This window comes from Dipodomys merriami, unplaced genomic scaffold (genome assembly GCF_024711535.1).
Source record: "Dipodomys merriami isolate MVZ:Mamm:240054 unplaced genomic scaffold, mDipMer1.0.p SCAF_2, whole genome shotgun sequence".
Classification (NCBI taxonomy): domain Eukaryota; kingdom Metazoa; phylum Chordata; class Mammalia; order Rodentia; family Heteromyidae; genus Dipodomys; species Dipodomys merriami.
In genome coordinates, this window is record NW_027203381.1 from 46,322,748 (window position 1) to 46,466,926 (window position 144,179).

Sequence of the window (144,179 nt, forward strand, 5' to 3'; positions counted from 1 at the left end):
AAAGTTATTTAGATCTGTTGTTTATTTTTATTAAGTTTGTCTTCTTGTGGGTGTTTTTAGTTGTTTTTTTAAAAAATACATTCTAGTTGTCAGCACCTTGTCAGATGAATAGCTTACAAAATCTTTATTTCATTTTGTAGGCTGGATTCTGTTGATTATTTCTTTCACTATGCAAAAGCATCTTTAGTTCCATGTTGATTTTGAATTTCTTGTTCTGCTTTGTTTTTTTTAAATTGATGAGAGAGGGATCTAGTTTTATTTTTCTGCATGTGGCTATCCAATTTCCCCAACACTATTTTTAATTTTATTTTTGAATTAACATACATTAGTAACGTGAGGAGCTCTCCCTATGATAATTCCTTAGGTGTGTTCCGTGAAATTGGAACAAGTTTACCCCCTCCATTATGTCCCCTTCTTTCTTCCCTCATTTTCCAAACAGCTTTTGATGAGTTTTAGTATACTGTCATCATATATATGAAGATACCCTTGAGCATACCTGCCAAAATGCAGTTTCCAGGCTTAGGATTCCTTTCTGGTCCAGTTTAACTCTTCATCTATCTATGGGGTATAAGAAGTTATGGGTCTTCTGTGGTTCGAAAAGCATGGGGCTCAGGACTCTCATTCACCAAGCAGTCAACACATACTGCCCTAATATAGCTCCTGGAGGTTGATACTCAGCTGGTCACACAGTTTAAGCACTGTTTCCATAGCTGCAGACAACGCCTCCTGAACTTTTAACATGTCCCTTTCATTGGGAACCCTCCCACTCCTTCCAGTACCTGATACAGATCATTATCCTTGTACTTAGCTGTCATAAACAAACTTGAACTTTTTTGTGTCCTCATGGGAATGACTCCTGATTTATGTCTATAACCTATACACCCAACTCAATATCTGACACAATATTAAACTCTAAATGAATGATATTTTTGGTAAAAAGCCAAGTCAGGATTTGAATCCTGTCTTTTTCTAATTAGCAGGATCATGTTTTCCCATCATGTGACATTATCCCGAATTGTGGCTTTCTCTCATTGGCATTCCCTCTCCCTCTTACAACTTTTGCTCAGTTGTACCTTCAGGCCTGTAAATGCTCAGGCCTTGCTGACATTTATCTTTCTCTGTCTGGGAAGACTTGTGATTAGATCAACAACCACAGACACATCTTTTGCAAAGGCAAATATATGCCTTTTAGGGAAAAAAATCCCTTACTGCCTTCAAGTGCAGTCACAGCACAAATTTAAGCATCAAAACAAACTTTTTTGTTATAAATATTTACTACATTATGGAGTGAGTCTTAGGATTCCATCTGTTCTATTGGGATGTTCATTTTAGTAGAATCTTTTGAAGCCGGATCAGCAAATCATTGTTTCCATTGGCCACACACAGAAATATCTTGCTTAAACAGAACCCTGTGTTCAAATGGAAGTGGTTATGAACCTTGAGCTTGTCTACACAGAGCTGCAGAAGGCAGCTAAGATAAGCGAGGCTGGGAAATGACTCACAGAGAGTCAGTCAAAAGGTTGAATTGCCAGGAAAGCTTGATGCCCACTCACTTGTAGGTACTGGACATCCAGGTGAAAAGAGCAGATGGAACTGGTGTTAGTATTAACACATTGTGGCCCTCACTCCAATTTCTTGCCAATTTCCTTTTCTGTGCCAGATTTGTGAATGCCTAGTGTCAGAGGCAGAATAGCAGAGGAACAAACCTGATTATATTCTGAATTTGCATATAGAAACTGTGGCCTTGGCATTCTTTAAGCATCTGATTTCTAATTCTCTTATTTCTGGATCTAAAAAACAGTGTCATTTTGAAAGCTTCAGAGTACAGTAAAACCCTAGCTAGCACCTTGCAGGGCAGATCATGACTGTTCATTATCCTCAGGAAGAAATTTTTTTTTAAAAAAGCTCACACATGGAGGGACTCATGTGTGATCAACAATTCTGATTCAGTGTGAAACCTGGGCAAGTGTTTTTCTTCAGTACTGCAGGAAAATTAAAATGGAGACTCAGTCCTTTAAGTGAGAGATGGAGTAAACTTTCACAAATGAGACAAAAGTTTCTGACTTCTAATCTGTGATTAAAAGGAGATACCAAGTTTAAGATGTAGCATGAAGTATCACTCTCTATAAAGTATTTTACAGTAATTATGTTTATTCTTTCAAGTATACTTGAGGACAAATTTGGGTTTATGAGCCATAACTTTCTGCTGGAGAACACAAAGATTAAAAAATTGTTCAGAACATCAATGGTAGCAATAAGATTGAGATCCAGAATATTTATCATTCACAACAGCTGATTGATACAGTCTTTATTAAAATAGAATGCATGTGAGTAATCTAAGTATGAAGTACACTAACAACTTTGTCAAATCAAGCTGATTAGCAGTTTTGAAGGAATAAGTTGCTCAAGGTAAAAAGCAAGTATCTATTTTCTGATTTGTATTTAAAAATGAAGTTGACGACCCTAGTACATGGTACCATTTGCCTTCAATCTCACAGACTTAGGAGATGGGAATATCCAGATTCAAGGGTACAGGGAAAAGCATGAGATTCTATATTTAAGAAAAACTCTAAAAGCAAAAAACCCAGGAGCATGACTCAGTGGTGGAACACTTGGAAGCACCAAGTCCAAGTTCAATCTCCAGTTCTAAAAGGGTCAATTAGCTGTTTATAGAAATATTTATCAATACGACCAAGACTTGCCCACCAACATAGTATAAGTTTAATAAAATAGTTTGCATTAAATATAGGTTTCTTGGTTTCAAATAAAGAAATACTAACAGGAAATCCTCATAAAGTCCCAGAGTTTCAATTTAATAGGAAAATTAAAGTACACTTCTAGAAATGGAACAGGAAACTCTTTTCCCAAGTAGTTCATTTTGGGCTAAACTCATGAGATCTTCTGTCTCATTTTATGTCTCATTTCACAACTGCTTCATATTTAAAAAAAAATCCCTCCAATTAGAACAAAAAATAACACAAGAGTTGTATAGAAAGTATCATCTGTTGGAAATTTGGATCAAATGCAATTTGTTCCCAAGTTTTCTGTCAAATAGATGAACTGCACGGAGACATATAATGTGATATAGAAATCGTTTGCTAAAGGTTACAAAGGGGCCAAAAGAACTCAAATAATGAAGCTCTTCCTCTTATACAATTACCTCTCAAAATTCTTTCCATGCTCTTCTCCCTCAGTGTCCTGTCCAGATGAAGAATAGAGTGCGCACCACTCTAGGTGTCTCAGCTATCATTTGTGCCATGAAATATCATGAGCAGAGCCATAACAGAGGCATTTAATTAGAGTCATTTCACACATTGTAACTCACCCGTGATTTCTGCATTCAGCATGTTTCAAACAGCTGAGTTTTTAAAATGTGGAAATTTGTTCACCAGTAAATATCAATGGGCCTCAGCAGCTGCACAGCCCCTGAAAACTGGCTTGTGTGTGTAGCTTAATGAGTCCTTGGGACCAGATAGAACCAAGAAAGCAGCAGCAGAGAAAAACACACAAGTGGCCTCATAGTCAATGGAGTCTGGACCAAACAACGTGAGACTAAACATAAAGGAAAGCAGGGGGTGAGGGACTTGGAGGTGGGGAATGGACCCTGATAGGAACTATTTGGTGAAGGAATTCCAACAGTGCTTTTCTTATCATTACTACCTGAACAGTACAATAAAGCACTATTTATATGGACATAGTAGGAGGTAGATTAAGGTTGTGTGTGAGTCTATATGAAAATACTCCACCATTTTATCTGAGGGACTTGAGTTATCAGTGGTTTTTGGTAGATTCAGACACCAGGCCTCCCATGGATGCTAAAAGGCCACTGTATATTTCCTCCTTTCTCACACGCTCTCCAAATTTTCTCAACAAACTAGAAACAGATTTTCTCCAAAAAGATGATGTGAAAAATCTCACTAATTCCACAAACCAGATCTAAGTACTGTAAACACTGTGAAAAACAAACTCTCCATCCTCATACTAAGTGAGAACATCCCTCTATGCTTAGTATGAATCTTTATTATCTGCTTAGAATACAGCCCAGTGGGGGATTTCTCTGTCTGCAATGTTAGGCATGCTCTAAGACTTGGTGATAAATATTACAAAATTGTCCTCTAGAAAACCAATTATTTTGCATTTGCATCAGTGAAATATGTGAGTGACAGTTCCCTAACACATCTGCTTACAGAGACTGTTACATTTAATTTGCCAACTTGAAAGGATGAAATCATTTCATAGTTGTTTAAATTCACATTACTTGAACATTACCCTTGAATTCTCACCTCCCTTGTTATCCCTCAGGGAGTTGGCCCTCAAGTGAACCATCCTAATGCTTTCCCCTATCTCTCTGTCCCCTGTCTTATGTCTATAGTAGAGGTAGGGCAAGCTGACATTTTCCAAAAAGATACTGCTGCACAGTGCAGAAGAAAATCAGGAGAAATCATTGTAGAGGATTTAGCAGCATTAAAGACTATTCATTCATTGAGGACTCAGCTGAGGAACTTATAAATTCTTAAGAAGCATCAGAAAAGCACTTTACAAAAATTTCCTCTCTGTCTTGCCTAGACTCCATCTCTCTAAGACTCTGTATGTTTCGTTTTGGATAGAAATCTAGTATTTGGGCACCTTTGTTTTCAAAGATAAATAGCAGCTGCCCAAAGATGCATGATGTTGCTGGTCCAAACTTTCAAACTCTTAGAATTCTGACCTCTCAGTCATGATGGTTCTGGGTTTTCTGTGTAAAAACTCAAACCAATACATCATATACAAACCACCTCTGCGTAAGAAAATGGAATTACATGCAGTTGTGCAGAAACGTCAGACAAACATTGGAAGGAAGTCCCAGAGATTCTATGCCTTGAAGGAAAAGGCTGAGAATAATAAAAAACAGAAATAACAGTTCTCCTCCTCCCAGCCCCCAACAGTCCTGGTAATAATACTTGTCTTTCTCTTTCTAAGTGCCTCCATTGGGGAGATAAATTATATATCTATCTTACTTATTGACCATTAAAATTTTTATGGCAAGAATAATGGGAAGCCTTTGAAGGAGAGTGAATGAAACAACTCTGTATTTTCAAAAGACCACAAGTGGCTGTGTGGAAGATGGTAGGAGTGAGGAAAATGGAGATCAATGTGGAGGCTGTAAACATAAACCAGCACAGTTAAAGTGATGGGGACAAGGGTCCGGGGATCAAGAGGAGCTGTGTTTTCAGTGGAAAGTCATCACTGGGCTCTTTTTGCTTGACTGAAGTCTACAGAAGCACAAGGTGAAGCTCAGGTGAGGTAGTGAGCCATCAGTTTTTGTTGTTGTTATGCCCACACTAAGTCCCATTGCCAGATGTGGTTCCTCTACCACCGGGGCTTTCCCCCTTGAACTCCTTGCTTGAACACTGTCATAAGCTTATGTATTCAATGCTAGCACTCCACCACTTGAACCACAGCCTTTTCAAGGTTTTTGAGGATAATTGCAGATAAGAATCTCACAAATTTTTTTCTCTAGACTGGCTTTGAACCACAACCTCAGACCTCAGCCTCCTGAATAGCTAGGATTACAGGGGTGAGCTACCAGTGCCTGGCCTGACAGAGCTTTATATGAATTTTTTTTCTCTTCTTAGTTCTGCACTTTCTCCCATTGTATTAATTTCTCCTCACTCAGCACAGGAGTGCTCGTACAAATGCATGCCCACACAAACATGCACACATCACACACAGACACACACAGACACACACAGACACATAGACACACAGAGACACACACACACACACACACTGCCTCTTTCCTTAAAAACTCAGTTCTGGGCTGGGAATGTGACTTAGTGGTAGAATGCTTGTCTAACATTGGGTTCAATTCCTCAGTGCTGCATAAACAGACAGCTGTGGCTCAAGTGGTAGAGTACTAATCTATAGCAAAAGAAGCTCAGTGGCTAGGCCCTAAGTTCATGCTCCAGGATTGAAAAAAAAACAACCCAAGATTCTTTGTAGACTCCAAGCAACACAAAGAAAAAAAAAGCCTGGTTCTTAGCTGGGCATTTGTGGCTTGTGCCTATAATTCTAGCTATATGAGGGTCTGAGATCTAAGGGTCATTATTCTTTTTTTTTTTTTGGGGGTCCGGTCATGGGGCCTGAACTCTGAGCCTGGGCACTGTCCCTCAGCTCTTCAGCTCAAGGCTAGCGCTCTACCACTTGAGCCAAAGCGCCACTTCCAGCTTTTTTCTGTTTGCTTGTATGGTGCTGAGGAATCGAACCCAGGGCCTCATGCATGCAAGGCAAGCACTCTACCACTGAGCCACCTTCCCAGCCCAGGGTCATTATTCATATATCATATATCATTATATATCATCATCTCATCATACATCATATATCATCATATTATATATCATTCTTGCCCAGGCAGGAAAGTCCATGTGACTCCAATTAATCACACACAAAGAAGTTCAAAGTGGAGCTGTGGCTTACAAAGTAAAGCAAAATTTTGAGCAAAAAATGCTCAGGAACAGCACCCAGGTCCTGAGTTTGAACTGATACCCAAGACAAAATCCCAGTTCTGAGAGGGATGTGGGAGAATGCTGAACAGGATGATATTGATCAAGATGAAGTTTACCTACAAACTGACTTATAAACTGGTAAACCCTTTCTACAACCATTTAAAACAATAAAAATACATGAAACACGTCTCTTAAGTGCCTGAAAAAAATCCATTCATTTTCTCACCACAAGGTATTTGTATATTGTGCTTTTTCTGTCTCTAACACTCATAACATGCATGTGCCTATCCAGACAACTTCTGCTCATCCTTTAGGGTCAAATTTTGACCCATAGAGTGAATATCCTTGACTGCCCACTATAGTTATGTACAACATATAATATTGGTATCTGATGCTTCATAAACTAGAGAGTTTGCTTGCTTGCAGATTTTGACAAGGTCTGGTAGATCAACAGCAAATGTGAAGAATATAAATTTTATTCTTTGAGGAAGCAGGAATCCATAAAATGAGGGGAAACCTTCAGATTGAAAACCACACTGCTTGCCAAATACAAGTACCGCATGCTTATAATCATACCTACTCAGGAGGCTGAAATCTGAAGATCATGGTTCAGAGCCAGCCTGAGTAGGAAAGTCCATGACAACTGTTACCTCCACTGAACTGGCAATAAGCTAAAAGTGAAGCTGTGGCACAAGTAATAGAACACCAGCTGTAAGCAAAAATCCAAGGGACATTGCCTGGGCCCTGAATTCAGGCTGTAGTACTAGCGCGCGCGCGTGCACACGTGCGAGCATACACACACACACACACACACACACACACACACACACACACACTGCCCAAGAGTCTTGACTAGTTCTCCATGGCATTGCTCCTCTATTGTATTTTTATTTCCTTTCCACCCACATCCTGTCCTTTGAGTCATTCCAATGCTTCATGATATCCTCCAATACATTTTCACACGTAGGAGTTCCCTTCATATTAAAGCTAAGTTTTTATATGGAAGAGAGAGAGATAAAGACAAATGCAGCGGACCCAGCCTTCTGTTTCTAGTAGACAAGTTCTCTATTTAATGCCTTCCACAGACCATTAATATCTCATTTCTTAGAAGGAAATTGAAATGTTTTACTGGGTGGGTTGGTCAGTCGCTATTTGGAATACTATCTCCATTTAGTTCTTATGGAACAAGAGTCTAATAAGAATTAAACTCAGCCCTCCTGAATAATCTCATCATTTCCTCCCTTTAAAGTAAAATGGACTTTTTTTTAGTTCTCCAGAAATTCTGGAGAACTAAAACTCAGGCAAGATCATAAGATTTATGCAATAACTGAGTTAATGTCTACTTTGTCTAAAATGGTACCTGCAATTTAAACATGGACTTCTCTTTAGAAATGTAATGGTAGCTAGGAAAAAGAAGTGTGTTACCCAACATCTATTAATTTTAACAAATCCCTGTTTCATGAAGACCCCTGATGCTTAAGAAAACATTAAACAATTACATAAAACAAACACCTGTGACCAAGGCTGGAACACAGCGTTGATAAAATACAGCTCATAGTGCAGACATGTAGCAAGAAGCTCAGGAAATTCTTTCCAAATGCCTGTGGGCAGCCACTGAGCAGAAGAATTTTTTTCTTCTGGCAAATGAGGCTCTGATCCTTTAACCTTCATGCATATTTAACTGCAGTTGACTTCAATTGACCTCAACTACCTGCAACCCCATTTGACTTATCTCCATTGTGCCAAAAGCAAAATTAAGAGTTAAAAACTAGATCATAAGAGCAGAATAAGCTGAAAAGGCAGACATTGTGAAATAACAATTCTGCAAGCAGTGAAATTCCATAGTTATGATCACCAAGGGAAATCTCAGAGTAGTGGAATGCCTATCAGTCTTTTGGACTTGCCTGTGCACTGCCCTGTACTGCTTATGAAACACTCAACTATTTCTGCTGCTCTAGAGAAAGAGGGTCATACATGTTTCTATTTTATTACATTTGGGCTGTTAAGCCTTATCCATGTGATATTTATTACCAAGGAGTCCCCCCCAGGAGAATGGTTATTTCCGTGTGAGAACAGCCGTGTCCACCCATTGTCTATGGGATCAGCCATTAGAAAATGTCATCATTGCCATCTATTTCTCAATATTGGCAAGTGATTACAGAAAACAATAGATCAATATGAAGATTCATCCAATTCTAAGTGTTTTCAGTAAGCTTCTTACTTTCTGAAACTCTCGGTATGAACTACAGAAATAAGGAAAAGCTATTTAAAAGCAAGAGTTAAGGAAATTGAACAGAATAGATACGGCTAGGTATATGATGGCTACCTCACACTGGTCTAAAACAGTTAACTCAAATGTTTTCTCTAGGGCTCTTTAGAAAGAACTCACAGTGACAATGTTATATTTGTACAGCACCAGCACCTGTAGTTGCAGAGTTCCTAAGATCTCTAATTGCCACATGCCTCATTTGATTGACAGGTTTATTGAAGGTTGAAATTTAGTGGTGACATTTTTAAAAAAATAAATTCAAGATGTTTAATCAAGAGGTCTTATCATGTTATTTGCAAAACTCACAGTGATATTATTTATTCTTGTATTAATGGCAACAGATAGAAATCTTTATCCCATCTGTCTTTTTTCCCCTTTCTGAAATTTCTGAATGCAGCTATCTTCTCTTCAGTCTGTACCTTGCTGTGTTTTCATTTCTGAAGAAATAACACCAGCTTTATGGCCTGAGAATTTAAACACCCTCTCTGCACCCCAACACACACGCACACACGCACACCCCGCCCCACACACATTCTCTGTCTCTTTGTCTCTGTCTCGCTCATTCTCTCAACCACCATTGTGTCCAGAATGACACTGTGACATGATTTCATTTTCTTTATACCTCTGTGTAGTTCATATGCCATTTGTACTTGAAAATTCTGGGTTATGGTATGTTTATTTTTCTCCAAAGAGGCATTATACTATAGAATTTATAGTAAAGGTTGATTTTTGTTTTCTGTTTAGATCCAGATAGTAAATAGTTTAAGCTTTCCAGGCTACATATGATGTCTCCAATCTGCTATTGTGATGTGAAAGAAACCAAGGACAATGTGTGATTAATTGAGAATGGCTGTGTTCCAACAAAACTTCATTTACTAATACCAGCAGCTGGCCAGAGCTGGCCTATGGGCTGTGCTTGGCTGGCCCTTGGAGCAGAGCATGGACTCTCCAGCTATACTTTTCACCACCTGGCTATCTGCCTTGGGCAAGTCACTATACTTCCTGTGCTTTAATTTTTTTCATCTGTGGACATAATAACCTAAAAGTGACTGGAGCCTGGTGCCAGTGGCTCACATCTGTAACAATAGCTACTCAGGAGGCTGAGATCTGAGGATCACAGTTTGAAGCTAGCTTAAGCAAAAAGAAGAAAAGAAAAAGGTCTGGTAGACTTATCTCTGATTAACTAACAAAAAGCCAGAAGTGGAGGTATGGTTCAAGTGGTAAATCACCAGTTCTGAGTAAAAAAGCCAAGCAAGTGTGTGTGGCCCTGAGTTTAAGTCCCATACCAGAAAAAAAACAAAAATAACACAACATCAACAACAAAAAAGAGTGATTCTGGGAGGTTTAGCAATTCCCATATCAACATGGTACCTAACAGCTGGACTCATCTCTCAGACAATTGACTCGCTCAGTGAGGCAGTCTGGTATTTCCTAATTCAGGATGATGACACTACCAGACTGGAGGTGAACAGCAGGATTTCCTACTCTCCCCACCTACAGCCTTGGAGGACCTGCTTGTAAGAAAGGTCCCCTTCAGGCTGCATAGAAGATTTAACACTTAGACTTGTGCTTGTTGACTGCACCTGGCAGAGAACTAAGCAGACAAGAAAACGACTTCACTAGCATGCAGAGATTGAAGAGTGCATTTTTCAGCCCATCTTTCCACAGAGCCATTTTTTAAAAACTGATTAGCTCTTCAAATCTCCACTTGGTTTTGTCTCTATAAAAATGTCTGTTTTGTGTCACAGATTCAAATTAACTCAGTCCATACCTAATTGGAAGATTTATTTTTTTCTTCTACAAGAATCATTGATAGTAGCGATCCATGGAGAAATCATGGCTAGATTATTATTAGACACCACTCTGCCTGGCAATGGCAGGAGGGAAATTGTAAGAAATTAGTACTAGATAAGCATTGAGGCTTGTCATAGTCAAAGTCACCCCTTCCCCCATTGCCTTCTGAATCAATTCCAGATTCAGTGAAATGCTCAGAAGCTTGATGCCTGGCCTGATACTGAGCAGAGTTCAGTAGCTGCAGAAACTGTTTACTCTCTGTTATCACTATAAAATGAGGCCAGAAAGGTGCATATCTGTGGAGCCCAATCTCCAGTCTCATCCAGTTGGGTTTTGACCACCCCCACTGCCAAAAGAAATCATAACCAAGCAGTTGATCCAAGGCTTCTCTGCTGATTGCCATCTAATTATTTTTCTGGCAGCTCTTTTGTTTATGATCATGTGCTTTCTGTCCTCATGGTGGTCAGTTTACCTACACTTTCAAATTATTAGAAGTGAATCTATAGGAAATTTATGGTACATGGTTAACATGAGACTGTGATTATATCTGTGTATGTGAACATATAAGTTATAAATTCTGTTTGTTTTTTTGCCCGCAATTGGCTGTAACTTTTTCTTTAGCAGCACAATTAAATTAAACCAATTCCTGGAACCATCACACTATGAAACAATTTCAGCTAACACACCTTCTTTACTGCTCTAATAAGCAACCTCAGGTTTGAGTGCTGGTTCTATCTTGTCCCGAACAAGCCACTGTCCTCTAACTTTGGTTGATTCTCTGACTCTGGGGTAATGAAGGACATGGTAGTTTAGTCCTGGTGAGGGCTGCATCAAGGCATGACAGACAGCAATGGTGGGAATGCATGCAGAAACCTAGTCATACTCCAACAGAAACAGAGGAGGAAGAAGGGCCGGGACTGGCTCTCTTTCTAGAATTCAAAGGGCTGCCTGTGAACCTCCTCATACCCCTAATGTCCTAAGGACCTTTCATTTGCTGCCACCTGCCAAAGATTCTAGTACCAGTCAGCTTAACAGGCCCATCCAGGGAAACACCCACAATGTTTGTAGCTGATCAACAGAAATAATAAACCTTGTCAACAAGTTTACCAAAAGATGCTGGGCAGCTGGGGGGTCCTTACCTCATACCCACTGGGGATCCCCAGGAACCCTCCCTCAAACACACCAAAAAATACAGTCTAATTACCAGAAGGTTTTAGTTGTTGTCTGAGTTGAGAAAGTAAGTTAAAAAAGAAAAAACTAGTGTGATTTTTCTCTTGCTCCCTGAGTTGTGTTCAACCAGAGCACATTTGCTCTATCTCCTTCTTGCAAAGATCTGGGATCATAAGGAGTTAAATCTTGTTGCTTGTCCCCTCAGTCATTTCCTGGTGTGTTTCCAAGTGGCTTGGATTGGTTCAAAGCTTTATCCGTGATCATTCATGTGTACTGGGGCTAATAACATGTATGGATAGTTCCCTAGAAATTCTGACTGTGGTGCTATGGTAAGAATGAAGAATATTAGTCTTTCCTTGGTTCCGCAAAGCTCTTCCTCCTTTCAGAAGGCTATCTTGGGAAAGTCAAATGCACTTGAGTTAGTTTGAAACACCCTCCTTCTTGTCCAGCAGAGCATCCTCCAGCCTTTCAGATGCAGCATGCTGCTTTTCCCTCTGGGGGCCTTCTCTGACCTATGTGGTCTGGGACAGTTCCCCTCATCCTCCCATAGAGCTTTTGGGGTTTCTTTGTGTCTGCACTAACCTTGTATTATCATGCTCTGCTCCTGCATATGTTGGTTCACATGGACTATGAGCTCCTAGAAGCCAGGGTTACCCTTGTGTAGAGCATTTTTGAATTTGAGTAATTGCTGCGGGGGCTGACACATAGTTCATGCTCCATGAATGTTTTGAATACATTAATGAGTGCATACCAATAAAGAGTATCAAAAGCAAAGTACTCTCCCAATGTCAGAGAATGCTCTAGAATAAAAATTGCCCCCTAACTCAATCGAGAGAGGCCCAGATCTTGGAGTTCCTCAGTTTCCTGAAAGGGTAATAGAAAACCTTGAAGGATACTGGGAAGCCAAATGCCAGCACTCCTGGGTACATGGGAGAGCTGGATAGAGACACCAATCCCTGCTCCAACACTGAAGCAGCTGCTTCATGCGTCTCATCTTGCAACTGGGGAAATTGCTGCCTCAATTTTCCATTCATTGAGTGAAAACGATTAACCCTGGACACTGCCATGTTCTGGAGAAATGGGTAATACTAATTTGTGTTTTACCACCAATGAGTTCTAGGATACAAATGACTATAAATAAAAGAAAAGTGAAATGGTTTTGATCTCCTTAAATCCTATCCAATGAGTAGAAGTGCCTGTTCTCACTTGTATTAAATCCTCTTCCTCCTTATTGTCTGGCCAGTCACCATCTCTGTAATTCCTAATTCCTTTCCTTCAAGTTTAGGCACCCCTTTGGGTCTTGCTCCTCAGTCAGATAAACTGACTTTCGCACTCTTCCCTTAAGCCTTGTCTCAGACCAAAGGAACCCTTCAAAGAAGTTTCATGGGACATCTGCAGAGACTTCCACACTTGAAGGAGAATAGATAGCAGACAGACAGACAGACAGATCAGACAGACAGACAGATAGATAAGCTCACCAATTAGAAACTGCCCATATCAGTTTCATGGCACTGTCTGAAGAGAGTTCCACCTGTGAAGGTGAATAGACAGCAGACAGACTGACAGACAAATAGACAGACAGGTAGATAAGCTTACCAGTTAGAAACTGCCCACATCAGCAAAGACAGGGTAGTGACAGGGAACTTTCTAAGTGCTATGGACCTTTGGCCAACCCTAGTCTGACAAACTGGTAAGACTGGCCTTTCCCTCATTATTTATTTTCCTAAATCACCTTTGGATTTTATTTCCTCCAAGGAGAAGATTGCCTATAGCTAAAACCTCCTAATGAATCTCACTTTAACTTCTAATACTTCATTTTAATTTTTTGAAATTCAATTTGTTATTTTAGAGAATCCTAATAGATAGAATATCTTATTACATATCTCTAAGGGTACTTATCCTAGTGGGGTTTTGTTTTAGTTTGATTGGTTTTTTTAAATTCTAGTTAATAATTTTTTAAAATTCCCCATTGGTTCACTCTCTCTTGGCCTTTATACCAGTATTCTATGACTGCCCTAAGAAAATGCAGCACACTGGGCATTGTAGGACAACTGAAATTTTTTATTATCCATTTCTAGAGCTGAATGTCCAAAATCATGGTGTCAGTCGTAAGCTTCTTCTATGAGGTTGTGAGGGAGAGATCTTTCCCTGGCCTCTCTGATTTATAGGTGATCATCTTCTCCCTGTGATTCTTTATATTTTCTTCCCTATATGCATGCTTTTTTCCTTCCAGTTAGGGAGCTTGAACTCAGGGCTCGGGCACTGGCCCTGAGTTCTTTTGATCAAAGCTAGTGCTTTACCACTTGGAACCACAACTCCACTTTTGGTTTTCTAGTGGTTAAATGGAGATAAGAGACTCTGGACTTTCCTGCCAGGGCTGGCTTCAAACCATAATCCTCAGCTCTCTGCCTCCTCAGTAGCTAGGATAATATGTGTGAACCACAAGTGCCCAACTCTTTTTTTTAAATTTTTAATAGGAACACCAGTCATACTGGATTAGAGCCCACTTTCTTCCTGTATGGTAATCTACTACCTCCAGTTTCCAAATAAGCTCATATTCTGAGGCACTGAGCCCTAGAACTTTGATAAATGACGTTAAGGAGACACCATTCAACCTATAAGAATCTTTGAGCTTCAAGTAGAGGCTTTCTCAGATGGCCAGTCCATGACATAGGCTATCTTCATATGTGTAAGAGAAGGACACTGAAGAGCAGACTTAATGGGGCTGAATGGCAGAAGGTTTCACTGAGAAGGTGGTGATACATCAATGGCCTGGCAGAGCTTCTTTATTCAATTATTGTTCTCATCAGACTTCCCTTCGCTCATCTGTGTTCCTTATTGACTATAAAGGGTCCTGCTTTGCCTTCTCCAAAGAACAAACACCCCCTACTCTGAAGTGGGCAATGAAGAGTTCAGTTAGCTACCTGGATCTTCACATTTGAGGAGGGATGTGTGGATATCTCTTACTTAAAGACTCTAGCCAGTCTTCCTGTGTCTTCTACTTTTGCTCTGTTTTTGAGTGTTCTTATACCATCAATTCCCCACCTTTTAGGACTTCTAGGTGCAAAATAGTTGTATAACAGCTTTTTTTCCCTTTCTTTCTCTACAGAAAGAATTGTTTCTATAGATCTTCTGAGTTAGATGACAGTAAACCTTTTATTATCAGCTTCTTGATCTTATCATTTTCCCAATTAATTGTCCTTGTATGTTTATTCCTTTAACAACAACAATGACAATCTCTTATCTTTTTTTTCTTTTTATCTTTTTGTCTGTTGTGGGGCTTGAACTCTGGGCCTGGGTGCTGTCCCTGAGCTCTTCAGTTCAAGACTAATGATCTACCACTTAAGCCACAGCACCACTTCCCGTTTTTCTGGTGGTTAATTGGAGATGAGTGTCTCACAGACTTTCCTCACTTTCCTGCCCAGGCTGGCTTTGAACCACGATCCTCAACTCTCAGCCTCTTGAGTAGCTAGGATTATAGATGTGAGCCCCTGGCACCCAGCTCAAATCTCTTATGGGGCTTTTAGTTTGGTCCTAGTACAGAACAGAGATGAATTCATGCATTCATTCTGAGGGGGAATTATCTGCCCTGGCTAGGTAGGAAAAAAAAAGTCAGATGAGACTAAAACCAGCATGGGGTGCTGGTGGCTCACACCTGTAATCCTAGCTACTCAGGAGGAGGTTGAGATCTGAGGATCACAGTTCAAAGCCAGCCTGGGCAGGAAAGTCCTTGAAACTCTTATCTGCAATAAACCACCAGAAAACTGGAAGTGGCGCCATAGCTCAAGTGGTAGAGCGTTCGCCTTGAGCTGAAGAGCTGAGGAGCAGCACTCAGGTCCAGAGTTCAAGCCCCATGACTGACCAAAAAAAAAAAAAAAAGAAAGAAAGAAACCATGCCACTGCACTGAAGATCCCTCTTTTTCCCATTGGGTCACACAGGTTCAAGGCCTTTGGCACGTGTGCCTTGCATAAGCTGTGGTAGAATACATATCCCCCACCCTTCCATGCTCCTAGATCTTAAGGACCTAAAGGACCTCCTTAAGGACCTCTCTGTCCTTAAGATACAAGATGATACCTGTTTACTTATGATATACTGTCCTTAAGATACTTGATTATCAAGAGTAAACTTTCACATTCATGCCCTGAGGTAAGAAATCCAATCTACTGGTGGTGTCTGACCTAGACCCAATAAACCAAACCTATCTCCTACAAGGAGATTGGTAGGGCAGGTGGTGGGGTAGGGTGGGGAAGGGGCTGTCTATGTACCCAGTCTGGACAACGGGGATAATGGATTCCCATCTCTACACAGAGAGTCTGATTTGCTGTGTTTTCTTTCTTTCTTTCTTTCTTTCTTTCTTTCTTTCTTTCTTTCTTTCTTTCTTTCTTTCTTTCTTTCTTTCTTTCTTCTCTCTCTCTCTCTCTCTCTCTCTCTCTCTCTCTCTCTTTCTTTCTTTCTTTCTTTTTTTTAAATTTTATTTTATTTTATTTGTGAACATACTGTACAGAGGGGTTACAATTACATGGGCAGGATAATGTGTACATTTCTTACCAAGCATTGCAGCCTCCTCCTTTGGTTTACCCTTCACATCCCTTCCCAGCCTCCCCCCTCCCCCCCCAATCCCAGTCCTTCTCCTTTCCCCCCTTCCCCCCCCTCCCCCCGCACCGACGTTGTAAAGCTCGTTTTGGACATGACAACTTGTACTTCTCATTGTTGCAACAGGTCCACCTGTATCCTTAAACAACTGGTTTTTCCCCCATCTCCTCCACAAGTTATATTGACATCAAATATAGTGAAAGCAGGGGTTATACTGTGGGGGAGGGACATACAAAGCAACAAAGAGATAATCTTATAAATGCATTAGAAACACATGCATGAAAGAAAAAAACATTAAAATACATATCTAAGGGTTCATTTTCCTGACATCACATTATCTGACCTTTTCCGCTTGACTCATACATATACTAGATATTGCAAACAAGGGAAACCATGGGACCTATGTTTCTTTGGGCCTGGCTTACTTCACTTAATATAATTTTTTCCAAGTTTTTCCATTTCCTAACAAATGGGGCAATTTCATTCTTTCTGATGGAGGCATAGAATTCCATTGTGTATATATACCACATTTTCTTGATCCATTCATCTACTGAGGGGCATCTGGGTTGGTTCCATATCTTAGCTATGGTAAATAATGCTGCAATAAACATTGTTGTGCTGGTAGCTTTAGTGTGGTCTTGTTTGTAAACATTTGGGTAAATGCCCAAAAGTGGGATTGCTGGGTCATAGGGGAGTTCTATGTGAAGTCTTTTGAGGAGCCTCCATACTGCTTTCCAAAGTGGTTGAACAAGTTTACATTCCCACCAACAATGAAGTAAGGTTCCTTTCTGTCCACATCCCCTCCAGCATCTGTTGTTGTTAGAGTTCTTGATTTTTGCCGTTCTAACTGGGGTAAGGTGATATCTCAATGTTGTTTGGATTTGCATTTCTTTTATGGCTAGGGATGTTGAACATTTCTTCATGTGTCTATTGGCCATCCTTCTTTCTTCTTCAGAGAAGTTTCTCTTTAAGTCTTTCACCCACTTATTTATTGGGCAGTTGTTTCTTTGGGGATTTGTTGTTTGGGGGTTTAATTTTTTGAGTTCCAAGTATATTCTTTCTTTCTTTCTTTCTTCTATCACTTGAGCTACAGCACCACTTCCGGTTTTCTGAGTGGTTTATTGGAGATAAGAGTGTCTCAGGTACTTTCCTGCTTGGACTGGCTTTGAACCATGATCCTCAGATCTCAGCCTCCTGAGTAGCTAGGATTATAGGCATGAGCCACCGACGCCTGGCTTGCTGTGTTTTCTTTCACTCTCAAACAAGTGAAGTCTGTCTGCTTTATACAATTTTCTGTCCTTTATTTCCTTAATCAGTAGAGAAAACCTGACCCTAGACAGTATCAAGTGCAGAAACTCTTTAGCCCTCCTTTGGGGGATGAAGGCCAGAGGTGGTTTCTAGTGCCTGTTAACCAAGAATCCTGCCAAGCAGAGGAGAATGAATGGAGACAAGGCAGTGGGTTGAGACCCATATGTGCACACCCTAAATTTTAGCAGATTTGTAGCCAAGTTGGTTGCTGATGCCCACAGAAGTCACGTTGCTTTCATCTTCATGCCTTTGCATACGGTCATGTGTCAACTAGTGATGGATATATGATTTGAGAAATGTATTCTAGATGATGTTGTCATTGTATGAACATTACAATGTGCGTTTACACACACTTACATGGCTTGGTCCAGTTCAATTCCCTTCAAGGTCATATTAGAACTTTCCGTCTTTTTTCCTCTGTGTAGGGTTTTTGCACAGTCAGGTGCTTCCTGTCCAGATGCATTGCCTCAGGCTCAAAAGCAATAAGGCCAATTGACCATGGCTTAAGACTTCAAAATCTAGGAGCCAAAATAAATCTTTCCTTTCTAAGCTGATAATCTCAGGTGTTAGTAATAGTGAGAGAAAGATGATAAACATATTAGGTGATAGGAACTACTCAGGTCTATTGTAGTCTTATGGGACCAGGTACAGTCTGTTATAGCCTATAATGTCATTATGTGGTACATGACTTTTCTTCTCCTTGTCAGGACTGATCCCTTCTCACCTCTGTCTGACTAACAGCCACTCCTATGTTAGGAGTTCAGTTTAAGACCCACTGATCTTAGGGAACTCTATTCTAATGCCTTTAGAATAGAGTTTTACTGAATCTACCTCTAGCTCTAGCTCATATACCAAGAACATGAAGCATTTGATTGTACTTGAGGAATAAGAACTTTATCTTCATCTTGATGCTAGATTCTTTCCAGGTAAAAAATGTATTTTACTTGCATATATAGCTCCAGTGTCTGAAGTAGAGTTTTAACAATTCCTTTTTATGGGTGAATGGATAAATTCATAGAAAGGCAAACATCCCAGAGCAATAGATTCTAGAATGAATTCTGGATTTCCCAGTGGGAATACTATACATGGACCATGTGTGTATACAACTTCTGGAAAAATGTGGAATTATTTCCCTCCTTAGCATCAATGATAATTTAAAAGCTATTTGCAGTAGGTTAAGAAGAGAGTAGGACCAAGAAACAAGTTATTTTGGGACAGAATCTTATTGGCTATGTTGTCACATGGAATATTCTTCAGGAAAAGTTGAACAGCATTTGGTAGTATATATTTCGGTATCATTTGGGGCACACACAAAACAGTCATTTCTGTTACAAAGTCTCTGAAGGCTGATAAATGGAATTAGACCAATTTTATTTCCTTTTGTGTCTCCTGGGTCTTTGAGGGTCAGGGTCACCATATCTTTGTAGGTCCATCCCAGCTGAATGCAGAGTGTACACAGAGAAGATGTCTATGGATTCAGATCACCTCTATGAAAATTTTCTGATGATAATGCCAAGCTGTAGCAGTGATCAATTAAGAGTTCTACCAGCATACAATCCATTCACCCAAAATGCAATGAGAAGCCTCATATTGAATAGGCAAACTGTCAAAACTATGAAGCCCCAGTTCTCTGGAGAAGCAGCATCTCAACACTACATATTTGACTTTTATGAGGTAGAACATATTGATGATAGGAAAATGGAATGCTGCCTGTCAAGAGCCCAAGTTATCATGGATTATCTTTGATCCTTTAGAAAGATTGCTATTTACTTTTTTGGGGGTCAGTTGTGGGGCCTGAACTCTGGGCCTGGGCACCGTCTCTCAGCTCTTCAGCTCAAGACTAGCACTCTACCACTTGAGCCACAACTCCATTTCTGGCTTTTCTTTATGTGGTGCTGAGGAATCTAACCCAGGACCTCATGCACACGAGGCAAATACTCTACCATTGAGCCACCTTCCCAGCCCTACTATTTACTTTTAAACTTTGTGTCTGACCCAACATTCTTGTGATTGTTAGGTAAACTTCTCAGAATGTACTATTAAAAGTGTTGTTCAGTGATAGATTAACATGTTCTAGGCCCTGGTTGGATAGGGACACTGCAAAAACAATTAAATTAAATATATAGAAAGAGATAGATAGATGTATAGGTACATAGATAAAATAGAATGTGCTATTGGGGTTAGCCCCCATAACCCTAAAGCTAAGATGGCTACCTCATAACCTGTGAAACCTATTGAAAGTATTTCCTCAGTTTGCTGTAGTCTACCTGCCTGCTTCCCCCATACATTATTTTTTGAATGTATTGATTTTTTGGCTATAAAAATGCACATAACCTCTTATTCTTCCCACTCAGAGAATTGCATCCAGCATAACTTGAATCTATATTTCTGGGTCTTCATCACTCATATTTGGTTTACACTAAACTAAAATTAAAGAATTAAAGTTTCCTGGGGCTAGGAAGTGGCTCAGTGGTAGAGCACTTGCCTTGTATGCATGAGGCCCTGGGTTCGATTCCTCAGCACCACATAAGCAAAAAAGAAAAAAGCCAGAAGTGGCGCTGTGTCTCAAGTGGTAGAGCACTAGCCTTGAGCTGAAGAGTTGAGGGACAGTGCCCAGGCCCAGAGTTCAAGCCCTACAACTGGACCCCCCCCAAAAAAAAGAATTAAAGTTTCCTTATAACAAACGCTCTGCCTTATGTGAGTTTCCCATTTCAAATAAGTGTCTGGAAACAGAAAAATAGAGGAGAAAATAGAGATCAGAAACAGTTAGCTGGCACGTCTGTATTAAACATTAGCCTGGTGTTGGCTATAGTATCACTTCTGCAATCCTAGCTACTTGGGAGCTGTCAGGATCCAGTGTAAGAAGGGTCCAGTCTAAGAACACAAAAAACTCGCTTTTGAGGTACTTTCTTAGTGAGAAGCAGGACGTGGTGACATGCACTGCAATTCTAGCTAGTGGGAAGCATAACACAGATGGACAGGGCAGACTGCAAGACTCCTGTGTTGAAAAGGATGAACAACAATCAGAGGTAGAGGTCCAGCTCAGCAGTTAGCTCATGAGAATGGGAGGAGGCATCTGACTCTGACCTTGTGGGCTTAGCAAGCATCCCCTGCTGCCTGCCCCAGGAGTAGAATAGTGTCATCTTCTTCTGGAAACGGTTTCCCTTGTCTTTCCTGAGTCATAGTTATTCTCTGGTTTCTTCCCCCCAGTTTAAGTTGGGAGAAGAAAGTGATTCTCCTGGGACCAGGGAATTAAACACAAGAACTCAAGAGAAGTTCAGTCATTAAAGTATTAAGTTTCACATTGATCCATGGCTAGTCTATTCAGAGCTCTGCTGAACTCCAGTCTTAGACCCACTCTCCTCTTTGTTCCACGGTGTCTCTCTCCATGCCTGGTGGAAATGTCATTCTATCTATCACATTTCCAAGTGAAAAGTAGTCCTGGAGAGGTTTGAAAAAGATTGCTGACACTCAGAAATTTGTTGGCGTGTTTTAACTTTTAAGGTTAGCATTGGGTGTTTGTTTGTTTGTTTGTTTCTCCCCACCTTTGTGAATAGAAATGTAAACTTGAACACTGATTTGCCACTGCCTGGTTTTAAATTTCTCACTGGAAAATAATGGTAATTATATCAGTTTCTTGGTTTTAACCAAGCCAGAAAGCAGGTGGCAGGACCACCTTGTTCAAGAACTACCAAGCTCTGGGGAGTTCGTGTCGTAGATATAATGAATCAAGTAGTTTACAGAGATAGTCTGGCTTGTATAACTGGCTCAGTCATCCCCTGTATAAAGCTGTGTGCAGGTTTGTGGCTATTTTGCAGTGCCACTAGGGGCAGGATACGATTGAACCATTTTAATGACTGGAACAATTTTAATGACTTGGGGGTAAAACATATTCATACTTTTTGTAGAAATGGATTTGGTTATATCTATCTTAAAACTTACACCAGTGTGCAAAGTTTCTTTACTTCTTTTACAAAAGGGAGGACTACATTACTCTGTATTCTTTAGCATACTGGAAAGAAAAGAAAAGAGGGGAAGAAGGAAGGAAAGAAAGAAGGGAGCAGAAAGGAAAAGGAGACAAGAAAAAAAGGAGAGGAAGAAGAAATATAAGAAGCATGTATTTGATGTTGGTATAATTTGTGGAGGGGAAGGGAAAAAACAAATTGTTTAAATAGGGATACAGGTGGACCCATTGCAACAATGAGATGTACGAGACGTTATGTTGAAATATGAACTTTACAACTTTGACATGGGGTGGGGGTGGGTGAGATGGGAAGGGATGGGAGGGATGGGAAGGGGAAACAAAGGAGGAGGCTACAATGCTTGATAAGAAATGTACTCATTACCTTGCCCATGTAATTGTAACCCCTCTGTATGGTATTTTCACAAAAAAAAAAAAGAAGTAAAATACTGTTCAAGCCACTTGAACATTGCTCATACACAATTAATCACATAATAGACAACTGAATAAAATAAAAGTAATGGTGCTAAAAGTAATCTTTTTGGTAGAAGTCAAGTAACATTAGTAAAGATCATTGAAAACAGAAAGGGTCGCATCTTGAAAATTGAAAGCTCTTCTCTAGTTCAATTTAAGTTCTAAGAGAAAATGATGTGGTAGTGAAACTTTCCCACCTAGACATTTAGAGGTTCACGATATCCAACACAGAAAGCAGATGTGTGCATATATACAGAGGGAAAATCCTAGAACTCTCACTGGGAAAGGAATTTTGGTGTCATGTGGTCAAATATTCCAATATCATATTTGGACCCGTTTTTGTAAAAAAGAAAAAAGTCTCTGTTTACTCTCAAGCGGATTTCTTTTTACTTTTTTATTATTTAATTTAATTTTAATTTTATTGTCAAGGTGATGTACACAGGAGTTACAGTTATATAAGTAAGGTAGTGAGTACATTTCTTGTTGAGCTTGTTAAGTTGTTTGTCCTTTTCTGTTTTTGTATTTTAAGAGGTTGAGCCAATAAACAAAGCTCATTCATTGGAGCTCCAACACTTTCAAACCTACACAACTAGTTACTGGCTGAATCAGGACTAGTGTCCTCTCCAAACCTATTTCTATGATAACTTGTTAGCACACTTAAAGCCAACGTGTCCTTATTTTAAATTTTGTTTTCTTGGAAGATTGGCTACTGTCTTCCCCATTTGTTCAAAGGGTGTTACCAGCTAGCCTTTTCTGGGAATCTTGAAAGCACAACACGCTTAATCACTGAGACATTTTCTCATTTGATTTTTTTTTTAAATCCCTGGTAAATTGCCAGTTCCCTTTAATGCTTTGCCTTCTCCCACTTGCAGAGAAAAGCCACACCTTCCTGGGTTTCAGCAGCTGTCCCAGCAGTCTGGGAAGTGTCCAGCCAAAGCTGGACTGCTCTGCAGGAGGAAGGATGGAGCTCTACTCTGATTGGATGGTCACTGGCTGCATTGCAAAGCTTTTCCTCCACCTGCAGCCTTTCCTTACAACAGCCCCACAGAGAGATAAGAGACACATATTCGCTATTTCCCTATTTATTGCCATTTCTGTTGATGCTTTGTGAGCAAGTAGGAAATGCTCTCACATTTATGCAGAATTGGAATCCCAGAAAGAGAAAATAAAATGCACTTTGATGAAATACTGACTGAAATTTCCCCTAATTTGATGAAAAACATTGAGGAAACAGATTCAGAGAGAGAGAGAGAGACAGACAGACAGACAGACAGACAGAGACAGAGAGAGACAGAGGGAGACAGAGACAGAGAGAAACAGAGAGACAGAGAGACAGAAAGATGCAGTGAATTGCTTTGCTTCTCAGGAAATTCCAGAACTTGAAAGAAACACAGGGTAGCTGGTCCCCAACATACATGTACTCTGCACTGCACCATACTTTCCTTAAGGGTCAAGGATTAGGCACTGAAGCTAGATAGACATGGATCTTTCAGGAAATTTCAGCTCAAAAGGATCAATGGTAACAAGAATAACATATTAGCCCAGTGGCAGTGACTCATTCCTGTAATTCTAACTACTAAGGAGACTAAGAGCTGTGGACTGACTGAACTTTGAAGACTTCCTGGGAAAGAAAGTCTGAAATTCTTATCTCCAGTTAACCACCCCCGCAAAAAAAAGACAGGTAGAGTTGTGGCTCAGTGGTAGAGTACGGGGACTTGACAAAAAAACAAAAACAAAAACAAAAAAGCCACAGACAGTGACTAAGCCCTGATTTCAACCCTTCTTATCAGAACAAAATAATGATAATAATAAATAGTAACAACAACATATTATAGCTCTATATCTCTGCACAAACCATAGACTAGCAGAGTATGTCTTTAGTATCTAGCATGCTATACAACCCTGATCTATGACCTTCGGTAACTATAAAAAGGAAAGAAGAAAAAAATGCAGTAAAAAGGTGAGCCTGACATTGTTCATCCACTAGCAAGTTTTAGTCTGATAGCTGTGTGGCTGTACCTTTAATTAACTCTATTCAAATTAGAGCAATAAATCTCAACTTTCACTTCATGCTTGATTCACAGGGGATACAGAGGCAGAGGGAAGAGGTAAGGCTTTGTGAAAAAAAATACCAGTGCCAGGCTCCCATCTCAGGCCAATTAAAGAGTCTCCAAGCAGGACCAGGAAGTAGTTTAAAAGGCTCTCCAAGTGATGCTAATGTTGAACCAAGCTTGCATGCAGCACTGAACCAATTTCTTGTGTAAAGAATGGAGGGTTTTGTGCAGCATGGAACATGGCTTGTCTTTCAGAAGGGATGTGGTTTGACAACATCTGTAGAGGTCAATGTGGTTTAGCATGGGTGATTCCAGAGATAGACACCAACCAGGAAACCAAGAAGCTGGAACTTAACTACAGTCATGGCACAACTTTCTTAAATCCAAAGGCTTGGGCCTTTAGAATGCCACTGTGGATCCCAGAATAGCAGGAATGGCAGCAACAGAAATCAAATTCAGTCTGGCTCTTGGTTTGTAATGCCTTTGGTAACTCCCTACAGGCAACTGGCACTGGCCACTGCGAGATCTCAGCAACCTTCTATGCAACTCCTCTAGTAGGGTCAAAGGTTATCCCAGATGGACAGTCTGTAAACTAAACCCTTGAAGTAAAAGACAGTGATTCCAATTTTGAAGAATAGAAGGCACAGCAGTGGGGGACGGTTAGTAAAATGAAGTTGCCCTAGCCCTCATCGAAGATGGAGTCAGTGGGGAGCAGTTAAGGGGGTAGAATGCAGAAGCCCATGTCTCCTATCGAGCACCACTGGAGAAGGCAAAGCTGACCTACTTTGAGTAACAATGTTTAGGATGGTTCTCAGTGCCTCAGGGACTGGTGAGTGGTTGTGGGCAGAAGCAGCCTTCAGGCAGTGTCTGAGAAAGCATAAAAGCCCCACCTTTGGCTCAGATGTAGGAGACTGTCTGCAAGACTTACTTTGAAGATAAGCTCTCACTAAGAATAGCAAAAACAAACTAGAGACCATGACAGTAAATTATCTCAAGATCCCCTTTAAGTCTCTGTGGAGGAGATTACCAAGAAACCAGGAGGGAGAAGACCAAATTGAGAACAATGCTTTTTTTCCCCTAAAGAGTAGGCAGAAGGTATATATAGAACATGATTCTAACTGTGGGACTGTTTAGGAGGAAAGGGAAAGAAATTGTTGGAGGTGAACAATATTAAAATACATTATGTGTATTCATGAAGATGGCATAAGCAAATTTACTAAAAGCTGTTGAGTCATAGAGGGGCACATGACTTGTGGAAAAAGAGAGCAAAAGAGCTAATAATATAGGTATGTATGAAATACCTCAATGAAACCTTTTGTACAGTAAATATACACTAAAGAATATGAACAACAGAAGGCAGCATAGCTTCTGCTGGAAAGGGTGAATGGCAATTGTGAGCTCTAAAATCTTTGAATGCATATATGAAAATAGAGCAATGACAAAGAAGGGGGCAAGAAGATGATGGAGAGGGACAGAAAGTATGAATTTGGTCTGTGAACAGTGTGCATTTAAAAATATCACCGTATAACCCCTTATACCACAAATGTATACTAAGTAATATGTAAATTATAGCAACATGAATACCAGGAAGCTGAAACATGGGTTTATTTTTGCAGCGGGGAGGGAATGTATGGAGGGGATAGATGCCCGATGAAAGGAATGGTTAGAAAATGCAGTACATGTGGGCTGGGAAGGTGGTTCAGTGGTAGAGCGCTTGCCTTGCATGCAAGAGGCCCTGGGTTCGATTCCTCAGCACCACATAAGCAAAAAGAAAAAAGCCGGAAGTGGCGCTGTGGCTCAAGTGGTAGAGCGCTAGCCTTGAGCTGAAGAGCTGAGGGACAGCGCCTAGGCCCAGAGTTCAGGCCCTACAACTGGACCCCCCCCCCAAAAAAGAAAATGCAATACATATGTGAAAATGGAGCTAGGTAACTTGAGGGGCTGGGTGGGGTTGGGCTAGATGGGGAGAAAGACAGATGGGTGACACTGATCAAGATTCATTGTACTCAAGCTGAGTTATGACATTGAAACCCTTTGTACAACTATTTAAAGATAATGAAAAGTAAATTAAATAGAATATAAGGATAAATTATATAATAAAAGATGATCCAAATATATTGGGGGGGAGAGGGTAGAGGAGATGGCAATCAAGGTGAAAAATACATAAAATTTTAAGTCTTTAGTTTCCAAAGGCTTTTCAAATCCTCATATTATAGAAATAAACCAGAGAAACTGCAAACACTCACCAAAGTAATATTTTGCCTTACCCAAAGGAACAGCTTTTAACCTAGCAACAAGATCTGGGTGGGTAGCAGATGATGGAAAAATGAGAAATTGTCACCCAGATGAGCCAAGAGCTTCAGGGCAACCATCATTGGAAACGTGGTTCTTTCACATCCAGCAAGGTTTATAAAGGACTTCCTACTGCATCACAGAAGATATTCCCAGAATGCACATCAAACAAGATGTTTGTGGGAAAGCTTCATGGAAAATTTTGCATTGGGAAGAATCCTCCTGCAGTTTCTGTGGTTCTGAATTTCAGTATGCATTTGTGAAACAGAGCACAGGGGAAAAGTGAGAGAGCCATAGAAAGGCATTAAAACCCTTCCTAGTGTATTGCTATGATATAGAGACATGGCCAGTCTGTCATGCACCCACCCAACTACGTGCCCTCACAATTCCAGACAACTACTCCTCTCTATCTTGTGTAATTAATGGAATTCATTGCTTGTCTTTCTTGATAGACTGACCATAAGACTCCTTCAAGAAAATTGTATGTCTTCTCCACTGCCGTATCTCATGACTTAGCTCAGTGTCTGTTGGATAATAGGCCTATAATAAATATTGTTTGACTTTAATTGGCATGGGCCTGAATGAAATGTGCAAGAGAAATCACTCTGTGACTTAATAGGAAAATGATTTGAATGCAATCAGCGCTGAGATAATCCAATCACCTATGGCTGATATTGTTCACACAAGAATCAAATGGTATTTAGAACACTGGTGGTGGGGGATGTCATTCAGTGGTAGAGTGCTTGCCTAGCATGTACAAGGCTATAGGTTCAATCTTCAGCAAGGCTGCAAATCAATAAATTTAATGTAAGAAACCCCACTGTTTACATATTATTTCTGTACATACTTATAGTTCTGCTTATGTAATGAATTCATAAATTTCATTTTGTTCATTCTGCACCACAAGTTCACATACTCTTAATCAAGATTTTTTTTCTTTCTTCCTTCTTCCTTCCTTCCTTTCTTTCTTGCTTACTTGCTTTCTATGTCGGTACTGAGGGTTGAACTCGGCCTCAGACTCTTGCCTATCTTTTTTTTTCAAGGCTGTTTCTTTACTCCTTGAGCCACATCTCTGTTTCTGGATTTTTGCTGGTTAATTGGGAATAAAAATCTCTTGCATTCATCTCTTTGGGATGGCTGCCAATGGTGGTTCTTAGATCTCAGTTTCTTGTGTAGTTCTGATTATGAGCATGAGCCACTTGCTCCTGTCTCAAGCCCCTGTTTCAAGTTCTATCCCCATCGAGGGAGCAAATCTTTGTACATAAGAATTCTTTCTCTCCTTTCTTTTTTTTCCTTCTTCTCTATCCTACCAGTTTCTACTTACCATTCCTTCTCTACCTCTGAAATACCAGTACGTGAGAATTCTTGAACTATGTTCATTGAACCAAAATTACCATAGTTTGGTAATATTCGTAGAGAAGGCTAGTGATACCCTTACAGCATAGCACCTGAAGAGGAACTACTGTTCATCACAGGTGACCTGCTCTGAATATAGGCTGGCATACCCTGGGTACCTCCAGCCAGTCCTGTGCTATTCCTGGTCCAGGCACCTGTAGGGGAAGTAAGAATCTTCTCTGCCTCAGAAAGCCACAAGAAAGGGACTTTTTCTGGGAAGTCCACAGTGGCAAAGAGCAGCATGGAGGTGAGAGGACAGAGAAGATGAATATAAGCACAGTCACTGTAGTATATGCCAACTTGATTGGATTGAGGGATAACTAGAGGACTGATAAAACATCTTTTATGTCCAAGTAAGTTTGTGAAGGTATTTCCAGGAATGATTGGCATGTGTGTCAGCCAATGGAGTGAAGAGCTCCCTCGCTCACTGCGGAGGTACTACCCAATTCCTGGAAGTTTGGATGGAACAGGAAAGTAGAAGGGAAAATGCAGTTTTTACTAGGGTGCACGATTTCATTTTCCACTGCCTTTGATCTGCCTATGGCCTTTGGACATTGGGACTCAGCACCAGCAGCTTTCCAGGGACTCTCTGGCCTTTGATGTTGGACAGGAATCCCTGGCTCTGAGGCTTTGCAATTCTTGGACAGAAGGATACTACCTATTTCTCTTGCAGACAGCCATCATGGAGCTTTTCAATGTCTATGATTGGGTGATTCAACCTAACAAATCCCCTCATATATATTCTATTGGTTCTAGTTCTCTAGGAACTCCAGATAATACAGTCAGCATTTTCCCACCTCTCAGGCCCTTTTCTAAATCCTGCTCTAGCACCCTAGTTTGGAAATTCTCCCTTGAGATAATGTCAGTTTGGCTACATCCCAACGTCATTCAAGATTCCCTTGGATGTCAGTAACAGAAACTGGCTGGTTGAGATAAGCTGAAAAGGAATTTATGCAAAGGATGCTGGAGACACCAGAATCATGTGGTGGGAACCATGTGGTGGGATGGAAACTAAGGCCTCATTGGAGAACCTAGTTCACAGGCTGTGCAACCTGGAAGAGATCCAAACCATGTTGTACAACTTCTTTGTGGAAAACCCACACAGGACCCTCAAGACTTCCGTTGGCACCAATGTTTCTGCAACGGGGTTGGTGGCCATGTTCTTACACAGGGCTCTGGCAGAGTTTTATGCTACAGGTTGATATAGGTGTGTCTGATTGGCAGAGCCTGGTAACTATGCTGTGCGACAGGTGCAAATAGGTCTAAAATATTGATGCTGATATTCTAAGCAGTGTTTGGAATGCTTTTTGTAAAAGCTCTGATTCCTTAGGTGGGCCCATGAGTTAAGTAAAAGTAGGAGAAAAGCTTGACACCCCTTCCTCCATTTTCTTTTGTGCCAGTCCTGGGGCTTGAATTCAGGGCTTGGGCCCTGTCCCTGAGATTTTTTTGTTCAAGGTTAGTGCGCTACCACTTGAGCCACAGCTCTACTTCTGGCTTGTTTTTTTGTCGGTCATGGGGCCTGAACTCTGGGCCTGGATGCTTTCCCTCCGCTCTTTAGATCAAGGCTAGCACTCTACAACTTGAGCCCTAGCACCACTTCTGGCTTTTTCTGCTTATGTGGTGCTAAGGAATTGAACCCAGGGCCTCACGCATGCAAGGTAAGCACTCTACCACTGAGCCACCTTCCCAGCCCCAATTTGTTTTTAATTAATTGAAGATAAGAGTCCCAGAGGTTTGGAGACCTGGGCTGACTTCAACTTTCAATCCTCAGATGTCAGTCTCTGGAGTAGCTAGAATTACAGCTCCCTTCTTCCATTTTTACACCTGTCTCTTTTTCTCTGAATCTCTCTCCTGCATTTACATTGGGTTCCAGGAAGAAAAGGACTGGCTGATTACATCTTTATGACAAGAGACCAAAACGACCTCTAAGGGGAAAAAATAGCAAAATCTCTCAGGACAGACCAACCCCTAATGAGGACGACCACCTATAATAGAGGCTGTGCTTTGAAGGAACTATCACCTTTTGGGGACCAGCATGTTCCACTGAAGTGATAGCAACAATAACAACGTCTCTGGAATCTTGCAGAACCAGAGGTAAGAGAATGACCAACGATGTGATTACTATCCCAGGGATCCCACTGTGTGGGATCTGTGTGATCATTGTGAATATTTCTCTCCCCCCTGACTCCATTCTTCCTGTAGTGAAAGCTAAAGCTCGTATCTGTACCTCAATGAAGGGCTGAGGTCTTGTTTGCCTCTTTTCATGCAATACTGGGTCCTGAAATAGATCTTTCTCTACCTTCACTCCTGTCACTGGCATATTTGGATGAATGATCAGAACTGACATGTAGGAAGTCTGGAGTTGGGCCTGTGACCTAGAACAATAGAAATCAAAGAAGCTCTCTGTCCTAAGGTAGAGGACATAGCCTGCTAAGGTCATTGCTTACCATCATTCTGCCTCTCATAGTTACTGCCTGCCGGTTTCCATGTCACTGTCCTGATACAAGCTCAACCACAGGCTTTCTTAGACCCATGGCCTGCAAGACTATGGTATCAATGAATACATGCTTCTCAATTAATATAGGGTGACACTCCAATAAAGCATTTACATATTGAAAGCATTATAAGCCAAAAATGCATTGAATATACCTAACCCACTGAATGCCTGGAAAGCAATATAATCCCTTTTTGAGTGTTGGCTGATTCTCTTCATGATTGTAGGGCTGATGGGAACAAGAGCTCACTGCCACAGTCCAGCACCAAGAAAGAGAAACAGACTGTTCTCACTAGCTATACTGGGGAAAGACCCATGTTCAAAATTCAAAGCACAGGTTCTACTGAATGCACATTGTTTTTATACCATTGTAAAAGTGAAAAGTCCTAAGTGGAACCATTGTAAATCTGGACCATCTGTATTGTTATATAAACCTCTGCCTATTGAACTGCTATCAACATACCTGATTCGGTCCTCCCTTGTTAAATGCCTGTTTAACAAGCCTATCCCTGCTTCATGCCCAAAGAAGCTTCTACCACTCCTCCTCCCAGCCCTGTTTCAGTTACAGGGACAAGTATGACCTTTTCTGCTCTGCCAGGAGCTCTATTATCCCAATGCCAGGCCACTTCCTCTGTCACCATGTTACTCATGTCTGGAATGACAGGGAAAGCTGAGGGGCTCAGAAGAGGAGAATTCTGCCCATCCTTCTTTCTTTTTAGACAAGATCTTTGTCTTCCAGTCCTTACTTCTAATGACAGCTCAGCCTTTTTAAATCCTCACATATTTTTGGCTTCTTTCTTCCTTCCCTTGACTTTGACTAGAATCTAATTTCATTTGACACAATTTTTATAGCAATTTTTTATTGTGATTAAGTGATTACATAAATTTCACAGTATTGTGAGATAGTGATACTTAGTTAAAGTCACAAACACATTCTAACCTTCATGGGGCAAATTGTCTTTATCGTGGTCTATAAAGTTTATGAATTCTTTTTTTTATTGTGAAAATACTGTACAGAGGGGTTATAATTACATGGGCAAGATAATGAGTACATTTCTTATCAAGCATTGTAGCCTCTTCCTTTGTTTCCCCTTCCCATCCCTTCCCATCCTCCCCCGCTCCCCCACCCAATCCTCCCTGCTCTCCCCCCCCCCACCAAAGTTGTAAAGTTCGTTTGTAAAGTTGGTTTTCGACATAACGACTTGTACATCTCATTGTTGCAATGGGTCCACCTGTATCCCTATTTAAACGATTTGTTTTTCCCCTTCCCCTCCACAAATTATACCAACATCAAATACAGTGAAAGCAGGGGTAAAGTTTATGAATTCTATGAGCTTTGACAATACAGTTATTGCTTCCACATTGGGTGATATGTATGTTTCTTTACTTTTCCTTATTGTTAGCTGTTCCTTCCCTCCCATCACTGCCATTGAATTGCTTAGTTCATTTAATCAATGAACAGTGAAGTTGATGGGTCCCAGTGTCGTACGTTTTCCCATTTCCCTCTGTTTCTGTGTCCTCCTAGTAGTTTCTCTCAGATGTGCACATATATACCATATATGTGGTTGGCAGCATGGGGTCATTTAGTAATGATATGACCAGATGAGTGGAGGTCTTTTGTTTTTCCAGTCTTGTTTACTTTGTCGTATCTCCTTATGTTTTGGAGACCATGTGCTGTTTGTCTCTTTGCTTGGCTTCCCTCACTCAACATGATTTTTTTCTAGTTCCTTCCATTTCCCTGCAAATGCCATTATTTTGTCCTTTCTAATGGCTGCCTAATATTCCATTGTATATAGGTACCACAGTTTATGGATCCATTCATCTGTAGTGCGACATCTGGGTTGTTTCCATATCCTGGCTATTGTAAACAGTGCTGCAGTGAACATGGAGGTGCATGTGTCCTTGTATCCTGGTTCCTGTTGTTCAGGATAGATGCCTAGGAGTGGCATGGCTGGGTCACAGGGGAGGTCAATATTTAGCTTTCTGAGGATCCTTCAGATTGCTTTCCAAAGTGGTTGCATTAATGTACATTCCCACCAGCAGTGTAATAGGGTTCTTCTTTCTCTGCATCCCCTCCAGGATTTGTTGTGGCTGAATTTAGGATGTGGGCCATTCTGACTGGGGCAAGGTGGTTATTCAGGGTTATTTTTATTTGCATTTCCTTTACAACCAGGTTTGGTGAACATTTCCTCATGTGTTTCTTTGCCATGTTTATTTCTTCTTCTGAGAAGTCTCTTTAGTTCCCTTGCCCATTTAGTAACTGGTTTGTTACGTTTGGGAGAGATTAGTTTCTTGAGTTCCCTGTATATACTGGATATTAGCCCCTTGTCTGATAGATGATATAGATATAGATATAGATATAGATATAGATATAGATATAGATATAGATATAGATATAGATATATTTTTTTTGGTCCGGTCATGGGGCCTGATCTCTGGGCCTGGGCGCTGTGCCTCAGCTCTTCAGCTCAAGGCTAGCACTCTATAACTTGAGCCACAGCGCCACTTCCAGCTTTTTTCTTTTTGCTTATGTGGTGCTGAGGAATCGAACCCAGGGCCTCGAGCATGCAAGGCAAGCGCTCTACCACTGAGCCACCTTCCCAGCCCCTCTTGTCTGATATATTGCTGGTAAATATTTTTTCCCAATTAGTTGGTTGTCTTTCTAGTTTGGTTGCTATGTCTTTAGCTGTGCAGATACTTTTTTATTTTAAAGTAGTCCCATTTGTTGAGTCTCTCTCCAATTTCTTGTGACCCTGGAACTCTGTTCAGGAAGTTCCTGCCTGTTCCTATAAGTTCAAGTGTCTCTCCTACTCTGTCCTGCAGTAGTTTGATGTTAAGGTCTTTAATCCATTTTGAGTTGATGTTGGTGCATGGTGACAGGCTGGGGTCCACTCTTAGTTTTCTGCATGTGGAAGCCTAGTTTTCCCAGCACCAGTATTTGAAGAGGCAGTGTTTATTCCACTGTATGTCTTTGGCTCCTTTGTCAAATATCAGCTAATTGTAAATGTTCAGTTTTATTTCTGTATCTTCTAATCTATTCCATTGGTCTTCTGGTCTGTTTTTGTGCCAGTACCAAGCTGTCTTTGTTATTATGGCTCTATAGTGGAGTTTGAAATCCAACATTGAGATCCTTCCCATGTTGTCTTTTTGCCTAGAATTGTTTTGGCTATTCTAGGTGTTTTGCTGTTCAATACGAAGTTTTGGACTATTTTCTGTATTTCAGTAATGAATATTATTGGGATTTTAATGGGAATTGCGTTGAATTTGTATATCAATTTTGGCAGTATGACCATTTTCACTATATTAAATCTGCCTATCCAAGAGCATGGGAGGTCTTTCAATTTCCTAGTGTCTTCTGCAATTTCTTTCTTTAACTTTTTATAGTTTTCATTAAATAATTCTTTTACATCTTTGGTTAGGTTAATTCCTAAATATTTTATTTTTGGGGAGGTTATTGTGAATGGGGTTGCTCCCTTTATTTCCCTTTCTGCTTGTACATTGTCAGTGTACAGGAAGGCAACTGATTTTTGTGGGTTGATTTTGTATCCTGCTACTTTGCCGAAGTGATTTATAATTTCTAAGAGTTTGGGGATGGAGTTTTTGGGATTGTGAAGGTATAGTATCATGTCATCTGGATAGTTAAACTTCTTCATTTCCTATGAGGATCCCTTTAATGTCTTTTTCTTGCCTTATTGCTCTGGCTAAGTACTCCAGAACTATATTGAAGAGGAGTGGTAAGAGTGGGCATCCTTGCCTTGTTCCTGATTTTAGGAGAATTGGTTGTAGTTTTTCCCCATTAAGTATAATATTGGCTATTGGTCTGTCGTATATGGCTTTTATTGTTCTAAGGAATGTTCCTCCTATTCCTATTTTCTCCAGAGCGTTTAACATGAGTGAATGTTGTATCTTATCAAGAGCCTTTTCTGCATCAATAGAGATAATCATATGGTTCTTGACCTTGGATCTGTTGATGTGATGGATACGTTTATTGATTTACATGTTAAACCATCCCTTCATCTCTGGGATGAAGTCTACTTGTTTGTAATGTATGTTTTTTTTTTTAAATAAGTTTCTGGATTCTGTTGGCTAGAATTTTATTAAGGATCTTTGAATCTGTGTTCATTAAAGAGATTGGTCTATAGTTCTCTTTTTTACTGGGTCTCTGCCTGGTTTAGGGATATGTGTGATATTGGCTACATAGAATGAGTTTGGGATAGCTCCCTCTGTTTCTGTTTCTCAGAAGAGTCTGAGGAGTATGGGTATTAGTTCCTCTTTAAAGGTCTTATAGAATTCCATAGTGAATCCATATGGTCCTGGGCTTTTCCTTGTTGGAAGACTTCTGATTGTTTCCTCTAACTCATTGTAAGATATTGGCTTATTTAATTGATTTATTTCTTAAAATGCATCCATATTTGCTAGATTTTCTTTCCTTAGTGAGTATAGATTCTGGAAATAATTCTTTATAATTGTTTGTATGTCTTGGGTATTTGTTGTAATTTTTCCTGTGGTATCCTGATCTTATTCATTTTGGTTTCCTCTCTTCTTTTTTTAGTTAATCTTGCCAAAAGTTCATCAATTTTATTGATTTTTTTCAAAAAACCAGCTTTTGTTTTATTAATTTTATTTGTAGTTTTCTTAGTCTCTATCTAGTTAATTTCAGCTCTTACTTTGGTTATCTCACTCTATCTAGTAACTTTAGGTTCATTTTTTTCATGCCTTTCTAGCAGTTTAAGTTGCAACATAAGATTATGTACTTGGTCTGTCTCTATTTTCTTGATGTGTGCACTGAGAATGATAAATTTGCCTCTCAGGACTGCTTTTGCTGTGTCCCACAGGTTTCTTTGTGTGGTATATGCATTTTCATTGAATTGTAGGAACTTTTTAATTTCTTCTTTACTTTCTTCTGTTACCCAGGTGTTACTCAGAAGTGTACTGTTCAATTTCCATTTATTTGAGCAATTTCTACAGTGTGGTTTGCTATTGAGAACTAGCTTGACTCCACTGTGGTCGGATAGAATACAGGGGATTATGTCAATCCCCTGTATTTGCTTAAATTCCTTATATGAACTATGATATAGCATTTGACACAATTTTTTGACAAATATACTTCCTTTTCTCCTTTCCTCTCTTCCTCCCTCCCTTCCTTTCTCCCTTTCTCTCTTCTTTCTTTTTCAGCCTGTCTATAGGCTGAGAGGCCTACATTCCTTTGCTTCTAGCTGAGCCAGCCCACTTGCTGCAGACTTCCAAGAACTTGCCACCAATACCTGCTCTCAAATCCCCTCACACCTGCCTCTCACACCTGTGGCCACTTCAGCCTCTCTGCTGGCTCCTTGTCTTCTTTCTAGATAGCCCCTCTCTCCAATGGTGGGAAAACACAATTTGTTGTTTTTGTTGTTGTTGATGATGATGATGTGTTTTTGTCTGTCGTGGGGCCTGAACTCTGGGCCTGGGCGCTGTCCCTCAGCTCTTCAGCTAAAGGCTAGTGCTCTACCACTTGAGCCACAGTGCCACTTCTGCCTTTTTCTGCTTATGTGGTGCTGAGGAATTGAACCCAGGGCCTCATGCAGGCAAGGCGAGCACTTTACCATTGAGCCACCTTCCCAGCCCTGACAATCTGTTTTTTATCTTTTACACAACTCCTACCCAATCCAATCCAGCATCAGAATAATGAGCTTCTCTCAACATTGTATATATTTAAGCAAATAGGCTTTTCCATTTTCAACTAGTAGACCTAAAATGTTAGCTAGTTTTGAACTAAAATGTTAGCTAGTTTTCTGTTTACAGGTATCATTTCTTTTTGACACTTCAGCTTCATAGGATGCACAAGAAAGTACTATTGCTGATGGCTTTTTATGGCCTATGTTTCCAAGTAAATGTGCATTTAGTACAAAAATTAGTAGTATAAAAGACTTACTATTACAAAAGAGAAAGGGTTGATTAGAAAGTGTAATAGATGGAGGTGAATTTCATTAAGGTCCAATATATGTATATATGGAAATATCAGAATGGAACCCCTTTGGACAGTTAACATAAGTGTTTTAAAATTACTGCCTTTACCAGGAAGGTCCCAGAGTCTCTGGAGAAGTATTCTGAGGCTGAGAAGAGGTTTAATCCCAGGAGGCTGCTTTCTCAACAACTCTGACCCTATGACATTTCAGATAAAGGAAAGCTTCGTTCCATGATGCAGACACAATGCTATGTCCAGTGCTGCGGGTGCCGGCGATGGTACCTTCCTTCAACATAGGACTTTTCTTCCAGCTTAAAAGGTCAAAGTACTATGATTCTAAGTTGAAATGCTTCTTAGAAACAAGAAATCATAGAGTGTTTTTCAGTCCAAAGCCTTTTGGGACAGAATATGCAATGTTAGGAGCAGTTCATTTCAGAAAATGCTAGAATCATTTTGGTAAGAGATAAAAATGGGTTATCTTTCATTAGTACCCAATCCTTGAAGAGTCTTTTGAAGGGAGGTAATAAACAGATTTCTTTGCAAAGGCTATGTTCTTGATAGGAAGCATTTTAAAAAATCAGTAATGAAGTCATTGCTTTGGGTCTCAAGGTTGAACACAAGTCCACAATTGTTGATGTTTCTGAAATCTCACATGCATATTTTTCCATTCACAAAAACCTTAAATATATATTTTTAATGAAAAAATAAAAATCATGTATTAGGTTTTATATCAAAACAAGTTAATGTTTTTTATATCCATATTTTAAGTCAACTTCCATGTCTCCAAATTTTAATACAGATGCAGAAAATACAAGTTAGTAGTTGTTGATGTTATTACCATGAATTATTTCCTTCCTTCCTTCTTTCCTTCCTTCCTTCCTTCTTTCCTTCCTTCCTTCCTTCTTTCCTTCCTTCCTTCCCTCCCTCCCTCCCTCTTTCTTTCTTCCTTCCTTTCTTCCTTCCTTTCTTTCTTCCTTCTTTTCTTTCTTTCTTCCTTCCTTCCTTCCTTCCTTCCTTCCTGTCTTTTTCTTTCTTTCTTTCTTTCTTTCTTTCTTTCTTTCTTTCTTTCTTTCTTTCTTTCTTTCTTTCTTTCCTTCTTTCTTTCTTTCTTTCTTTCTCTCTTGCTTGCTTGCTTTCTTCCTTTCTTTCCTTCTTTCTGTCTGTCTTTCTTGGATCATACTTTTTGGCCATTAATCAGTTTCTTTACATGCATTGCCTACCTTGGCAATTTGAATCATTTTTCTTGGTTCTTCTCAGTCTACCATTCCAGAAGTGATCTCCACAGGTCCTTTATAGTCAAACTATGACTCACTCTGTGATGCTCATAGGCATACCTTTTAATAAAGTCATTAGCAGAAACAAATAGGGTTCAGGGGAGTGTGCAGAGAGACATTTACCTTTAGTGGGTCGAGTATTCTCCTTTTCATAAATTGCAGTACATAAAACTGGTTTGGAATTAAGAGGTTGTCTTAGTTTGAAATGTACCTCCTTATTTGGAATCTGATAAGTGGAATTCTTACTGAGCAGAGCTGTGACTGTTTTAGTTCCTGACCTCACCAGTCAATGGCAGGATGTGTGTGACCTGGAAGGTCTGGATTCTTGTAGCTCAGGATGGAAAGAAGTGGAGACAGACAAGTAGAGAATGTTAAGAGGGTATGCAAGCAATTTGTGGGAGGTGGTAGAAACTGACAATCAGAGGCAGAGAACTGGGGACATTTTTTTCCAAAGTAGAGAGGTAGGAACAAGACTTAGGTAACATACTGGCCCCCCTCAAAAAAAAAACGTTTACATGCTTCCAAGAATATGGCCAAGACCATTTCTGGATAAGGAAGAGCTTAGTCACAAGAGAGAAAGAGGGAAAAGGCAAAACCTAGTTTCAGGAAATACAGAGCAAGGTCAAGGGCACAGTAAACTCCATGTCCTCATCATTCACCCTTACTTCACCGTGCCCACCACACCATTAGTGATCAATGTGAATGAACCTCCTGCACAATATAGCTTTAATGTGCCCATTTTCCCTTGTCCCATAGTCAAACCAGGATTGAAGTACCTATACTTCCCTGGTGGTGCTAGAACACCTCCCTTCAGTGTGTCTACTTCCTCTCAATCTATCCTCTCCATGGCTGCCTGAGTTAACTCTGAAAACCACAAAAGCCTGATTCTTGCTTCAAATCCTTCCATCCTTCCACTTTGTGCTGAGTAAAAACCCAACTCCTTTATACTGCTCCCCAGGATGCCATCCAAACTCCTGACCAGCCCTCACAGCTGTTACCAGCCTGAAACTTTATACTTTCATTCTTGCTCATAGGACATAGTGCGCATGTACACACACACACACACACACACACACACACACCCATTACTACCATCATCATCAACAACTAAACTTGGTGTGTTTCATTTCTTTAGATACAATTTTCCTTTCTTTCAGGAAACCTTTGTTAGCCAGGAATTGGTGGCTCATGTCTGTAATCCTACCCAGTAGGGTGATGTCTGAGGAACATCATTCGAAGCCAGCCAAAGCAGGAAAGACTTTTATCTCCCATTAACCACCAAAAAGCCAGATTGAAGGTGTACCTTAAGTGATAGAGTACCAGCCTTGAGTGAAAAGCTAAGAGACAGTGCCCACATCCTGAGTTCCAGTCCCAGTACTGGCACAAAATGAAAAAGGAAAGAAAAAGTAAACCTCTGATGTCCCAACTCTAATAAATAAGTACTCTTACTCTGTTCCTCTAGATCTTCCTCTAAATGCCACATCACTGGGAAAGCAAATGCTATAGTTATCTTTTGTTAACAAATGGTGTAGGAAAGCAAATGCTTCATTCATCTATAATCATGCTACTAGTACTACTGGAGACATTCCCTTGGGCTGATGATTATTACTCAAAATGTAGTTCCTGGGGCAACATCAAATTCACCTATTAGAAAGGCAAAATTTTAACTGAGGGCAACAGCTCATGCCTGTCATCTTAGTTACTCTGGAGAAAGAGATTGAGAGGATTGAGGCTCCAGGCTGATTGGGGCAAAAACTTTGCAAGACCTCATCTTAACAGAAAAACTGCATGTGGTGATGTACCCTGTCAATCTGGATTAAATAGGAAGCTTAAATAGGAGCACCATGGTCAGCCCAGGCAGTCAGAATATTGAAAGTGAAAAGGGAGCTCAGAAATTTGAGGGGATGGGTGAGTAGGATTGGGAGAGATGGGGGAAAATGATGATCAAGATGCAGTGTACTTATAAACTGACATGTTAAGAAAAACTTCCATACAACTACTTACAACTACTTAAAGATCATAAAAAATATATAATACAGACCAGAAAGCACTGTATACCCAAACTGCTTTGTTAAATTGCAAAAAAGTGATAAATATCCTACAAAATTAAGAAAACTGAGGGAGGGAATGGATGAGGAGGGGTGCTGAGAATATTGAAAGGGAGACCGATCAAGATGCACCGTATCCCTAAACTACTTTGGTGAACGGCAACTCCTACCAAGGAGTTGCTACTAAAAGATGAAAGTATTTAAAATAAAGAAAGAAAAACCAGGGTAAAAAAGGACTAAAAGCATGAGAGATAGAGTACCTAAGTTCAAACTCCAATACTACCAAAAGAAACCAAAAAAATAAATACAGAGGCTCATCTGTCAATCCAGATCCAATGAATCAGCGTAAATACCATACAGAGGGGTTACAATTACATGGGCAAGATAATGAGTACATTTCTTATCAAGCATTGTTGCCTCCTCCTTTGTTTCCCCTTCCCATCCCTTCCCATCTCCTCCCTCCCACTCCCCCCTCACCCTGGCCAAAGTTGTAAAGTTTGTTTTTCGATATAACATCTTGTTGTTGCAATGGGTCCACCTGTATTCTTATTTAAACAATTTGTTTTTTCCCTTCCCCTCCACAAATTATACCAACATCAAATACAGTGAAAGCAGGGGTTATACCATAGGGGAGGGACATACAAAGCAACAAAGAAATCATCTTATAAATATGTTACAATCACAAGAAAAAAAAAACCATTTGAATCCTTATCTTGGGACTCATTTCACCTAACATCAACTTATCTGACCATTTCTGCTTCTCTCAGACATACACTAGTTATTGCAAATAAGGGAAACCATGGTGTCTTTTTCTGATATTTCTACATGAGTCACACATGTGTGAAAAATCTGAGGGGCACAGTCTCACTAATAAGCTCTCTGAAGGTAAGTGCCTTTCTCCATGGTCTTTCCATGAGCTATGCAATGGCCATGCAATGTCTATTTCCTGAAAAGATCAATTAGTGAAGACAAGTTAGATGCGTGGTTCTGCAACTACCCTGATGCTATTACTACATCCTGGTAGTTGGAAGGGAGGCTAGCCTCAGATGTGTACCCAAAGGTGTCGGAGGGTGATGTGAGTCCATGTGGCACATGGAAGCCTAGGAAACAGGAGCCAGGAACTGGTGGACCCAATGCCATGACACCCAATGAGCAGGGCTCTGCCCAGGCCTGTGAAGCACTGTAGGAATCCTCTCAGCTCTCAAGTCCTGGTTTATTTACCTATAAATGGGGCCAGTGAAGTATGTCTTGCCTTTCTCTTAGGAGCTATAAAAGGGTTAGCTGTGGTGCTACCTGTGGAGATACTATGTAAATAGGAATCAATTAGCCACAGAAATCAACATTTGACCTTGCACTTTGATCTGTACTCAGAGCTTTACACCCACCTGCAGTAAATGAGGCTGGGCTCAGGCCAGAGACTGGGAGAGAACTGTTTTCCAGGTCACTGCCAAGGCCCAGGGCTTCTTAGGAACTGCACCAGGTGCATGGGCACTGATGGCCCCACTCTGGTCTGGCCTCTCTCCGTGTTGAATTTATTCCAACCATTCAATAGGGATAATGAGCAGCAAGAAATCCATCAGTCCCCTATCAGCCCTGTAATCCTGACCCCATTTAACAAATCTGATGATACTTAGCGTATCAGTATGTTTGCTTTCTTTCCAGCAAACAGTCAAACATGATTAAACTCTCTTCTCATTTCCATATTAATAGCACACCCGTGCAAAGAATGTAGGAAAACACATTTGTGGAAATCTCATTTTTTATTTTAAATTTTCCAGTGTGGCAGTCACAGGCACACAGACAGACACACAGACATCTCCTGTGGGAGAGCTTGAAAGAAAGCTACTCTCACTAGCAGCATCCTGTGGTTAATGACTGAGTCCAACTCCATTGCTTTTTATCTTTAATTGACATAGGATAATTGTACATATTATTGAAATACAATGTAGTGTTGATATATTGTGTAGTGATTAAATCAGGGCATTTAGAATATCTATCATGTAAAATATTCATTATTTTGTTGTGATAATATCATTCCCAATTGTCTTAACTATTTTAGAATAGACAATGCATCATCAATTATAGTCTTCTACTGTGTAATGGCAGCCAGAACTTACTCCTGCTGTCTACCTTTGTCCTGGTTGACTAATCCTTTCCATGCATTTCATAGGGCTGATGCTTGAAGAGGCTTCTGACTGTTCAGTTGTTCCTTGGAATAGGAGATAGAGCTTTTTGTTCATCTGTGTAAGGCCCTTCTTACTCCAACAGATGATAGTAATATGATTCCATCCCCTTCCAGAGCCTCACGCTCTTTTCTTTGATTAGGGGATTCCATTTCTTTCTATTGTTCTTTATATCCAGGGCTGAGTGTACAGCTGAGAAAGGAAAGAATGCATGGGTACCATTGAGTCTCCAGCCTCCCTGAGATCACTGTGGAGGCTGGATCTCATCACAAAGATACATCTCTGGGGCTGGGAAAGTGGCTCAGTGGTAGAGCACTTGCCTTGCATGCATGAGGCCCTGGGTTCGATTCCTCAACACCACATAAGCAAAAAGAAAAAAGCCGGAAGTGGCACTGTGGCTCAAGTATTAGAGTGCTAGCCTTGAGCTGAAGAGCTGAGGGACAGCGCCCAGGCCCAGAGTTCAGGCCCCACGACCAGACCCCCCCCCCCCAAAAAAAGATACATCTCTTCATAATGATACAGGAAGTGATCTAAGGTCCCTTTCACCATATGGTATGAGTTATATGGCCATCCAAAAAGACCCTTGGAAACTAGGAAACATTCAGGGCTCTCTCTTGGCTCCTCCTTGATAATCCATATCATTCTGAATAAGTAGCTCATCTACCACTATTTCTTCACCTGTAAATACAGGAACAATAAACCACCTCTCAAAGTTGTTATGAGGTATTTTAAACAAATGTGTGTGTGTGTGTGTGTGTGTGTGTGTGTGTGTGTGTGTGTGTGTGAGAGAGAGAGAGAGAGAGAGAGAGAGAGAGAGAGAATAAGTATAGGGAGCATATAGCTCAGTGCTAGAATGTTGGAAGTACCCAGTAAAAGTTGGCTATTGTTATCTTATTTTTATTGCCCTAAATAATGTATTGATCTTCACTGTTTCAGCTTCAGGTCAACGTCTCTACAGAGTTTGCTGCTGGCAGCATCCCTCTATCAGAACACCTTCAGTAACCATGTGGCAAAGAAGATGGCCATCTACCCAGAATGGACATATATGCTCACTGTAATTCTACCTTCCCACTTTTACCATCCATTGTGGCTTTAGGAGGAGTCTTATTCAGGTGGAAAAAGTGATTTGTGCTTAAGACCTAACTCCTCTTCTCACTTGAGTGAACTCTCAGGTTTTATTCATTATTATTGTTATTATCTTTAAGTAGTTGTATGAATGGGTTTCAGTTCAACAAAGCAGTTCATAAGTACAATGCATCTTGATCAATGTCACCCCTTCTATCATTCCCCCCCATTCTTCCCAACCCATTCATCCCCTCAAGTTACATGGTTCCATTTTCATACACGTACATTGAAAATAATGACTGTTTTCATTACAGTTGTTCGACTCTCAGTTTCTCAAAACTCCAAAATTGCAAAGGATGTGTGCACCACAGAATATGTGACTCCTACTCTGTGAATTATTCAAAAACAGTTTTTCGTACAAAACCTAAAGTGATTAAAATGTCCAGTTTTGTTTTGAGAGTGGAAGTAAAGATAAACAGGTGATAAGAGGCCCTTCCCCTTCCTTTCCTTCCCTTCCCCCTTCCCCAGTCTTCTTCCTTCCCCTGTACTCCTCACCCCTCCCTTCTCCTGTCTTTCCCTCCTCCTCTTCTCTCTCTCCCCATCCTTCCTGTCCCTTCCCTTCCCTATTGTCCCTTTTCCTTCCCCTCCTCCCCTTTCCTTTTTCCTCCTGGTCTCCTTCCTTCTCTTCTCTAGTCTTCTTTTGGACTGATCTTGTCACCTGGATGTTTATGAATGTTCCTGAGCCCACCTGAACTGGTGAGGCCAGGCTTGATCTCATTCCCTGACAAAATTAGTTAGATCCATTGTGCTCTAACCTCACAGTTTTATCCCTGTCACTTCCAGATCTCCAAGTCTCTGTTTGACTGGGAAACACCATATGTATGAACTAAGTTTATAAAGCAGTGTGGCAAAGAATAAATTCCAAGATGCTATTTTTCAGCAGTGTATGAATCACTTAAACTCATTTGCAAAATAAACTGTTTGCCAGGGGAAATTCATTTGTGAGGATTGTCAAGAGAATAAAAGTTATAACCCACAGCATTCTCCTCTCCTGACAGTCATGAGCTATTCTGCTAGAAAGGATAAGAATGGGCAGCCATATAACTTTAACATGCACATTCCCAACTCATAAAAAATATATATCACATGTAGTATTGTAGACTCAGATTCTCATTTGCAGAGCTGCATAGTATTTTATCAAACAACTTTGACTTTATTTTGTTTTTTTCACCAGAAATGGAGAGATGGATATAATATCAATAATAATAAAGATTATATAGAGTTGCTATATGCTTTGATTTCCCAGGGTTATTTATTTCATCAACTACATACTTATACAAACTATATCTAGAATATATGCTTTGGATGAAATGTTAGCAAGAGATTGGGAGCTGAGAAGAAATGTGGCAGTGTAGCTCTGATCCAAGTACAAGGGAGATGAAGATCTGCCAAGTGAGCTGCTGTCCTTGTATGCATTGTTTTGTTTTGTCCTGTTGTGCTGCCTGATTATCAACTGATAATAATGCCCCTTCAACTTTCTGTGCTTTGTGGATTGTTTATTATACCCTTATCTGAAGAGGGAAGCTGGAGCCTGCTAATGATGATGAAAGATACGCGCAGAAAGCAATCAGCACCACTTCATCAGGAGCAAAGCCAGTATCTAGGTCATTGCCGTGGATCACAGCCCTTCACATCGATCCACTAACTTTCTTCAGGGAGTATGCCAGGCCGTGCCAGGGGACTATGAAGTGGGAGATGAATGGACGTCACATAAATGTGCTCTGGGGATATCTGGCCCTCCCAGATGGATTGCAACAAGAGCAGGTAACTGCAAAAATGCTCTTGTTTATTTGCTGCAATAATTGTGTAAATTATGCCGACTCCCATTTTTCAGCACAGTTCCTTTTAACCATCCTAGATAGGGCCAAGTTTTTAAAAATCAATCTTGATTGGATCTCCAGGGATCAAAACAATCAAACCAGTCTCGCTGAACGATCAGTATGTAAACTCAACAGGATACTTGAGTGTTGAAAGGGTGCTGAGAAATAAGGTTTCTATGAAAGAACAGAAGGGCTACCGAATTAGGGCTCAAAAGCAAATCCTAGTTCTGTGCTGAATAGAATACAGTTGCTTTAGCTTTCCTGCTGACCACACAGTAAGGAAAATCTTGGTTCTTGCTAATCTGTTTCTAGATAGCCTAGTGATGTTTGGTTGAACTTATTATTAATATGCCTATACAGATGGTGTGTGATGTGAACCAATCATCATCATCATCATCATCATCATCATCATCATCATCATCATCATCACTGTTACTATAATAATATGGAGACCACAGGAAGTGAATTATATGACTGGTACTCAAGGAAGATTCACACATTATTTTATTATTTTTTCCTGCTTTATTTTTACTCAGAGCCTTCCACCTTTCTTATGTATCAGCCTTGGGGACAGAGTACCAGGCAAAGGGGAAGTACAGGGAGCTTCATGAACTGCAGTTCTCTGAAGTCTGGAGGCTGAGTTGGGTTAGGCCCCATTCAATCACTTGACTTTGTTGAGGGCATTGTCCTAGTTGGTACAATGATATTTCAGGATACCATATTTGTGTGTGTGTGTATGTGTGTGTGTGTCTGTGTGTCTGTGTGTGTTCGTGTCCCTAAGAAAAAGAGCTACGTCTCTTTTATCTTTAATATTCCACTGGCCAACTTGCTTCAATAAGACAGGGAGATGATACCAATTTACAAGAAGCACAGAAAACAGCCCTGAATTTAACTTTATGCCAAAACATGTCTCCTGTGTGAGCATGCACACACACACACACACACACACACACACACACACACACACACACACACAATGGTTAAAAGGATACCAAATAAAAGAGGATCCTTATGTTGCCAATCAGCCTTTCCCACTGCAATAAAATGCAAAACAATAAAAGGAAGATTTATTTTAGTTCAATGTTCCAGAAATTTCAGACCCTGGTTGGCTGGCTTTGTTCCAGGAGGTCTGTGTAGAGACTAAAACATCATGGTATAAGTGTGAAGGAGGAAAGTTGCTTACTTTATAGCAACCAGGAAGCAGAGGAAGACAGACAGGAAAAGGCCAGGGAAAAGATATCCCCAGCATCTCCAGGGACCAACTTCCTTCAACCAGACCCCACCTCCTTGTTGTTCATTTAGCTGTGAATGTATCAATGAGCCAACAATGGATGACCCAGTCCCAGCCTGAACCAATCGTCTCTTAGTAGTGTCACCATCTAGGGACTAAGTCTTTCACACTTGAGCTTTTGGGAATCATAACAGACTAAATGTCAACACAGTAATAACAAGTGCCTCTTGATACAAACTACATATTCTTCTTGAAAAATCTTGAATTTAACTTAAAAAATTTATTTTCTTGTAAAGATGCTGAACAGAGAAGAAGTTACAGTTACATCAGTAAGGTAATGAGCACATTTCTTATTGAGCATTGTTACCCCTTCCTTTGTTTTTCTCCCACTATCCCTTCTCTCCTCTGAATTTAACTTTTAAGTCTAACTTCTGGTATAAAGGAAATTTTTGGTACAGAAGCACTAGTTAACCAGGAGAACCTGCCTGAGTCTCTAAATACAGGGAGTGTGGCTGCTTTTGTGGAGTGAGGCCCTGGGAAGGTGAGCTAAAATGGAGGAGGAGAAGGAGGAGGAGGAGGAGGGGGGAGGAGAAAGAAATAATTAGGTAACATCAAAAAGAAGTCACCATACAAATTAACTGTGTATAACAATTCTATAGGATATTTGTCTCAGTCTTTAGATAGGAGGCTTGGATGTGTTTCTTAAATCAGGAGATGATGAAAGGGAATATTCTGAACTTTGGAAAGGAATTAAAGGATACAGCAATCAAATGTAAGAGCCTAGTTTGGAAAAAAAAAGACAAGACAGAAAAGAAACTTGGAGTACATGGTCAAAGTAAAACCTGAACTGTGAATTAGGAACCTGACAAGTTTTGGGTCTGGATGGTCCATGTTCATTATGTGAGACTTTCGGACTTTTCTGCATGTTTGAAAACTTTCATCATAGTTCTTTTCAAGGACAGTAACTGGAAATTATGCAAGAAGGGTAAGGAATTCAATTGTGATGTCACATGCTTATAATCACAAAAATTAGGGATGTTGAGGCAGAAGGATTGTTAATACCTTGTCTCTTAAAAAGTCAAGAAGAGAAAGGTTGTCCTAAATAGATACCAACTGAACCCTAAGACATTGGAGGTCAGAATCTGGACAGTGGATTCTGGGAGCTAGTTTGACTTTGCTGGCTAGTGAGGACCAACTGGGGTTAGCAGATGGTAGAATGGACCAGCCATGTCTCCTGTGGATATCAGAGTTTGTGCCAGAGGCAATGGGAGAGACTTGGGTGTTTTGTAACCAAGTTTTCCATATCTATGTACGCTGTGTCAGTGTATGAAAACATTTATGGATAAAAAATATTCAGAAAATAAAATGTACCAGTACTGAATGTATACAGACATTTCTTTGTCATTATTCTTAAAGCATTCCTTGTATCAACTATTGACATAGCACTGGCATTGATTAGATATTCATCAGGAGATGATTTAAAGCACATAGGAGGAGGGTATGTGCGTATGTGGTGTGTGTGTGTGTGTGTGTGTGTGTGTGTGTGTGTGTGTGTGTGTGTGTGTGTGTGTGTGTGTGTGTGTGTAGACAAATGCTTTGCCATTTTATGCAAGGAGCTAGGGCATCTGTAGATCTCTGTGTCTTCATGTCTCATAGAACACCAAAACTGATTATTCCCAGATATGAGCCATTGCCCAGAGGATTAAGGAGGCGTGTATTTGGCAGAAGGGCTGTGTCTAGCAGGGTATGGATATTAAAGGATTCTCATATAGCTTCTGCTGAGAGTCAGAATTAGTCTTGAAAAGCAAGCACTGATCCCAGAGACTTACACAGGATGAGCCCAAGATGGGGGTAGAGCTGGTGCAACCTCCTAGGTCAAGGGTGAGAGAGCAGGAGTTATACAAGATATGCAGGTCAATGCACCTGAAATTTGAGACTGTTAATAAACTCTTAGTTCTGAAAGAATATGGGGTAGGCTGAGTGCAAAGCTCAAGGATGCAACCTAGAAGCAGGCTAGGAAAAGGGGGAGAATGCAAAAACTAGGAGGAAGTAGGGGGAGATGGGGGTTCTGGCAACAGGGAAAGCCAATGAATACAAAGCACTATGGAAAAATGTAGAGACTCAAGGATGTAAGGACATGACTTGGTGTTGGTGGAAGAACACTGGCCATCCAGAGTCAGTGGTCCCTGGATGTCCAGTGCATGCCAAGTGTGAAGACCAGGCCTGGCTCTTCCACATACTCTTTGAGCACTGAGGGCCCTGCAGTTCAGCAGCCTTCCATTCTGGAAGGATCACAAGACAGATTTTCTGTCCTCTGCCCATCATTCACAACTAGCATCTGTTTTTCACACATGCCAATGTGTACCCAACATATAAACAATTCTTTATTTTGCCTACCACTCCCTAGCCCAGAGAAAAAGCTTAGGGATTCAAACATAAGTGACAAAGAGAGCCCTGAATCTATAGATTCTGTTTGCTGGGGATATGGGTGAGGAACTGGCTTGAATGTAGTTCATGCCAGAAATGCCTTCCTCTATCCAACGGAGCTTTGCTGGTGTCATGGCTCATAAGGCAGTTCTTCTAGTCCTGTTTTTGCAGGGAGGATGTAAAACAGCTGTAGTAGATTCTGAGCAAAATATTTGGGGTCACAGTCACAGTAGAACTTCCCTGAAACTGGAAACCCTGAACTCCTCAATCATATTTGTGTAGACGTAGACTCTCCCTCCTAGGTTTGCCCCAGGTGACTGACAAAATCCAGCTCTAAGAGGAGGCAAATGCTCTCCATTGCTTCCATTGAAGCTTAGTGTGTTTCATCGTCACACAAAAGAATGACATCTCCAGTAATGCCTGTTCCAAGGAGTTCAATGATATTAACATTGTTTATAAAGAAACATACCTTCCTTAATTTTTCTTTAACCTAGATTGAGACAATAGTTGTGAAAATGCTCTCAAACTCCTACCAAGACCCTAGCAGTGAATTATTTATTGCATGGTCTGTAAATATCCATCTGTAATTTATAGGCACTAAGGAAAAGGTCCCATTCATTTGTGACTATGAAGAAGGCAAGAAAGTGGCCTTGAGAGAATGCAGAGCATTCTTAAAATAAAACTATGCAGAAAGAGATTAAAAGGAGGCTCCTTAACAAGCCCTTTTCTGCTCCAAAGAGGATATTTACATTCATGATATTTCTGCCTCGGGATATGTTTAATTTCTGGTTAATTGAGCCAGATTACAAATCAAATCTGTTTAATGTAAACAGAAACCCAGTTAAGGTTCACCCTTTGCACCTGAGTCACTCTGATAATTAAGTTCCTGATTTATCTTCCATCTCATCAGATTACCTATGTTCTATGGATGGTCCCTTTCCACCTTCCCCAAATAGAAACAGCCTCAAACACCTCATTCCCTAAAAGATGTCCCCATTTATAGACTGAACACCTACCTCAAAGGCCACAATTTACTACTCTAACATATCTCAGTGAAAGTCAAAACAGCAACGCAAAAAGAGAAACACATCTTTTCAAACGAATTATGGATTCTGCCTCATTTGTTGAAATGTGAATTAATTTTGGGAATATCTTTTCCAACATACAAAACATCTTTCCATACTATCTTAATGATCCTTCTATTCAAACAGCCCTGTGAGCCAAAAGCAGCATTGTTATCATTATCAGTGACGTTCTGAAAGTTTAAAGACTGTGTTTAAGATCACAAGAAGGAATAATGCTACAGACATAGTTATGATGGTATTTTTACTAGAGGTACCATGAATTGTTTTTTAAACTACATCACAAAAAACATGAAATGCTTTTTTTTGAAACACATTAGCTTCTTCTCGTTGTTGTTGTGTTCATCTCCCCATAGCTGCTGGACTGTCCAGCGACATAGAAATACAGGCCTAGATGATCAGGAAGATAAGACTCATTGCGAATGGAGAGTTGGAAGGACATGGCGCACTGGGCCTCTCTAGGGTAGGAGGGAAGACAGAGGTCTGTCCCACATAGGTCCTGTTGGCTTGGCCTTGACCTGGGAAGAATAGGTACAAGGTACAAAAGATGATAGTTTTCCAAATCATACTGCACCATCTAGGAAATTTTCTTTAAGAGCATACATATAAAATTGGTAATGTAGCCAGGGGCTGGTGGCTCACGCATGTAATCCTAGCTACTCTGGAGGCTGAGATCTGAGGATTACGGTTCAAAGCCAGCCCGGGCAGTAATGTCCAAGAAACTCTTATCTCCAGTAAACCACTCAGAAAACTGGAAGTGGCACTCTGGCTCAAGTGGTAGAGTGCTAGCCTTGAGCTGAAGAGCTCAGGGACAGTGCCCAGGCCCAGAGTTCAAGACCCAAGACCAACCAAAAAAAAAAGGTTTTATAAATAAAATATGTTATATATAATTTATAACATATATAATATATTATGTAGTATATTATATATGTTATATATTGTACATGTTTAATATTGTTACCTATATGTTATATATTGTATGTGTATATGTTATATAGATGTATGTGTATATGTATTACATATATATGTATATGTCATATACATGCATTCATATATTGTGTACACAATATTATTGTATATAATATATAATGCATGCAAGATATATAGATATAATATATTATCTACAATTATTAAACATTTATATATAGTATATATTTATATACCTATATTATGTATGCATATATTTAAAGAAATTCATAGGTATAAGTATGTTATATATAGTTATTAATTTTATTTTTAAGTAGTTGTACAAAGAGGTTACAAATCCATCTTGGTCAATGTCACCCCTTCCATTATTCTAACCAAATATATTTTTATTAGTGTATGTCAATTTTACAAAGGGGATTCACTATGCTATATCCATATATGTGTATAATACACTTTGTTCAAATTCTCCTCCTTTAGTATTCTTTCTTATTCTCTTTCCCTCACCATGGAAATCTTCCTTGGTCTGCTGAGTGTGTGTGTGTGTGTGTGTGTGTGTGTGTGTGTGTGTGTGTGTGTGTGTGTGTGTGTGTGTGTGTGTGTGTGTGTGTAGAATCCTATTTCTGTCTAAGGAGAAATTGTCACTATCATTACGGGGGACCAAAGTTCAGGGTAAAAGTATTTTTCTTCAATGTGTATTTACTTTTCCATGACTGACTGGCATGCCCTCTTTTAACTTTAATTAGAAACTAGAGTAGATAAAATACTTATCTTTGACATACCATAATGATCTAAAAGGACTTCTCACCTCTGGTACCCACAGCCACAAAGTTATAATTCAAAGGCTATGTTAATGGGACACTCTCCAAACCTCTTGTGCACAGGGAAAAGCTGAATTAATCAAAATGGTAATTGTGCCACAAATCAATTGCTACCTAAAATTATTCTTACAGAACTGAGCCATAAAACTCTTCATGTCTTCTAATAGACTATAATCTTAACTGTGGTCTTTTGTAAAGCAGTCCATCCTTATTGTATCAGCATAGGCTCACCATATGCACGCACGTGCACGCACACACACACACACACACACACACACACACACACACACACACACACACCTCTTCATGGGCTGTTAACTGGGAGCCAATCATCTTCCTCATTTTCTCAAATAGCATATATCATTCACATGAAGCGAGCACATAATTTGAATTAAATTGAATGATGTTCTTACTAGTTTCAAAGGAATTGGAGTGGACGATGAGAATGCTCTCTATTTTTCTCTCTGTCTTACAAACTCAGCTCTCAAAAAATATTATCCCTAATGTTTCAAATTTAAATGCATTATACTGAATGAAGTGTCTAAATTCTTACTACTCCTGATTCTGCTAACTGTTTAGACACACATACAAGGAATTTTTTGATTTCCTGATCAAACTGAAAACAAGCTCACTGGTTCCAATAAGACCAGAACCTGACCTAGTTAAAAAGTATTTCTGAGCTCTTCAAGTCTTCATATTGGAGGATATGAGTCTTTGTGCCTAACTAAAAAGAAAATAGGAATAAAAATTATAAACAAAAGTATGTTTAATTAAATAACATGAGGAGAGGGAATGCTTAGTAGAAGTCCTATCCTTTATATTTGGCTATCATTTTACACTGTATTTCAATGCTATTTTACTTGAATAATATTTACTATGGTGATTTACTTAATCAAGATGGTTTTGGAGAAGAATGAACAAGAACATTCTATACTAAGTGGCGTAATTTTCACAATATTTTGAATTGCGTGTCATTGTCTTATTATCTGAGAAGATGTACCAGCTTTTGGTTGCCATGCCTGTTCAGATGTGGCCCTATGGTTTAAAATTTCAGCCAGTTTCTCCTTATCTCAGTAACACCAAGTTGTCTGCCTCTTACTCATCACACAGATTTTGTTCACTTCCCAAATTCCTAGATCATTCTTGCTCATAAGGTTATACTATAGGCTTAGTGGAGAAGCTCTCCATAATTTATCTGAACTAAGAAAATAAGCAAGATGGGTTCTTAACTGTTAATTTTTGAGACTTTTGCTTTGTCTAACAAAGCAAAACAATTAAAGTACAATTAAAGTACAACTATTTTGTAGGCAAACAGAGGTAACCTTCCTCAAGATCACAGGCTCAATGACGAAGCCTTAAGGGCAATAAGAAAAGTCTTAAAACAACCTATTTTACTAGAATTAGAATTTAGAGAAGTTCTAGACTACACTCTTAAATGTGGTCTTTATTTATTTAGTCTTTGTAACCTTCACACTAACTTTATTGTTTATTTAATTTTTATAGTAAAGGTGAGTACAGAGAGGTTACAGCTATGTAAGTCAGGTAATGAGTGTCATCTCTTCCCTCTTTTTCTCCCAAGTTTTCCCTCCTGACCCACCAAGTTATATATTTCATTTCCAACATAGTGTCTAGTGAGTTTCACTGTTGACATAGATTAACCTTTGTCCCACCATTTCTATATTTCCTCTTCCCCTCTCCAAATCAGAAAAACTTACATATAAGACAAATGATACAGAAATAAAAACTAGTGACAAAAGGGGGAAATCAGGGGAAAAAACACAAAAGGAAAAATTAAAAATACTCTTGTTTCCATTTTTTGGAGCTCTTTTTTAAAATAAGTTTTTTATTGCGAAAATACTGTACAGAGAGGTTACAATCACATAAGCAAGGTAATGAGTACATTTCTTTTTATTTATTTATTTTTTAATTTTTTTATTGTGAAAATATCGATATGAGTATATTTCTAATCAAGCATTGCTGCCTCCTCCTTTGTTTTCCCCTACCATCCCATCCCTCCCATCTCCATGACTACACTCCCTGCACCCCCCTCACCTCTACCCCCACCCCCGTCTAAATTGTAAAGTTCGTTTTTTGACATAGTGTCTTGTACATCTCATTGTTGCAATGGATCAACTTGAATCCCTATTTAAACGATTTGTTTTTTTCCCTTCCGCTCCCCAAATTATACCAACATCAAATACAGTGAAAACAGGGGTTATACCATGTGGGAGGGACATACAAAAGAAAAAAAATCACGTGATACCTTATAAATACATTAGAAACAACAGCAACATAGAAAAAAACCACTTGTGTCCTTATCTTGGGGTTCATTTCACTTAACATCATCTTATCTGCCCTTTTTTTGCTTGTCTCAGATATATACTAGTTATTGCAAATAAGGGAAACCATGGGACCTATGTTTCTTTGGGCCTGGATTACTTCACTTAATATAATTTATTCCAAGTCTTTCCATTTTCCTAACAAATGTGGCAATGTCATTCTTTCTGATGGAGGCATAGAATTCCATTGTATACATACCCCACATTTTCTTGATCCACTCATTTACTGAGGGGCAGCTGGGTAGGTTTCATATCTTAGCTATAGCAAATAATGCTATGATAAACATAGCTGTGCTGGTAGCTTTAGTATGGTCTTGTTTGTGATCATTTGGGTAAATGCCCAAAAGTGGGATTGCTGGGTCATAGGGGAGCTCTATGTGGAGTCTTTTGAGGAACCTCCATACTATTTTCCAAAGTGGTTGAACAAGTTTACACCCCCACCAACAATGCAGTAAGGTTCCCTTCTGTCCATATCCCCTCCAGCATCTGTTGTTATTAGAGTTCTTAATTATAGCCATTCTAACTGGGGTGAGGTGGAATCGCAATGTTGTTTTGATTTGCATTTCTTTTATGGCTAGAGAGGTTGAGCATTTCTTCGTGTGTCTATTGGCCATCCTTCTTTCCTCTTCAGAGAAGTTTCTCTTTAAATCTTTAGCCCACTTATTTATTGGGCAGTTGTTCTTTGAGGATTTGTTGTTGGGTGATTTAATTTTTTGAGGTCCAGCTATATTTTAGATATGAGACCCTTGTTCATTGTATGAGTAGTGACGAACTTCTGCCAATCCATGAGCTCCATATTGATCTTGCTAGCTATGTTCTTTGCAATGCAGAAACTCAGCAGTTTCTTGCAATCCCATTTGTCCAACCTTTCTTTGTTTTGTTGTGTTTCTGGGTCTCTACTAAGAAAATTTTGGCCTGTGTCAAGGAGACCTAGGGTTTCTCCTGTTCCATCCTGTGATGTTTTCAGGGTGTCTGCTTTGACTATGAGGTCTTTGATCCATTTGGAGTTGATTCTGGTGCAGGGTGATATATAAGGATCTAGCTTTAGTTTTCTACAAGTAGTTAACCAATTTCGCCAGCACCATTTACTGAAGAGGCTGTCTTTCTTTCATTCTAATTTTTTTAGCTCCCGGAGCTCATTTTGATAAACATCACTTTATATGATCATATGCACATAGCTATTGAGCCCTTGTGATCATCTAAGAATATCCTCCTTTGATCTCACTATGTGAATGTTTAGAGTCCTGTTTAATTTATTATGTCCAACTGTAATTTTTATCTTTTACTATCCATTGGGTTTACTTGTAGATTTATAGGCACATTCTAATTATTACAAATGAAGGACACCAAGCAACCCATGTATCTTTGGGTCTGGCTTACTTCGGTTAATATAATTTTTTTCCAAGTCTTTCCATCTCCTTATGAATGGGGCAATGCTATTCTTTTTGATGGATGAGTAGAATTCCATTGTTTATATAAACTATATTTTCTTGATCCATTTGCCCATTTAGGGGCATCTGGGTTGATTCCATGTCTTGGCTCTGATAAATAATGCTGCAATGAACATGGTTGTGCTGGTGACTTTAGTGTGGCTTGGTTTGTGGTCAACTAGATAAATGCCCAGGAGTGGAATTGCTGGATCATAAGGAAGCTCTATGTTTAGTCTTCTGAGGACCTTCCATACTGATTTTCAGAGTGACTGAACAAGTTTACATTCTCACCATCAGTGTAGAAGCAAACCTTTCTGGCCACATCCCTACCAGCATTTATTACTGTTAGTTTTCTTGATATTGGCCATTCTAACTGGGGTGAGGTAGAATCTCAGTGTTGTTTTTATTTGCATTTCTTTTATGGCCAGAGATGTTGAACACCTCTTCATGTGTCATTCTTACTTCTTACTTCTTTTCTGAGAAGTCTCTCTTTAAGTCTTTAGTCCATTTATTAATTGGCTTGTTTCTTTGAGGATTTTTTGGGGGGGGGCTAATTTTTGTAATTCGAAGTATATTTTAGATATGGGGCATAGCTAGTAAATATATTCTTCCATTCTGTGGGCTTACTATTCATCTTGCTATCTATGTCTTTTCCCATGCAAAGAGTCTTCAGTTTGATACAATCCCATTTATTTAGGATTTCTTTGATTTGCTGTGATCGTGGAGCTTTACTTAGGAAATTTGGACCTGTGCCAAGGAGCCCAAATGTTTCTCCTATTCCTTCCTGTAATATTTTCAATGTATATGGTCTTACATTGAGGTCTTTGATCCATTTGGAATTGATTCTGGTGCAGGGTGATATATAAGGATCAGGTTTCTGTACATGTATAGCCAATTCTGCCAGCAGCATCTGTTGAAGAGGCTGTCTTTCTTCCATCTTGTATTTTTGGCTTATCAAATATTAGGTGGCTAAAAAATATTATCCAGAAGGTTTCAGCTCTGATGAGGCCCATAGGAAAAATTGCATTCTCTCTCTCTTTCTTTTTCCTTTCCCCCATCCTTCTCTTTTTGGTGCTGTTGACCCTTTAGATTGAATTAGCGCTTGCTGGCCAACCTGTCTACCACTTCATATGCACCTCATAGACCTTTTTCAAAATTATTATTATTATTACTATTACTTTTATCTAGGCCAACTCCTCATCCTCCTGCTTCTGCCACTTTATTTAGTAACTAGATGGATGCAAGTGAGCACTTACTCTTTCTTGAATACTCTGATGAAGGACCTCTGAACCTGGTGTTTTGGCTAAGGCATATGTTGGCAATTATCTGCAAATAGTACACAATGTTAACCTCAAGGGCAGGAAAGTTACATTTAGAAGATAATTTGTATGCAGACTATAAATATTTCAGAATAGATTGTATCTCTGTAAATTCTAAGTAGCTTGTGAAACTTTGATGTTCTGCCAATAAGTAATATTGACACCCAACCTTTGCTTTTTTGAGTCTTGTGTCTTGTCATTTCACCCTTCTGAAGCTTCTTATTGATTTTTAAAGTACAGTTAGTGATCTCAGCTTACCAAGCATTAATGTTAGAGGATAATTTGAATTACCTAGCCAGTGATATTTTTTCATTCAGCAGATATTGCATTGACCAAATACTTGTTCCTGTGTTACGCTGAGTACTGGGGAATATAGCTATGATAAGCATTGCCTCTGCATTCACAGATTTGACATAAAAATGCATCTTTGCATCCTAGATAGGGAGGAGGCAGAGATTTGACTATTGTAGTTCTAATCCAGCCTGGGTAGAAAAGTCCATGAAACTCTTATCTCCAATTAAGAGCAAAAAGCTGGAAGTGGGAGTGTGGCTCAAGTGATAGAGTGCCAGCCTTGAGTGAAAAAGCTAAGGAACCTGGCCTTGAGTTCAAGCCTCAAGACCAGCACACTTCCCCACCCCTACCCGCCTATCCCCCACACACAAGAAATGCTGTTACTGATGCTATTGGAACTTTAAGAGCTAAAACTTCCTGTACTATTCTAACATTAGTAGATATTTTAAATTACTTTTATTTGTGTAACCATTAACAACCTTTACAACATTTTAACATTTGGGATATCTTCATGACTTTTAAAGGATTTCTTTTATTTCCAAAGCATCTGTTGACAATGTTGTAGACAATGGTGTAATCACTCTCCATTCCATTAGTTTGAATTTTTACTTTTCAGGATTCACATGGCACATCGTAAGCCCAGTGTATGTCAGAACCAGCAAGAATCATATGCAAAGACATAGAACAATCTTTTCTTTTTGTGCAGGTGGTAGTGCTTGAACTTAGGGCCAGCTTGCTGTTCCTTAGCATTTATGTTCAAGTTGGCTCTCTATCACTTGAGTTATACCTCCGTTACCAGTTTTTTTCTAGCTCATTAGAGATAATATCCTTAAGGATTTTTCTGCCCAGGCTGGCTTTAAACTGTCATTCTCAGATCTCAGCCTCCTTACTAGCTAGGATTACAGGCATGAACCATCAATTCCTCCTAGAAATAAAACGATCTTGAATGAAATCAAATGTCAGATCTCTGTAAGTTTATTCAGCCCCTATTTGTCTTTTTCCTTTTTTATAAATAGTGTTTCCTAAAACCAATAATGGGCAGGGAACTAGAATTTATTTAAGCACCTACCACAGCCCAGACATTTTACACCCTCACCTCATTCTGATACTCTGGCTTTCTACATTTGGGGTTAGTGCACCACATTTGTAGATTCATAATGAGAAGGTCTTTGAGGACAGGCTAAGTTTTCAAATTCATCCAATTGCTCCTTCATGAAGATGGTCCTTCTACTGACTTAATAATGCTTTTAATAACATTCTGTCCATCTGATTAGTTACCACGTAAGACTTTCTACTGTGATGTGGTTCGTATGTATTCATCAATAGGGACTCCATGGGAATTTAATTGGTATCTTGTTGGCAAATAGCTGATATGTCCATCCTGGAAATGTTCTAAAAAGATTAGAAGTCAGTTTCCTCATGATTAAACCTAAGTCCCATCTGTATACAGAGACCTCTAAAGAAGGGTTAAAATGATGGCAAAATGCCTTCAACAAGGATTGGCTGCTAGAGAGGCTTATAGAAGAGAGATGTCATCTGGTTTGTCAACATCTAGATTTCTGGGCTAAACCCCCACAATTGCCAAATTCCACTCCCAAACAATTTCTGATTTAGTGGACCTAAAGTACTGATGAAAGGTCTCACTTAGGATAAATTTCTACACAATATTTGAAAATCAGTGCACTACATTTAGCTATCTGAGAAAGCCATAATTAGAAAAAAAAAGTTCTTTTCTGTATCAGTGGAAACTGGCTAATGAAGAGGATGACCTCCAGATCATATTTGTTTTTATGCTGATGAAACCGATCTCTGTAGGATACAAATGTCCTTGAAGACTTTGTTCCCAGTAAGTGAACCTAGGAGTATTAAGTTCCAGTGGTGTTTGGATTTAATCTCCCACAATTCTGTGCTAGACTTTCAAAAATTATTTTTACTATAATATGTTAAGTCTCTGGAAGGAGGGATTTTATTGTGACATTTCTAGACATACAGTAATGTACTTTAACCATATTCAACTCTTAATTACTCTTTCCTATCACCCTTCTTCACCCCCCTTTTTAACTCTCTTATAAATTTTTAAGTGTTTCCTCACATCCCTTTCATAAGTGCATACAATGTATTTTGACTATATTGTTCCCCCACTCTCTTTTCTCCCTTCAACTTTCCCCTGCCCCCCCTCCCAAATAATCCTCTTTTATGTTCATATTCTTTCCTTGTTGCTGTTTTAGATCTAGATTCCACACAGGAGAGTAGGCCAGTATTTTAGTTAGGATTCCTATTGATTTTGTTACTTCTCTGATTGCCAAATTCTTTGGGTTTTGATGGTTGGTTATAACCCTATTTCCATAAATCCTATCAATTATTTTTAGCTTGTATTTTTTGTAGAATATCAGCATTTTTAGGAAAACCAATGTAAGATTAGGACAGAAATGCTATATGAAGAGATGTCACCAATTCCAGTGACAGTAACCAAAAATGTAGAAGATGGAAAATACCAAGCAAATGTAGGTGGAATGGATCACATGATGTGTGAACTTTGTAAGTATTCTTTCCTTGCAAAATTGTGTTAAATATTTTCCCTGTTTATCAAAAAAATTATCATCGATGGCCAACCAGTCCAGTCCTCAGTGTTAATGTTCTAGGCATCAAAAACAGACTTACAGGTGTTTGAGGATGTGGCTCAAGGGGTAGAGTGCTTGATCAAAGCCATGAGTCTCCATGTTCAAACCCCAATATTACCCAAACCAACAAAAAGTAATGATAACAATAATAACAATACGCTTACATGGAAACAGAATACCTTCAGGTATTTTAAATTAATCCTCCTTAAATCAAACAAGACTTTTCCTTTTAACCATAATAGCTTGCCTTATGTGTTCTATTTTAATTCTGGTGGTGTCAATCATCTCATATTCATTTCATAGGAGGCTCCTGTTCACCCATGAAAACAAACCAGCTGAATATTTGGGAGTGGAAGGATGGTTGAAAGATGGGAGGAGGTGCCGAGCTACAGCAAAGCAAAGCAAGAGCTTGCAGGAAAGAGTTCCTAAAGCATGTGACATTCCATGTCTAGTCCAGGTCCTGCCCAAAGTTTGTGTGACTTCTTTGTATGATTATAGACAAAATTCAGCCTTCAAAAGTTTATGTGGATAGCTTGGACACAGGTTTCTAGGATTCCCAGGTCTCATGTCATTCAGGAGGCCAAGTGTACAGGAACACCTCTCTGAGAGCTGTTAGTGTTTCAGTAATTTGTAATGTCACTTTTGACTAGCTAGATGGAGAAGTTATCCTCGACCATACCGTATGGAAATGCTAATGTTTCAATTCCATCTAAGCATCTAGTGGGCTGATTTGGCTAAATCAGACAATGTGGAAATAGAAGGAAAAGTTGCTGAAAATGCTTTTCTGAAATGAGCTGAAGTGGATGAATTAAAGTCAGAAATCTGGTGAGCTGGCACCTTCAAAGTCATCAGGAGAGAGTAGACAGTAAAATAATAGAACAAGATCTTAGATGATGAAACCAGGCTTCTTCTGGTTTTCTTTCTTTATTTTGCTCACTGTTGACCTTTATTAAGACCAGGGTCCTGGCTAATGAAGAGGTTATCATGGGGTTGAGGGAAAGGAGGAAGTAGTGTTCTGAGTTAATTAAAATGACCACTTAAGTAAATGTTCCAGGGACTATAGTGGCGACAGCAGCCAAGAGTTCATTAGCTGGACTTAGCTACTTGACAAGTATCTGAATGAACAGCTTACCTTGAGAAAGCCAAGCTTATATGACAGCTACATGTGCAGTAAACTCTCAATCTGCTGGACTCTTAATCAAACTCTCCCACTACAGGAAGTTCTCAAGAAACTAAAATCAAGACAATGTACTTACATCTTAACCCTGCATGGTATGAGACTAGAAGTTTTGTTTTAAAATGTTTGTGTATTGATATACTTGGGAATCTGTTAGGAAAACCTATGATCATGTTATACTGAAGTCATTCTTACATATCAAATGCCTGGAGAGTTTATTACAACAGACTGGCAGTTGAAGTCCTCCATTTGGATTCTAGCCATTTGTCAGGTGATATTGAAACAACAGGTGTGGGGACTACTCTGAGAGTCAGAAAATACACTGGGGTAGAAAGAGCCCCCACTAGGGGTGGTAAGTCCTGTTATCCCTTCTAATGAGTTCTCAGTGTAATCCAGGTGAGTCCATTGCTATTAGTGAGTTTGTGCTGATGTCTTCTTACAACTTGTTGTTGATACTTGTTTGTTTTTGGTGCCAGGACTGGGGGCTTGAATTCTGGGCTAGGGGTACTTTCCTTACCTTTGATTTTTGTTCAAGGCTAGCACTCTCCCACTTACACCACATCTCTACTTCTGGCTTTTTGCAGGCTAATTGCAGATAAAAGTTTCATAGACTTTTCTGCTTCAAACTGTGATCCTCAGATCTCAGCTTCTTGAGTAGCTAGGCTTATAGGTATAAGTCACTAGCTCCAAGTTCATGCTTGAATTCTTGTGTGATCAATCTGGCAAATAGAAGATTCTATCTAACAATTCTGATTAATGGTACCTTATCAATTCTCCTGGAAACAGGGAGCTTGTTATGAATGTTTTATGACTGAATGCATGATGAAAAGGGGAAAAACCCTAATTGTCATTCTCAATTAATTAGTTCATAGTCAGTGAACATTAAACTTCCAAATTGACTCTAAGATTGTTTATTGGGAATGAGAGGATGAGGGTGAGGGCCGATTCTGGAGCCTTGCTCCATTACTTACACCCTCTCAGATTCTCAGATGACTACATAGTTTGTCCCTGACCTTTGCATGTGATTTAGCAAGAGCAGCTTTGATTGAAGACTATTTGGCCTGGGGATTTTCAGGGACTAGGAAGGCTTGTTGATTATTTTCCTTTGGATTATGTCACATATGTTAAAAGTCACTAAGCGATGAGATCTGAAAAATCTCATTTACAAGAAGAAAGGAAAACAGCAACATTTGGATCTTGTGTTTCAGGCCAAGAATGGAAAAACAGAATGGAACTCGATAGACTCTAGAAACCATATTCACTGTGTTGTTATATTAATTATTAAATATTCTGAACTTTCTTGGACAGGCTAAGGTAATGTAAATAAAGATTGGTGCCAGAAAAAAAGATAGTTAGCTTTTGAAAAGTTTTATTTGGAGTTGTTATTAATAGTTTGTGATGTAGAGACATAAAAATGTAATAATTGTAATCACTTCTCAAACTCCCTTTGCATGAATATACTTAGCTTCTCATTAACGTGTGTATCTCTAGATATTTTATCCTTACCTCAGACTGCAATCTCCAAAGCAAACAAGTGGGTGAATCTGTAGAATACTGATACTATTTCCATATGCACAAACACCTGGGCACCCTTCTAGAAAACCAGTGTAACACATCATTTTATCTTCTGTATTTTTGCCTTTTCATAAGCAAAAAAGAGCATGGTGATCAGCATCCCCAAAGAACTTGAGATATTTTAGGAAAATATGTGGAAACAAGTGTCTAGCCATTCCTATGCTAACTCCTCCCCATTTTTCCGTGGAGTGTTGTTTTCTGGACCAGACAAGCACTTACTAAGCATATAATCAACAAAACCAAATCTTTTGACCAATAGGGGAAAAGCAATTAAGTTTATAGGTAGATAAGAAAATGTTTTCCTATAGTTGCAAATACAGTTCCAAGCCCTGTGATAAAAGTGCCCCCTCATTTCTGCAAAATTATTTACTCTCACATTGGAAAAGAGATGCCATAAATATTGAACAACGTGATGCACTTAAAAGATATATGCAAAGTAGAACATATTTATAAGGACTATCAATTGAAGGCTGAACACGTTCCTCCCTTAAATAACCTTTCTGCTAAGAAAAGACATCATTAAGGATAATAATAGGAATACAGATTTTCAATAAAGAACCAATTACCTCCCCATTTTAAATAATACAATGGTATAAGATGGAAATTGCTTATAATAGTAATGCAAGGAAATTCTCTTCATCCAAAGGTTTTTATATCGTTTACAACTCTATTTTTTTTGTCAGTCATGGGGCTTGAACTCTGGGCTTGGGCACTGTCCCTCAGCTCTTCAGCTCAAGGCTAGCGCTTGAACCACAGAGCCACTTCCTCTAATTATTTTTAAATACTAAAATTTTTATATCTAAGAGTGAGGATATTTTATAATTACACTTTTAGATGTCATCTAATTCAGGAAGAGATAATATTAATTTTGATTTGAAAAGAATTTTACAGGTTTTGATAGACAGCTTTATTGAGATAGAATTCATATAGTCTGGGCATGGCAATGGCTCACACCTAAAATCCAAACTATTTGGAAGGTGGAGATCAGGAGAAGCAAGGTTTGAGTCCAACCTGGGCAAAAAGATAAAAAGATTCCATCTCAATAAATAAGCTATGTGGTTATACACATCTGTAATTCTGAATTACCTGTGCAGGCGGCATAGAAAGAAAGATTTCGGACTGAGGCTAAACCAAAGCAAAAATGTGATATTCTACATCAAAAATAACTAAAGCAAATAAAAGGGTCATGGTTTTCAAGTGCTACAGCACCTGACTAGTAATTGTAAGAATTTGAGTTCCAATATTGGTTTTGCAAAAAATGATTTTTGGAGGATGATCAAAATATACTAAAATTAACTGTGGTGGTTGTTACACATGTCTACAAATATTTTCAAAATGATTGATGGTGTATTTCAAGTGAGAAATGTGTTATCCTCCATCATTTTTAATGGAGTTATATGTCTTTTAATTATTGATTGTAAGAGTTCTTTAAAAATTCTGAGTGTGAGTCCTTTTTGGCTGGGCATAAGAAAAATATTTTCCCTTCATAAATATTTAGTCTTCTAAATGATGCCCACTAAAACTTAAAACAATTTTAATTGTAATAAAATTTGCTTAGATTTTTCCCTTTTTATGTTCAGTCTTCTGGAATAACACTTAAATCTCCTTTGTCAGATCTGAGGCCATGAAGATGCTATGTTTGTTTTGTCTAGCACTGGTGGTTTGAGATCATTCTTTTCTCATTGAATGTTAACCACAGGCATATAGCTCAACTCTCCTTCAGTTAAATTTTATTGAGATATATGTTTAATCTCATGCCCAAACCACATTTTTGTGATTGCATTACTTTCTGATAAGTTTTGAAATAAAAAATTCTGAATTGTTGGCCCTTTTGAGAATTGTTTTGGATATTCTGAGTCTCTTGCAATTCCACATGAATTTTATAATCAGCCTGTCAATTTCTACAGAGGTGGGATTTTACTAGGGAATTGTATGAGTAGATTAGGAAGTATTGTTATCTAACAATATTGACAATATGGGATGCTCATTCATTTATTAGATTTACTTTTCAGTTCTTTCTGTGATATTTTATCATTTCCAGGGTACAGGTTTTGAACTTCTTTTATTGAATTTATTCTCAAATATCCTTTTTGGTGTTACTGTGGAAGGAATTGCTTTCTTAATATAATCTTCAGATTGTTCATTATAAATGTACATGGCATAAATATACATTTAAATGTAAACGTAAATGTAAATGTACTTGGTAAATGTAGAGATTGTTCATTGGAAATGTACATGTATAATGTGCATTGTATAAATGTACTAGAACTTATTTTTTTGTATTTTTGTTCTTATATATTCCATCTTCCTGAACTCACATATCTCTGGTCATTTTTAGAGGATTCCTTAGTATCTTCTATATTTAAGATTATGTTAGTCAAGACCAGAGATAATTTTATTTTTTCCTTTCCAATCTGTGTTTTCACTAAATGCACCATCTTCCTCTCAATTACCTTTTATGATCATATCTAGTGGTTTTCAGAGCCTCCTAAGATTTGAACTTCTCCATGATCTGTTGTAAATAAATAAAGTCAGTCCTTTGGGAAGAGATTAGATGCTGTTTTGTGGCTTATTTCTTCCCTCAGGAAAAATTATCTGAGCCAAGTCGTTGCAGCATAGTGTGAGACAATGGCAGGCTTCTAATGACACGCTACCCTGAGAGCTGTGTATTCTGTGCAGGGGAGTATGCAACAGAGCTTTTCAGTTTGTATGTGATCTACTATATGGAAGTCATGTCCATGTCATATAGGTCATGTGTGTCACATGCCACACACATCACATGTGTCACATATGTTGCACATGGCCCATATGTCACATATGCCTCACATGCCCTATACATGCCATACATGTCATATATGTTGCATATGCCACACACTATGCACATCACATGTCTTATGGGTGCCACATGTGCCATACATGTCACATGTGTCATATATGCCACATCTACCATATATGCACCGCATGTCATATACATTTTTCATATGTCATACATGCCACAACCACATGTATGTCATATTGGCACACAGCATATGCCATATGCATCATGCATGTCACCCATGTCACCCATGTAATGTATGCCATCTTTGTTATGCATGTCACATAAGTCATGGACACATGTATGTCATGAAAGTCACTCATGTATGCCACACATGTCATATGTGTCACACATGTTGCACTTATACATACCACACACCATTACATATACATATCATGTGTGTCATATGTGCAACACTTATCATACACATCACACATATCATTACATATACATGCCATGTATGCATATGTGTCATGCATGCCACACGTTTCATGTGTGACATATTCAACATGTCATTTATCACATGTGTCCTGCATGTCACATAATCATATATGTCATGTGTATTATATCACATACACTGCACAAAATACATGTCATATACATGATATGTATCTTGCATGTCAATGTCACCCATGTCATGTACATCACACATGTCACATACACAGCATGCACATTGCATGTGTTAATATATCCCACATGTCATATATGCCATGCATGTCATGTATGTCATATATGTCATGTCATATACAAGTCAGAAAAAGATAATTAGAGACTGGTGTTCTCACATTCCAGAGGCAGGAGCCAGATGAAGGAGGGGCATTTCACTTCCCTGGAACCTAGCTTCAGGAGCAGGTAGCTGGGGCTAGAAGAAAAAGTAAGAATTCTTGCTCTTTCAAAAACCCAAGCCCTCTCACTGGGGGATGATTCAGTAGAGGGGCCCTATTCTCTAGGCTATAAGACTGTCATTGCTAGGGGTCCTCAGAGGGACACTTGGTTCATATACCACAAACACTTGAGCTCCTGTTGAATTTTTACCATTTTTTCGAATGAGTGTTTCTTTTTTTTTTAATTTTTTTTTATTTTTTGTGAACATACTGTACAGAGGGGTTACAATTACATGGGCAAGATAATGAGTACATTTCTTATCAAGCACTGCAGCCTCCTCCTTTGTTTACCCTTCACATCCCTTCCCAGCCTCCTCCAGCCCCCCCACCCAATATCCTCCCCCACACACCAAAGTTGTAAAGTTCGTTTTCGACATGACAACTTGTACTTCTCATAGTTGCAACGGGTGTTTTCTCTTAGAAGTATTTTCAGAGGATTTGCATAGGCTGTTTGTTTAATTATTTTTAACAGTTTCTCTGAGAGGTAGGCCAATAGAGCCTCTCATGTTATCAGGGTAGAAGTTAATGTCTAGTATGTAATCATTTATTATAAAAGTTTCACTTATATTTTCATATTATTATTAATTACAAAGATTTCTGAAATGCATATCCGATAGGTAGCTTTTAATCTCATTGCTCAGTTGATATCTACAGAAGAGAAATTTCATGTCAGATACTGGAAGCATAAAGTAAAGTATAAAGCATCTAGTTACTGGTGGCTCAGGCCTCTAATCCTAGCTATTCAGCTGAGATTTTATAGATTGTGCTTCAAGGCTAGCCTGGGCAGGAAAGTCCACTAGACTTCATCTCCAGTGTTGAAAGGGGGTGACATTGATCAAGATAAAATTGCTTTGTTAAATGACAACTGCTTTGTACAACTATGTAAAGATAATAATTTTTAAAAAGTGAGGGACAAAAGAAAACCAAAATAACTAGCAAAGAGCAAAGCTGGAGGTGTGGCTCAAGTGGTGCAATACCAGTATCCAAGCAAGACAAGTGACCATGAGACTCTGCGTTTAAACCCCAGTACCACCACAAAAAGAAAGGTAACTATGAAGTAAGTACAAGGATGAAATTTTATCCTTTGAAGAGTTCACATCTACAAAACATGGGTGAAATTCTAAGCTACAGAAATAAGAGCAAAGATTTGAAGAAGTTACATGGATCTTAATCTCATGATCCCTCCCAATGGATCTCTTATATCAGTATGAGAGAAACAGAATTGCTTATGTAACTCTCAAATTTATACTTTCCCCTAATAATAATTTCCTCTGTAGGAATGATCAAAGATTCTTATATGACATATGCTGCTTCATAGCATCATTTCTAATTTCAGCATCTAATAATATTGAACATATATATCTTTTAGTCAGCTTTGTATTGATGTATCAAATACTCAAGATAATCAACTTAAAAGAAGGAAAGATTTATTTTGACCCACCGTTTTTCAGCCTGTGATCTGTTGGCCTGTTGCGAGGCTATATATATGAGGAAAGCATATGGTTGAGCAAAACTACTCACCTCATGATTAGGGAGGAAAAGAAAGAGGATCCAAAACCCCTTTGAGGACACACCCCCAATGACTAAAAGACCTGACTTGTTACAGTTTTCACCATTTAACTGGTAAACTTCATATCACCACACTAGGGACTAACCCTTTAATAAATGAGCTAACAATAATTTTGGTGAAATGTTAAGGTTCAGATTTTCCTAATGAAATTGTGTTAACTTTTAGGTGTTTTTTTTCTTAAAATGCCTGTAAGAGAAGAAAATCATTTTGACAAGGAGAAAATGACATCACAAAAAGTAAAAGTGAATCTGCAAGGGGAACAAAAACTTCATTTAAGTGTGGGGGGGAATCCACTGGGTGAAAGCCCTGTGAAGAACCAAGACTCAAGCACTGACAAGAATGGTTAACTACTTTGGAGTGTCAGTGCCACTTTTACAAAGAAGAGAATTTTCATGAGCTGGTGTTGAAGAAGTTGTCAAAGCTGGGTGCCAATAACTCACACCTGTAATGTTAACTACACAGAGGCTGAATTTGGAGGATCATGATTCCTCCCAGGCCAGCCCAGTGAAGAAAAGCTTCAGTCAAACTATATCTCAAAGGAAAGATGCTGGTTATAGTAACATGTGTCTGTCATCCCAGCTACAATGGGAAGGCTAAAATAGGTGAATTGCAGTCCAGGTACATGCCTAGCCAGGAAATAAGACCTTTAACAGAAATGAAAAGGGCTGGCGATTTGGTTCAGTGGTAAAGCACCGACCTAGAAAGTGTGAAGTCTAGAGTTCAAACCCAAAAAGAAAAATGGTTTATTTTCCCGTCCCCAAAATGAAAATTTCCAGAAGTGTCTTCAGACTCATGAAAGAAGATTCAGCTGATGATAAAGCAGAAATACTAGAAGACAGTGCTGACTCGGCAGGAAGAGACCCGGCAGAATGAGAGAATGATACAGTGTTAGACTGAGTTAGAGGCTGAGTTTGTGACTGGGCCCCACAAATTCGACGTGTTTACTCGGGGCAATAGGGAGAGTACCTCTAACTCTCTTCATACACACAAGAGACTTTGAGTTCCAGTGTAAGATGATTGTTAAACTATTCATTCCATATACAACTACAATTGTAAAATAAATCGTTGGTTTTTGTTGTTATTGTTTGGTTTATTTGGTGCCAGATCTGAGGCTGAAGCTTAGAACCTGACTGCTGTTCCTAAGCTTTTGTGTTCAAGGATAGGACTCTATCACTTGATCCATAGCTCTACTTCTGGCTCTTTGGTGGTTAACTGGAGATAAGAATCTTACGGACTTTCCTACCCCAGCCAGCTTTGAACTTTGGTCCTCGGATCCCAACTTCCTGAGTAGCTAGGATTATATGCATGAGCCATTACTGCTCAGCTGTCAGTTAAACCTTATATTAATTCCAGTCTTCTGCTTTATACTTTCATTTGGAACAATTTTTGTCTATTAGTGTCTGACATATCTCTATCCTACATTTCAACCTTATTTTCTAGAAATAATGCTGGACTTGACACTTCTTTGGAGAGTAAAGTCATTGGTACAACATCTAATCTACAGGACAAGCACATTAAATCTCAATAGATTCAGATCAGTGTTTGACAAAGGAATCTGGCATAGATTCCAACAGAAAATGCTTAGCAAATGTTGAGAGGAAGAAGTTTCATACTGGAAATATTGTAATGTTCTATGTTTATTCCAGGATGCCTGATTTATTATGAGTCGCTCATTGGCCATCACTGTGGTAATGTTGTAAATACATTTTTGCATCTTAGGTAATGGAAAAGGGTGTATATACAGAAGGACTTATATTTAATTTTTATGATTAAATAGAGGAGTTAATGGCTTGACCCTATGGTCTGCTTACTAAAATTGAATGGCAAGAGGCCATTTGAATTTATGGAAAAGGTCTCTAAACTTGGCAAGGAGACCTCCATTCAGTTTGGCCTGAAGAATGCAATGAAGACCTGTGTCTCAGGAAAAGTTGAATGAGAATTGTTAGTTAGAATTTGCTAGGGGGGAGTGATATTCAGAGAACCCAGGTGAAGAGGCATGTGGGTCCAATCATGCTGTCATGACAAAGCACCCACAAATGGGATGGCTTAAGTGACAGAAATGTATCTCACAACCTGAACATGAGAGGTCTAAGGTCAACTAAAAGCCCACTCCATGCTTCTTCTGAAGGTGCTAAGACAGATCCTGTTTCACATCTCCTAAAATGTAGCTACATAATGCTCATTTTTATGTAGCATTCTCCTTATGTACATAGGGGGACAAACAATAGCATTGAATTAGGGGCCCTTCCCACTTTATTATGGTCTTAAGTTATGACATCTGTAATGATCCTATTTCCAAATCAAGTCTTATTCTGAGTCACTTAAAGCAAAGATTTCAACATCCCATAACAAGGGATGTGAGACTGGACAATGGTCAAATAATAGAGGATGTGAATAATACATGGATAGTGAAAAAATTGTTCACTTCTCCAGTGCTCTCTCGGGACTTGTGGTCCATAACAAAAGACAGACTTAATAATAGAGCAGGCAGGTCTTCACTAAGCATTTTGTTTCATGTCTTCTAGTGAAGATGGAAAAACTGAAGTCTTCTGCAAAGCAAGGTATTGTGTCAAGCACCAGAGTGGCAAATTCAAAACTTAGATCAGTTTCTTCTTGTTTCCTATTTGCTGTGTCCTGTGTCCAACACCAAGAGCTAGGCTATCAAAAACAGTATTTCCCTTGAGCCCATCTTAGCTATCAGTTTCAGTGGTAAATGAAAGGGTGGTGACTTTCTGTATTTGAACTTGAGCATCAAAACTCCCATATCTCTCTTATTCCACAGAAGGAAGTCCCTACCCCATCTTTTATAGTATCCCAGTAAAGACCGAGTATATTGACCCTTTGCTCCTCTATTTGTCCATCCAGTTTCTCTGTCTTATTGTGTCAAAGCCTGGAACCGTTCCAAGATGGTGATCCAAATGGGCCAACCTAATTGATTTGCTTCTTAACTGGTGGTGGGTAATTTTTCAGTGGCAGTAAGTCAGTCTCCACCTTTTCTTCTCTTCTGGAGTCTTTAGGCTTTAATGACTACTTTGAAGAATAAAATAAGATACATTATATTTTCTCCCATTTTTCAGGTTGCCTTTGCACTACTGTTGGCTATTTTCTTTTCAGTTGGATGCACTTTTCAGCTGGATGTAGTCCCACTTGTCTATTTTACTTTGGCTTTTTGTTGCCTGTGCTTTTTGTGTCCTATCCAGAAAACCATTGCCAAGATTAATATCATGAAACTTGTCTCCTGCTTTCTTCTAGCAGTATTACTGTTTCCTGTCTTTAAGTCATCAACCAAATCACTTGCATTGCTTTTGTGTAGTGTGCAAGTTAAAGACCCAATTTTGTTCTTTTTGAAAGTAGAACTCTCTTCTTCTCAATATTACTTGTTAAATATCCTTTCCCAGTTGTGTATTCTTGGCACTGTGTCAAAGGTCAGCTGACTGTTCTATTCCATTGATTCATGTGTCCATCATGATACACCCTACCACTTGGGTTACCATAACTTAATAATATACTTAGAAATCATGAAGTGTGATACTTCCAGTCCTATTCTTCTTTCTTACAGTTGATTATCATATTTGTCATATTCTATAGATTTTAGTGACTCCATGTGAATTTTAGATTTTTTTTATTCTGGTGAAAATGTCATTGGGATTTTGATAGGAGTTGTTGCATTTTGTATATTTGTTTGGGTAGCATTCACATTTTGGGGTGGTGTGTGTGTGTATGTGTGTGTGTGTGTGTGTGTGTGTGTGTGAGAGAGAGAGAGAGAGTGCATGCACGTGCATGCATGCACACACATACACACCAGTACAAAAGCTTAAACTCAATCTGGGATTTTTTCACTCAAGACTGGTGTTCTACCACTTGAGCCACACTCTACTTTTGACATTTTTCTAGTTAATTGGAAATAAGAGTCTCTTGGACTTTTCTGACCAGGCTAACTTCAAACTACAATCCTTATCTCTCAGCTGAGTTGCTAGGATTATAGGTATAAGACACTGGCAGGGCTGGGAAGGTCGCTCAGTGGTAGAGCACTTGCCTTGCATGCATGAGGCCCTGGGTTCGATTCCTCAGCACCACATAAGAAAAAAGAAAAAAGCCGGAAGTGGTGCTGTGGCTCAAATGGAGAACGCTAACCTTGAGCTTAAGAGCTGAGGGACAGCACCCAGGCCCAGAGTTCAGGCCTACCACCAGACCTTTCCCCCCCCCAAAAAAAAGACACTGGCACCAGGCTTATTTTAACAATATTAAGTTTTCAAAACCATGTATCTACCAAGAGGTAAATTTCCAAAATTTGTAAGGAAGTCCTACAACTGAATAGCTTAAAGTTCAACTTCCTGACTTAACATGGGCTACAGTTTTGAATAGACATTTCTCACAAAAGACATACAAATAGCATATAAAAGATATATAATATATGATATGTACAAAAATGCTCAGTATCACCTATGATCAGGAAAATAAAAATGCAAATCTCATCAAACCATCATCTTTAATTTTCCAGGATAGTTACTATTTAAAAAAACAAAAATAAGCTAAGTGCTGATGAGAATGTAGAGAAGTTCAAGCCTACAGGTGAAAGTGAAAAATGGTATAGTTACTGTAAATAACAGTACAAAGATTCCCCCAAAGAAAAATAATGATGGAAATACTATATGACCAAAAAATTCCATGTTGTCTTTTTACCCAAAGGAATTGAAACCAAGGAGTTTGATATTAGTATTCCTATGTCTATTACAGGTCCATTTACAATAACCAAGACATGGACACAATCTAAATGTCCACCAATGTATTAAAAAATAAGGAAAATGTGGTTCATCCACACAATGGATTATTATTTGGCCTTAAAACAGAAGAAAATCCTACCACTATGATAATATACACAAACATTCAGAAAATTACACTGAATGAGCCAATCACAGAAACACAAACACTGCATACTTCTGCTTATATGAGGCATCTAAAATAGTTAAGTTCATAAAACCGAAGGCAAATGGTGGTTCTTAGAAACTGGACAGGAGAAAATTGGCCATGGGGAAATGGCATGAAGCTTCAGTAAAGTCAGATAGATAAGCCCTAGTGCGACCTGCTGTACAACATCCTGGTCAACAACGATTTATTATGCACTCAAGATTAACTCAGAAGGGAAGAGCTCATGTGAAGGGTTCTTAATCCGATTAAAAATAAAATAAAACATAATATGTGGCTTATTTTTGTTCAAATTCAGGGATTCAGACTCCCTGGGTAGATGCAAGTAGTTAACATGGTTTCCTTAAAATTGCAAAGAAGTGTCTGCCATCTTTGGTCTGTTCTTCAGACTTTTGGCATCTTGGGTGGCCTATTATGCACTTAACACATTGAGGAGTAAATAATTTCTGTTGCAAATGGCATGCTGTTCAGCTGTAGGACATGTCTCGCACAGTTTGGATAGTCTATACTGCTTCTAATCACACTGCATCTCTCCTTTACACACACACACCATTTCACCTTTGTCCTCCTATTCAAAGATAAGCTTGAAACAATCTTTTGAGGTGATTGTATTTTACTCCCTCTGTGCATAGGATTTCAAAAAGCAAAATATTGATCAACCAACTATCCTGAATTGTCTCAGAAATACTCCATTTTTCCTAAACAAGCTATTCTCCTTGGTTGCTATTGAAGATACTCTTATCAAATTCATAATTTGAAAATGGCAGGAGATTAATTATAGGAATGCTTTTCAATTTCAATAGTCAATTAACAGGCAATTGTATGAAGGCCACAATAATTACATTGTTCTGCAAGCATTGCACTACAAGTCTTATTTGAGTATATTTAGACTTTTAAAAGAGAATCTGATTAGCATTTCTTTTTAAAATGAATTTGACATTCAAAGGGTTCATGGATTTACTTTGGATATTAGATTACAAATTAATGCTGATCAAATTAGCATTAAATGTTTATACAGTCCAAGCCACCATCTCAGAGAGTATTTTTCATGAATTCCCATGAGAACTGTCATTAGGTTCAGGTGTAAGAAATCAGAAGGAACCCTGAATCCCATAGATCCTATTAAAACATTTCTTCTTCATATTAAGGTTGCTTTGGATCAGTCTGAAAGATCTATTCTACTGTAGGAAACTGAAAAAAAGAGATCTATTTTATTTCTCTCTCGACCCTCTGTTTTTTATGCCAGCACTGGGATTTGAACTCAGGGCCTAGGCACTGCCTCTTAGTCTTTTTGCTCAAGGCTGACAACTGCTTGATCCAAAGCACTTCTGGCTTTTTTTTTGGTGGTTAGCAAGAGATAAGAGTCTCACAGACTTTCCCACCTGGGCTGGCTTTAAACAATGACCCTCAGATCTTAACCTCCTGAATAGCTACGATTACAGGTGTGAGACAATGGCATTTGGCTGTCTTCTGTTTTCTTATGGATTTTTTTTCAGTTTTGACCAAAGAGGAAAGTTAGAGTAAGGACAGGTTCTTGAAACTTGTCCTGGAAATATTCGATATTATGGTCCTATGCTGTCAAAGCACAGATCCTAATCATATAGTTTGATGACTTGTGACAAATATATAATCAACATTGGAATCGCAATAAGCTTCTCCATCATGGTAGAAAGTCACATGACATTTCACAATAGAACCATAGAATGACAAGTACAGCTACTATCTGGGGCAGAAATAATCAGGCTCATGTCTTTGGTGTTTGGAAGAATGGGAAAGGCTATTGTTGATTCTTAGGTTCACTGGAAGACCCCCACCTCCTTCAAACATTTGATGGAGCTCTGGCTTTAGTGTTTAAGAACTAGGCTTACCTTTTGGCTCTGTTTCTAGTTATTAGAATTGTCTAAATCCCTGAGCCTCAGTTTCTTTATCAGTAATGATGTTGAAAATCCTACCTCATAAGGCTATTGTAAAGATTAACTGAAGTACTTTTATGTGTCTGGCACTTAAAGATGCTTAATTGATTTTCTATTTGCCTCATCTTGTTAAAATATTGAATATTGAGGCTTTTCTCTCCTTCTTCCCCCCCCCACACAAGCAATTAAAAGCTATAGTCCAAAGTAATTGCTTATTATCTACAAGTCCCTCAGTTTTATCCCAAGCCCTGAAAATGAAAAGGCCTACAAAGGAGGAGGCAACAATGCTTGATAAGAAATGTACTCATTACCTTGCTCATGAAATTGTAACCCCTCTGTAGGGTATTTTCACAATAAAAACAACTTATTAAAAAAAAGAAAAGGCCTGTATGGATGAGGGTATGTGTGCATTATATTCCAGTCTTAGAGGACATTGCATTTGGAAACATACTTTTTCTCATCAGAAAACTAATCCTTGCTAATGCATTAGTACACTGGAGTTATTTCCCTTTCAGGTAACATATTTGCATTTTAATTTAAGCCTTTAGGAAAGGTGAGGAGGTTGGGGTAAGTTATGATATTTGTAGCCAGGTAGCTATAGTACTCTTTAAATTCCAAAAGCCCTCCATCCACACATGTGCACAGTTGCCTACATTACCTGTAGGTGACTTTTGTCAGGAAAAGCTGATACGTATAGGTTGCAGACAAATTTTGGACAAGTTGATTTAAATAGACTCCCACAAGCATTCAAGTCAGAGCCTGGCATCTAAGTGCTATCCCAGGGGAGTGACATTCCCATGGTTGAAATAACAGTTGACTATCATAGCTTATTGGATGAGAAGTATTATGATCAGGGAGCAGGCAGTGTCTCTCTGGTTGCAATCCTCTCAAGAAAACAATCCTATTGCTTCTACTGGAGTCACAAGCAGGATGTGGGGAAGGGAAGCTGATTGGCTTTCCACTAAAATATATTCAAATTCAGAGCCCCCACTGAGGAAGCATCAAAACACCCAATTGAGCATTTTGGAGGATGGTGTTCCAAGCCCGGGTTAAATCCTCTATGTGAGCTCTTCCTCCTTTCTTCTCTCCCTTCTTTCACTCCTTCCTTCCTTCCTACCCTCCTTTCCACCCACCCCCTTTCTTTTTCATTGGGATTTTGAACTCAAGGTCTTACGCTACTTGCACTATTTCCCCAGCCCTTTCTACTTCAGTTATATTTCAAATACTCTCTCATGCTTTTGCCAAAGCCAAAGTTATGCAGATAACCTGCATAACCTGCTAACTCTGCCTGTGCATAATTGGAATTTCAGGTGTGCAGCCATTATGTCCAGTTTATTCTTTCATATATCTGTCTGTCTGTCTGACTGTCTGTCTGTCTATGCCTAGGCTGGTCACAAACCACCATCTACCATTTTCTCTTCTCAGATACCTGCTCTTCTCATTTCCTAAAATGAAGGCAGCTAACCTCATCTCTCTGAGTATCCATCACTGTGCAAGGTTCTCCCTTCCTGTGATGGACTTGAAAACCTTCTTTATTGTTAGCTAGCCATGATTCCATATCAGTTGCTCTTTCAAGTTAAGTCCCGTTCATCTTAAGTTTCTTCATGCTAAAAAAAAATCCCAAAACATTAAAACTTGTCTTGTGAGTAGAAGATACTCTGAGAGTGAAGATTTTGTTTTTATTACTGTCCTTGTGTAGCTTGGTAGATTTTGAATTAAATAGAAGACCTGCAAGAATTTATATACCATCAAGATGTAAAGTTGCCATGAGTACTAATCCTAAAGTAGGCATTACAAAGTAATTGTTGCTTGGCTTAAACCTGATGATGATATGAACAAAAAATTAGAATCTTTTGTATTTCTCCAATGTATTTAGGCACAATCTTTGTTTCCTTCAACTCATACTCAGCCAAATATGAATCAGGAAGGTATGTGTTGTGATCATGGACAAAAATACAGCATATAATGCAAGAGAAAGCAGATACTTAATACTATTAAATACTATTAATTCTTCAGCTCCCAATTGCTTTTTTTACATTTGTCTATCAGCAGCAAGCTCTCAGTGGATTCTCTGGGTAGAAACTTCAGTGTACAGAAAACAGTTAATTTTATAGACTAATGAACAAGGAGCACAGGGGACACTATTAAGCACAGCTTTGCTCCTTTGACCATAATTTAGTTTACAAAGCACCCCTCCAGTGGGGGTTTCTTCATATTTCTGTTATAATGCTTGTCATTTAGAATCAATTGTCAATGTCAATTGGTATTAGCCAAATAAGTATCAAAATTAGAAGTACCAGTTATAGGAAAGAAAAATATATCAAAGCAAAGTCTTCCTTCTTATTGTGACTAAATACTCCATTTTGCTGGTCCAAAAGAGAGGGAAAGATGGTACCAGTAAACTTGATGCCATAAGGAGAAAATCAACTCATCAACAAGTAATCAGATTTATAGGTTTAAAAAAGTCTTTAGAGGAACTAAAAGAGTGTCTTGGGCACATATTACTAAAATATGAGCTTTGAGATTCTAGCAAAACCATATAGATATACCCCTCCTTTTAAGCCAAAATTCTAGAAAAAGAAAAGCACCATGACAGCAAAGTTCCTGAAACTTCTGTTTAAAATAAGCCATTAAGGGATGACATGGATGGAGATTAATTGTATCCATAAACTGCTTTGTTTTATAACAGTGCACGTGTTATATGGTAGTACAACCACTAGAGGATAATAAATAAATGATAAAATAATAAAAATAAGCCATTCAATCTGGCAGTGGCTACGTCTTCAGAACTCTCTCATTTTCAAGAGAGCCTCACTCTCATTGCTTTTTTACACAAGGCTGGCAACCACTTGAGCCACACCTCTATTTCCCACTTTTCACTGGTTAATTAGAGATAAGAGTCTAGTGAACTTTTCTGCCAAAGCTGACTTTCAAGTGAAATAATCAGATCTAGCCTACAAACCAACTAAGATTACAGGCATGAATCACCAGTGCCTAGTTTAATAAGTTTAATAATCTTAAATGCACCTGTGGGTCCTTGGCATTTCTAAATAGAGTAGGATAATTCTAACTGCTCAAAGAGTAAAACCACTCAACATAGACAAGCAAGAGACCTTGTGTTGAGTTAGTGCCAATACCCAACCCTCCGTAAGCCCTGATATGAAAGATAAATGACAAGTATTTTCCACATATCTGTCCTTGCTTTCCACAGAGAGAACTTTAAATCAAATTTTTAGCTTTATGTCATTTGAGAGAATAGTGTGAAGGGCTTTCAGAAACAGAGCTATGATTAAAGCTTGAAAGGATTGAGAACAGATAGGTGGAAGATGTGGGCTTATTTTTAATAGGGTTGGGAACCAAAACAAGGAGGTAAGGTACTCTAAATTCTTAAGGGAAATAAGGGGTATATATTGGACAAAATATTTTTTACCTTCCAACCTCACAAATGAATTTGGTAGGCAACTCTTTGTCACTACAAAATATCAGGAAAGAAAAATAAGTAATAAGGGAATTGGGCACTGGTGACCCATGCCCATAAATCGTATCTACTCAGGAGGCTGAGATCTGTAGGTTGAGGTTTGAAGCCAGTATAGGCAAAAAAATCACTTGAGGAATACTTATCTCCAGTTAAATATTAAAAAGCCAGAATAGTGGTAGAGTGCCAGCCTTGAGAGAAAAAGTTAAGCAAGATGAGGCTCTGAATTCAAGTGCCAGTATACGAAAGAGAGAGAGAAGGGGGGAGAAGGGAAAACAGAAAAGAAAAGAGACAAATTAATATATTTAACAATCTGGATCAGACACATTACACCATGCAAAAGAATCTACTAGAAGAAGAAATAAAAATACCAAGTTTAGAAAAGGAAAACATTTTACTGGGACCAAAGGCCACAGCTCTTCTTTTGAAAGGCAGTAGGTCTTTGTGGACACTAGGACACAGTCCCACGGTTTTAACGCAGGTAGCAGGCAGTGAACTTCCCAGAGATCCAGAGTGCTCCACTGTCAAAGTGGAAGGTATGAGCCTTGGGTGCCAAACGTTGCCTCATTATAAGAGCCAGCGATGGGATCCCTCCTGAGGCTCTCTGTTTGGTGGAACAGGGAGGGGAATTGTGTTCTGGCATTAGGCTTCCCAATCACCTGCCTCATGTTCCAAGGGGAGTGATGTTTGCTGAGATGCATTTATGCTCATTTTCTGTTTTCATCATAGCTTGCACAGATTTGTATTCATGATCACCTGAGCAGATGGTGCAAGCTTGTAGTATGTGTGGTAGTTTGTGTGTGTGTGTGTGTGTGTGTGTGTGTGTGTGTGTGTGTGTGTGTGTGTGTGTGTGTGTGTGTGTGTGTGTGTGTAGGTAGGTAGGTAGATAAATTTGTGTCTAGATGGTTTCATAAACTTGGAAGAGCCACAGTGGACTTTGATACCAAACTTTCTTTCCATAGATTCACATGAAGAATAGAATTGGCCTTCTCAATTCTCAAACTCTGCATCCATTCATTCGGACAACTGAGGATCAGCCCACGTCTGTCATCCCAGTGCTCAAGAAGCTAAGTTAGAATATCATGAGCTTGAGGTCTGTCTAGTCTACATAATGAGATACCTATCTTTACAAACCAAGCCATAGCCAGGTGTCAGTGGCTTCACATTTGTAATCCTAGCTACTCGGAAGGATCAGGTTTGAAGATCATGGTTCAAAGCCAGCCCAGGCAAGAACATTCCTGAGACTCTTTTGTAAAATTTATTTTTATTTTTAGTTATTGTAGAGTTGATATACAGAGGGGTTACAGTCAAAAGATAAGCATCTGTGCCCAATGATTGTCTCATGCCTTAGTGACGGAGCTAGGTGGGCACCTTCTGAGACTCCTATCTCCAATCAACCACAAAAAGCCAGAGTGGACCTGTGGCTCAAAGCAGCCTTAAGCACAAAAGTTCAGGGACAATGTCCATGCCAAGTTCAATGCCAAGAACAGAAAAAAAATGTAGGGGGAAGGGATTTTTTTCTTGTCATTATCATATCAAAACATATCATTCACATATCACATATCAAAACAATCATTCATATGGCAGTTACATTGTATGAGTTATTACCAGTAATCTAGAGAAGATTTAAAGAAAGAAGATAAACATTGGTTCTGTACATACAGGTAAATATTATACCATTTTATATAAAGGAATGAAGGGTCTATAGACTTCAGTATTTGCAAGGACCAGAGAAACAACCCTCATGGATACCAAGGGATGATTGTATCTTCCTTCAGACTCGAAAATACAAATTTTAAACCATATAAAATACTTTTTAGAAATTTCATGTTAAGTCAAATGTGATCAGATGTGGTCAGCAGTCTCCATTAACCAAGGTGACAGGTAAGCTGAGAAACAGTTGGTTTTCACATTGTGTTAGTGCTGGACTGAGGAATTGCATGAGCCAAACCCTACCTAGTACAGAACTAACTGGTTGCAAGCCAGTAGTTTCTGGAGGAGGGTGCATCAACCTGCTGTTTGCTTAAGCTCATGGTACAGAGTGAAGCAAATGTAGAACATGGTCCACACAAGAAGAAAGGCGGCTGACCAGTCCTTGCTGCCAAAGAGAAGCAACGCACTCTATTCAAGATGAAATGGAAGAAAGATCTAGATTATCCACATTTCATCTGGATAGCAGAATTAACTGGATCGTGCTTTCTTCATTTGATAAAGTTCTCAAGCAACTGCTTTGGAGCAGGCATTGGGGAGGTACGGGCAGCCAAGAGAATTTGATTCTGATCACTTGAGGTAGTACAAGGTAGGAGAGCAGTCACGTTTAAAAAAAAAAAGGATATCACTTAATTAGTGTGAAATAAAGCTTATATAAGATACTAAGGAAGCCCAGTATGAAACAAAGCTTATATAAGATACTAAGGAAGCCCAGCACTATTATCATCAGAAGCTAGAGGAAGTAGAAGCTGGAATACACTTCTCCCAGGGTCTTCAAATCAAGAATATAGGATTAAGACAAGCCTGGAGTCTTAGCCTGAAATTCTATCTCTTGGGAATCAGGAATCACGAGTCATGTTTTGAAGCCAGTGAAGGCACAAAGTTCACAAGATCATTTCAACCAATGGCTGGGAGTAGGGTATGTGCTTGCGATCCCACCTACTGGGGAAGCACAATGACCGGGCATCATGGTATGCGTGTTGCATCTCCAGAGACAGTATAAGAAGACCACAGGTCAGGCCAGTCTAGATATAATGGGAGACTCTACCTTGAAAATAACCAAAATGTAGAAAGGGACTGGAGATGTGCCTGCTTAGCAAGAATGAGTCCTTCAGCTCCATCAAAACAAAGTTAAAGATACACATAAATATGAGAATGATCTGATCAGGGTTCAGCTGTTTTTATGACACTATGCGCTTCCATAGCGTCCCCCCATTTCTTTGCCTTTTTCTTTCTTTCTTTTCTTTTCTTTTCTTTTCTTTTCTTTTCTTTTCTTTTCTTTTCTTTTCTTTTCTTTCCTTTCCTTTCCTTTCCTTTCCTTTCCTTTCCTTTCCTTTGCTTTGCTTTTTCTGTTTCTTTTTCTTTTTCTTTTTCTTTTTCTTTTTCTTTTTCTTTTTGTTGTTGGTTTGGGGCTTGAACTCTGGGCCTGTGTGCTGTCCCTCAGCATTTCAGCTCAAGGCTAGGGCTCTACCCTTGAGCCACAGCACCACTTCTGGTTTTCTGAGTGGTTTATTGGAGATAAGAGTCTCACAGACTTTCCTGCCCTGCCTGGCTTCGAACCACAATCCTCAGATCTCAGCCTCCTGAGTAGCTAGGATAACAGGTGTGAGCCACCGGCGCCCCACCCCAATTCCTTTTTCTTTGGATGCTTTCTCCTTACCCAAGGATAAAACCCTTCAAATAGTGAACCTCTCCAGCCCAGTTATGCCCTGTTAAAGCTATCTATTATGGCTCCCAATCCTCCTTCAGTGCCTCTGAAGAGATGGATGAGCTAATCAGAACAAATAGGTCCATCCCAATGATATAATGGGTAATTGTACGTTATCCTTTGTCACTGGGACAAAGTAAATATAATATTTGTTTGTTTGTGTATATTTTTCCTTTGCTTTACAATTTTTTAATTTTATTGTTATGATGTTGTACAGAGAGGTTACAGTTACATGAGTAAGGCAATGAGTACACTACTTGTCGATCATTGTTACCCCTTTCCTTGTTATTGTCCCACTATCCCTCCCCTCCCCACCTCCCATACTCCTATTCCCGCCGTCCCCCCTCTGTTTTAAACATACCATGTGATTTTAATTTTTGTTGTTGCTGTTGTTGTTTCCTTTGTATGTTCTTTCCCCTATGGCATACCCCTGTTGTCACTGTACTCAATTTTGATACCCTACATCTTGTATATACATATGTCTAACCTGGGGAGAGGAAGGGGAATAAACAAAACAATGAAACAAGGACACAGGATGATCCACTGCAACAAAGATATTCACGGGAGACTATATTGGAAACCAACTTTGCAAAGTGTATTTTATTATTTTTTTAGTTTTTTAAGTACAGAAAAGGCTAACCGCTATTTATTTTATTTATTTTATTCTCTATATTCTTTTTAATTATTTTTTTTAATTGTATTTTATTTTATTTGAGAACATACTGTACAGGGGGGCTACAATTACATGGGCAGGATAATGCATACATTTCTTACCAAGCATTGCAGCCTCCTCCTTTGTTTACCCTTCACTTCCCTTCCCCGCCTCCCCCTCCCCCCACCCAATTTTACCCCCCTCCCCCCACCCAATTATACCCCCCTCCCCCCCCCCACCGACATTATAAAGCTGGTTTTGACATGACATTTTGTACTTCTCATTGTTGCAACAGGTCCACCTGAATCCTTAAACGACTTGTTTGTCCCCATCTCCTCCACATGTTATACTGACATCAAATATAGTGAAAGCGGGGGTTACACTGTGGGGGAGGGACATACAAAGCAACAAAGAAATAATCTTATAAATGCGTTAGAAACACATGCATGAAAGAAACGAAAACATTAAAATACATATTTAAGGGTTCATTTTCCTAACATCACATTATCTGACCTTTTCTTTTTAATTAATTAATTAATTATTGTGAAAATACCGTACAGAGAGAGGGGTTACAATTACATGGGCAAAGTAATGAGTACATTTCTTATCAAGCATTGTTGCTTCCTCCTTTGATTCCCCTTACCATCCCTTCCCATCTCCCCCCACCCCTACTCCCCCATGCCAAAGTTGTAAAGTTCATTTTCAACATAACTTCGTGTATATCTCATTGTTGCAATGGGTCCACCTGTATCCCTATTTAAACAAATTGTTTTTTCCCTTCCCCTCCACAAATTATACCAACATCAAATACAGTGAAGGCAGGGGTTATACCGTGGGGGAGGGACATACAAAGCAACAAAGAAATCATCTTATAAATATGTTAGAAACAGTCTCAAGAAAGAAAAAAACATTTGAATACATATCTTAGGATTCATTTCACCTAACATCAACTTATCTGACCTTTTCTGCTTGACTCAGACATGCACTAGTTATTGCAAATAAGGAAAACCATGGGACCTATGTTTCTTTGGGCCTAGCTTACTTCACTTAATATAATTTTTTCCAAGTCTTTCCATTTCCTAACAAATGGGGCAATGTCATTCTTTCTGATGGAGGCATAGAATTCCATTGTGTATATATACCACCTATTCTTGATCCATTCATCTACTGAAGGGCATCTGGGTTGGTTCCATATCATAGCTATGGTAAATAATGCTGCAATAAACATAGTTGTGCTGGTAGCTTTAATATAGTCTTGTTTGTGATCATTTTGGTAAATGCCCAAAAGTGGGATTGCTGGGTCATAAGGGAGCTCTATGTGGAGTCTTTTGAGGAACTTCCATACTGCTTTCCAAAGTGGTTCAACAAGTTAACACTCCTATATCCCTTCTGTCCACATCCCCTCCAGCATCTGTTGTTATTAGAGTTCTTGATTATAGCCATTCTAACTGGGGTGAGGTGGTATCTCAATGTTGTTTTGATTTGCATTTCTTTTATGGCTAGGGAGGTTGAGTATTTCTGCATGTGTCTATTGGCCATCCTTCTTTCCTATTCAGAGAAGTTTCTCTTTAAGTCTTTAGCCCACTTATTTATTGGGCAGTTGTTTCTTTGAGGATTTGTTGTTGGGGGATTTAATTTTTTGAGTTCCAGGTATATTTTAGATATGAGACCCTTGTCTGTTATATGGCTAGTGAAGCCCTTTCCCAATCTATGGGCTTTCTATTGATCTTTCTAGCTATGTCCTTTGCCATGCAGAAGCTCTACAATTTCAGGCAATCCCATTTGTCCAACTTTTCTTTGGTTGTGTTTCTGAGTCTGTCTTTTTCTTTGGGGGGAGGGGGAGTCCGGTCGTGGGGCCTGAACTCTCAGCCTGGGTGCTGTCCCTCAGCTCTTCAGCTCAAGTCTAACGCTCTACCACTTGAGTCACAGTGCCACTTCCGTCTTTTTTCTTTTTACTTATGTGGTGCTGAGGAATTGAACTCAGGGCCTCAGGCATGCAAGGCAAGTGCTCTACCACTGAGCCATTGAGTCTCTTTTAAGAAAATGTCGGGCTGTGCCAAGGAGACCTAGGGTTTCTCCTATTCCTTCCTGTAATGTTTACAGAGTGTCTGCTTTGACTCCGAGGTCTTTGATCCATTTGGAGTTGATTCTGGTGCAGGGTGATATGTAGAGATCTAGCTTTAGTTTTCTACAAGTGATTAACCAATTTTGCCAGCACCATTTACTGAAGAGGCTGTCTTTCTTCCATTCTATTTTTTTAGCTCCCTTATCGAAGATTAGATGGCTATAGGTCTGTGGGTTCATTTCTGGGTTTTCAATCCTATTCCATTGATCCTGAGGTCTGTTCTTGTGCCAGGACCAAGCTGTTTTGATTACTTTGGCTTTATAGTAGAGTTTGAAATTTGGTATTGATATTCATCTAGCATGGTTCTTTCTGTCAAGGATCGTTTTTGCTATTTGGGGTCTTTTATTGTTCCATATGAATTTTTGGATTGCCTCTTCTATTTCCTTGAAGAATGACATTGGAATATTGATAGGTATCACATTGAATTTATAGATAGCCTTGGGAAGTATTGCCATTTTCACGATGTTGAACCTTTCAATCCAGGAGCATGGGAGGTTTTGCCACTTTCTAACTTCTGTTTTGATTTCCTTTTTCAGGTTTTTAAAGTTTTCATCACAGAGGTCCTTCACTTCTTTGGTTAATTCCTCGATATTTTATTTTTTGTGGGGCTATTCTGAATGGAGTTGCTGTCCTGATTTCAGCCATGCTTTTCTCATTGTTAGAATACAGAAAAGCCATTAATTTTTGAGGGTTAATTTTATACCCTGCTACTTTGCCAAAGTTTCAGATCAGCTTGAGTAATTTGGGAGTGGAGTCCGTGGGATTCTTTAAGTACAAGATCATGTCATCTGCAAAGAGGGAGAGTTTTACTTCATCTTTCCCCGTTTGGATCACTTTTATGTTTGCATCTTGTCTTATTGCTGTAGCTAGGCATTCTAATACTAAATTGAAGAGAAGTGGAGAGAGTGGACATCCTTGTTTCATTCCTGAGTTAAGAGGAAATGGCTTTAGTTTTTCACCATTAAGTATAATGCTGGCTGTAGGTTTGTCATATACAACCTTTATTGTATTGAGGAATGTTCCATGGATTCCTAGTTTTTCCAGAACCTTCATCATAAAGGGATGTTGGATCTTGTCAAATTCTTTTTCTGTATCTATTGAGATAACCATGTAGTTCTTATCCTTGCTCTTGTTGATGTGATGAATTATATTAATTGATTTGTGTATATTGAACCAGCTTTGTATCCCTGAAATGAATCCTGATTGATTGTGGTGTATGATTTTTTTGGATGAATTGTTGAAGTCGATTGGCCAAAATTTTGTTGAGAAGTTTTGCATCAATGTTCATCAAAGAAATGGGTCTATAGTTCTCTTTCTTTGATGAGTCCCTGCCTGGTTTTGGGATGAGGGTTATGATGGCTTCATAGAATGAGTTCGGTAGTGAACTTTCTCTTTCAATTTCATTGAAGAGTTGGAGGAGTATTGGTGTGATCTCTGCTTTGAAGGCCTTGTAGAATTCTGCTGTAAATCCATCCGGTACTGGGCTTTTCTTAGATTGGAGGACTCTTATTGCTGTTTCTATTTCAGTGTTTGATATGGGGCTGTTAAGATGGTTTGACTCATCTTGGTTTAGTTTTGGCATGTCGATATTTGCTAGGAAAAGGTCCATTTCTGCCAAGTTCTTGAACTTATTAGCATAAAGGTTTAAGTAGTATTTTCTTAGAATGTTCTGAATCTTGGTTGTTTCTGTGGTGATTTTTCCATTCTCATCTCTGAGTTTATTTATTTGGGTGTGTTCTCTTCTTTTTCTGATAAGATTTGCTAAGGGTCTGTCAATTTTGTTAATTTTTTCGAAGAACCAACTCTTTGTTTTGTTGATTCTTTCTATGGTTTTTTGGAGTCTAATTCATTTAATTCTGATTTAATTTTAATTATTTCTTTCCATCTACTAGATTGGGGTTTATCTTGCTGCTCTTTTTCAAGGAGGTTCAGATGTCTCATTAAATTGTTGGTTTCAGATCTCTCCAATTTGTTGATGTAGGAGCTCAGAGCTGTAAACTTGCCTCTGAGTAGTGCCTTTGCTGTGTCCCAGAGGAGCTGGTAATTTGTGTGTTCATCTTTGTTGAATATCATGAACATTTGAATTTCCTTTCTAATCTCTTCTAATGCACTGGTGAGTCAATAGTGTGTTGTTCAGCCTCCCTGTGTTACAGGACTTTCTCTGGTGGCTTTTGGTGTTGAGTTCTAATTTTATTCCCTTGTGGTCTGAGAGAATGCAAGGTATAACTTCAATGTTTCTGAATTTGGATGTTTGCTTTGTGACCTAAAATGTGGTCTATTTTGGAAAAATTTCCTTGTGCTGCTAAGGAAAACGTGTATTCTAATGCTGCTGGGTGAAATATTTGATAGATGTCTGTTAAATCTAGTTGATCTATGCAATCGTTTAGATCTGCAGTTTCTCTGTTGAGTTTTTGCCAAGTTGATCTATCCAGTGGGGATAGTGGTGTGTTAAAGTCCCCAACAATTAATATTTTTGGATCTATGTGTGATTTGAGGAAAAGTAGTGTTTCTTGGATAAATTTGGGTGCTCTGTTGTTTGGCAAATAGATATTTAGAATTGTAATATCCTCCTTAAGGAGAGATCCCTTCATTAGTATGTAGCGACCTTTATCTCGTCTCAATTTTAATTTGAAGTCTATTTTATCTGTTATTAGGATTGTAACTCTTGCATGTTTATGGGGGGCCTTTGCTTGGTAGATTTTGTTCTAACCTTCCACTTTCAAAATGTTTTTGTTTTTATGGGCAAGTGTGACTCCTGAAGGCAGCAGATAGAAGGATCTTGCTTTTTAATCCAACTAGACAGTCAATGTCGCTTAATTGGAGAGTTAAATCCATTAATGTTGAGAGTTAGGACTGAGAGGTGTTTGGTAATTCCTGCCAGGTTATCCACTTTCTTGGGGGCTGCAACAATTGGGTTCTTCCTATCGTTCTTGGATTCTCAGTTTGGGTGCAGTTTCTTGTCCTTTATTGTGGTCTTTTTGGTTTTCTATGTGTAAGACATCTTTAAGTATCTTTTGGAGGGCTGGTTTGGTGGGAATGTACTGTATATTTTAATAGGACACTCAAATCCTTGACTTAGAAGATCCATGAAGGGTGAGGTTGGCAAGTTGACAGAGAAAGTATCTGAAACCAGTTGGTTCTCTTGGAACACCTTGAATAATAATACAGATGTAGAAGATTTGTCAATCATATGAGGTTATAAAAAGTTTATCCCAAGCCAGAAAAAAGTTCCCATTTAAAACCATGGAGCTCATATGCTCATTAGCATAGTACTTTTTTTTGATTTCTCAAAAGAATTTCTGAGAAGGCCTTTGATGTATCAAGTATTAAGCCTTTCATGTATCAAATGCTATGTGCCTGGAGGGATTAGTTCTGATTAGAAAAACTTTAGTCTCTGTTCTATCATCTCCCAGCCTTTAACGACTTGTGTATCCTTTCATTAAGAAGCAAATGGCAGCTGGCATTCTTCCGGGGGAGGGGGGGACAATGCTGGCAGGGCCATAGTGTGAGTCTATCCATCCAAGACACTTTAGTTCCCAGTCTGTTGAGGAGACAACAGAGGAAGGCAAAATCTTGCTATCTCTTGGTCCTTGCACACAGTATTTTCTCTGTCTTTCCACATGTTCTTTAAAGATGAGCATTGCTTCTGTGTCTGTTTCCTCAAAAGGCCATTGTATAGTCAATCGCTCAGGAAGAAAGTGTTGCAGCCTTCAGGTGTCTAATGGCCTTTACTAAGGCTGTCTGGCATTTTAATACAGAAAGAAAAACAAAGAAGGACTTTTCTAAGGTCATTTTCTTTATTTTTCTCTTCTCTCTTCTCTCCTTTCCTCTCCTCTCCTCTTCCCTTCCCTTTCTTTCCTCTGTCTTTCTATGAGTCTGTCTCTCTCTGTCTCTGTCTGCCTCTCTGTCCCTGTCTCTGTCTGTTTCTGTCTCTTTCTCTGTGTGTCTCTGTCTCTGTCTCTCTATCTCCTTGTCTCTCTCTTTCTCTGTCTCTGTCTCTCTCTGTCTCTCTGTCTCTTTCTGTCTCTGGTGCTAGTACTCGGGTTTGAAGTCAATACCTTGCACTCCCACTTGGCCTTTACACTCAAGACTGTCCTCTATCACTTGAGATACATCTCCACTTCCAGCTCTTTGTTGTTTAATGGGAGATGAGCCTTGTAGACTTTTCTGCCTGGGAATGCTTCAAATGAATGATCTCTAGATCTCTGCCCCCTGAGTAGCTAGGATCATAGTTATGAGCCACCAGAACTCAGCTTGGAGGTCATAATGATTCATGGCCAAGCCCCTTCTGTGGCTGGGGATTTGAGGGGTGATATTTGTGACATTGTTTGAAGAAGGACTGCTGGGCAAATCCCTGACACTGAGCTTCTTGTCCTTTGTATGCTAGGCCTTGGTTCTTCTGCTACCTTAACTCTTTAAATGGTTTTTTTTGAGTGGTTGTAACTTGATGTAATATTTATATTGGACAAAAAAAGAAAAGAGGAGAAAAGAAAAGCAAAAAAGGATCATGACATGGAAAGGCTCTCATAAATCTCCCCAAGGTGAGGTAGTATCAGAGATCTGCTGGTGGTAGTTCTCTGGAATCTCCAATTATGGAAAATATTCACCCAGAATCCTACATGCTCCCATAGTGCAAAAAGCAAAAGCCAAAGTGATTTCAGCCATTGTCCCCTTTCAGTGACAAGTGATGCCCAGGGACCAATAAGCAGCTCTGCTGAAGCAGAAGTAGAGGCTAATTGAGGGCAGTGACTCCAAGTTTTCCCTCCCAGGCTATTTTGAGTGAGCTTTTAGGCCACTTGGGTTTGTGGCTTACCAGATACACTTGGAAGGATTTGGTTGTTTTTTCTGGCCTATGCCCCAGAGGGCAGGTCATTTTCTTTGTTTTTATTTTTCTATAGGGGAACTCTAGGAAAGGAGTTTGCTTGTGTTATCTGTGTTCAGGACCTTAGGTGTTGAGATTGATTAAAATACCCCTTCGAAGTAAATTTCGGCTCTGTGTGGTTCTTTGAACCGGCTCCTCTGTTTGGTGAGGAAGTAGTGCTCTGCCCAACACACTACCCATGACTCCCTGCTCCTGCAACAATTAGTGACTCTCAGTGCTCTCCACCACTTACTAGTATCCAAGACCACATCACTTAAACTCACTGAGTCTCACTCCTCTCCTCTGTCATAAGATGTCCCAGGTGGGCTGTTGGAAAGGTACATTTGAATGCTTTTTTAACGTCAACAGGTCTCTGAGCCAAGGTAAATTCATGTGACTGATAAAGTCTCCATACTATTCATTTGTGGGGACACAGTGGAGAAAGTGCTGAGTGGTGTGAATGTGCCCAGCATTCAGGAGATAGTGACCAGGATTTAGGGACTGGTTCTAGACTTTGATCAGAGTTGTAAACCCTGTTTGTCTACCATATTCAAACTGAAATCTTTAGAATTGTGGGACTTGGAAGATGATTTGTTTAGACTATTGAATGTAGAATCTTCATGCTGAGAGTCTCATGTGATCAGAAGAAACACTAGAGAGATTGCTTCCTATCTCTCTGTTCTTAACCATGTGTCCTCATGTGTCTTCTGTTACTATAATAAAATGCCTGAAGCAGAATACTGTTATACAGAAATGAGATTTATTTAGCTCACAGCTTTGTAGATTTGAGAGTAAGGTAGCATTATCTGTATGGCTCTTGACCAGGATTTCTAGTCATATCACAATATAGAGGAAGGTACCACGGCAGGAACATGAGTAGAAGGGAGAGATCATATGGTACAACAGGAAGCAAGAGGACAGGAGGATCTAGGCTCACCTTTTTACAACCCATTCTCACAGGAGCTAACTCCCCACCATGAGACCTAACCCAGCCTATGAAACCAGCATTAATCTCTACAGGGAAAAATGAATTCTGTATTCACCTTCCACTAGTCCTACTTCTTTTTTTTGGGGGGGGGGTCCAGTCGTGGGGCCTGAACTCTGGGCCTGGGTGCTGTCCCGAAGCTCTTCAGCTCAAGGCTAGTGATCTACCACTTGAGCCACAGCCCCACTTCTGGCTTTTTTCTTTTTGCTTATGTGGCGGTGAGGAATCGAACCCAGGGCCTCAGGCATGCAAGGCAAGCGCTCTACCACTGAGCCACCCTCCCAGCCCTAGGTCCTACTTCTTAAAAATGCCACTACCTCCAGGGCATTGGTGGCTTCACATCTATAATCCTAACTACTCAGGAGACTAAAATCTGAAGATCACAGTTAAAAGTCAACTCGGTTATACAAATTTGAGAGATACTTATCTCCCATTAATCGGCAACCAGTGGAGATGTGGCTCAAGTGGTAGAGTATCAGTCTTGAGTGAAAAAGCTAAGCAAAAGCATGACATCTTGAGTTCAAGCCCCAAGATTGGCATGTGAGCACATGCTCATGCATACACACATGCACACGAGCACACGCACGCACACACACACATGCACACACATGTTCTACTACTTCAACCTCATCATACAGTGAACCAAGTTTCTAACAGACAAGGTTTTGCAGTATATGCAAATCATAGCACCAAGGTTGGTTGCATGGAGAAGACAACCACCTGCCACCCAAGAAGAGGGCCTTCACTCACACGGCGTCTTCTAGCATTTTAATCATGGACTTCCATGTCTCCAGACAAAACAAGGTGGGAAATCAATGTCTGATGTTTAAGGCACCAGTTTGCAGTATTTTTTTAGAAGCCAGAGCTGACTAACACAGATAGATATCTCTATTGTTTCTCCAAGATGCCTGTTTTTACCTGAAACTAAGAGCCTGTGATGGAAACCCCATAATCAAAGAGAATCTCCTCAATGTAATGGAATAATGAAGGAAGCCTCTTGGGAATTGCTAGGGAGAAAACTAAAGCTCTTAAATTCTTAATCAAGTGATGAAGCATCCATCTCCACTACTACCCAGGACCTTACTGAGGAATGTGAGGTGACAGCTATGGGACCCAGGCTGTGCCATGTGCTCCCAGACTGCATTTCTCCACCCTCAGGAGGGTTGGGACACCTGGGCCCTAGGTTCCTGAGCCACAGGATGAGCGTGATCATGCACAGTGCTTAGTTGTGTCATAACCCTGGTCCTAAGGCTCACAGAAAGAAAGCTGCCTCCCAATGGTGCCAACTAAAAATCAACATGGAGCTCCCGTGCTACCAGCCTCTGGCTTGTTTACAGCTTAGCCTAATATTAACTCAAATCAAAGAAATGAGAGAGAGGAAAGGCTAATTTACCATAGAGCGAATCCCTGGTCTTCCTTCTGGGAATAGTGAAAGAAACACAAAGGCCCAGAGCCCAGCCAGCCTACTGAGTCAGCTCTGTGCTTGGGCCTCAGGTGATACAAGTGAGCAGTCTGTGCAGCTGAGGCCCAGATTTCCCATCACCCATCCTCGGATTCACAGAGATATGTCCCATTTTCAGCATGCCAGAGATATTTCTCCACAGTGCAAGTAGAGGGTAGCTCAGCCGCTTTTCATGGCTGCCTTCCAAACAATAAGCTAAGCAAGGCTCATCATGACAACTCAGACATCTTCTTTTGTTTGTTTGATTTTTATTTTGGAGTTGGTATATATTTGTAACATGAAGGAGTTTTGCTGTGATATTTCCACTTGTGCAATAGTTCAAGCATCTCTATTTAGGGGATGCATGCCCTGTCCATGAAATCAGGGCAGTGGAGAGCAAGTCCTAGATCATTTTCTTGATGGGAACTTTGCAAAATAGTCATCACTAGAGAAGGAAGATCCTGACTTGGTGCTTGTGCCTGGAACTATCCTGAGTACTAAGAGGCAGAGCCCATTGCATTTAATGGTCCTCAATAGCAGCTCTGAATGCACTGATTTGCTTGTATCACTTCAATGCCACTTGGCTGAAGGGAAAGCTGACTGGTCAGACCTGACCATTTAGCAAAACCTGCATTCTCATTTTCTCCATTGCCAGTCTTGGCCTAGGGATTTTGATAGTTTGTATTGCAAAGGCTCAATTTTACATCTCTGTCTTTATGATACAATTTTGCCTATGAGTTTGGGTGTGGCAGATGACATATTCTAGTGTCAGATAATTCAGAAAGGCATATGAATTGTCTAGAACTCACTTTCTTTTCTGGAAGTAGATTCTAGGACAAAGTTTTATCCTCTAAGGAATTACAATATATGGTTGCTGCAATCTAAATGAGATTCCACTCTGGATTTGTGGTGACCAGTGACCTTTTCTGACTTATAGCCTATGATCTGTAACCTCTTTAATTTAAGCATTTGACCTTGAGGGTGGTTATTTTTCTTTCAGATCTCCAGGTGCAGAGTACATGGCTCTTAGCATGACTCTGGTACAACCCACAAATTTTCACCATGAGAGTATAATTCAAGTTTGTCAGTGCTTTAAATACAAATCCATATGCATGCATTCACATAGCTTTTCTGACTTCTAATAAAGTGCTTTTCCTATAAGAGTGAAATGCTTCCAAATTTGATGTCCAACTCTAAAGAACTGAAAATGCTTGTCATCTATTATGAATTAGTCGGGACAGGATAGGATATGCGGCGGTAACAAAACCTCTCAAATCTCAGTGCCTCCTACCCCCAAAGTGGAGTTTGTCATCTCCCCTAAAATGAGTGAGTGCTCCTCTCCACAGGTTGTTCCTAGGTTGTTAGAGGCACCACCACATATCATTGGGATCTCACTTTGTAGGTGTCCATCTGACCTGACACACCTGTTGCTTCTATTCTCATTCATGCAGGTCCTTCTTGTAAATGATCTAGGAATCATGGCCCTATGAGTTACACTGGAGAAAATGTGATGGCTGTGACCATTAAGGTTCACTACATTAACAGGACCAGTTGTGGGCTGTTGATGTACAAGTTGCTGAGACTACTAATATTTCCCTATACTAGAAGATCAGTTTTCTATGAAGAAAAGGGAAGCATGGGAAAACAGGGAAATTTTTTACTTGCAAGTATGTAAGTTAGAATACGCCAATGGCCATAGTGAAAATATCGCTATAAGATTATCAGCTTCAAATGTAAATGTAAACCAAATTGGGAAAATTGAGAAAGGTTAAGAAAGTAGATGATATTTGAGCTAGGTCTTTTTGTGGGGGGTGGGGTTGGGTAGTACTGGTCCTGGGGCTTGAACTCGTGGCCTGGGTACTGTCTCTAAGCTTTTTTACTTAAGGCTAGTTAATTGGTAAAAGAGCCTCACATACTTTTTGCCTTTGAGCTAGGTCTTAAATTAAAAAACTAGTACATCTCTTTTGAACACACTGAAGTCTCATATGAGATCTTTCCCTAGTTGATGCTCTGTGGAGGCTTGTTTTAGTTCTATAAGCTTCTTGACCAAGATCCAACATTCTCTGCTTCAGCACAAGAAACATACTTGAACTTTGGAAGAATGAGATGAGTCACATAGGAGCATCATTGTCTCACCTGTAAGAGCTGACATTGTGATCTAAGAGGAAGCTGGGAAGAGCCCAGGAGGTACAGATGGAAGGAGCACCAAAGTGGCTTGTAGTCTACTTTCAACATGAAATCAGAACAAGAGGATTTATAAAGATTGTGAGATCTTTGCATGAAGAACCATCTGGGAGATGTTGTTTAGAGGCCATAATTTTGGAATTCCTGAGCTATTCCAGAAGTGAATAGCAATAGAGAAACAGAATATGTTAAAGAAGATATTCCTAGAAAAGATGAGGCTTGTTGTTGCCAATACAAAAATATAGCCAGTAATATGTGCATTCAACATTTACTTACTGAAAACTTCCATCCAAATTCACAGTAGATTACTATTTCAGTAATGACAATGATAACTAACAAGAGTCTGTATGTGCCAAGTGTGACTCTAGGCACTTAGCAGTTGTAAATGTGAATTGTGATACACAGTCAGCATTACAGGAACTACCAATATCTTTCCAATTAAATTACAAAGTTTTGGGACACAATCACTGCTATGTATAGAACTAGGATTTGCAAAGGCAGTCTATTTTCAGAACACAAATTCTCTATCATTCTTAACCATACCTCTTTCATAAAGGGATTTCTTTTCTAGAAACAGGAAAATGATGGCCTCTCCTTTCTATAATCAACCAGCTTGAGAGATTGATTTCAATTTATTAGTGTAAAACTGAAAAATTAAAGCTGGGTACCAGTGGCTCATCCTTATAATCCTAGCTACTCAGGTGGCTGAGATCTGAGGATCCTGGTTAAAAGCAAGCCTGGGCAAGAAAGTCTCTGAGACTATCAATTCCAATTAAGAAGTGGAGGTATAGCCCAAGTAGTAGAGTGCTAGCTCCAGGAGAGTGCCTGGGCTCCAAGATTAAACAACAGCATAAAACACACAAATATTTTAAGAAATTAAAATTATAAAGGTTATTGATTTGGACTGAGTTTCTCATTTCGCTTAAAGGCCAAACCAAAATAATCATTTGTAAAACTGAGTTGTTAATCTGATATTCCAAGCTAAATTATAGCCAAACTCACCAGTTTGGGATGGTATGTTATGAAGTCCAATCAGTAGTAGCCTTTACAAGGAAAGGATCTTTGTTTTGCTCTTGATTTCTGCTTTCTCCTCTATCTATATACAAAGCAAACATTCTCTACATAGCTCATTAGAACACTCACTGTATTATGGAATGAGATCATGTTCAGTTCTAGAGTTGCAATTAAAATTTTTGAATTTGTTATAAATATTTTCCTTGTAACAATTGAAATCTGCCCAAGACTTCTCTTATTAAAATGACTTTTTATAGTATTTAAACACTCTCACACTCTCCCATTGCTTCTCAAGGGCCAGGGCTAAGTAGATTCAGGTTATGCAATGTAAAAAATTGGGATATAGTAGAACACATATCTTTGCTTTTCTATTTCTGGTTGACCAGATCTCCTAAAACCCTTTTAATTTCCTAAATGATGAGGGTAAGAAACATGGCAGGAATCTCTTTTGTTATTCTTAACAAGACCTTGTCAACATACCTGAGTTTATATAGTGAATGCACTAGGTAACCAACCTTGTTAGAAGCATGGAATTTGAGTTCTATTCATCAGACTCTAGGAAAGCAGGGAAGGACTGGGGATTTGGCTTAATCACTAGTGGTCAATTACTCCACCAAAGATGCCTACATAGTAATGTCCCTTAGAACCTTCCCTGATGGAATTCAGAGAGCTTCTGGGTTAGTATATACATGGGACATACCCAGAGTGTCACAGAAGCTGTGAGCCCAACTCCTATCCCGTCCTGTACAACTCTTCCTTTCACTGTAGCTGGGTTATAATCAACCAAATAATGTAGTAAATGAACTGTCTTCCTGAAATCATTGAACCATTCTTGGAAATGATCAGATCTGAGGAGGAAAACCTGGGGATCATGAGTTATAGCTCAGGGGACATGATTTACTCAGAAGCAGTCCTGGGAGATTAGGCCCATAGCCTGTAAAACATGACGCTTTCTCCAGGAAGATGGTATCCAAATTGAGTAAAAGTTTAAGACAGTAGTGTTTTACTGAAAGCTGAATTGAAGTGTTATTGAGGGATAAAAAAAATTCTCACGTTTTTGTCACGGAGATGTTAGAAGCCTTTCATGAGACTATCAAAAGAAAAACACATTGTTTCACTTTCAAATGGGGTACATTATATCTGAGGCTTTCAAAGCACCATGGATGGTTACCCTGAAGCAGTTACGAGCCCTTTCTACCTTGGAGTGAAGAAAGGAAAAATCAAATGAAGGGATGCTAATGGTTTTTGCACGATTGCCAAGTAGAGTGCCTGTATCTTTGTTTTGTTTTGTTGGTGGTATTGGGATTTGAACTCAAGGTTTAATATTTGCTAGGCAAGTGCTCTACCACTGGAGCCACACCTCCAGTTCTTTTTCTTTTTTTTTTTGTCAGTCGTGGGGCCTGAACTCTGGGCCTGGGCGCTGTCCCTCAGCTCTTCCGATCAAGGCTAGCGCTCTACCACTTGAGCCACAGTGCCACCTCTGGCTTTTTCTGCTTATGTGGTGCTGAGGAATCGAAGCACTCTACCACTGAGCCACCTTCCTAGCCCCAGTTCTTTAGTTTTTTAATTTGCTTTTCAGATAGAATCTCAATCAAACTTTTTCAGAGCAATCGTAGGACCTTAACCCTCCTACCTCCTCCTTCTGAGGAATGGAAGCCACACCCCTGTGCCACCATGCCAGGCCATGTGTGACAGTGCTTGTAAACAGTTCTTATGCACTAGAAGTCAAAATGGATATGCTCCAGTTCTCCCTTTCTCTTAATTGCTGGAATAACTACATGGGAACAAATTGCTACTCATTGTTCTTTCTGGATAAGCTGTTTTAAAGCTACTTGGAGTGTTTCCAATAGTCACCTACCCTCGGAAACCTTTGTGAGGCTCAGAGGGAAATACTTCTTTAAAACGTTCCCCCTCCCCCTCCCCAACAAATTGGAGAGAGACTCGACAAATGGGACTACCTTAAAATAAAAAGCTTCTGCACAGATAAAGCTATCGCAACCAAGCTAGAAAGACAACCAACTAATTGGGAAAAAATATTTACCAGCAATATATCAGACAAGGGGTTAACATCCTGTATATAAAGGGAACTCAAGAAACTAATCCCTCCCAAACCCAACAAACCAATTACTAAATGGGCAAGGGAACTAAAGAGGGACTTCTCAAATGAAGAAATAAAAATGGCAAAGAAACACATGAGGAAATGTTCATCATCCCTGGTGGTGAAGGAAATGCAAATAAAGACAACCCTGAGATACCACCTTACCCCAGTCAGAATGTCCCACATCCACAAATCAGCCAACGACAAATGCTGGAGGGGATGTGGAGAACGAGGAACGCTATTACACTGCTGGTGGGAATGTACACTCATACAACCACTTTGGAAAGCAGTCTGGAGGGTCCTTAGAAAGCTAAAGATTGACCTCCCTTACGACCCAGTCATACCACTTCTAGGCATCTACCCTGAACAACAGGAACCAATATACAAGGACACGTGCACCTCCATGTTTATTGCAGCACTGTTCGCAATAGCTAGGATATGGAAACAACCTAGATGCCCCACCACAGATGAATGGATCCAAAAATTGTGGTATCTATACACAATGGAATATTATGCAGCCATTAGAAATGACAAAATAATGGCATTTGCAGGGAAATGGATGGAGCTAGAAGGAATCATGTTGAGCGAGGTAAGCCAAGAACGAAGAGACAAACAGTACATGGTCTCCCTGATAAGTGGATGATGAATCCAAAATGTTAGGTGATATGACAAAACTAACAGGACTTAAGAAACAAAGAACTCCCACTCATCTGGTTGAACCACTACTAAATATCCCCATGCTGCTGATCACATATATGGTATATAACATATGAGCACCGTTATATATTACAGACTGTGATAGACAATTTGCTCCAGGAAAGTTAGAATGAACTTGTGACTTTAAATGAGCATCATTATTCCACAATACTGTGAATTTCCGGAAATTAAGTAATCACTTAATCACAATCAAAAAAAAAAAAAAAAAGAACCTTGGGGAAGGGAGGGAGGGAGGGGATGGTAGGGGGAAAACAATGGAGGGGGTAACAATGTTCAAGAGGAAGTGGAAGTGTACTCATTACCTCACTCATGTAACTGTAACCCTCTGTATAGTATCTTTACAATAAAAAAAAAAAAAAGCAGGGCTGGGAGGAGTGGCACAAGTAATAGAGGGCCAGCCAAGCAAGCAAGCCCAGGGATCACAAGGCTCTGAATTCAAGCACCAGTATCACCCAAATAACAACAAAACATGACAACTTGTGACCCAGCGCCTCTACTTCTATTGAACTTCTACATCCTATTGAACTGTCTGCACAAAGACATATGTACAAGGTTGTTTTATATAGCCAGAGTTGGCAGAGTAGTGCCTCCAAGCCAAACCTGGCCCCACCACTTCTTTTGTAAATAAAGTTTTATTAGAACACACAAAAAAAACACGTTCCCCCTCCCCCTCCCCCTCCCCCTCCCCCTCCTACTCCTCCTCCTCCTCCTCGTCTTTTTTGGTCGGTTGTGGGGCTTCAACTCTGGGCCTGGGCGCTGTCCCTCAGCTCTTCAGCTCAAGGCTAGCGTTCTACCACATGAGCCACAGCGCCACTTCCGGTTTTCTAGTGGTTTATTGGAGATAAGAGTCTCATGGACTTTCCTGCCTTTCCTGCCTTTCCTGGCTTTGAACCATGATCCTCAGATCTCAGCCTCCTGAGTAGCTAGGATGACAGGCACCTGGCTTTCTTTAGAACTTTCATTTACCCTTTAGAGTCTATTTTCCAAAACTGCTGGCACACCCTGCTACCTCTGGTTTATTGGAGATAAGAGTCTCATGGACTTTCCTGCCTTTCCTGCCTTTCCTGGCTTTGAACCATGATCCTCAGATCTCAGCCTCCTGAGTAGCTAGGATGACAGGCACCTGGCTTTCTTTAGAACTTTCATTTACCCTTTAGAGTCTATTTTCCAAAACTGCTGGCACACCCTGCTACCTCTGGCTTGCATTTACATATGCTACGGAGCCTATTTCTGTTCCCTGAAACTGCTGCCTACACAGCCAATCTGCTGCTTCGTTTGGCAAGTGTGGTATGGTAAAGCACAGCTGGCACACTCACCCAGAGCAAGGCTGCTTGCTCTTCCCCGCAAATCCAAGTTCCAGAGGAAAATGCTGAGCGCGGAAAGGGCCCCTCAAAACAAAAGTGGCAAGAAGCAATGACACTCTGGATAGGGGAAGTCTGATTTGTCACTGATCTGAAGGAAGGTGAGTGGCTGGTGAATGATGAGGTGAGTTAGTTTCCCAACGGAGAAACGAAGTTGTGGTAAAAGTGACAGTTCAGTCTTCACTCCATCGTGGGAACTGCTGGGTCAATACTGGTTTGCATAGAAGTTCTGGAGAGAATTTTTTATGCAACAGGCATAAACTTCGCAAGTTCAAGTCCCACCTGACTGTCCTCAAGCAACGCAGGGCTGCTTCCTGGAGAAGGGTAATTACAGTGACTGAATATTTTACATCTGAATGCCTTTTCAGAGGCCTTGGTGTATTCTTCTGAGTATAAATAAGTCTTACAGAATGGGTGGTATCTCAGGAAAACAGTGCCAGTAAGATCTATGCTTTGAGATGACAGTCCATATGTAGCTATTTAGTTCTTTGAATTATTCAGCTCAGTAAGGCTATTTGGTCTAAACCCATGAACCTGGAGGACTGGAAGGGTTAAGGAAGAAGTCTGAGACCAGACAAAATCTGACTCTGGCTGGGTGTTCAACTTTGACCTTTGTCTCAGCCCCCTGAGAATTAAGTACTTGAGTCCACTATCCCATCTTACCCTTGCTAGTTTCTTATATGGCTAGACAATAATAATGGAACACAGAGCCCTGCATGCTAGGCAAGTCATCTACCTCTCAGTTATATCTATAAACCAGTGCATGTTTTTTTTAACAAAACATTATTGTTTAAAGGTATTTACTTATTTAAAATAGTGTAACGAATTTGTCCTGCATCTGAACATGGAATTCCAGTATCCAGTGAAGGAGAACAGGACAAATAATCTTGAAATATGTCGAATTGATTATTTGAAGCTGGAATCACTTAGGGCACTGTGACTTGAGGAAGGGCCATTTGGCCTGGCTTTTCCCACAGACAGCAAGCCACAGATTCTTCTGGGAGGGATATGATAGCCTGAGTTACAAGAGGTTGGCCATTGTAACTGCAATGAACCTTCTCTTCCATCAGCTCCCAATGTCTGTCCTAGTAACATCCCTAAAACAATCCTGCTGGTTGCTAGTGGCTCATGGTTGTAATCCTTGCTGCTCAGAAGGCTGAGATCTGAGGATCACAGGTTGAAGCCAGCCTGGGCAGGAAAAAGGTGAGAGTCTTACCTCTAATTAATTGCCAAACAAACCCAGAAGTAAAGCTGTGGCTCAAGTGGTAGACTGTCAGCCTTGAGTGAAAAAGCAGACCCCCCAGGCCCTGAGTACAATAATCAGTACCAGCATGTGCACATACACAGAAGAAAAAAACACTCTTAATTCAGAGGCCCATTTGTTCTGTCATTCCTAACTTCATAATGTCCTTTGTTCTTTGTATTAAAAATATATAAAATATTTTGATCATTTCTCTGGACTTCACTCTCTCGTAAGGATCCATGTCCATGTCAATTTGATCAAAGTTTCTCTGCTGTTCCTCTCATCAGTCAGTACTTGCATGCACTGGGTCCTTAGATTCGTGAAGAATACACATTAGAACTTAGAAAGGGAGGGAAATGGGCTCTCTCTTACACTAGCAAGAGAGACAACAAATGGGAATGGTTGGTGCTCCTGCTTAAAAGGCACAAATGCAACTTTCCCATGATCTGAGCCATGCGATCTTGATGTCTGATTACAGGACACTGGTAAAGTCAGTTGTCCCCAATATTAGGCCAGAACCAGAGAACACATTTACTTAGATGGAGGGGGGCAAGCTTGGTAGGCAGATGGAGAGAGGGAAAAGGAGAGCAGAGAGATTGATGTCATACTGGTGTTGGACTGCAAGGTTTCTTTTACACTATAAATATTGGATGAAGTGCTGATATAACATTTACTGCAGCATGACATGGGATTTAGCTGTTCCTATGGCTCAAGAAAGAAACATGTCACTGATTGTTCTCTCCCTACCCTACCTCTGTCCTTCATTTTTCTGTGAATGTTACTTTAGCAATCAGTCTAACTGAAGCCAGACCAAAATATGGAGATCACCACCTACAAAATGTGTTTTAAGAAGCTTGTTTTTTTTATAACCTTGACCCTCTAATTATTCATAACCTAAGCTACTAGCTTCCTGATGAAACTGCTGAGAAAAGGGAGATTTCAAACTGGCAGCATCTGCCTCCTTTTAAAAAGTGTATTAACTGTGTGTTGGTGAAACCCATTGATGTTCTGTTCAGGTTACATAAGAAAAATGGATGGGCTTTTAATGACTTTCATTTGTTATAATTGCAGATAGCTAAATACAGTCAACTACAGAGCAAATTGAGCTCAAAGGAACTGAATTCTATCTATTGCCTTTTTCCTTGTGGTCTATCAGATTCCTTAATTTAATTATTTGTGAAACTTTTAAACTCAGTTGACTCCCATGGAATTTATCCAAGTTGCAGGGTTCTTGGTGTTACACTCATTATATCTTCTGGTCCTGATCCAGCAATCAGCAACTTGACTTCATTCAATCATAAACTCAACTCTATTTAAAATGCCTATGTTCAGAGTTTAATGTCTTTAAATGTTATCCATTAAAAAAAATTCAGAGCAATAATCTGCTTATTATGTGGAATTGCAGTAACATTGTCAGGTTCAAGGTAAGAGATTGTTTTTCTTTTTTAATTTAAAAATATTTATTGGATGGAAAATTTTAAATTTAGCTTGGATGAGTTGGGTTGAAAATTAAAATAATCCCATACATTGTAGGGTAAGCCTTCATAAATCAGCAAGTCTGATGTTAAATAGAGGTCCAAAATATTATTGTAGCTATTAGATGCCATCTACTGGTTGTAATTATTCTTTGATACAATTGGCCTTGATTTTAAGACAGAGGGATAATATTCGAGACACTTTTAGTTAGAATTCAAATCATGTATGATGGCATTCATATTTTGTGCAAATCAATCACTGAATAATCATAGCTCTACTTGAAATTGAAGTGGCATTTAGAAAAAAGTTGCCGAGAATTGTGAGTTCATCAGAAGTCACTTGTATTAGTAAATTTTGATTACCCAAGACTGCCTATGCGGTGAGACCCACCTGACTGTCATGGCATCTACAACCTAGTTCCCTTCCATATGGTGTGGTATGCAGGCATCTGGATATAGTTCTTGGCCAGTGGGCCCCAATATATCTCACAAAAGCAGTCACATTGCAGCTGTTCTCAATGTAGGGTGTGGCCATATGCCAAATATGCTGGCTGTGTGCTGTCAATGAACATACGCAGATTCTATCTGCCCTTCTATATTTAGGAATAAGTAGTCCTGGAATCCATCATCATGGAGAAGCGAACTACACGAACCAGCTCCATACTCTTCACATTTACAAATGCTTGCACTTCAGTAAGGACACTGTGTTTGTATTCCAGGAAGGAATATTAAGGCATATTGTAAGGCATATATAACAAAGGAGTTAATACTCCTCAGTATGAATAGTGTATGCGCATGCACACACACACACACACACACACACACACACACACACACACACACACACACACACACACCACAAACATATACACATCCTATAAACTTGTAATCGTTCATTTCTTTAGAGACAGTCTTCCTATCAGAAAAACCTCTGATCTTAGGCAGGCACCATTGGCTCATTCCTATAATCTTTGCTAGTCAGATATATGGATCAGAGTTCAAAACTAGCCCAGGCAAGAAAGTCTTTGAGGTACTTCTCTCCAATCAACCAGCAAAAAGCCAGTAGAGGTGTGGTTCAGCTGATAGTGCCCTACCTTGAGTAAAAATGGTAGACAAGAGCAAGAGACCTTGAGTTCAAGCCCCAATACTGGCAAAAACATTTAAAAGTCAATTAGAACTCCTGTAGTCTGTGAGTTCAATCTCTGGCTTTCTTTTACTTATTTGTTTGCCTTTCAGTAATGGGAAAGCCACAGCAAGATGGCTGTTTCCAGAAGCTGATCCCTTGATCTTGAACTTTCCAGCTTCCAGAACTGTCAGCCAACAAATTTATGTTTACTCCAAATGACCTAATCTATAGGATTTGGTTAAAAGTTATGCAAAATGGACTAAGATAACTGAGTGTGCTGAAAGGAAAACACATACAGTAAAGTATGTTAATGTTCTTGAACAGATTGCCAAATTACAAGCATAACCAAAACTCAGCACCCACTTGTGAATAAAGTTTTATTGGAACATAGCCATGTTCATTTGTTTGCACATAGTCTAAGGCTACTTACTCATAACAGCAGAGCTGAGTCATTGGGACAGACACCATATGGCCCACAAAGCCTAAACAATAATTATTATCTATCCTTTTGTTGAATCCTGTTCAAGAAAATTCTGTGCTTTCTTTCATTAAGCTGCCTATTAGTTAAATTTTAAAACACTATCTTTTCGTGCATCGGTGTAAACTTCTCAGTAGCTGTGGCTTGTCCTATAAGAACAGAACAGGGACAGCTCTTTCTGTGAGTTACAAGTTGGAAATTTAATTCCCAATTCATTGCATTGATAGTATTTGGAAGTGGGACTTTTGGGCTGGGGCCTTTAGGACAAATAGAGTCATGAGAATGGAGCCTCCACAATGGCATTCATGGCTTTATAAGAAAACAGAGGGAAATCCTAGCCAGCAGGCTTGCTCTGTCCAAACATCCAATGCCTTCTGTCATGCTAGAATGCAACGGGATTGTTCTTACCAATGACAGTGCCGTACTATTGGACCTCTGTTCTACTGATCACCCAGTGTCAGGCACTTTGTTATAACATTAGTTACTTTCAGAAACATCATCTCTTGTCCTCAAAAATGCTCTGTAGTGAGGATATGGAGAAGTATTATTTATCTTTAATTTCAATTAAAAAATGAAGATTCAAAAAAGGATATTTCTGAACTGATGTATGCATTTGAAGTATCGCTATGTTACCAGCTGTGTGGTATCAAGATAAATTATCTCAGAGTAAAAAGATCCCTAAGCCCAGAATCAGTGGCATGCAACTATAATCCTCTTAGGAGGCTGAGATGCAGAGGATTGTGGTTCAAAGTTAGCCAACAAACACACACTCACACACACACACACACACACACACACACACACACACACACACACACACACACAGCCCATGAGTCTCCATTTCCAAAATAGCCAGCAAAATGCCAGGCCAATGATGTGATTCAATTGGTAAAGTGCCAGTTTAGCACTTAGTTGATCGTGTGTGTGTGTGTGTGTGTGTGTGTGTATTTCATATGATTGTCCTTGAGTAAGGGCTCTATAAATTGTTGGTGGCAATGAAGGATTAACTATAGCCACAGAAAATTGTTATTATTAATGGCCCAAGTTGCCATCCTTAAGACTAGAATTCTTCAGAAGTGCTTTGTAAGGCTGGTTCTTCTTGCTGGACATCTGAGAATCAGACAGGTAAACAGTTCCTTGCTGTGATCTCAGCTTTTCCTAGTTGATGAATGGGACCTCACTGTGACTAATCTGTTCAAACGGCGAGTTCTTGTGTAAACTTGCTTTCCTCCTGGGAGTCTGGAATTTGGGTATGTGTTAAGCAACAGGTGCCCATCTGACCAGCTCTCAATAAAAAAAAACCTTTAATTTTCATTTTTTTAATTAATTTATTTTTTATTTTTATCGTGAAAATACTGTACAGAGGGGTTACAATTACATGGGCAAGATAATGAGTATATTTCTTATCAAGCATTGTAGCCTCCTCCTTTGTTTCCCCTTCCCATCCCTTCCCATCCTCTTCTCACCCCCCCACCTAATCCTCCTCCCCCCACCACCAAAGTTGTAAAGTTCATTTTTCCACATAATGACTTGTACATCTTATTGTTGCAATGGATCCACCTGTATCCCTATTTAAATGATTTGTTTTTTCCCTTCCCCGCCACCAACCTCAAATACAGTGAAAGTAGTGGTTATACTATGGTGGAGGGACATACAAAGCAACAAAGAAATAATCTTATAAATGTATTAGAAACAATCACATGAAAGAAAAAAACCATTTGAATACATAGCTTAGGGTTCATTTTCCTAACATCAACTTATCTGACATTTTCTGCTTATCTCAGACATATACTAGTTATTGCAAATAAGGGAAACCATGGGGTCTATGTTTCTTTGGGCCTGGCTTACTTCACTTAACATAATTTTTTCCAAGTCTTTCCATTTCCTAACAAATGGGGCAATGTCATTCTTGCTGATGGAGGCATAGAACTCCATTGTGTATATATACCACATTTTCTTGATCCATTCATCTACTGAGGGACATCTAGGTTGGTTCCATATCTTAGCTATGGTAAATAATGTTGCAATAAACATAGTCGTGCTGGTAGCTTTAGTGTGGCCTTGTCTGTGATCATTTGGGTAAATGCTCAAAAATAGGATTGCTGGGTCATAGGGGAGCTCTATGTGGACTCTTTTGAGGAACCTCCATACTACTTCCAAAGTGATTGAACAAGTTTACACTCCCACCAACAATGCAGTAAGGTTCCCTTCTGTCCACATCCCCTCCAGCATCTGTTGTTATTAGAGTTCTTGATTATAGCCATTCTAACTGGGGTGAGGTGGTATCTCAATGTTGTTTTGATTTGCATTTCTTTTATGGCTAGGGAGGTTGAGTATTTCTTCATGTGTCTATTAGCCATCCTTCTTTCCTCTTCAGAGAAGTTTTTTAAGTCTTTAGCCCACTTATTTATTGGGCAGTTGTTTCTTTGAAGATTTGTTGTTGGGGGATTTAATTTTTTGAGTTCCAGGTATATTTTAGATATGAGACCCTTGTCTGTTGTAAGGCTACTGAAGATCTTCTCTCAATCCATGGGCTTTCTATTAATCTTGCTAGATATGTCCTTTGTCATGCAGAAGCTCTGCAATTTCATGCAATCCCATTTGTCCAACCTTTCTTTGATTTCTTGCGTTTCTGGGTCTCTATTAAAAAATTTCGGCCTGTGCCAAAGAGTCCTAGGGTTTCTCCTATTCCATTCTGTAATGTTTTCAGGGTTTCTGCTTTGACTTCGAGATCTTTGATCCATTTGGAGTTGATTCTGGTGCAGGGTGATATATAAGGATCTAGCTTTAGTTTTCTGCAAGTAGTTAACCAATTTTGCCAGCATTATTTACTGAAGAGGCTGTCTTTCTTCCATTCTATTTTTTTTTTATCTCCTTTATAGAAAATTAGATGGCTAAAGGTCTGTAGGTTCATTTCTGGGAAAAACCTTTAATTTTTCTAATGAGAGACTGAGGTTGGAGATGGGCTTTCCTGGATGGGAGCATCACATACCTGGTTGTTGATGGAGAAAGGAGCTCAGGGTGGTAGCTGGAACCATGTTTATTCAAAGTTGTGACCACTGGGTTCAGGGCCCAAGTTTGGGTGAAGTGTACAACACCTTTGATCCTGGGCTATCCTGAGCACATCCTAGCCTTCCAATTCTGCCTGAACTAGTTCCCTATTCGTTCTACCTGAGCATTTGATGGTTGTGAATCACTTAATTTTTTGGCATGTATTCTACAGCCAAATTATTTACAGACTAGTGAGAACTACCTGAATTTCTATATAATAGCTGATATTGAAATATTCTTCTTTCATAATGCTTACCTATAACAACTATAGGATTTTTTAAAGATCATGGTAATAGAGTTTTCTTTTTTCTGCTGTTATTGTTTATTTTTTTATTCAAAACAGGGTTTTGCTATGTAATCCAGGCTGGCTTTGAATTTGTAATCCTCCTGACTCTGCCTTTTGAGTGCTAGGTTTTTAAGTGTGTGCCAATACATCTGACATGACTATGGTTTTTAACAAGAGAGGCCATATATCTTAAGAACATTTGGAAACATTCTTGGTTGTTACAACCTGGGGGTCAGGGGTATGACCTCATCTAGTATCTACTATGTAGACATCCTACAATGCACTGAATGGTATCCTCATTATTTGGCTCAAAGTATTTAGGTAGTTAAGAGTGAGAAATTTTGACTTCAGGGAAGCACTTCTAAATAATTAACATCACTTGTGTTTAATTGTAGTTTATGAACATAGAGATTTTTCCTCAAGCCTTAATATTATCATTATTAATTAAATGATACTTATTTGTTTCCTCATTAAGCATCAAGTACCTTTTTCCAAATTCCAGTGCTGTAGAAAAGAGATGTTCAAATCTGTACAACGTGTAGAAAACAGCTCCTTTGGGATGGAAGTCTTCAGTAAAATTGATCTAAAATAATAAAAGAATCATCTGGAATATTCTTGCTGTGACTTGGGAACATGAAAAACACCTGAAAAGACCAATCAAGAGAAGATGCCAGCATTGTTCCAGGGCCAGGGAGGCTGGAAGGTGCTTCCATTGGCTTTCTTGTATAGTTGAGATCAATGGAGAGCCATATGGAAATATTGCCAGAGTTGGAATTGAAAAGGATGGTGAGGGTGGGGGAGGTTCAAATGAGTTCTGCAGTGTTGACAGAGAGGCTTTGCTACCAGCCCATACCTGAGCTTCTGCCAGTGTAACTAAATGCAGAGAAGAATGGACAACAAGGGATTAGAAAAGTCAAAGCTGACAGATGGCAATTTGTGAAGAGTTGAATCAACATAAATTATATCTCATTAGTGAGCAGAGAAAAGGGAGGATGCTTTCATAGCCACTGAGGTGGAGTACATGCCAAAGACGCAGCGAGCTAACCATGATGGCCACGTTCCCCGGTGGATGCATGCGGAGGTGGAGAAATGTCCCTTTATTAGAAAGCCATCTGGATGACAAATCACAGGGAGACATCCATTAGAAACAATATAATAAAGGAGACTAAGAAACATCTGGGTTTGGGGAAGGTGTTAGTTATTGATTACAGAATGCCAGAACATAACAGCTGATAAGTAGATGTGACAGTTCAGCAGGTACCCACGGCTCACCACCTCACTTCCAGTGCATGGAATAACTGTAAATGATATTCTCTCAAGTTATGAGGAGCTATTTAAATCACATATAAAGCCTTCAATTAACCAAATTGTTTTCTATCTTAGAAGTTAAGCAAGTAAACATTAATGTTAAAATTTTGTAACTATCAAAGGAAACAGAAAACACCAACCTGTCAATACATTATATAATAATAAAGAAAATAGCTGGGTACAGTAGCTCAACACTGTGATCCCATCTACTTGGGAGATAGAGATCAGGAGATCATGATTTCAGGCCAGCTGGGCAAATGAAAGTTTGAGAGACTCCATTGCAACCAAGGGTGGGGCATGGTGGTACGCACCTGGTGTGTCAGCTTTGGGGAAGCCCAGGGGCTGGATAAGTGGCATGGCTTGTTATTCCCAGAAACACAGGGAAGCTCAAGAAGGAAGATCACAGCTCAGGCTTGCCTGGGTAAAAAGTGAGACCCTACCTTGAAAAATAACCAATGCAAAAAGGGGCTAGAGGCATAGCTCAAAGTGGTACAGAGCCTGGCTAACAAGTACAAGGCCCTGAGTTTGATCCCTAGTACTGACTGCCAGCATAACAACAACCACAGCAATAATAATGGAAATAAACTAATGTAAATGTGAATGAAGTGTGAATGACTTGAAATCACAATAGCGACAACTTTTGTGGTTAAGGAAAAAGGAACCAATAAAACAAACATCATACTACATATGAAATACAAGTCTTTAAACAAGTGTGTGTGTGTGTATGTGTGTGTGTGTGTGTATGTGTGTGTGTATGTGTGTGTGTGTGTGTGTGTGTGTGTGTGTGTGTGTGTGTGTGTGTGTGTACTGGTGCTGGGGTTTGAATTCAGGACCTCCAGTTCTCACTTGGCCTTTTCTGCTCAAGGCTGGTACTCTACTTGAGCTACACCTCTACTAGTTAATTGGCAATAAGAATCTCAGGTTCAAGTTTTGGGCTAGCTTTGAACTGTGATCCTCAGACCTCAGCCTCCTTAGTTGATAGGATTACAGGTATGAGCCCCCAGCTCCTGGTTCAACAAGATTTTAAGTGAAATTTTTTTCTTTTTTTTTATTAATAAGGTTTTCAAATTGTGAAAATATCATACAGAGGGGTTACAATTACATGAACAAGGAAATGAGTACATTTCTTATCAAGCATTGTTGCTTCCTCCTTTGTTTCCCCTTCCCATCCCTGCTCTCCCATCTCCACCCCAACCCCACCTCCCCACCCCCCACTCCTGCCAAAGTTGTAAACTTCGTTTTTCGACATAATGTCTTGTACATCTCTTTGTTGTAATGGGTCCACCTGTATCCTTGTTTAAACAAGTTATTTTTTCCCCTTCCCTTCCACAGATTATACCAACATCAAATACAGTGAAAAGGGTCATGGAAGAGATGAGAAAGGAAATTCAAATGTTTGTGAAATTCAACAAAAATGAACACACAAATGACCAGCTCCTCTGGGACATAGCAAAGGCAGTACTCAGAGGCAAGTTTATAGCTCTGAGTTCCTACATCAACAAATTGGAGAGATCTGAAACCAACAATTTAATGAGACATCTGAACCTCCTTGAAAAGAAACAGCAAGCTAAACCCAATCCACTCGATGGAAAGAAATAATTAAAATTAAATCAGAATAAAATGAATTAGAATCCAAACAAACCATAGAAAGAATCAACAAGACAAAGAGTTGGCTCTTCGAAAAAATTAAAAAAATTGACAGACCTTTAGAAAATCTTATCGGAAAAAGAAGAAAAATCTTTATTACATTAAAAATCTAAGCTTATAGAAAACTCTTTAGTGTACTGAGAGCTCACAAGCTAGTACCAGTCACAATGTCTAGACCAGCAGAGGGCACTCAAAGGAAAATAAGTTGGCTCAGGTTTGTCAAAGACTTAAAATTACAGGAGGAGAAAATTCTGAATCTATGTCAATGGGGCCCAAAAATGTATAGCTTCAATTACATATGCAAAGGCCAAGGGAATAAATGTTAGAAAATGCAATCCATAAGGTTTATGATGTGTGGGCTTCTAGAATTTTGAATAACTGGCTATTGTACAACTAAGTTTTATGTATCTTGAAGATGATTCCTACTGCACAAATATGTTGTCTCAAGTTTCTATTAGGAAGAATTATTGATGGATGTCATCATGATCATTGCTCACACTAAAATAACAGCAGGAATCCAGGAGTCAGTGACTCACACTGTAATCCCAACTACTTAGGAGTCTGAGATCTGAGGATCCAGATTCTAAGCCAGTCTGGACAGGAAAGTCAGTGAGACTCTTATTTCCAACTCACCATAAAAAAGCCAGAAGTGTCATCTGGTTGAACCACTACCAAATATCCCCATGCTGCTGATCACATATATGGTATATAACATGTGAGCACCGTTATATGTTATAGACTGTGATAGACAATTTGCTCCAGGAAAGTTAGAATGAACTTGTGACTTTAAATGAGCATCATTATTCCACAATACTGTGAATTTCCAGAAATTATGTAATCACTTAATCACAATCAAAAAAAAAAAAAAAGAACCTCGGGGAAGGGAGGGAGGGAGGGGATGGTAGGGGGAAAACAATGGAGGGGGTAACAATGTTCAAGAGGAAGTGTACTCATTACCTCACTCATGTAACTGTAACCCTCTGTATAGTATCTTTACAATAAAAAAATTAAAAAAAAAAAAGCCAGAAGTGTGGCTCAAGTAGTAGAGTGCTAGCCTTGAGCACAAAAGCTCAGGGACAATACCCAGGCCCTGAGTTCAAGTCCTGGGACAAAAGGAAGGAAGGAAGGAAGGAAGGAAGGAAGGAAGGAAGGAAGGAAGGAAGGAAGGAAGGAAGGCAGGAAGGGAGGGAAAGAGGGAAAAGAAATATCAACAGGTGCGTGTTAGAAGCCAACAGTGCTCACTTCCACAGCAGAAATACTGAAATTAGAACAATTCAGAAATTACCAATACAATACAAATCAGGATGATAAGAAAAACCCATGACATTCTAATTTTTTATGAAAATACATAATGAAGCCTACTATTATTTAAACTTAATAATAATAATACTAACAGCAACAACAAAAAGAAATCAACTGCATGTGAATGGGCAGTATTTTCAGGGAACAGCTTATTGGTTAGGAAGTTCTGACTGTCATCTGGGGGTGTCGAGTAAGACAAACACGAGTGGAAAATAAGAAGAGTCACCCATGTTTACTGGCATCATTCTCTGCTGAGTGCTCGTGACCGGTGGTTTCTGCTTTAGATGTTGCTCAGAATGAATACACGGAGGCAGAGAATTTCAGCCATGCTTCTAGGCTTTCTCTGCGGGTGTCTCTGGAAAGAAGTTACCTTTCATAGATAGACATGAAATGGGTATAAAAAGCTTTGGTATAAAAATAGATGAAATTATTTTCATTTTGGCAGGAATCAGAAACCTTGGTTGCATTTCTCAGCTACATTCAGCTTTTCCTTGTGCTTTCTAAGATAAGTCTGTGTTCGATACAAGACTTAGAGAGGAACAGTGTCGGTGTTAATAATTCATTCTGTGAGGAGTGAGATAGAAAGGACCTATGATGAGAACATCAAAGAGATCATTCTAGCACTTAGACACACACAAAATATTCATTCCTGCACTAAACATATCCTTTTTCTTTCTTGCCTTGGAAATGTCTAGTATAGGAAGAGCTAAGATACTTGAACATGAACCCCTTTAAATTTTTTTTGTTGCTTCTGGCTTTACATGCAGAGGCATATATTTTCTAGGCAAGTGCTCTACCACTTGAGTCATGACCCTGGCTTTTCAGGTTATTTAATGCTTTTCAGATAAGACCTTTCTTCCTTTCTTCCTTTCTTCCTTCCTTCCTTCCTTCCTTCCTTCCTTTCTTTCTTTCTTTCTTTCTTTCTTTCTTTCTTTCTTTCTTTCTTTCTTTCTTTCTTTCTTTCTTTCTTTCTTTTTCTTTCTTTTCTTCCTTCCTTCCTTCCATTCTCCTCCTCCTCCTCTTCCTCCTCCTCTTCCTCCTCCTCCTCCTCCTCTTCCTCTTCCTCTTCCTCTTTCTCTTCCTCTTCTTCTTCTTCTTCTTCTTCTTCTTCTTCTTCTTCTTCTTCTTCTTCTTCTTCTTCTTCTTCTTCTTCTTCTTCTTCTTCCTCTTCTCTCTCTCTTTCTCTCTTTCTCTCTCTCTCTCTCTCTCTCTCTCTCTCTCTCTCTCTCTCTCTCTCTCTCTCTCTCTCTCTCTCTCTGTTTTGTTTTGGGAGTGTCAGAGATCTTTCTCCCTATCTTAGCTTGGATTACATACATATGCAACAAAGCCTGGTAATTATGTATTTATTTATGCAACATTGAGTTTTTGAGCCCAGACTCTTTGTTCACTCAGTTTGCTGAGCTGTTACTCTACCACTTGAGTTACCCTTCCACCTCCAGCCCTGCTTTTTTTTGCTGGTTATTTTGAAAATGATCTCTTGACCATCTTGGACTTTGACCACCCAAGCTGGATTTTAGTAGCAATTCTTCAGGTCTCAACCTCCCAAGTCCTTAGTTGCCACTGGTGCCTTGCATTGGCTTATTTTTAAAGATTGAGTCTCATGAGCTTTTTGCTTAGGTTGGTCTTGAACTGTAATTCTCTCCCTCTACCTGGGACTATAAATATCAAGCATTGTGTCAATCACAACCCCTTCAAATCTTAATGGTTTGCTAATCTTTGGAGTTTAAAATGAAGTGTGTGTGTGTGTGTGTGTGTGTGTGTGTGTGTGTGTGTGTGTGTGTGTGTGTGTGTGTGTGTGTGTGTGTGTGTGTGTGTGTGGTTGCCAGAAAGCAAGTAATGAAAAGGAAAAGGAAGAGAAAAGAAGAAAATAAGGTTGGATAGCCAAAAGGTCACTTGCCCTTCGTGCAAGTTGTAGGTTTTGATGTGAGCTGACAGAAGGCTGCTGCCCGGGAGGCATGATTTTACAAGGCACCAGCATGGCCTGGCTTAAACAACTTGAACATGGAGGTTGGTTTTTACGGACCAAACTCTGTTCTTTGTATCTGAAATGGCAGCTGTGTCAAAATGAGTTTGCATTTATGTAGACCTAATTCCAATTTTTAAAATGCTGATTCAACAGTCAACTCAGCAACAATCAATTCTTTTTGTCAGTTTCTTTGAATAAGTATTTATGAATTCTTGACACTCCAGATTTTATGCAGGTTATGGTATAGAAGCTATGTTTTCTGAATCAGTAATGCCTGCCATTTATTAGATTCTGACATCTAGCAATGTGGCAGACAAAATGCCAGGAAAGGTTTGGTTAACTGATGTACTGCTAGACTCTGTACAGATGATAGCAAGCACAATTTTCAAGCTTTTGAACTCATAAGCAAGTGAGAAAGGAGTGAATTTCATGACTAAAATAAGCCAACAAAAGCAATCCCAAAGAAAAATGCTAGAAAGGAGCAAGAAGGACTTTTGGTTTCAATTCATATTATCCATGTGCTCTAACAAAATGAAGAACCGAAAAGGGTTAGCAGTGTCCTTTAAGCACAAGACAGAAGCAAATAAATCCTCTCTGAAAGGACCCAACTTCTAACTCACACCTCAAAAATCCCTGACAATCAAATTGTAGGGCAAGGGAACAGCTTTCCACCTAAAACAATGTTTAGTGCTGAGGAGGAAAGAATGGACAGACTGTGGAAAGAGACTCAGCAAGAAGTCCCGCATTGGGCTCACACACCCACACACTCTGAGAACTTTCATATCTTTAAAGAAATAAAAGGGAAGGTCCCAAGATGGGCAGAGAACAGTGGTTATTCAGAGTCTATGTGAAAGAGAACCAATGTTCTTGTTGAGAACCCTCAGTGTAAAACTTGAGGGTGGGGAAGGGAAGGGCAAAAATGGGAGAGGATGACGGGGGGGGGGGGGTGACAGTGATCAAGAAGCATTGGACTCATAACCTGATTTACGGAATGGTAACATCTTAATAATAAAATAAGGTAAATTTAAAATGTGGACACATTAAACACATTACCCTCAGAAAATAGTGAATGAGAAAATTGATCCAAGGCATTTTCCCCAATGCAGTCCAAAGAGCAGAGATGTAAACTAAAGAAAAAGATTAAGATGAAGAGAGCTGAATGAGGATCAATATGTTTAATTGAAGTTTTAGAAGGTAATTAAATCAAGCAGAGACAAGATTTAGAAAGGGAACATCAGACATTGGGAACCCAATGGTCTTATTTGGGCAAAATTGGCCTTACAGTGAAATGCTGAAAAGAGAAACATTTTAAGAGGAGAGAATATTTTGAATATTTTTTTGATGGTACCAAGGTTTGAGCTCAAGGCTTCAAGCTTGCTTGCTCAGCTGGTACTCTACCAATGAACTCACACCTCCAGCCCTGCTTTTTGCTAGTAATTTTGGAGATGAACTCTCATGAGCTTTTCTACCTCAAGCCATTGTCATCTGGATCTTAGTCTCATAAGTAGCTTGGATTACAGGCATGAGTCACTAGTACCAGGCTTAAGTTTATCTTTTCACTATTATATTTTGAGCTGATTTGACAGCTTGTATCCAGAAATACAATTAACTTTCATATTTTGATTTTTATACCTGGATTTCCTAAATTAATTGATTCATCCATTTCTATAGATTGTTTTCTCTGATAATGCTATCATTTATAAACAATAACTGTTCTATTTTCCTCTCCAAACATCCTACCTTATTTGTGTATTTTTACTAACTCATTGTAGTCACCAAACTCTCCTATGCAAGGCTGAATGGTTAAACCAAACATGAACAGAGGTAAAGGCTTACTGATGACAAGGTTAGGGAAAAATAGAAAAGAAAAGAGGATGGATAACTGTGTGACACATTCTAAGTACTGTTACATCAGTACAGAAAAACTCAACAAAGGCTAATGGTTAGCCAGACACAAATGGCTCATGCCTGAAATCCTAGGCTGAGGTCTGAGGATCACCATTCATAGTCAGCCCTGGCAGGAAAGTCCATGAGATTCTTACTTCCAATTAACTACCAAAAAGCCAGAAGGGGAGCTACAAAAAAAGTTCAAGAATATTGCTCAGGCCCTGAGTTCAAGCCTTAGAACAGGTGCGCGCGCACACACACACACACACACACACACACACACACACACACACACACACACACACACACACACACACACACACAAAGCTAATAATCACTAGAGGGTAGGAGAAGAGAGAAATAGACTCTGAGAATAGGTGGGAACTAGCAGGAGGGACAATGCCTGAGAAGAGGGAAGCGAAAAAATAGAAGATTGAATATTTTCACAATAGACAATGATGAAAATAAAGCAAGGAAACATGGTGAGGACACTATTTCTGAGAGGGGAGTGTGCTGGTCTGTGATGGAGGAGGTGAAATTGATCAATTGGAATACAGAGTTTACATATGTGGAAATGTGACAATGACATAACCAATATAAGCCAATTTTAATTTTTTTAGAAATGGAATTTTTGATAGAATAAATATTTATTTTCTTGGAATTGTAAAAGGAATATTTTCAGTATATAATTATTATTTTATTAAATGTAAAATATAGCATTACTAAATAATTGATATTAAGAAGATATCTGTTATGTCCTCGACCAGGCTAGAGAACCCTTGTGTAACTTTTCATCATGAAGAAGTAGTTTTGCTGACCCTTAATTTCTGTTGAGATGGTGGTGTTATTTTTCCATTTAAGTTGAGAATAAGATGATTCCCATGAACTGTTTTCCTAATGCTAAACCATCTTTTTTATTCCTGAGATAAATTCATGTACATCATGACATGTATTGTATTATGCATTGCCAAATTTGGTTTTTTAATACTTTATGTCAAAATTTTGTGTGACTTTTGTTTTCATTTTCCTTTCTCATTTAACTTTAGGTATTAAGATTATTTCTTCTAAGCTGTATTTTCCAGAAAAAAAATTCATATAAGCTTAGAAGTAACTGTTCCTTGAAGTTCCCTGTGAAGTAAAATGAGCCTTCATGAGGATGTTTTTTTTGTGAAAAGTGTTCTAACTACTGGATCCATTTTGTTAGTGATTGTCAGAATATCAAGATTTTCTATTTCTCCTGGAGTTAGTGTGGTGAGTGGTGTTTTAAGAATGATCCCATTGCCATATATTCAATGTACATGTGTGAAGTAGAACTAGGAAACTTTAAGGTATAGGTAGAGTTAGGATAGATGAGGGAGGACAATGGAAGGGGTGATACTGCTCAAGATGCACTGTACTACTTATACAACCACTTTGGAAAGCAGTCTGGAGGGTCCTTAGAAAGCTAAAGATTGACCTCCCTTACGACCCAGTCATACCACTTCTAGGCATCTACCCTGAACAACAGGAACCAATATACAAGGACACGTGCACCTACATGTTTATTGCAGCACTGTTCACAATAGCTAGGATATGGAAACAACCCAGATGCCCCACCACAGATGAATGGATCCAAAAATTGTGCTATCTATACACACTGGAATATTATGCAGCCATTAGAAATGACAAAATAATGGTATTTGCAGGGAAATGGATGGAGCTAGAAGGAATCATGTTGAGCGAGGTAAGCCAACAGCGAAGAGACAAACGGTACATGGTCTCCCTGATAAGTGGATGCTAAATCCAAAATGTTAGGTGATACGACAAAACTAACAGGACTTAAGAAACAAAGAACTCCCACTCATCTGGTCGAACCACTACTAAATATCCCCATGCTGCTGATCACATGTATGGTGTATAACATGTGAACACAGTTATATGTTATAGACTGTGATAGACAATTTGCTCCAGGAAAGTTAGAATGAACTTGTGACTTTAAATGAGCATCATTATTCCACAATACTGTGAAATTTGGGAAATTATGTAATCACTTAATCACAATAAAAAAAAAAACCTCGGAGAAGGTAGGGAGGGAAGGGATAGTAGGGGGAAAACAATGGAGGGGGTAACAATGTTCAAGAGGAAGTGTACTCATTACCTCACTCATGTAACTGTAACCCTCTGTATAGTATCTTTACAATAAAAAAAAGATGCACTGTACTCATAAATTGATGTGTTGACTTGAAACTCCTTTGTACAACTATTTAAAGTTACTAAAATAAATTTAATAACAATTATCCCATTGCAACTAAATTTTCAAATGAGTAGGATGTAAACTGGTCTTAGAAATTCCTTAATTATTAAATCCCTGCAGTATCTATAATTAATTTCCCCTTTTATCCTAATAATCCCATCTTCTTTAGCTCGTTCATTAACCTTTTCAGTCTTCCCTGTTTCCTTCATCTTTTTCAAAGAACCAACTTTTGACATGGATGTTCTCATTTATGTCAGTTTTCTATTTCATTAGCTGTGGCTTTTATCATTATAATTCCTTGCCTTGTTCTACTTCCATTGTCATAGTGAGAGATAGTGTGAAAATACAAGACACCAAAAGGATTCTTTCCAGGACACAAATGGTGCCTCCCCAGAAATGTGCTCAGGCTTTGTTTGCTAGTTCACAACTTTCTTCTTGATCTCAGGGATCCTTTGTACTTTTAAGAAATCACTTCAACCTTAAAGAGTCTTTGTTTAAATGGGATTTCTCTCTGTCTCTGTCTCTCTCTCTCTTTCTGTCTGTCTCTCTCTCTGTCTCTCTGTCTCTCTCTCTGTGTCTCTGTGTCTCTGTGTCTCTGTGTCTCTGTGTCTCTGTCTCTCTCTCTCTCTCTCTCTCTCTCTCTCTCTCTCTCTCTCTCTCTCTCACACACACACACACACACACACACACACACACACACGCCGACTCGTCCCTCAGCATACATAGTGGAATAGTAGGGCTGTCTCCAGGAATCCCTGTGGATACCATTTATATAATGGTCCAGAATTTCTATATACCCTATGTATTTCCCTATATACCTTACTTAAATCATCTTTACATCAATTAGAATAACAAATTCAATATAAGTGATGTATAAAGAGTTGCTATTTAGGGAAAGGTGACAAGAAAAGAGTCTGACAATGTGTAGCAGATGCACTTTTGCTCAAATATATTGGATCTGCAGTGAACTGAACATGAAATGTGGAGCTCACCAATACTAAAGGCTGACTTGTACATATGACCTAAGAGCACATCATATCTTATAAAATATGACACAAGTGTGTCCTACTATGCTATACACTAATAAATTCTTCACTATATTGGAATTTATTTGTTTATTTATTTATTTATTTGCTGGTTGTGGGGCCTGAACTCTGAGCCTGGGCGCTGTCCTTCAGCTCTTCAGCTCAAGGCTAGTGCTCTACCACTTGATCCACAGTGCCACTTCCAGCTTTTTTCTTTTTGCTTATATGGTGCTGAGGAATCGAACCCAGGGCCTCATGCATGCAAGGCAAGCACTCTACCACTGAGCCACCTTCCCAGCCCTATATTGGAATTCAAAGTGGAAGCATTTGTTAAACACAGGGTGCACAAACACACATCCCATTATTCTTTCACTAAGCTTGCATTGGAGCATTTTGGAAGAAAAGTGCAGAAATAATTGTGATGACATTACTATCTGAATCCATTCAAGAATCTAGTGGTAGGAGAATGGAAACCATCTTGTGCCAACAAATATATGTGTGAGAAACAGAAAGACAAATTCATGATTTCCAAAGAAGGAATAGATATGTAAGTAACCAGAACATGTCCAGTATAGCTAGTAATGCAGAATGAAATGTCCATGTTAGATTATGCCTCCAGTTCCTAGGGATATTTTCAAACATTTCAATCTTTATAACCTCAATCTTTATAATTTCTTCATATTTAAAATGGGAAGAATTGTAAAGCCAGATTAGGCATGTAAAGTGCTTACCATAATTCCTAACATGCAGCAACTACTAAATAAATGTTAAATATATTTATTACTGATGCATGTAAATACCATTTGATTACACAAGACTTTGAGCTAATAGAGAGTTTAGTAGATTTAAATGGAAATGCCTTCATGATATATTTCACGTGACAGAATACACAACCTGATTCTAGTTTTGTAAAAGCAAAACAAAACAAAACTTTCCAACAATATCTGTGAATATGTTATATCAGTTTTCCACAGGGAAGACGATTTGATATTTGAATTTTTCCCCCTTAATGTGTTTTTCTTCCCTGTTATATATGTCTTCAAGTTTTCCTTAGGAGCTGCACGGTACCATGGCTGCCACCAGAGGGCACTCTGCGGGTGCCTTCCTGAGCTCCGGCTCAGGCTGTAACCCACATCCAGCTGTCAAGCGCCTGAAGGCAAGAGCTTCAACTCCAGAGACAGAACGAACCAATATTAGTTTCCCACTAGAAGACAAACTAGCAAACAAATACCTTGCACATCAGGTGTGGCTGATGGGAAGATCGCAGCTCAGTCCATGTTCATCACACTCTCAGGGAGCGCCAGCAGACCTAGGCATCAAAAAAGAAAAGAACCTCAGAATTTAATGTACATTCAGGATGAAAAATTCATAATGCACTAGAGAACTGAAAGCCACCTGACTCCAGGTGCAGGGCAAGATTGGGAGGATCTATGCCGATCACCTCGATTTCTTCAAAGACTGTAGTCTTTCGCAGGTGGCTCTGCATGAATCTCACTTTCTTCTTCTTGGAGCCTTCTTTGGGAAAGACCTGAGCTGTGTGGTTTCCAACACATAGTCATGGAACGCTAAGCAAGATTGGAGCCCAGAAGCTTAAGGCCACAATCAATCAGAACTCATTTATGTGTCCTTCATAATAACCTCACTTACAGAGGCCTCCTTATTCTATGGCGGGCCTGAGTCCTGAGGCACCTCATCTCCAGATTCCTAGGTAGGGGTAACTGTCAAACAATTGCCTGCAATTTGGGATGGAGGGAAACCTTCCATCTGTTTTATTTTGTTGTGTATTATATGGTATTTTTTGAGACAGGATCTATTTTAGTAGCCTAGGCTGGCTTGGAACTCACAATCTTCCTTGTAGGTGTACACCACCATGCCCAGCTACTGCCATTACTTGTGCTTCACAATCAGGGCCAAACAGCCTGGGGGAACAGCATTGGCTCTGCTCTGGAAACAAACTGGAAAGAGAGGAAAGATGGAGGAGGGGAGACCTGGCTCCATCCATTAGCTCTTCTTGGGCTGTTTGGCCTCTAGCAGACAGGAATGCAGACTATGTTTCTCTCTCTCTTTACTCCCAATACTCCTCCCATGACATTCCAAGGTCTTGAGCATTTTGCTGACTGTGTGGGTCACCTGGATGTGAGTTGCTGCAAAGGGCTGTCATGGTGAACAGCACAGTTGTCCCGAGGGATACAACGCCTCATTCTTCTGGTGCATTTGGGTTGGATCACAATCTCCACAGGGACTTTTCAAAGGAGTAAATGTGGAATGCAGGAAGGTTGCCATTGCATGGATTAGCCAAGAGCCTCATTCTATGTCCTGAGGATATTTTCCTCCAGTACTGAGGAGCTCAAGGCCTCCTCATGCTTGCCAAGTGGGTGTTCTACCACTTGAACCAGGCCTTTAGCCTCTGTGATTTCTTTTTAAATCCTCAATTGCTCTGCACTCAAGGTGAAGCATAAGAGATGAAAGCATGGCCCAGTTGTAGATAAGGGTGTTTTCTCTAGTGAAAAGTGGCTCCCTTAAGAGTTTCCACAGAATCTGATGGATTAGATTTTTTTTCAGTAGATAAAGAGAAGCAACAACTTTAGATGATACACTGCTTGGAGGCACTTCTGGTAAACCTATTAGAAATACCTGGTAGACCCTGGTTGAAGAACCCTAAGGAAAGGCAGCTCTCTCCATGCTAAAGTAGCTCCTGAAATTTCATTTATCTATTGCTGCATAAGATATGAACATGAACCTTGGCTCTCTCACTCTGCTGTGGGCTGCCTAGGGCTCTGCCTGCCAGCCTTGAGGGTGTATCTGGGAAAACTGTCCTCTAGATCTTCCTTTATGGACCTCTTTCTGGAATTGGTCTCAGGCTAGCATCCCTTAGGGCACAGGCACAGGCCTCTTGCAGCCTCAGCTCTGGCACTGAATATGACCTCTGCCATATTCAATTATTTAGGTTGGTCGCCTCTAGGGAAAGAGATTTACTCTCCCATCCAAGTACTAACCAGGTCCGATCCTGCTTAACTTCCGAGATCAGGTAAGATTGGGTGCGTTCAGGGTGATATGGCTGTAGACAAGAGACATACTCTCATGATGAAGGAGATGCTATGTTTAATGTATCACATCATGGCTGATCCTGGGCCACTAATTGGCATTGAAGACCAAACAATTTCTTGAGGAGAGGAAGGCTCTTCTGTGTATTGTGCACTAAGCTACAGACTTGACATCTACCCATTGGGGGCCAGGAGCACAAACAAACCAGTGCTAGCCATGGAGCAGTAGTTGGAATTCCAGTAGTTGGAATTTTAATAGTGAGCCTATGCCTAGCCCTTCATTATTTTTCTTTAGATGGATTTTCTGATTCTGAAGTCAACATCTGCTTTTTTTATCACCACACTGACTTAAAATTGCTTGTAAAAAATTAATGTCACTGGGCTAATTTATTTAGTTAAGGTAACATGTTCTCAGATTGTTTTATGGATGGACACATGTGAATCCTCTCTGAATCCATACATCATTCATCAGCCAATAAATGTGGACACTCATAAGCATGAGGAAAGAATCAAGTCATCTATTTTTGGTTTTGATAGTTCCAGGCATGGACCTGTTTGGGGCTCCATAAGTCCAGGAGACACTTACTTGAAAACAAAGTTGATAGGCCCAAATGTAGCTCAGTGGTCAACTTACTGGGAACAAACCAGAAAAGGCAAAGAGGTTCAGTTTGTCAATGAGAATAAAAATGGAGTCACATAATTTGCTGAGTTTTGAGTTAACTGTGTGTTTCCTCGCCCCCCCCCACCTCCACCTGTGACATTGCTAAGTCATGTGATTTGGTAATATAATTTGTGGAGTTGCATTTTTTAGGAAGGCTCTTTATCATTTAAACAGCCTCTTCTTCCCGGCAAAGGGCTAATTTTCAGGTTTTTCTTATACTTTATTGTTCCCTTCCCTACATATCTGAGATGCATTAATCATTACAAAAATAACAGGCACTCTTCACGTTTTCAAATGCCAGATGTGTTCAGGTTGGAAAATGGCACGCTCCCAGGCTGTAACAACCTAGCTTTTCCCAGCTGCTTAGAGCTGTTTGTGATGATGATAATCTGGACTGAGAGGTGTTGCTGACACCATTATTTCTTGAAAGAAATAGAAAGGCCCAGCATCTTTCCCTGCAGAAAGCATCACATTTTGTTGTCTCGGTTCTTTGATATTACCAGGAAATCATGGAACTGTGAGAAAGAAGAGGAGAGACAACATTCATATTCCACAGGAATATCTCTATCTATCTATCTATCTATCTATCTATCTATCTATCTATCTATCTATCTATCTATCTCTACTTCATCTTAGGGTAGAACTTTCTGCTTACAGGACTGGACACAACAGAAAGACAAGGTGGTGAAGTAGGGAGGTCAGGTCTGGCCGGCGCCATATTGGCCACATGGTAGATGGTAGGGTCTGGCATCTTGTCTTCATGGTGGGGGAAGACAAATTCCTTCCTCCCAGGTAATGGGCATGCCTAAATTCCTGGAAGCAGAAGTGAGCATCTGGCTGACAGGTTTCTAAACCTGTCAGGCCAGTGCCTGGGACTTGGAATTTCCTGTGACCCTACCCTCTGTCCTGACCCTATTTAAGCCTGGAACAACATAGACACCATTAAGCCATGCCACGTGCCTCCATGTTCATGTCCTATCTCCTGTCTCCTGGCTGTACTCTGGTCACCATGGTGTCCCAATTCAGCTCTCCATTGGGGCTGAATTGATTTGTTGGTATTGTTTTGGTTATTTCCTCCCTGGTCTGTTTCCTAACTGTGTTAGGTATATTTGTTGGCTGCTCTGTGTTCTGAGACTTCAGAGTCCAGGCCAGGCCAGGCACTGGCTGGCTATTAAAGACTCCTTTGTCACCTTTGACCATGCTTCTGTGGACTTCTTGACTCCTGAGTTACTTCAGTGGTTTGTCCCAAGTCCAAGTCCTTTCATACTTACCTTATAAATAAAGGACTCTAAATGTTTCTTTTGCATTGAGCAAGAAAGCAATCTTTAGAAGCTGGTGCCAGGTAAAGAGAGTTATCTGTGGCATGAACACAGTTACAAAATTACCTTCACAGGTCTGATGAATGGCTGCCAGATTTTAATTGGAACCTACACATAAAAAGACAGGTTCTTTTCACTGTGTATAAATAATCACAGCGCAGTGGAAATGTAGCAGCTATAGGAATAGTTACAGCAAATAACTTCCTTTGGAACCTGTAAAGCTCTTTTTCCTTTCTATCCATTTTTCACCCACCAGCTCTTCGTGTAGAATTGTGGAGAATGCTCCCTAGACTTATCTTCTAATCCAGGTTTGCAATTCTGCCTCTTTGATATTTACTCACTTTCGATTTTCTTCAATATTAGGTGAAGAGTGTTTGCTTTGGTTTGCAAAAGTTCTTCTATAAATGGTTTAAAGGTTCATTTTCCATATCATATTGGATTAGGTTCCTAAATGTGTGGTAGAGCATTCACCTGTATTGAACTTGCTAAGTGTTCCCTGCCTGCTCAGAGCTTGTCTTCCACCGGTCATTCACTACAACAATAAGCACTTGAAGCCAGAGGCCAGATTGATCTTTAATATATGTGTGATGCTGAAAGGGTCAAATCTGAGCCAGAAGTATTTTGTCAAAGATTATCACAAGAATATCAGCTTTGTTAATGTCACAGAAGTAATTTTCAGCCTCATTTACATCACTAGTCTCAATGATACACTTTGGATATAGATTGTTCAGATGTAAGAATGATGCATAGTCCACACACAGAGAGATTTCACAGGAATAATCTGACAGATTAAAAGTAGAAGAAAAACAATACAAAGGTAAATTATGTCATAGCAATAAAAATTATGCTGGCACTGAAAAAAATCTTTAAAAAGACACAAATGTCACATAATACTTTAAGAACATGAGAACTTAGGCTCAATGCAAATATGTTAGTTGAAAATAAATTAACATTGAAATATCTTCAGGCAGGCCTGGTGACCTAGATCTTTCAATAAAGCATGAGTCTTGGTTTTAAGTCTCTCTCTCTCTCTCTCTCTCTCTCTCTCTCTCTCTCTCTCTCTCTCTCTCTCTCTCTCTCTCTATCTATCTATCTATCTATCTATCTCTTTCTCTCTCTCTCTCTCTTTCACATCTCTCTCTCTTCTTTCTTCTTCCTTCCTTTCCCTTTCCTTCTTTTCTTCTTCTTTTTTTTGTGCTGGTCCTGGGGCTTCAACTGAAGGACTAGGACCATCCCCAAGCTTTTTTGTTCAAGGCTGGCACTGTACCACTTGAGCCATACCTCCAGTTCTGGCCTTTTGGTGATTAATTGGAGCTAAGAGTGTCACAGGCTTACCTGCTAGGGCTGACTTGGAACTGTGATCCTCAGATTTCAGCCTCCTGAGTAGCTAGGATTATAGACGTGAGTCACTAACCCCTGGCTTGAGTTGCTTTCTAAGGTTGAGAGTCTAACCTATGACTCTTCACGATCATTTCACTGAAACCACCCCACAGAGGCATTTAAACTGTCAGCATTGTGCCAGGAAGTCCATTGAGCTAACAGTTGATGGATGATCTACATGCAAATCTTGTCTCAGACTGAATCCAGATGTTTACCAAGACCAAGACAATCAAAGAGTACGAATTATGTAACCCTCTCACCTCTGCTACATGTCAAACATAGAGAAAGTATTTAGATGACTCAGGTAGGGAAAAGTAAAATTCCAAGCAAACAGGATCCCTTCTTTCCCCGGGGTGAGGTCCCCACTGCAGGCACTGTGTGTTCTGTGTGCTGGGTGGGACATGATTCCTGAGCCGTGCTCAGGAGGGGGTTTGCGCTTTCCATTTGAAAGCATGCTAAAAGAGCCCAGCATAAGGATACTGTCTGCTGTTGATACTGGAGACCCTTGTGGATAGCACCAAAAGTAATGAGATAAGCAGTGAAAACAAGAATGGAATATGGCAACCAGAATTTAGACAGAAGCAACTTCTTTTTTGCTTTCTTTCTTTTGTGCCAGTCTCAGAGTTCAAACTCAAGGCCTAGGCACTATCTTTGAACTGTTTTGGTCAAGGCTAGTGCTCTATCACTTGAGCCATAGCTCCACTTTTTGCTGGTTAAAAATTGAAGATAAAGGTGTCACAAGCATTTCTGCCCAGGCTGGTTTCAAAGCAAGATACTCTGATCTCAGTCTCCTGAGTAGTTAGGATTATAGAAATCCAGCAAGAAAAGCAACTTGTGTGAACACATGTTTTAAATTTTACTCGTTTTCATTTTGTTGTATTTCCTGGAACTTTTCCGCTAAACACGTTCATCTATGTGTAGGTAGATACAACTGTACTTATCTAAGCTTGAATGTCTAATTACCATACTATGGAATGAGATAAGTAATTCAAGAGGATTTTTGTTTTTGTTTTTCTGTTTTTACATAGCCCAGAAAAGATAATGACAGAAGGGTCATTGTGTTGTATGAGAATTAGATCAAGGAGATACTGAGGTGCCACAATTTAAGAGGTCAAATTGGGAGTCTTTTATATTGGAAAGTCCACATATACAGCAGGACTCCTGTCACAAAGACCAGCAGCCCAGAACAGAGCTAGCACATAACTATTCTAAAAAAATATATATATACATATATATATATATATATATATGTCAAGGTGATGTATGATGTACAGAGGGGTTACAGTCACATAAGTAAGATAATAAGTACATTTCTTGTTAAACTTGTTACCCCTTCCCTCATTTTCCTCCTACTTTCCCCTCTCCTCCAATCCCTCCCCACAAATTGTACAGATCATTTCCAACATATTGTCTTGTGAACATCACTGTTGCATTGGTTTCCCCCTTGTCTTTTCTCTCACCATTCTGTTTTTCCCCTTCCCTTCCCTAATTCAGATAAATGTATATACAATACCAAGGTACCAAAATCAAATGTGGTAACAACAGGGAATAAACCATAGGGGGAAGAACATACAAAAGAAACAAGAAATCACATAGTACATTAAAAACAACAACAAAGACAAACCTCTTGTGTCCATGTCTTGGAGTTTATTTCGCTTAACATCATCTTATTTGGTCATATATACATAGCTATTGAGCTATTCTGGTTATCTAGCACATAACTTTCAAAGACAAAAATCACATGTTGTGGGGGGAGACCAAGCTTTAACAAAAGTGTTATACATGAAACAAAGAGGGCTAGATGAAGATAGTTCTTCCTAATAAAGGAATTATACATAAGCAAAGCAAACTAGATGGGGATACTTAATTCTAACAAAAGTGTCATATATAGGCAGAGCAAACTATCCAGGGAACCAATAAGGAGCAATCAGGATCTCAAATATCGAGGGGAAGCGTGAGCTTCCTACAACACATGAGTTATTTTCAATCCAAAGGTTGCAAACCTCTAGAGTTCTCAGAAATTCCCCATCTTCTGTTAACTTCTATCAAGATGCCAAAATGGCATTGCTTAGATCCAGTATCCATATTTCAATTACTAAGGAGAAGACAAGAGTTGTCAGTTAAAAGATTCTGGTGACTACAAGAAGGAAGGGTTGGGTAGCAGATCTCATGAAAGGTTTCCCTCAAAGGCTCTTGTCTCTTCAAACTTTGTTAACATCCCTGTCCCTCATAATGTGAGTGGCTGTGGACAGCTGATGAAGATGGCCTTTGAATATACCAACATAGGTGAAGATGAAATGAAGTTATTAGAGCCAATCCTGGTCATCAAAAACCACGTGGGCTGCCGGGCGCCGGTAGCTCACGCCTGTAATCCTAGCTACTCAGGAGGCTGAGAGCTAAGGATAACTGTTCAAAGCCAGCCCGGGCAGTAAAGTCTGTGAAACCCTTATCTCCAATAAAAACCACCAGAAAACCAGAAATGGCCCTGTAGCTCAAGTGGTAAAGCACTAGCCTTGAGCTGAAGAGCTGAGGGACAGCGCTCAGGCCCAGAGTTCATGACCAACAAAACAAAACAAAACAAAAAAACCACGTGGGCCTTAAAGATCATTGGAGACTCAGGGAAGAGAGCAAGACAAGAAAGAGACCTCAGGAGAAAATAATCCTAGAATGCTGGCCTCCAGAATGATAAGAAAATAGCTTTCTGTCATTTTAGCCCCCCTATCTGTGGTGCTTTGCCATGGTAGCCTGAGCTGACTATGGCTCTGGGAAACCCAACTGTGTATTTGCACACAGGACCACAATGGATGTTGATGGAGAGAAAGTCACTCACAGGGCTGTGAAGAGATATGGCTCCACTTTGAAACAGGATAGCAGGTATGAACACCTTGATATGGAAGTTGGCTTAGCATCCTGGTCCTTCAAGGAGGTCTAGGTTTTGTGTAAGTCACTGTAATGCAAATAAGAAATCTTGGAATTAAGGTGTTCCTGAGGAAGATCTCCCCCTCCATCATTCTAACTCTGCCTCTCATTCTAACTTGCCTTTCCACTCCTGTGGAAGGTGTTACCAATTTTGTTCTTACCCACTCATGTATGCCCATTTCTTAGAACCAAAAGACAACACATATTTTAAATGACTGATCAGCATTAATGACTGAATTCTGTGCTGTGCTATCCTTGAGCGTGCATCAAACCCCCTGGGAGGTTTGTGAAAAGTGCTACAACACAGGTTGCCATCCCCTGCCTCCATACATTCTAATCCAATCTGCTTAGGGGGAGCCTGAGGATCTGCATTTCTAACAAAATTCCAGCAGCTGTGCTGCAGGTCCAGGGCCCCTAGTTTGGCAGTCACTCACCCAGGGCCTCAGAATGAAAGAAAACACATCATTAGATCTCATTTCTCTTCTCTGGCTCTAATCAGCTTGCACACTAGAGAGGATATATATTTTTACTGTAATTGTATTTTAAATTAGGCCTCTGCTCAAGGTAGATACAACTTAGAGGGTATCAGAAAAGGAGACCTTGCTGGGATTTCCTCAAATGAAGTTCCCACAGAGCCCAGCTATATCAAGTGAGAAGACATTCTTGAAATTCCATTGAACAAGAGCTTCTTTTCTTGGGGAATGAGGAAGATTAGTTTCCTTTTTTTTCTTCTTCCTTCTTTTCTTTCTTCTTTCCTTACTTCCTCTCTCCTTCCCTCCCTCCCTCCCTTCTTTCCATTCTTCTAAAGTTATATAAGAATTTGAACTCAGGGCCTTGTGCTTGGTAGTCAGGTAATATACCACTTGAGCCAATCACCAGATTTCTTTTTCTTTAGTTACTTTTCAAGCAGGGTCTTATTAAGTTTTTGTCTAGGCTGGTCTCAGACTACAATCCTACCTATATCTCCTATGGAACAGATCTGTCCAATCACTTCCAGCTTATTGATTGAGATCAAAGTTTAAAAAGTTTTAAAGACTAGGCTGGCCTGGTTTTTGATCTCTACCTCTACCTTCTAGGTAGCTGAGATTACAGGCATGAGCCACTATGCTCAGTTATTTTCTTTAGGAAATAATGGCAAGAAAAATGAATACATGTTCTGTACAGATACAATTTCTTTCTGAACATTTTTGATTCAGGGTTGTGTTGTAAGGTAAAGTCAGTGAAGCCACATCTTGGAAGATGGAATATTGGAGTCTTTATTACAATAGCAGTCTACAGACTGCCCGTTGTTACAAAGGCCTGCAGCCCCCAAATACGCTTAACACTGCTAGGAAACAGGCCAGAAAGAAAAGAGAAAACAAAAACAAAAATGATACCAACAAAACAATTCAGCTCCGATGGAAAGCTGAATTAGGATGCTAAGATGACTGGAGACAAGCCAGCAGACAGGACACAGGAAGCGATCACGGAAACACACGTGGCATGGCGTAATGGCGCCTGGGCTGGTCTGGGCCTAAATAGGGTCAGCGCAGGGGGCAGGTCCTCAGGAAATTCCCAGTCCCAGGCACGGGACTGACAGGTTCAGTGACCTATCAGCCAAGTGCCTGCCCCTGTCTCCAAGGATCCGGCACACCCATCACCTGGGAGGCTGGTGCATTTCCTTCCCCCGGCATGAAGACAAGATGCCAGACCCTATTATCCACCATGTGGCCAATTTGGCACCAGTCAGACCTGTCCTTCCTACTTGAGTTGGATGTTGGCAGATGAAAAACCTGCACGTCTAGAGATCTGACTGTATTATAGTATTTACATTTTATTAATACTTTTCATTCTCTTTATTTGTAAATCACTAAAAGTCTCTGGAGTAAAGGAAAATGTATAGCCATTCCAATGATCTAAGCTAATGATCATCATTAAACTAATCATCATTAAACTATACTGATCATTAAATTCATATCGGATATCTATTCCTTGACTTAGAAGTATTGAATTGATATTGAGCCACCAAAACAAGGGCCAGAAGAGTGACACCCTATTACAGTGAAATTGAAGAAACTGTTCAATGGATTTTACCTTGTTAGAATTGTGTTCGAACTGTTTCTATTTGAGTGATTATGAATTATAAATTGGAAGTTTTTTTTCTTGAAAAGAATGAATCTTTCTTATGAGCATCTAGAGAATATGTTAGTCAAATTTGGCATTCCCTTGGGGGTACAAACAACCAGCACTCCTGCCTCTCCTCAACACTGAGCATGAAAGAGGAAGTAAGGAGGAGGCGGATGACAAACAAACTCTGACAAGGAGGAGGCCTGTGCCCTCCTAGATTCATTTCAGTTCTTTGACTGTAAGCACACTTTCCAACTCTAGCTAACAAGCAGAAGTAAACCAAAGCAGACATTAAGGAACTGGAATGATCCTAGCCTATCTAACAACAAACAACCTTGCAAGCCATCACTTCACAAGAAGCAAGGCAGCTCCAAGACCTTCAGTGACACGTTTTTGCAGACTCTGTTTCACATCCTTACTGTTGACATCACCACCAACTTCCAGCTTCGAAAGCTTCTGGCCTATGGATGCCCCTTTTCACATTTAAAGTCATGGAGGAGAAAAGTCTCTGGCCAAGACTGGGTCAGGTGTCGACCTCTAGATCAATAACTTATGGTCAGAGATCAAATCTGCTATGGCAAGTGTGGAAATTGGCTTTGTCATCAATGGTGTTCCAAAGCAGGAAGGAGATGCAGCTATATCAAGTAGTATTCACGACCCTGCTTTAACATTTGACTCTCTATGGCTCTCTAGGTAATCTCTGGTACATTAACATCACTTCCCACTTCATCATCCTGCTAAGGTGATCTACTAGTCATCACTCTCTGAGTTTAGTCTTTATGTTCTCCTAGTCAGTCACACATCATTACTGATACACATTCATAAAGGGATACATGTAACTTTTTAAATTCATACGGGGGAGCCCTTTGTTTTGCTGGAAGAGGGTGTAGGGATTTTGGTTTTTCTTCTCTTTCTTTAGTTTTTACTTACCTTATATTAGTTGTACAAAGGAGTTGCCATTTAACAAAACAGTTTATGAATATAAAGTGTCAGGCTTGGAGGAATGGCTCAGTTGGTAGAGCCCTAGCAAGAACTAAGTTGTAGTCGCTGCAGTCTTGTTCCTAAAAATATACAATATATTTTTGTTTACTACACTTTTCATTGTGTTAAATCTGAGGGAAAATCCACTTAACAAAAAGTTAGCCATGGCAATCATCATAAATGTACAGTGTGCTGGCATTAAACACACATACAATTGTTGTATAACCATCTAGAGCTGGGCGCTGGTGGCTCACACCTGCAATCCTACTCAGGAGGCTAAGATCTGAGGATCATGGTTCAAAGCCAGCCCAGGCAGGAAAGCCAATGAGACTCTTATTTCCAATAAACCACCAGAAAAACCAGAAGTGACGCTGTGGATCATGTGGTAGAGCACTAGCCTTGAGCTAAAGAGCTGAGGGACAGTGCCCAGGCCCAGAGTTCAAGACTATGACCAACAAAAAAAAGCTGGGGGTGGGTGCTACTGTCTTAGCTGATATTGGTGATATAGTTAATTATCACAATCAAGGGCATTTAGGGAGACAAAGAGACTGGAATGCAGGAGATCCTGGCAGTACCTGTTACCAGTATTAGGCATAAATCTGAAGGAGTTTAAATTAATATTCATAAACCAAACATGTACATTCATGTTTATTGAAGGTTTTTTTTTACAGAATAGCCAAATGGTGGAATCAGACCAGACAACCAATGAGAAGAAAATTATGTCTATATGTACATGTATATATAAATATGAAATATTAGTCATAAAGAAAATAAGGTCATGTCATTTTTAGGAAAGTACATGAAGTTGAAGATTATTATTTTGAGGGAGATAATCAAAGCTTAAAAAATCAAACAACACAGATTCACTCATTAACAGACTCTAGACTTTATCATATGCAAATACATCATATACATGCAAATGTACATTCACCCATATGTATGTGTGTATGCATAGAATCCAATCACAACTATAGGAGTGTTTGATGAGACTAGGGGAAGGGAACACAACAAAAGAGAATTTGAAATGCAAATAATATTCACATGTATGAAAATGGCATAATTCACATGTATGAAGAAAATTCAAAGCTGCTAAACAAGGAAAATTGGGAAGAAAAGAGTAGAGATCATTCTTATTAAAATGTAATGTATACACTGTGAAATGTCATGGTGAGGCAATGTGGCTCAGTTAACACACACTACAAAAATGAATGGGGGGCGGGCTGGAAGGTGGCCCAGTGGTAGAGCACTTGCCTTGCATTTATGAGGCCCTGAGTTCGATTCCTCAGCAGCACATAAACAAAAAGAAAAAAGTCAGAAGTGACACTGTGGCTCAAGTGGTAGAGCACTAGCCTTGAGCTGAAGAGCTGAGGGACAGTGCCCAGGCCCAGAGTTCAGGCCCCATGATCGGACCCCCCCCAAAAAAAAATGAATGACAAAAGGAAATAAGACTCTGGAAGGTTAGATATCTAAGGTGGACAGAAAGAGTATGAGTGAAGGTAAATGTGGTCAAAGTACCTTAAATAATATATAAAAATAGAACAATAATAACTGTTGGCATTGTTTTATGAAGGGGAGAATGATAATATGTTATCTACATGTTTGGAAAGTCACATTTTTTTTTACATATCAGTGTCCTCCACTAAGGTCTGATGTTTATTTCAAGGTCAGGATGTGTATTTTTTCACTGCCTTCATTGTTAAGCCCAATTTGTGATAATTAGAAGGTTTATGATAAATCTTTGCTGAAAATATTGACAAATAAGAGACACTACATTAGGAGATAATGCTAGCATTAGTACTTTTTACAAACAGAAACTGGTAGTGAGTCTCAAAATGATACTTGTTCACATTTCCAGGATGAAACCCTATCTACACAAAATAATTCAGAAAGAAGGCATAGTGAACAAATGTTATTGATGGCAATAATGGTGACAGAAAGAAACCTTTCCTTATTGAATCACATTTTCTCAGAGATAACAGGGTAGAGAGGGTGAGCGTTTCTTTTTTTATATAGCAAAAGTACACAGTATATTGAAATGTGGCATTTATTTTTATGTTAAGGAGTGCATACACCTGCCGACCAGCAGGGGGTGTGAAAAGCTGGGAAATCTAAGGTTTTAGAACAAACACTAAAACAAGGTGAAGATACCAAACTAGGGATTTTTTTTTTTTTTTTAAAGCATAAGAAAGCAATTTCACACACCGCAGTCTGAAAAATTGGGATTTGGGCATATTTAAAATACTCCTCAACTTAAAATGGCTTTGAATTGTACATTATACCTTATCATAGGAGCACCCAGCTAAAGACATATCGGACCATGATCGATACAGGTATTCAACAATGATTAAAAAAAAAAAAAAAAACCAGGCTAAATCATTTCTAACCTCAAGAAACTGATTTTTTCTTTACCAGTAATAAAATTCTCACCACCTTGATGCCAATTATCCTCAGTCATGAATCCTTTATTATGGCCTACAGAAAACCATAACTAAGTGGAACCTAATGATACTATTTAAATGAATCTCCCTAGGTATGTTACAATAAGATAAATTTGTATTGCTATCACTGTGGTCTGCTTATTTTGTGAGCAAGAGTCTTTTACATTCTGCTTTGAAATTCAAGGAGAAATTCACAGATGAGTTCCACGAAAACTAATTGAGAGAAAAATTTAATTCACTTCAAGTTTACAGCACCTCTACAAATGACTGCTTACAAGAAGATTCTTTGCACACTCTCCAAAGTAAATCTTTCCTTATAATCATCCCCAACTGGTATCAGAAGGAACCTAAGCTTCTTGAAAATTATTTGACCATCTCTGAATTTTCTAATTACGGTCCAAGTTTTAAAAAATAATAAATCTGCATAGTCAACCTCACAGCTTAGGTGCATAAATTATTCCTGTTTTGTTTTAATTAAATTATGCAAATTTAGTCTGAAATCAGTTCCAATGCCTATAAAATTCACATTTGTTTGGTTCACTTCACTCTCAGGTTTTTCTTTTTTTCAAGTCTCATCAAGTCCTCATGATTAGGCCAAGGGTGCAAAAACACTTGAGTTTCCATTTATGGCCATAATATTGATAGTAGAAGGTATAATGAAAATATAAACCATTTGCTATGACAACCAAAATATAATATAAAAATTGACTGGGGAATTTGTCATTAAGTCTCCTGTAGCTGCTTGAGTAGAGCAAATACAATGAAGTCCATTCATAAGCCTGACCTATGATAAAATTCTGACACTGAAATGATGTTTGGGAATTTACTGATTTCTTCAGGTTGCTATTTGTCACAAATCTCGTCATTCTTTTTTTTTTTAATTTAATTTTATTTTATTTGTGAACATACTGTACTTGTTATCTACTTAAAGTTTTCTGCACTATCCTGTGTGACTTATTCTCTAAAGTATTTGGGGTTTTTTTTTCTTTACAAATCTCAAAGGTAAACAAAGTTGCAAAGATGACTTGCCTCATGTTTAGCAGCTCATTATAGGGGCATGAGGCATGTACACACACACACACACACACACACACACACACACACACACAAGTTATGACCACCTTTAGTCCCTAACTTTTGCAATTCACTATCCAGTTTTCTTCCAGTAGTACTATCATCAATCCTAATTTTTATTTCAATATCCTGATTCCCAAATCTACAACTCCAGTCTAGGACTTGGAAATCAATCTCAGACATTCATCAAGTTTTTGACATGATGGTTAAAAAGTAATAATGCTCTGGATTTTTAATAGATGTGTGGTTCATCCTCTCAACAATTGACCACTTAGGCATAGTTACGAAGCAAAAGTTACAATGACTGGATAGCCTATTCTGAAGCCCAACTTAGTATCTTATTTCTGTCTTTGGCCCATGAATTAGTTTTGCTGGAAGGCTCTGGGCAATGGGGAAGCATTAAGGATAAAGATCTTTCATTGTGGTTGAAGTTGCTCTTCCTCTGCTGTGTGAATGAAACCAGAAAGTGAGGCAGCATGGCATACTTCCTGGTTCTCATGGTTTTCAGACTCTAGAAAAAGCATTTCATTCAACCCTCAACTCCAGGGCTTTTCCTCTCAAACAGCTTTTTAGAACTGTAATTTCTAATTTTCTTCCAAATGATTAGGGGAATGTAGCTAAACAATTATACATCTCAACCATCACGTAAACCAGTTTAATTAACATTTGTCAGGCTCGTCATATTTATACAATCGTTAGATTAGTTTCTAAAACTATGTTGCATCAAGTGTTGCCACACATCAAATTAGATTATTTTTCTTCATGGCTCTAATCAGGCCTGAAGTGTTTTTATCCTTTTCATATCATTGTATTTATTTTTACTATGATATGATACTTCTGCTGAAGGTGATTCATACTAGCCAGATGCTCTATTCTATTTATTTGTATGTGTTATGTTGAATTGCCTTTGACTCAATTAAGTTGGCATTTTTAGGCAGTTAAAGCATCATTAAATTTCCTTTTCATTCATGTAATAATAAAAGGAGTGGTGGAAAGCATTCACCACGGTGTCTCTGATGTAATCAGAATATACGTACAGAGAGAGGGAAGTGTCCACTGTCCAGCACCCTTGGGATTTGGAGAATGAAGAGGTTGCAAACATGCATACTGATTGTGTCTTGACTTTTTGGAGCATTTATTTCAAGAAGATGTCAATCAATGTATTCTCCATGGGAGAAAATACAAAAATTGAGAAGCAAACTGTTGCTGAACTACTAGATATATGCCCAAATTACATTTAAGTTTATTATTATCATCATAATTTTAATACATTCATTTTTTTTCTAGAGTAGTAATCTAGATCATGGCTCACAGATCAACAAATGTTTACAGGCATGACGCTGAAATGAAACCAGGAATACAAATGAAAGAGACTGTACAACCAAATAAGCTTGCATTCCAGTAGTATCTAGTGCTACAAACACATGGAGTTGTGTGGTTACATAAGCCAAAGGATTAGCATTTAGGTCACCAAATTAATTTTGTGAATGTTCTTTGCTCTTTGTCAAGATTCCCTTTGCTTCCTGACACCATGTACCTTGCCAAATTAACTTCAACACTTTACCAGGATTTCTGAATTTGAAACCTCTTATCAGCAAGCATCGCTATGAAAGATTCATTAGGAGCGCTGATTGTAAAACTTCAGTTGATAACATCTATTGAATCTTATCTGGAAATGGAAAGTTATTTTTGCAGAAGTCTCACATTCATGGGTTGGAATAAACAGTAAGCATAGTTTATATTTTTGCCTTGACTGTGCACTAAATTGATTTTGAAAAAATCAAGTATTGATATGGAAAATTCAAAAAAATGTAATTCTTTTTTTACTTTAATAGAATATTTGAATGGGAAGGTAACTTTATTTGACTTACATCTATTGCATTTATACCATATTATTCTGGCCAAACATGTTTGGGGTGACTATCCTCATGTGACTAGTATTCTAAAACCCAAAGGCCTTAGTTTCCAGTTTACAAAGAACAATCCTCTATAACTTACATGAGTACAATAGAAATGGAGTCTTGCTATTAACAAAAATAGATTATTTTTGCTCTGATATAAACGATGCTGTAAATTGATGTAGCAATATGTAGAAATACATTCAGTTTTCATGTCTAGAGTCAGAAAAAAATGACCTGCAGTCTGATAGAGGAGTCCCCAAGTTTATGCACCTCCAATCTTCACAGTACCTGGACAAACACAGTGTTTCTAGCCACCCCGAACACTGTCAACTGATCAATTCTTCACCCAATTTTATCTTATTGTTTATACATCTTGGAAAATGATTTCCAGAATTTCAAATGGTAAAATAAATGGCAATTTTAAAGCAATATATAATTCAACAAAAACTGTCCTTGTTCATAAAGACAATCCTGTAGGAATAGGGCTTGCTTGGTCTAGGTACTGACACTGCTCAGTTAAGGAGTCCTGCTAATCAAGTCTGTTGCAAATAGTACATATGCAATGAATGCAACACTGGGAATATGCTTTTGCTATTTACCTATATCTATAGGTAAAGAGATGTACAGCTTTGAAGTTTTCCCCACAAAATGACTACTTGGGTCTATTCTTCTGGAAATATGGGGGAAAAGCAAAGGTAAGCCATTCTATGAAAATCTAGGGTATTACATTTGTTTTGCCTCTGCTATTGCTTATGGTGATTTTCTTTCCTCCCCGTCTGCTGATTCTATTTTCCATTTTTCTGTGCATGGCTGACCTTTTCTTCCCTTCTCAGGGCTTAGATGGAAGGCCCACATGACTCTCTTGCAAGGGTTACAGTACATGGAAATTTCTGGTTAATGTGACTGTCTCAAAATGAACCTCTGCAGGTAAATGTGGTCAGAAGGGGGGGGGCTTACAGATCATTCTATCCTCTGACCCTAATTAATCACATACTTACATGATTCATCATACATAAGCAGCATAGAATAGATCTTGAAATGATCTGAGGACAATTTGTGTATTTTAACAAAAGGTCAGCAGTGTGGGCTATAGTTGCTTACAGATGTGATATTTTCTTTAAGTTATATCTCTACAAAATTAAGTAATAGTGTCATTATGCCAACAAGGCAAAAAAATGACACTAGGCCTACATGAAACTAGTTTATTGCCTCAATTGACATAATACCCTGATGAGTAATCACTATCTTTAGATTTTGATTTGTTGAAAGCTTAGGCATAGTTCAAAGATAACTGACTTTCTCAACTCAAGAGGAATTATTTTAAACATTATCATATGTTCAGTATTTGCTAATACCAAGTGGGTTCATGTCAATAATATAATGTTATGGTCAATTTCTTGTATATTGAAAAATGTACAAGTTAACTTCTAGCCATGCATTTGCTGAAAGGATATTTCCTTTTTTCTTTTTCTTTTTTTTTTTTTTTTGTCAGTGGTGGGGCCTGAACTCTGGGCCTGGGCACTGTCCCTCAGCTCTTCAGCTCAAGGCTAGCACTCTACCACTTGAGCCATAGCACAGTTCCAGCTTTTTTTGCTTTTGTGGTGCTGAGGAATTGAACCGGGGGCCTCATGCATGCAAGGCAAGCACTCTACCACTGAGCCACTTTCCCAGCCCCTGAAAGGATATTTCTTAAGAAACAAAAGCTACTCTACCTTTATTTTCTTTGTAAAACTCTTGTCTTCATACTGAACTATCTATAAGCAAGTGCTCTTTAATGAGGTACACGTATATGTAGAGACACTAGCCTGAATATCTTTCTTTGAATTTTCTACAGGACCTTTTTTTTTTCCTGCCACCTTTGGCCTGACCCCTGGCTTCTTCCTTGCTCTTGAGAGCCAGTTTCCATGCCCTTTCTGGGACTTATCACAGGTGGGACCATAGTACAGATTATGGACAGAGGCACATCTTTATTACATTCTCAGTGCAAGCTTTTCCAGCGATTTGAGGTTACCTTGGTGCTGCATTAACCAAATGTTCTGTTGATGGCAAGCCGGGTTGTATCTCAGCTGGCATCATTAAAGGGCTAAGAGCAGAGCTCACTTAATATATTATCAGATTGTGGATGGTCTCCAGGACCTTTGCTGCTAGGTAAAGGTTAGAGCAGGCTACACAGAACCACTAGTGTGGCTCAAGGTCCATGGACTCAATGCTTTTTTTTTTTAAACATCAGACAGAGGGCACAGAGCCAATAAGGAGGTGTCAATCAGTCTGGAGAGGAGCAGATCGTTGTGGACTGGGGATGGACTCCCCGAGTTGTGGTTGCTTAGTAGAAAAAAATATAACTTCAATATCCACTTAATGAAACTCATTCCTTTCTTGTAGAAAGAAACCCCAGAGGTGATTTCCCTAGAAAGGAAAAAAAAAAAAGTCTTAGAATATTTTTGAGTTAGTCATTCAAAAGTATACTCTAAATATCTAAATTTTATTCCTGTGATATTTAGCCTTGCCCTAGAAAAAGTAAAAGATTACCCATATCTATCAAAAACAAAGTCCATAAATATCATTCCTATTCTTTATTTGACAAGAATGAAGGATATCACCACCTTAAACTGCAGGTTTCAATACAAGATCTTACTTATTAATTACATGACTATGAAATATTTTTGAATGTGTGTAAAATTATTCTGCTAATCAAAATGCTTAGTTTTTACTCATTTTATATGGGGGGAGGCTTTTTTCCATCATGTTCTCTAGCTCCATAAACAATGTCTCCAATCAATCACAGCTGCCTCTTTAAAAGAAACACACAATGTTGGAAGAGAAACAGCATAGAAAGTACTTTGTCTAGACAACTTCATAGCTCAATAGAATTTCTGATCTGTACTATGGGACTTTGTGATACACAAGAACTGAGATCTCAGGTAAATGGTGGCCTTTCTGATGAGATCAGCTTCAATCAAATGGGAAAAAATAAGCACATTTGGGCTCTTGTTCACATTAAATATCATCATGATCATATACCATAAAAACATTTATCTAGTTTTTGTTGGTTCTGTATTCGGGCAAGGGTCAGATATCTGAACTTGTCCTCAGTGTTTAAGTCCTATTTTTGCTGACATACCTAAGTTATTAAGATTTTTCAGTACTGTAAAGTTATGATTGTCCCTTAGCAAATTTAGACTACTAATTACTTTTCTCAATTTTGCCTTATTAAGAGTGTTAACATTCACTGAACATTTTTGTGTGCCAGGAATTGTTCTAAATCCTTTAAGTACATTTTGTTTATTTGGGGATTATTTGAATGGTTATTCCTGAATCAAATGCTACTTATTACTTATTTCTATTTAATAGATGTAGAACCCCTGCAATGTTGTTTCACCCTTTTAAGTGACATTTGGAACCATTCTGCTATGGTGTCTTACATAGTAGGTTTTTAAGACTAAATTTATTCTGTTAGCAAAAAGTAAATCCAACCAAGTGCTGATGGTTCACACTTGTAATACTGGTTACTCAGGAGCCTGAGCATTGAGGATCTGGACAAATCCATCAGACTCTCTGATAAACCAGCAAAATGCTGAAAGTGGATGAGTGGCTCAAGGTAGAGCACCAGTCTTAACCAAAAAAAAAAAAAAAAGCTAAACAAGAGCACAAGACCCTGAGTCCAATTCCCCAAAACTGCACACACAAAAAAGAAAGTCCATTTAAGTTTTTCCTACTTGAAAAAAAAAAACTAGTAAAGCTACTAACATTATGTGTCAAGTCTAATAAGAGCATTTTATTGATTCACTTAATCTTCACTTTTGTGATGAATACACCACTGTTAATCCTGCTGTATGGAAGGAAGAACTGAATACAGAAAGGCTAAGTGGTTTGCCTATAGTCACACAGCTAGGACTTCTTAGAAATTCAAGAGAGACAGAGAGAGAAAAAATCTCTTGACTGTTATCGTAATTATGTCTGCATACTCTTCCTTGCCACTGCTGTTTGCACCTGAACAAATTGGTCCATCTTTCTAAGTCATACCAACCCTGTTTATAAAAGGTGGGGTAGTCCCAGGATCCATAATCCATGAGGTCCCTTTAAATACTCCAATTGACTAGTACCCAAGCCCCGGCAAAGTATCTTAGTAAGAGATCCACTTAGGCCAATCCAAAGCCTAAAACACCAACTTTATCTCCAACTATGATCCTAAACATTTCTCTGTTTGTCTCTGTGGATGTCTTTGGAAAGGGATCTGGACTACAGATGCTAAAGAGGTAGAAAGTGTTCTGGTGTTATCCATTTCCTCTCAGCCTCTGAAACCCTGTCCAGATAATCTTCACAGTGCTGTGCAAATCCTGGCACCACCCTTTTCTCTGCACTTGCTGTGTGCCCAGGGCAAGTGGTGCATTCCTCAGTATCTTTCTCAATAAAGTGGGGATAATAATAGAACTACTTCAATTGAGCTTTGTGTGGGTTAATTGAGATGATATTATGAAGCTGGTAGAACAGAACTAAACCTAAAGTAAATAGCATGAACTATGCAGAAGACTTCTGCTCCTCCTTATGAATAGCAAATTACTACAATCTCAACTGCACTCAGTTCCCTTGTTGCCTGAGGAAACCTCTGAGTTCTCCCAACATTGGGGGGCAAATAATTGAGCTCACCCTTGGTGTCATCTTGAGAAAAGAAAATCTAAGTTGTCCAATGGTTAATATAGACACAGCATGAAACTGAACAACATGGGGTATGTTACTATAACTAGGTAGCAGTATCACTAAGAATAATCAGTTGTTCAGGCAGATTTTTTTTAAGTTTGTAAAGAAAATGTATTATTGTGCCCATCCCTCTGTTGATAAGCTAAGAGATAATGACTTACTAAATGTCATGAAAGTACATTTTGGGGGACAGTATTATAGAACATCAGGACCATTTTTTCCTCTTAAATAGCACAGTCTTTCATTATAGAAATTATTTCAACATTTAAGGCAATGAAAAGGGAAATATAGGGAAATTTGACTCTTGTTTTGTGCAGTATGATAACACCATTGAGAGCTTTTAATGCTACCTGGAGATCTTGATTGATACTCTTATTAGTGCAAATTCATTTTATACCATGGAAGCACTTCCTAAATCAATCCTGAGTCTTAAAGCGTGTTATTACAACACAACCAGTCAGGGAATGTTAGAATTTTAAGACACCAAGGGAAGTTTATGACAGCAAGGGAAGTTTATGAAGTACGTTTACTCTTTGCTAAGTTATGTGTACAAATAGGATATGATTGGATGCAGGATAGAAGCAATACCCTGAAAAAGTAAAGCTTGTCAAGCTAAAAGAGATAACAGAGATTACATCATCCACCAGAAGCCCAGAGGGATTAAGTGATTTGTCTGAGGTTGTGTTGGTGATGAGTGGATGGTCCACATTTCAGTGAAGGAAGGCCCATTCTTTTGCAGCAGGCATTCAAACAGTATATTACAATGGCAATACCAGTAAAGAATTTCAATAGACATACTTGCTGCATGCAAAGGATGGACCAATGAACTAGATTAACCTACTAGACTCAAAAAACAGCTTTGTTTCCCATTCCATTCTCTGTTCCATTCCTCTCCCAGCTACAAGAAGGATACTTTGTTATCTCCACTTTACAGATCAGTTCTGGGGAAACTCATTCTCTGTGACATGATAAACTCTTCATAGTTAGCGAGTTCCAGGGATGGGGACCACTCAGTCCTGCCTCTGGACTTTTCCTGTGGACTGGCTACTTCCCTCCTGGACATCAACAGGACCACATTTTTCCCGCTGGAAAAAATCCATATTTTAATCTGTGAGGATGGTCTAAGCTTTGTGAAGCACTACTCACTGGCCAAGAGAAAGCAAAACCATTCTCAGGATTCCCAGGCCAAAGCAAAGGTACCATTTACTTCATATTTAAATGTATCTAAAAGAGAAATTCCTAGATCTTAAGTACTATGCTACACTTTGAAGTTAAAAATCTCCTGCAAGTTGATGGATGTGCTCCTACTTCGGGGGAGAGGCCACTAAAGTCATAGAACCAATGTCACAGCAAAACATCTCAGATTTGCCAATCTGTGACATGACCACGGTGTTTTGGAAACATTCATTCCCAGGCAAAATGAGGAGATGTTATATTTAACTGTTTGGAAACGTGTTTTATTACAAAAAATATATATAGTAATGCTATTTTTCCAATACAAGTGTGATAATACTCAATAAAGCATGGTGTACTTGATATTATGAACTTAGGAATAGAACCGTCTGTCCAGTTCCTGGCCCCTCCAGTCTCTACAACACACTCTTGGTAGCAAAATGCAAATATTACAAAAAAATAAAGAGGCCTTTGGACAGTTGCATGAGCAGTTGGGATGAGGGCCAGAAAAGCCCTCTTTCCTCAATTCCTCATGCTTTTGGCTTTGACTTTACTTGTAGCACTTTTCCAAAGGAATTGAGACAAACCCTTCTCTGCCCCTCAAAGGGAGGGAGATTAAAAAACAAGGAAAAGAAAAAAAAAAAAGCTTGTCACTCACAAGCAGCTAGGGACAAAACCAGGGCCAGAGTTACAGGGGCTTGGGGTTGGGGGGAGGGGAGTTAGGGAAATCAGGGGTCAAAAGAAACTGGGGTAAAGTGCACAGTTACTGTCAAAAATATATTATCATTTTTTCATTCTAAGAAAATTAAGAGAATTTGATCTAATGAACTAGATTGCTGACCTTTTAATACAATTGGTTTTCATGGAACATACAATCACCATCGGACATTAAAAAAAAAGACTAGTTTGCTTAAAAAAAATTTGCTTGGAGTTATCTACAGGAATCTTGTGGGCACAATTCAAGCATCACATTCTTCAGCTCTTTGGCTATTGAATGGTTTCCTCAGATCAGTCAGCAGAGACGGACTGGAATAGTTTCCTGCCATCTTCGCTCTCCTTCCCCTACACGCCAGTGCTGTTCTCCAGTTCCCGGTCTTCCACCCCTTCGGCAGGAGACCTGGAAACCAGGAAGAGTTTCTCCTTGTTTGTAAACTGCCTCTGCACGCCCTGAGGTTGCTGGGCCTCGGGTGACTCTGGGCTGGGACCCTCCGAGGAGCTCTGCTCGGGGCCGGACGAGGGGGTGGCCCCACCGTCCGGTCTATTACTGACTCCGGCTTCCACCACCGACTCCACCGAGGTGTCGGCCTCCCGCAGCGGGGTGTAGCCCTTATTGCGGCCGCAGGACGGCTCCTCCGACCTCGAGCTCCGCGAGTCCCGCCGGGCGCGAGGCGAGTCCTCCGAGGGTAGGGGGGACGCGGGGCCGGCGGCCTTGTCCGGAGGAGGACTGGAGTCCCGGGCCGCCCGGCTGGAGGAGGGTGGGGGCTCCGGCGAGGGCGGCGCTCGGTAGTCCGGGAGCCCGCTGGTGCTGCGCCGCCGCCAGGTCGCCTTCCCGCCGGTCCTGGGCAGGCGTCCGCCCTGCCCCCTGGCGGTGCGCCCCGGCGCCGCGCCCTCCGCGGGCTCCCCCAGCTCGCCCGCCGCCCAGCGCGCGCCGCCCTCGGCGCCTCGGAGCTCTGTCAAGCTCAGGTCCAGCTCGCCCTGCGGGATCTCCCGGGATCCGCGTTCCCCGGGCGGCCGATGCCAGCTGCAGCTCGCCCCTTGCGCGTCCCCGTCGCGGTCCCCCTGGAAGGGCGCCAGCGCCAAGGCGCTCATCGAGGAGCCCACCAGGGAGCTGGCGGTGCTCTGGCGCCCCCAGCTCTCGGGCGGGCTGCCGGGCGCCGGGCTGCTGCTGCCGCTGGCGGCTTTGGTGCGGGTGGCGGAGGCCGCAGCCACTGCGGCGATCGCGGTCCGGCGACGGCTGGCCAAGCAGGAGCGCTCGCGGTAGATGCTGTAGACGGCCTCGGCCAGGCTCGGGGGCTCCCGCGGGCAGCCGGGGGACGAGTCTAGGTCTGGGGGGGACGCCGTGCCCCGGGCTCCGCTGCTGCCGCCGCCTACCGCCCCGGGGTGGGGCCAGGAGCCCCGGGCCAGCAGCGCTGCCGCCCCGAAGGCGTCCCCGGAGCCCGCGCAGCTGCCGGGCTTCAGCTCCAGCCCCCGAGACTGCACGTAGCTGAGGAAGCCATTGAGCGGCGCCGCCCCGGGGGTGGCCGAGGCCGGCGCCGAGGACGAGGAGGAGGCGGCGGCCGCGGCCGCGGCGGCGGCGGCCGCCAGGTCTTTGGCGCGGAGGCTGTGCACGTCGATGACGGTGGAGTAGAGGTCCCGCAAGTTGATGACCTTCGTCTTCTTGTCCCGGTTTTCGTGGAGCACGGCGTTGGCGCAGATGAAGAGGAAGATGCCGATGCCCATGATGAGCGGCCCGAAGACCTTGAGCTTGTCCGAGTGCAGATAACCCGAGAAGATGCGGAAGAAGAAGCCCACCGACGTGGCGGGGGACGAGGAAGAGGAGGAAGAGGCGGCCGAGCGCGCCGGAGGGGTGCTCTGGGATACACCCGTGGAACTGGAGTTGACGCCCTCTGGGGTCCCCGGGTGACCCCTGGACGGGGTGCTGCCGTTACTAGCCGCGGTCTGGACGCGCAGGCCGCTGCCCGCAGGGGGCGGCTGCTGTTTGGCGCCCTCCCTGTGGGCCCCGTTGGCCTTGGGCCAATAGCCCACCACCGCCATGGCGATGCCCACCAGCAGCACGAGGATCCCGCAGAGTGCGATGAGCCCGGAGATGGAGCACAGCTTCAGTTTGCCCTTCACCACCACCACGTCGTTCTTGCGTCTTCTCTTGGCTTTCCTCTTGCGCTTGGGGACCTGGCTGGGGGGCCGGAGGGGATCCTGCTTCCGGGCGGAAATCCTCAGCAGGCCGCCTGTGGCGATCATGGCGACCTGGAGGAGAGGAGCAGGGTTGGCCCCTGGGACAGGGGTGGAGGCCGAGGCTTGTTCTGGGGGGGCGCCAGCTGACCACCAGCTTGCTCAGTCACCTCCTCCTGCTACAAAGCAGAGGAGACAATCAGAGGGCT

The 144,179-nt window shown here is 39.8% G+C and overlaps 1 protein-coding gene and 1 long non-coding RNA gene across 3 annotated transcripts in view; one reads left to right on the forward strand and one right to left on the reverse strand.

Moving 5' to 3' along the window:
- Positions 1-46,082: 46,082 nt before the first annotated feature.
- Positions 46,083-108,979, forward strand: LOC138831617 (uncharacterized). Its single transcript, XR_011373403.1, has 3 exons — positions 46,083-46,249; positions 78,467-78,597; positions 108,660-108,979. It is a non-coding gene; the product is annotated as an uncharacterized lncRNA (long non-coding RNA).
- Positions 108,980-134,433: 25,454 nt separating this feature from the next.
- The window catches only part of Tmem200c (transmembrane protein 200C), a 12,832-nt gene continuing 3,086 nt past the window's right edge, over positions 134,434-144,179 (reverse strand). Inside the window, exons 2-3 of one of the 2 annotated variants that reach the window (XR_011373512.1) lie at positions 141,923-144,149; positions 134,434-137,616 (exon numbers count right to left, since the gene is read on the reverse strand). Coding sequence is in view for 1 of the 2 variants with exons in the window: in XM_070029544.1 (XP_069885645.1) it covers positions 142,144-144,039 (1,896 nt within the window). In the remaining variant the exon portion in view is untranslated. Of the gene's footprint in view, positions 137,617-141,391; positions 144,150-144,179 lie in introns of those variants that run through there. The other variant, XM_070029544.1, reaches the window with a different exon arrangement.